Below are 117355 nucleotides of genomic sequence, written 5' to 3' on the forward strand. Positions count from 1 at the left end.
TGCCTGGATTCGTAGAGTTACCTGTTGGGGAGATTTAGTCTGCTCCTCATTGCCGCTGCTGGACTTTTTGGGTGATGGCGTCAAATTGTGCATTGCTTTGGTTCTACCTTGGCGATGGATCTCGCTAACTACCAGAGACCTGGCTCTATTGATCCATGCGAAGCAGATAAAGCGCAAACATGGTTGTCTGGTATTCTCGCTTGACAGACGCTTGTCTCGATATGCAGTAGCTTAACTATACACTGCACGTCTAGCATAGTCTTGGATAACCTATGGCCCACGCTGTCCAAAAAAAAAGGATTTTGTAATTGCTGGATCCGGAACACAAATGAGAATAGATTTACTATTAGCTACATATGAGGTAGAGTTTTCAGTAAATAGCAGGAATTGAGCAACCAAATTATGAAAGCAGTATAACTCGATCTACGCATGCGAGTCAATCTCAGAGAAGGCTATACACGCACAAATTGCCTCAACCACCTATCACCCAACAATGCTATCATCTGAGTTGCATCATCCCTCTTCTGTTTCCTAATCTCAATCGCCATGTGCCCCCATCTCACAAGACCCCCACAGTCCCTTGCAGTTCTATACAACTGATACTATTTCTGGCAACGAAGCATGACACCGTGGATGAACTTAACCGGGGTTCCATATTAGCTTCAACCCACATCACAAGCAACATAAATATAGATAAACCAACATCAAGTGACCAATCATCCAGCAAGCCAAACCCCCAGAAGTAGATTCCTCTAGTGGATCAACAAGCTAAAAACAAAGAAAAGAAAAGAACACCTCCATTACAATTCTACCGTCCAGCGGCCCGGATCCGATCCAGATCTCCTAACTATCCACCCAACCCTAGTAGCATGAACGAAAGTAAGTAGTAAACTCCCAAAATAGAAACCCCAGCCATCTTCCAATCAGAACCTCTCCTAGTATCAGATCACACACACCCACTCAAATCAGGTGTACATAGTAGCCGCCGCCATGTCCCCATCGACCCTCCCCGGCGTCTAAATGAGGGGTAAAGCATGGCATGGCATCTAAGAATAGCTTGCTTCCTTCACTCCAGACTAAACATCTGAAAAATGCATGCATGAGATCATACTATACTACCGGATAAGCGTTCTCGGGATAAACCTTCATCAATTAATAGTTCATCTTAATTTGTTTTCCAGAAATAGCCTGCATACCTTGATGCCGCTATTGCTTCAGCCTCGCTTGCCGAACATCCACTCAATAAGATCCACAACTTTGACGCTGTGCATGTAGCCGCCGGGACAACTCATTGGTATTGGATGTGTCAATGTGTCTGGTAAGGCTGGACTGGACTTGCTACGGGAATTGTAGCATATAGATTCAGTGGGCAGATTGTGGCGGGATTGAATGGATGTTAGGCGCTGGGGGGATCCGGCTGGATGGGTCGCTTTCTTTGTTGCAGGGCTTTTTGCTAAGAATAACTGTTGTGAGTTGGTTGTTGTGGGTATTAGTTGGGCTGTATAATGTGTCATGTAGAATGAGAAGTGTTTTATCTTGGGAGAGTGTGGTGGTCACGATTGGCCATTAGTTTTTTGTAGAGATCTACGGTTGCGGTTCCGGCTGTTGGATGTTAGGCCGTTTGGGTGCCTGGGAGCTGTGGTTGATACTATTATTAACTTGGAGTAAAGTCGAGATATGGCATGCAGATGGAATCTGGAGTTTAGCTAGTAGCTTGGACTTGGCTTTTTCATTCTCGGTGGGTTTGGTTCTGGCTCTCTCAGATTCCGGCGGTTAATTGATGCTCGAGCAGGTGATGCACCAGAGAGGGTTGCTAAATTTATCGCTATTGTCTTTCAACTTGTAGATCTTGGCTGTAGGATCAAAGATGTTACTGTTGTATCTTATTTATCAACGTGAGTAGTTAATATGTGGAAGGTCGACAATTAAAGCTCATGTTGAGTTCTAAGTACTTCTGGAGTAGTATTAGAATACCTAGGGTTATGTTAATAGTACTACTCCGTAGTATATATTTCGGATCCGGTTCGGTGCTGCAATAATGCAATGATGTCACCACAACAGATAACCTCATTCTAGTCCTTCTTTTTTCAAAGCTCCCAACTAGAGTCAAGCACAATGTTGTCTCTAATTTCAATTCTACACCTAATAACCCTCTTCTCTTCGAGAAGTGGTCCTGCAGCCGTATGCTGTGCCTCCGGAATTGCCCCCCGCTCATTGGCCAGCGCGGAGACCGATGCTTACCTATCGCATGCAGCTAAGGGCACCGACGACTGCGCAAAAATGCTGGCCTTTGTTTTCGCTGTCCTCCAGCCATCTGGGCTGGATATCCTTCTTCTTCATATTCTGTCGCATACCATGCGAAACAGACCGTCATGTTTCGTCTCCCGATAGTGCGCGCGTTCTTCCGCGCATCGCCCCAGCCGGCCACGGCTACCTCGCTCCTCCACTCGACCCGCATCCCCTCTCACATTCCTCGCTCCACACCTCTGATCCGACGTCTGTCATCAAGACCTCGTGGGACCTTTTCAACGGTCTTCTTGCCTTCGAGACTCCTTCCTCGTCAATCACAGTCCCGGCTTTTCTCCAAGTCCTCCCGCAGCCATGCGAAGTATAATCGATTCGAAGAACCCCAGTTTCCCAGGCTCCAGGATGGCGAGCATTTGCAGCTCTGGCTCGTGCTCATTGCCGTCGGAGGAACCTTCTATGTCTATAATCTGGAGACTGTGGAGGTGCGTTGCTCATACTCCATAGCCATATAATATATGCAAAGCTAATGTTCTTCGTCCTTAGCTGACCGGCCGCACTCGATTCAACTGTGTATCCGACGAGCTCGAGAAACAGATGGGAGACCACGAATACCATGAAATCATGAACAGAGCTGAAGGCTTGATTCTACCCCCGTGGCATCATATCTCCGAAGAAGTGACCAGAGTCTTTGAGAGGCTGATCGCTCATACACCCGTACAAGACACGAAATGGGAGGTGCACGTTATCAACGATATGTCGGAGCAGAACGCATTTGTCCTTCCGAAGTAAGGCGCTCGACTACCTCTGGAATTCATACATTACACTTTCGGGATGGTTCGGCTGATGGGTATATCCTACAGTGGAAAGGTCTTCGTGTATACTGGCATCTTGCCGGTTTGCGGAAATGCCGATGGTCTTGCGGCGGTGCTGGGCCATGAAATCGCTCATGTGCTGGCCCATCACCAGGCTGAGCGGATGAGCCATTCTGTTCCTAGTGTCATCCTGACCTATGGGCTGGTATATCTATTTGGCAGTCTCGGACATTTCGCGTCCCAGATGTTGAATTGGTCTATCAATTTGCCGAACACGCGAGTGCAGGAGGTAAGCGACTCACGGCGTATGGTTGAATAAACATAAACTAACATGTTACTAGGCTGAGGCAGACAACATCGGGCTGAGTATGACATGCTTGTCATTCATTCGGAATGTCCTACTAATGCTTGATAGTGCTGATGGCCAAGGCTTGTTACAACCCTCGTGCCGTAGTTGACTTGTAAGTAAACACTCTCTCAATCTACATATGTCCTTGTTCTTTAAGCTAAAAAGTCTCAGCTGGGACCACATGCACAAGACTGAAAGAGTTCGTGTGCCTGAGTTCATGTCAACACATCCATCGGTGAGATAGTCCAATAACCCAACCCACTGGACGATGTAACTAACGACGTCAAAGCATTTCAACCGCATGCAATCAATGAGCGACAGGTAATATACCAGATTCTTCAGTCCCCCTTTCAGCCATGCTAACAAAACCACAGGCTATACAAAGCCGAATCCCTCTACGAAAATAGCGGATGCCATATGGTCAGAGGCTACAGTAAGCGCCCAACCAACCCACGAAATTCAAGCTACAACACTAACAACATCTCCAATCCAGTCCCCGATTTCACCGACGCAATCGACCACTACGCAGGCCCTCAGGAGAGAGCCCCACCTATCAGAAGCCATCATCCGAGAAGTGGTCATCATGGCAGAGGCCATCGTGAACAAATCCAGCCTGTTGATAGCTCTGACGGCGAATACTTCCTTTGAAAGCACCTCGGGGTATACTAAGTGTATTACTATGATGATTTCCTGTCCTTAGATCCTTTCATTCTGATACTGTCGATCGGATCCGCACAAGGCATAGCGTGATATGAGCGATTTAGCATGCATCTATATACCTATCTCACGGTCTGTCGAGCATATACGATATCTGGCAGATCGCGATAACTTTTCTCGGGATACTCCACTCTGCTTGCATCAATTTTCCATGAGAACTCTTTAGCTTTGAGTCATGCCATGTATCAAATACTAGCTCCTAAACAAATCCTGATAACGAAGCCCCTGTAAGACGGTCAGTCGGAGCCACAGCGCCGTCTACGCTTGATCGGCGAGTCGGGCGCAGTGAACCACCGACGCTAAAACAGTCCTACTTTGTATATAGATCCTTACCTACCTACCTACCCATAGACCAGCCATACGATACTTTAGTTTTTCTATCATTTACATGTCTACTCATTTATATCTACATCTACATCTACAATAAACTCACCTGGAAACCCCCCAAACCATGTCCAACCGCGTCCTAATCGCCGGCGGCGGCCTCGGCGGCCTGGCCCTAGCCCAAGGCCTCCGCAAGCACAACATCCCATTCATCGTCTTCGAACGAGACGCAAAGCAAGATTTCCGCGCCCAAGGCTACAGACTACGCGTCATGCAAGAGAATCTCCGCACCCTCCTCGTCCCCGAAATATGGTCCCTATTCGAGAAAACCGCTGCCTTGGACGACGGTTTCCCAGGCGTAGGTGTCCGACTCGACGCACTGACTGGAGAACCCCTTCCCGCTGGTAGTGGTGGTCCGCCGCTGGGGATCCACGGGGCCAGACCGTACACTGTGGATCGGGGGACGATGCGCGAGGTCCTTCTGCAGGGACTTGGGGAGGAGAATGTGCAGTTCGGAAAGCGGTTCGAGCGGTATGAAGTGAGGCATGATTGTGTAGTTGCGTATTTCGCAGATGGGAGTTCCGCGACGGGAGAGTTGCTCGTTGGTGCGGATGGAGCGAGGTCGCGGGTTAGGAGGCAGCTTGTGCCGGGGTATCCGTTTGTGGATACGGGGATGAGGATGATTTATGGGAAGACGGGGATCACGGGGGATGTGGAGGGGCGGTTGAATGAGTTGGCGAGGAGGGGGATGTCGCTGGCGAAGGATTTGAGGGAGGAGGCGCCGAAGACGTTGTTGTTTGAGCCGATGAGGATGCCGAGGGGTGATGTTGGAGGGATGATTAAGTTGCCGGAGGATTATTTGTATTGGGTGTTGCTGGTTCATCGGGATTTTGTGAGTATGGAGGATGAGAAGGTTCTCAGGTTGAACGGGGAGGAGTCGGCGAGGTTGTCGCTGGAGTTGTCGAGAGATTGGCATCCGTCGGTGAGGGTTTTGCTGGAGGAGCAGGATGTTGAGCAGACTGCAACGCTGAGGATGGCGTCTGTGAGGCCGGATTTGCCGGCTTGGGAGACGGATTCGAGGGTCACGCTGCTTGGGGATGCGGTTCATGTTATGCCGCCGACGGGTGGGCAGGGGGTGAATACGGCGTTGAGGGATGCGGCGGTGCTGGTTGAGAGGATTGTGGAGGCGAAGGAGGTGGGTGGAGGGGATGTCGTTGCCAGGTATGAGGAGGAGATGAGGCAGTATGCGCGGGAAAGAGTCGGGTTGAGTTGGCAGGGCGGGTATAAAGCGTTTAATTTGAGGCCGTTGGAGGAGTGTGAGAGTGTTGAGTTGTTATAACTTGAATCTTGCTTGAAATGATGTTATGGAGTGCTTGTTGGGTGGTGCGGAGGGTGAGAGGTTAGTTATCCTGTGGAAATGTTGGAGAGGCGTGCGGAGTAAGTCTGGTGAGAGGGAAATAACATGGGGGTGCGTGGTTTGCTAAGAGCCCAGAAGCCTGAGCTATACCTAATACGGACTAGCGCTTAAGAATATCTACTTATGTTGAGAATATCTTAGCTATCTTCCCATCTGCTTCCAGTGGCTAGCGATATATCACTTAGCTCAAGAGAGATTCAACAAGTTATCATGAGTGCCACCAATTCACACAGTTCAGATTCCATTCAATCATATGTCTATAGCCTGGAGCTTCGTGAATGCTAATCTTCGAATTTAATAGACCTGTTGTGACGCTAAGCTTACCAATTTAGTTGCCAATATTTGATGAATAGTGACGATCTATCAAGTTAGAAGATATTAAATATCTTTATGATAGGGAATATGCCACTTCACCACGTTCTTGGTTGCCCATATATATCTGCCTCTGCCTCTATTCTTCAACTTGAACCCTTACATCTTCCCTACAAGCACCGACCCCTATTATATAGAAGAGATTTGTCTGGGACATATCTCTCCATTGCTCTCAGTATATACAAAATATTGTCTTGGTTTACTTGGTAGAGCATTGACAGACCCTCATAGTTCTTTCATTATACCTCGAACTCTGAGTGTTAAAACAACTAGCTTCAATCCTGATTGAGCTACGAAAGTCTTAGAGAACGACCAAGCATCGCCGTAGGCGACGAAGGATTTGTTCTGGCAGGAAGGCATCTCATTGATGAAGGCTTAACGACGCTAAAGAGAGAATGTTTACCATAGGCGAGATCGGACCTGTACAATCGTGGTTGACTAAACCAACGGTCTGCAAAACCTAGCGACGAACCTTCAAACAGCCATCAAAATTTCTCTTGCCTCTGATGGTGATTACGAATCATTTTGAAGTTCTTGCAATACGCCGAAAAGTAGATAAAGACAGTATTGCAGTCTTAATGGCGGAGCTATTAGACTTCCTTAGTTGGATCTATGGAATTGTGAAGAATTCGTTATACCATCGCAAAATGGGGAGGGATCACAATAAGGGGGTTCACTTTCCCATACATCGGCCCGTCTCTATCGGAATGCGTTCAAAAGTCCAATCCAGTATACTTGATGCATTCTCCTTGACGCGATCATCCAATCATCACGTTGAAGCCATTCAATAGCAGTAATATACTCCCCAAACCTCTTCATTTCCCAAACAGGTTCTTCTATCCATCTAAGTGAAGAACAATACCAAACACGGGATGTCTAGGTCTGGGAGGCCTGGCTACTCAGGAAGATTCCTGATGACGTGCTGAGTGTTGATAACAGAGTAGAAGGGGTTTTCCAGAGTCACTCGACGGTCGTGTTATTAACAGTGCCCATAGAGGTGTGGACTATGCTCCTTCAATATTCAGGATACAAGTTCGTTTCTCTCGTCACCTCAAAAAACGCGCTTTTGAAGAATGAGGAGCTACCTCATCGAGAATCAACCTCTATCCCCAAGAAAGCCTATTAGATGAGGGATCGGGCCGGCTACAGCCATAAGGCCTTGGGGAGCTTGCGACGTCTTTATTCGTACTTCATATATTTGCTCGCTTTGACGCCTTGGGACGTTGAAGTCTTGTCGTTTACCTAGCTTTTAGCTAATAAAAATTGCGGTTTCAACAAGGGTCAGATGGGCTCTACAAGCTCTTAGCGTATCCTCGTGACTTCAGGAAATGTATTTGCCGTCATACCTGCAAGGCATTTTGGCATTCGTTTCGTGCTGTAATACCAATGCCCTCGCGCTATACTAAAATAGTCGGGATAGCCTCTGGGCCCGGAATAAAGCATGGCCGCTGAGACGGCCAGTTCCCGTGAAGTAAGGTATCACGCTCACTTATCGACTCTTTGAAAGCCAATAATGGCGATCCAATTAATGCTGTTTTGGTTGATGCACGTTTCTTTTGAAATGCGTCTCAAAAGCAAGCTCTGGCATACCGGATGTATTTCCCTAAACGCGATCATCCAAGCATAACGTTGAAGCCATTGAAGGGCGGTACTTCACTCCCAAGCCTTCTTACCTCCGAAAGCATTCTTCTGAAGGATAATATCGATGAAAGGGATGTCGAGGCCTGGGAGGCCTGTGTACTTGGGAGTATCACCGATGACGTGCTGAGCGGGATATAAGAGTCGAAGCAGCATTAACTGTATCTATATAGTTTCCTCAGCTACTTCTGGAAGGTCTTTGTGACTATGAAAAAGGCTAGCACCGCAGGCTACCACCGAGATTGATGCATATATTAGGTGTCCAAGCTAAGCCATCTGGGATGCTGTATGATCTCGCAATTTAGGAAGGGCAGATATACGCAGGGAATACTAGTATAGGCAAGCGGTCTAAAATCGGAACAGATATCAGTTCTCACTCTTTAAGTATGGTAGTTAGTATCGACCATTTTGGAGGTAGTCCAGAACTGTCACACCTATTCTAAGATAAGAAGCATTATCCATTGGCTGAACAAAAGATTACGGCACGCTGAAGAGACTATACCTTAAACCGGTCATTCAGAATATTACCACGCAGTAGAGAAGGTTTCATCGCTAGAGCTAGACAAGTTGAGTTAATTGTACATAGCTAAGAACAATGTGAAGAGGTGGCTTCTCTCCTTAATCCAAATATGCATCTCCTGGCCATCGCCAAGCCGTGATACCTGAGACGATAAGCCAGACATGCAAGTAATTGTAGTACGAGTATGAGCGGCTCTGCTGAGAAACGCATCATTGCAGTGTATCACGTCAATTGCTAACAATATGAACACCCTGAGCAGCAACCTAACATATCCACTGCTTAAAAACGCAAACATATCGAAAGTCCTTCCTTTGCGCCGTTAACCAACAATACAGTCACTTTCCTTCCGGGCACGGTTTCCAAAACCCAAGAGCTACTGCGACAGGGCAGGAATCATCCGACAAGTCACCATATCCATTATTCTCCCATGTACAGAATGACAGCAGCTTGAGAGATCCTCTGGAGGGACCCCTGTACGGATTAAAGATTTTTCTACTGACGAATCCATTCGTGTTGTAGCAGCTCAGCCGCAGGCTTCCGGGACTCTATATCGATTTCGAGCATGCCCTTGGTGAAATTCAACAAAGATGGGAATTTCAACTTCGGGCATATTGATAGGTTTCAAAAATGGTATCGTCGTGCCAATAACCAGACGTTCAAGGCTGGTGGGCTTCAGGTTAGGAATTCGGAGAAGAGTTGGATAACAGGCGAATCAGAAAGATTATCAGAATGTTAACGGGGTTTATGAGACCCTACCTTGCTTATCGAAGAAGTGTGCTGCGCGGTTCCGTCTTTCTATAAATTGAGGCGGAAATTGGCCAAGGATTTCAATAATCCTCGCTAGATGGTCATCTTCAGCCATCTATGTTCAATATGAAGATCCTTTTCTAGAGAAGAGAATTATCCCTCGCACAAGCTCCATAACCTGTTATGGTGCATGAGTCAAATCATACTGTACTATGTTGTAAAGGTTTCTTGAAAATAATGTTTTTACAAGGCACCCTAGGCTCCAGATATCCATGATGGTATTCCAAGAGGCGTCTATTGTCACCTCAGGAGCCCTCATGGCTGGTAACTAAATCGAATCTGGTAAATGATGTTCTCTCCACAACACTATATAATCATAATAAATTTCATGGGTGAAGAAAGCTGAGTATATTACTTACCAACACCGAAATCGATTAACCTGATGTGGGGACATCTTGTTTCCGATACTAGCGATGTCGGGATGACCTCTCGGAGAGGCGTTATGACACCACGCTGAGAGTCAGTCCGTGCAGGAACTTCTGATAGATAGTGGGAAATAGTCCTGTTTGAATTCTCTAGCTCGAGGAGTATATTTGTTGGCTCCAAATCTCTATCAAGAAGAGAGATGTCAGTTTTACAATATTGGATTATCCATAAAATTCGCCATACCAGTATGAATAATACCACACTCTCGATGCAAAATAAATCAAGCGCTAGAAGAAGCTGTCGCGTGATCGTTTTTACGCCCTCGCAGGTATCTACATCATTGGTCTATTCAATATTATGATAGTTTCCAATGCAAGCAGACATGCATCGCCAGCAAGTAGTTAATGGTTACTGCGCATTCGAGTTCTTCGCCCTCTCTGAATCTAACATTCTTTCAATCAGAGCTTGAAAACATTACATTCCTGCTATTATAACCATTGTTATCGACCCACCATGTCCTTCTTTCCCCAGTCATCCATTTCCCCGAATTCTCCGCCTTCGCCGCATCCATAGTCCGAAGAACCGCGAGATAATAAGCTTCAATATCGCCTGTTGCATTTCTAAATGCCCCTTTATGGGGCTCTTTTACCTTCGATGCCATATCTTTCACAGTGGCTTTTTTTTTTATCATGAACGTAATGCAGGAGCATGCGAGCCACGGCCAATGCATTCATGTTGCGGAGATGTGGGGTTTTGTCTTGAGTATGCGTTTCTAGGTCCTTGGAGAGCTGGTACTTCTCATATGCCATTTGAAGTGAAGAAAATCCATTGGTGATACTACCGTCGAAGTTGCTGAGGCGGGCGTGGGTTCTCTGGACCTAAACTAGGAGGTTGTTGTGGTCGGGTTGAATGGCGGTGGCTTGGGGACTTGCTTGGGCTGGGGAGGAGTGGAGGAGGGTGCATAGGGATATCAGAAAAGAAGATAGGTTGATAGAGTGAATAGTGAGGGAGTTCATTATGTGGGAAGTTCTGGAGGTGATAGATAGTAGTCCGTACTTTTGGAAGGCTGAATAGAGAGATGAAATATCTAGTGGTAGGGTTGGTAGTATAAGAAGACTGTTTTAAATGTCCGAGTATATGGACTGCTGCGCATCATCACCGTGATTGACAGGGCTTGTTTACATACATATTGATGATGTTTACTATCTACTCGGCAGGTTATCTGCTTGCAATGTTGTCCACGAATTTCAGCTCAGCTATGTCTATCCTGTCATTCGGGATGCAGCGAAGATTGGGGTAAGGTTATGAAGGAAACGGTTCTGAGGTGAATAATGCTTATTATTAAATGCTTGCTTGCAGTGGAGACCTTTTCCTTCGTGAAACGAGCAGGAGCTAGCATCAGTCCTTGTCAGGATGCTCCGCATCAGCGTTGAAAGGGTAGAGGGTAGGAGACAAGGTTAGCTAATAGGTGACATTGTTTTCCTGTCTTTGTATGGCCTCTTACGATATTGCTTTGATCCAAGGAACAGCCACTATAGTAACAGATGTGAGACCTTGCAAGACGGGAGTGTTGGAAACTCATTGGAATACCCTTTGATCCCAAAAAGCACCTGGAGAATGATTCCGCACTCAAATAATAGAAAGCACAATTCCAAGAGGCTGGAGAGCATGCGCCCTGCATGATGTTCATCACCGCCCCGGAGGACTTCAATTGATACCCTCACTGCATCTCTGCTCGCTTTCTTTCTGGCCCGCTTGTTGAACTCAATAGCGAGAGATCCCCTACATTGAGCAATAGACATTGAAGCCTAATTGCGAGCAGGGGGAGAGATGTGTTTGTGTATGGGATCGGGGCAGATCTGTGTGATGGTTTATATCATGGGTTAAGATGCCACAGACAGTATATTAACATGATGTGAGGTAGAAATAGAATATCTGCTGAGCACAGAAGTAGTGTTGTTGTTGTAATGATTTGCTCTCTAAGCAGACAAGAGAGCCCCTCCAGGTGCAAACCAAACAAACAACCGCCGCCAGACCGTCTCGAAGCTCCGTCGAAAATTCCCAGAACAGCTTCAGGACAGCGTCGTGGCAGTGTCCCCCATCTTTACTTTTCTTAATTCTTCCCGGAACTTCAGTGGAAGGATTTTGTCATCATGTCGCTGTCTATGCCTGGCCCCTCCCAGGCTGGTCTCTTCAAGCCTGGGTATCAGAGGTGAGCGAAGCAAATCCCCCCCGTGGTGGAATGTCCCGCCCCTCAGGGCCCTGAGCATGGCGGGAGTTTCATATCAGGCACCGCCAATCCATGGCAATCCGGCGATGATTTGAATTATTGACTAACATCCTGTTCTTCATAGTCATGATGCCGAAGACGGTGCGGTTATCCGCAACATCGAAGCCTGCCAGGCTATCGCCCAGACCGTGCTCACGTCGCTGGGCCCGTACGGTCGCAACAAGATCGTGATCAACCACCTGCAGAAGATGATCCTCACTTCGGATGCCGCTACGATTCTGCGCGAGTTGGATGTTGTGCACCCCGCTGCCAAGTTGCTCGTGATGGCCAGTCAACAGCAGGATGCGGAGATGGGTGACGGTACCAACATGGTCATCATCCTGGCGGGAGAGTTGCTGAAGAAGGCCGAGGAATTGTTGCGGATGGGTTTGAAGACAAGTGATATCACGCAGGGTTATGAGAAGGCTCAGAACTTCGCTCTTCAGGTGCTGGAAGGTGGGTTGTTCTCGGGTCATGCGTTCTATACTACGTTCAGGGGCTACCGGTCCATTGGCTATCCTGATCGCTTCTCCCGCACTTGCTAACCTATGGATTCATCTCTAGGCCTCGAGGTTGATCGCCTGCAGGATCTTCGCTCCCAGACCGAATTGAGCAAGGCTCTCCGTACCGTTGTCGCCAGCAAGCAGTCTGGAACCGAAGACATCCTGGCCTCCTTGGTTGCCGAGGCCGTCCTCGCCGTCCTCCCCAAGAACCCCGTCAACTTTAACGTCGATAACGTCCGCGTTGTGAAGATCATGGGTGGTAGCTTGGAACAGTCCCGTGTTGTCAAGGGTATGGTCCTTGGTCGTGAGCCCGATGGTGTGGTCAAGAAGGCACAGAAGGCCAAGGTCGGTGTCTTCAGCTGCCCCATTGACATCTCTCAGACCGAGACCAAGGGTACTGTGCTCCTGAAGAACGCGCAGGAGATGTTGGACTTCTCGAAGGGTGAGGAGGAGCGTCTGGAGGCGGCCATCAAGGAGCTGTACGACTCCGGCCTTCGTGTCCTTGTTTGCGGTTCCACGATCGGTGATCTCGCCATGCACTACCTGAACCGTTTCAACATTCTGGTCATCAAGATCTTGTCCAAGTTCGAGCTGCGCCGTCTCTGCCGCGTGGTCGGTGCTACTCCTCTCGCTCGTCTGGGTGCTCCTATGCCCGATGAGATGGGTTCTATCGACGTCGTCGAGACCACTGAGATTGGCGGAGACCGTGTCACCGTTTTCCGTCAAGAAGATTCCAACGCTGTTACTCGCACATCTACCATCGTCCTGCGCGGTGCCACCCAGAACCACCTGGACGATGTCGAGCGTGCCATTGACGACGGTGTCAACGCCGTCAAGGCCATCACTAAGGACCCCCGTCTGGTTCCTGGCGCCGGTGCTACCGAGATTCAGCTTGTGGAGAAGATCTCTGCGTTCGCCGATCGCACCCCCGGATTGCCCCAGCACGCTATCCGCAAGTACGCTGAAGCTTTCGAGGTGATCCCTCGTACTCTGGCGGAGTCCGCTGGCTTGGACGCTACTGAGGTTCTCTCTCGTCTCTACACCGCCCACCACCACACGAGCGCCAACGGCGAATCGTCAGAGGAGTCGGAGGAAGAAGGCAGTTCCGAGGAGGAGCCTTACTGGACTACTGGTGTCGATCTGGAGGTGGGACCTTCTTCGACTGGCACTCTTGACACTGTGGATGAGGGTATTCTGGACTTGCTGGCATCTAAGAGCTGGGCCATTAGACTCGCGAGTGAGTCCGCCCGGACAGTCCTCAGTGTCGACCAGATCATCGTTGCTCGACAGGCGGGTGGACCCAAGCCCCCGGGTCCCAACCCCAACTGGGATGAGGATTAAATTTGAGGCGTTGGAGAGCGGTATATTCAATGTGGTCTAAAACTCAAAATGTGATATAGACACGATAATCATGAACGTCAACTAACCCGGCATGTCCGGGAGTGTATAATGCTTTGTGTGGTAGTAGTGATAGTAATATTGGCCGTGTGGATACTATGGACGGTAACCCAAATTAGATTATGAAATGGCAGTAGATGATTGTAATCATGTGTAGATCTTCCATAACAACGATCATCATAGCAAGAGCGTATACTTGTATAAGCAGCAGCACCGATAGGCGGGCGGTCAGTCATATCACGTGACGTGACTGGATTTTCCGGGCCGACGCTCGACTTTCTTTTCCCGCAAAGGCCTTCTTCGAGCAATTTGATATCTCGAGCAGCTTCAATTCCTTGGTCACCCTCGCCTCACGGTCCTACGTCTCTCCCTGTTTCCGTTCCGTTCGTCCTCACCTTCCGTCCATCATGTCCGTTTCCGCCCAGGCCGCAGCTCGCTGCTGCAGACAGATCGTCCGCCCTACCGCTTCTCTGCGCCTTGCTCCCACGACATACCTGTCCCAGCGCACACTCAGCCGGAGATGGCAATCCACTGAGGCGGAGGCTGCTGCTGCTCCTGCCAACCCCAAGATCACCCAGATTGTCGACCAGATCAGCCAATTGACCCTGTTGGAGACCGCCGACCTCGTCTCCACCCTGAAGGTGCGTTGTTTTGCTCCCCCGGACCTGTGTCGCAAACTCCGCATCGTGCCTATTTCAGGCTGTATCCCATCCAGCGTGGTGGATTGACACTCATCGGATCACATTGAGCTCGATACTGACATGCACGTCGTCATTTTAGACCCGCCTGAACATCCCCGACCTCCCCGTTGGCGGTTTCGCCATGGGCGCTGCTCCCGCCGCTCCCGCCGCTGCTGAGGAAGAGGAGGCTGCTCCCGCCCAGCAGGAGAAGACCCTGTTCAACCTGAAGCTCGAATCCGTCGACGCCTCCTCCAAGGCTAAGGTCATCAAGGAGATCAAGACCCTCCTCGGCCTGTCCCTGGTCGACAGCAAGAAGTTCGTCGAGTCCGTTCCCAAGGTCCTGAAGGAGTCTGTGCCCAAGGAGGAGGCCGAGAAGATCGTGGAGACCCTCAAGGCCGTTGGCGCCAAGGCCACTATGGACTAAATTGGGACCTATATATTACTCTCTGCTTTCGGGGACTTTTTTTAATGCCACCGGGTCACCCTAAGCTTTCGTCTTTCCACAACCCCTCCTCCGTTCCGAGCGGATGAGCGGAGAGGGGGAAAAGGGAAGAGGGAGAGGCTACCTGTGGATGGTCTGGACGTTGTGATTGGACTGCATCTCATCATGCTGGAGTTTTGTCTCGCACCACCCTTTTTTCTCTATTCCGTCATGTATTGTCTGTGTGTTTTTATCCTATCTCTTTTCTTTTCTCCGTCATATATCTCTTAAGACTGTTCTGATATAAACCGGAAAGCGGGAAAAAGGCGGCGAGTGTACATTATTAACGCATTGAATGGACAATGTTGAAACAAGCTGGATGCAGGGACTGGCCTAGAGGCGGCACGAGAAACGTCATGGACCCTAGGTGGTAGTAGATATACATCAGGACGGTCGGTTTTTGTGGAGAGCTTACCACCTCTCATGTTCCGTAGCTCTAATTTCTTTCATAAAACCCAGGTCATCCCTCTGAGCCATATCAAACAATTAAATTGTTACAACAACCATCATTACTGATTGCAGTAAAACTACCCAGCGGGCCAGGAACGAACCATGAGAATTTCCCTGCGGAGCCACGGCGCGCGCCCGACTTTGGCTCCGCCCGGCGAACTGCAGCCTTTATACCAGCGTGACTTACACCTTCTATAATGCCATTTCTTTTCCCATTTTAGCAGTAATAGGTGCAGTTAAGTTTGTCGTAATTGTTATTCTTACGGTTTTTATCAGTACTGCTTTGCTAGTAGTAGCTGTACTTCGAGTTTGAATGATGTAAGTTTGATTCTATATATCTGAACTTACTACAGGAGTGGTGCTATGATCATAAATACTAGTAAGTACTATTACTACCAATATCTACAAATTGATAGTACTACCAGCACCAGTAGTAGGCATGGCGTACAACGAGCGTGGCAATTAATAGTGGAGATAGAAATCACATAGTACCACTATGATCATCGTGGTGTAGTTAATAGAACATATTCTGTTGCCCTACTACCTGTTCAGATGATAGGTTTCCACGATACTAGTATTACAAATTCAAAATTCAGTTAAACACGATTACTAACAGGGGAGAGATGGGCATAGACAACATTTGGACGTCTTTATATACTAGTACTATGAATAGACCTTGGTATCTCTTTACAGCAATGACTGGTGACATGTATAGTTTCCTGTCTATTCCTTGCATCAACATGAATATCAACTAACAGCCTGCATCTCTTTCACTCGAGTGCCCTATCCAAACTCCGTATCTCATCAATATAACCTGTTAACCGTATCATATATAACCTTTCATAGCCATCTTTCCAGAAGCCAGATTCGAGAGAAGATATCATGGAAGAAAATAGGAATCATGATTTGCAAGCGGGCGAGGAGAGAGAGAGGAAGAAACACTGGAGGGGGGAAGAAAAGAAAAGAAGGGACAAGAAGCAGATCAAACCAATCCGTAAGATTCCCGACCAGCGCTGCGTTCACTCATTCATCCGTACCATATCCAATCTCGCTGACATGTCACCTCCGCCGACCCTTGCCTTTCCCCTTTCCCCTGGTCTTGAGTTCGACGAATCCTAATTCCTTAAGACCCTCTGTGAGACGTGATGAGTCTCGCATCCCGGGAAAGTCTTTGGCAGGGTAGACGCGAAACGGATCGGACCATACTTCAGCAAGAACGGGCATCGATTGACCCGTGTCCTCAACGAGGCCCCAATTCATAAGCCGGAACTGTAAGCGGTACAGTCCAGCTGTACGTACGGAGAGATCAGAGAATATGAAGAATGCTGCGGGCTGTTGGGCTCCCTTAGAGGCTGATGGAGCAAGTTGGACTCTTCGTTCCGGTAGGTGATAATCAAATGTTGATGGATGATTTGGGGCAGTTGCTGGATCAGGATCTTCATCGACAAAGAACGGCGAGACAAATGCTTTGCCCGAAAGCAACGGTGTAGATTGGCCGGGAGCAGTTCCGAGACGGTCCTCTCGAAGGGCACTATCACCATCCATGTCGGACGAAATCGATCCTCGCGTTTCGGGAACCAGGAAGCAGCCAACGGTAAAGCGCGGATCTTGGAGGATATCGATATCATCTGATGTGCTGGGGTCAAAGTCCGTTAATAGCAGCTGCAAAATTGAAGGTGGGTCTACAGGGCGACGGTCTCGGTCTCCGGCACCACAAGCCCGGGCTGCAAGAGGCTGTTGTCGAATGAAGAGGTGATAGCGTGATGTAGTGGAGGTTCTTCGTGGCGGAGGTGATGGAGTAGGAGAATGGTGAAGCAACCGTTCAAACCCAGAAGGCATACTGGACGTGGTGTGTCGCTGATGCTGTTGTGCCTGGGGTTTTATGGGTGGTGCAAGCGCAGGATACATTGCTGAGCTCTCCTCAGAGTGAACGGGGCTTGGAAAGGTCGCCGAGCTGCTACTATACCTGTATAAGTCCCATTAGCACAATGGTTCTCAAGGGAGTTACGAAGCACCACAGCTCGAGGTGAAATAGCGGGAGTATGCACATTTGACCACGATCATGGTATCATAACTCCAAGCAGATAAGACTAGGGCCTTTTGATGAAGAAAGAAAGGGGTTTATACTGAGACTCCACATCATTTGTCCGCGTCCCGGAAATAGAACCAATAGAACCGCGACTGTAACTGGGGGAATCCTGATATGGGCTAGAGACAGAGGTTGAAGCGGAGGCATACTCCGCGCTTCTCATGGCATTTGACCTTTGGGCCCCATACTGAGGAAAGACACTATGATTGGCAACCGGTATTGGCGAAGGGTTAAATTTGGGGTCTGCGAGGCTGTCCCAAGTTCTGCCGTGATAGGGAGCCCTGGAGTTTGATGCGGGATGCATATAAGTCGGAGCGTAGCCCTGATTGTCAGGATAGAGGAAGCGTGGGGGATCTTCCAGAGTGTGGAATCGATTTGGCATCGTCAACATCTGGTGATCGTCACCAGCGGCGTAGGATCTTGCATCCGACGGTTGACCACTGGATGCGGGATACATCCATTGCGGTAGCGGGGTTCGAGACATCTATGCAATTTGTGCGGACGTTTGGGGGTCTGTACAATTCTTTTTTCCTTCTAGGACCTGCTCTCGCTGTAGAGTGCCAAAAGCTGATCTCCCGTTGTGTTCGCGGGCTAGGCATCCACAATAGGGAACGCCAAAATGGTCAAGCAAGGTTTGGTCAACCTAGAAGAAAAGGTGGAATGAGGCCCGATATGGGAAGAACAATCGACAGGGGTCAGAAGCCCGCTGGGACAAATTGGCCATGTACTACGTAACGGTATACCCAGCGCCAAAGATTTTCCAGAGGTCACAGATTAACTGTGTGCGGTAGGTTTCAAGATGTTTCCTTTAAGGCCAAAGGTGCAAATAACATGACCTGACGTGGGCGGTTGTTCCAACCTACCGAAGTAGCTGGCTGAGGTGATATGCATATGTTAGCTCTCTTTGGTGATTTTCAAAGGCAGACCACAAAGCAATTGTCTGAGGAGGGTCCCGAAGCACGGAAAAAGGTAGTCAAGACGAAGGAGGAAAAAGAAAAGGGGACTGCCCACCTCTGCCCAACCAGATCGTAGCACGACTCACACCGGCGCGCAAGTAGCGGCAAGGCAAGCAACTGGAGTAGTGACCCTGTAGAAACGTGAAGTAAGCGTGTCTGATGACCACCCCAGAAGGAGGAAGAATGGCCAGGAGCGTGGTACTAACCCTAAGCCAAGCAGTAAAATATCAAGTGTTATTGGCACTCTATAGTTGCCTGTGGCCGTGCAAGAAAAGAAATGGATCTGGGGAAACGGGTTGGTCGATGCTTTTGTGAGAGCCTGTGCGTGCCCACTGCGTATGTGTGTGGCATTGTGAAAAATTCAGACATGCAGCAACACTGCGTCCCTGACAGGATCCGGCCGTGTATATCCCCGAATCTTAGAAATCTTTATTCCATCATGAGTTTCTCCGATATCCCAATTTTCCCGTATTTAACAAAAGAAGCGTAGGTTTTGCTAGTGCCCAGTGTGTTGGTCTGTACACTGTCCGGAACTTTGCGCGACCATCGCAATTACTAGTAAGGTTCCAGTCGACGAGCCACTTCTGTTATGGGTCCCTTTGGGTTCTGCAGACGACGCAGTATGACGGCCCTGCGGAAAATCATTGGTCAAAGCAATGAAAGACTGACCCTGGTATGCCGTGGGCATCTCGTATTCGTCGAAGTGGTAAGTAGTATCTTAAGGAGGGACTATCTTTCTTGCGATGGCCAATAACGGAATAGGATCCCGTATATGCAACGAATCGCTTGCTATGTGCCTAGTCAAAGGCGTGAACTGTGTTTACCAAGGCGCCCAATTATTACCCACTTCCCGGGGAACTAGGGCGATCTGCTGCCGAAGGATTTAATTTTTAAATGCGCGATGATCTGGAAGCCCAGCAGGAACCATCGGGTGAGATGTTCGACTCTGTGAGCCAGGTTCCAACGAGTGAGCGGCGACAAGCCAGGAAAGAACAGGGAATAAAAGCGCAGATCGAGTGTAATCGACCAGTTGATTGGCAAGAATATTATTCCATGTACGCCGTAAGCCGTGCAGTTCAGATTGCTGGGATCGCTATCCGTGGTCGCTATCATCGTTAGATACTCTGCAGCCCGTCCACGCAATGCAACTAGATGGGCCTCCAGCAGCTGATCGGTGCAAGGAATAAATGGTCTATACTGATGATTTGCGAGCCTCGGCGTTCCCGGCACAAACCTGTCCTGCAGCTCGGAAAGGAAGTAGGAAAAAGGAAGATGGTGCTGCAAGATTCGTAGAGAAACGGCTAGAAGACTGTATAGTGGAGTCCAGATCTGGACGCTCACCGTTGTTTTTCAACTATCGACCATATACAGAGCACTATTCCTGGAAGGGTGTGGTGATAGATGTCGCCCATGAACCCCCGGGACAATTATTGAGCTTGGGACAAGGGCCATTGACCGCAAAAGCCGGACACGGCCGTCGGGGATCTTTCCGTACGCTAGGCGAATACGGCTGTTCAGCTGCTTAGTGTCGGGACTGCGAACTCCATCCGACAATGTTCAGGTTACTTTTGCGCCCACGTCTTTAGCATGAAACCAGGGCCCTGCATACTGAGCTTGTTGCATGTCTAAGCCAGGAGCACCTCCAAGAGGACGAATATGGAGTATGGTGGTGGGCGTGTCCAGCCCCCGTTCTCCCAGGCCCGCGAGTATTGCCGATTTGTCATTGCTGGTCGTGGATACCGGGGTCTTTTGCACGGGCCGTTTCGAATCTAAGACTATTTTATAGTGAGCTTTTCTCCGCAACAACCATCGAAGTCGCTGATCATTACTGGTCCAGAAGAACGCCGGACCACACATGATAAAACAAGCGGGCCAATTGGTCAGATAATTTGCAATAACGGAACTAAATACAGAGGAGGAAAGAAGAAGGGAGGCGAGCTGGCTTACTTCTGGTGGGGACCTCAAGAACCATTTCCAATTTTGATCTCAATGAAGCCTGAGAAGCCCGTTGAGTGCGCTTCGTATTTCCTGTAGTGTGATCCTGGGAACATACTCATTCACACATTGTGGCTAAGGTACAAGGTATGATGCCTATCCTTGCAATGGAAGATCGATCGGTGGTCACCGCCACATATCACACTGGATGTTTCATCTCAGCTGATTTGTGTTATCGTAACCCCCTCTGGTGCTGCGGGGAAGAATTCCTAGTCGGCGACAGAAGTACTTTTCGTGCATTAGCCCTGTAACAACTGTTCACCATTCCCTCTTGGGTGGACGGGCTACTGTATGTGTGGTTGCCTTGCCGACAACCATGAATGATGTGTCACATCCTTGACTGTTGGATGACTTGATCGATGGCCAGAATTGGCTGGATGCTGATGAGTCAACAACCACCGTCAGACAGATGGAACTATTACCGAGTACCGACACGCCTATGCAGCGTTCTATTTCCCGGAATCCGGGTGTGCCTCATGCACACTAAGGGTATCCAGTGTCCACCCCTCTGTGTTCCTACCCAGGCAGTCATGGGTCTGGCCTTTTGGAATCCCGGAAGCTGCAATTGCAGTGCTGTGGCTAGTGTGTAGTTTGGGTGCTACGGCGATGATCCTGTTCGTGCGTCATGACCGTCCACAGGTAGTGCATAATCGTGAGCTTCTTGCTTATTCCCAGGAGTTACCTCCCGGGGAGAGTTTCCTCCACTTTGTTATTTTCCCATCACCGATATGTATATTCTTTTAGTTGGAACAAATGGAGACATGGACCGGACGCTGAGGTCGGATGCCAATTAACGCTGCGCGTTGCCAGCCACACTCCATTTGCCTGTAGAAGGCAACTAGGACGGAGAACCCGTGTAGGAAGCGAGCCACTGAGATACTCCTTGAGTAAACTATCGCCAGAGGCAACCAAAGCAAAATATTTGTCAGGAACCGAGGGTATTATTCGACCAGCAGTCTGCACGCATGCGGTTCATTTCAAGGGAAGGCTGGAAATGAGTGACTTACGGGGAATGGCAGCGTTTCTCCGATTGGGCCCTGGGAAAAGTCCGTGGGAATCGGAGATCTCCAGTTTGCAAGAGAGCGGAGGAGTTGCTGCGATCTCGTCGACCTGTCGATTGCCGCATTACGAAAAGGAAGGGGGGATCAAGTGACTTGGCCCAACGTTCGCCTTCCGCCGCCGTATAGCAGCTGCTGCCGGCAACCCAACCGCAATACTATCCTCCCTCCAGCCAGCTCAATCTTCCCTTTACCATTCCACGCATCTTAATTACATTAGCCACCCGCCAATCCTACTACAACCGCTCCATATGATGGTACTTACTATATCTACAGATATGACAAATCATGATACATGAAAAGAAAAACACACCAGGCAAGTTGATACCATAGAGTGTGGGAATGCGGCCACTAAATCTTAGACAAACCTTACCTATAGACATCCTACCTAACTAACTAACAAGTATTTGCCCTCCGGTCTCACCGGATGATTTGAGTGCCCAAGGTTCTGGCCGAAGTACGGGCCGCCCGCCTCGCGTCGAGACAGCCTTTGGGCTCTACACGCCAGCGACACTTTGGGTTCTGAAAACTACCTGGACGGCTCATGCAAGAATGCCTTTCTTTTCGACCACAGCATACAACTGAAGCGATGAAGAATATGGATCGATGCTTTCTGTCTTCGTTGGGGCCGTTTCTTGGAGAAAAAGCAAAAGAGCACACCGATTCCTGGACGCATTACCTCCCCTGCTAGGGCGACGTGGAAGCCTCGATCGCGAACTAATGGCGCAACCCTGCAAGAGAAGAAGATCTTCGAAATCTTACGGGTCGATGGATTATCGACCTTCCTAATTAGTCTATTAATCTGCGTCGACAAAGGGCTGCTGCGAGCAAGGGAGCCAGGATACCCTGACTCTCAAAGCTGACAAGCTTGCCTTGGCTTCCAGTTGTCCGCACTGACCTTGCACCTGAACCTAGGATATCCTGGCTGTCTCTTCGTTTTGTCTTGCCGTACCCTGCGTGTGCTCTTAGCGCGGGCCACAGAAACTTGCACACCTGAAACTACTCCGAACAGACGGGATAATCCTTGTCTAGGAGGCGTCTGTATTGTATGTACACTCCGAATCGACTTGGAAATCCATACATACGCGGAAGGTCTTTTTGTATAATAGATTGTCTCAGCATCATACCCAATATTTAACCTTGTGAACGTGAGTCAACCGCTAGCAATGCCCTTACAACCTTACAGCATGTTGTGTGGGATGTAGAAGTGACAGTCAGAGACCGCTAGAAATCCCATTGCACTGATAGGGCACCAGAGAAGGTAGCAATGCTCTTACTGAATTTTTGGAATCAGTCACCAGAATGTGCTGCAGACTACCCAAACGGTGAAGAGTAAGATCATGTTGTGCTAGAAGCATATCAGCAATCGGTATCATTCCTGTCTTGAGGGTTTGCTCACCTAACCTTCATTGTGGTGACACGGAATACTGACGTAATATGAGACAGAGAGTTGCAAGGGGCTTCAACTCACCTGCCAGATAATGTTATCTGACATTGAGCAGGCGGTAGAGCACACGATCAAACCATGGGACCATGTCTCGCCCACCGTCCATCCGAAAGGTATTGACGTGGCTTACGTGACATGAAGCCGTGCTCTCGGAATTGGCCGATAGCATGGTTCTTTGCTGGTGAAAGTGCATCACGTTCGGGCTCTCCGTTAAAACAGTATGTAGTCTTAGCAGATGTTAGTTGCATTGCATACTTTCTATCACTGATGTTGGGAGATTGTGGTCATGCGAGATGAGGACTGCTAAGGATGATGCTGGCTTCCCCAGATCCTTAGCTGGCTAAGCATGACCTTCTGATGTTAGCAGGAGAGCGTATCACGAATCACTGTGGCTATGCTGGACATGTCCGCCAAGCTGCATGTGTAGGCTATGCAATAGATGCTAATAGCCTGCAAGTCTGATAGCTACTTCCCATACAAAAAGATAGCAATAGCTTCCGAGCATAGGGGGAAATAAAGGCCTTAAAGCGGACACACTTTGCGAGATGCAATATCCGGCAGAGCTATTATGAACTTCTCCAAGGGTAAGTCTTCGATGGTAATTGCCGAGAATGCATCGTATCAGAAAGAGGCTATTTGTGCTGAGCAAGTACTTAAGAGCTCAATGCTTATGTACACCAGTGACCAAAAAGGGAAGCAATCATAGCATCAGGTCCGGGCTTGGATCTTCCTCGACGTAGTAATGCATGGACGCATTTCCAATGAAAGATATCAGATCACCCTGAGAAGTTGGCGCCGTATCACCACGAAGAGAGACGGTGGTGATCGCCTCGATACTAGAACGCGCTCGTGCAGCTCGTGACTCTATGCGACCCCTGATAGGCCTGTCGCTTGGTCCAACGTATACAGCGATGAGCTGGCCATAGACGCGATCCCACGCAATCATATGCTCGGTCTCTTCCCAAGGATTATCATAACTTGAATCCTGATCATGTTGACATCTGGTTCTCCTTGCCAAATAACCAAGCTGCATCACATGAATGGAGCGTTCGAGAGGGGATCCACTGCTATCGCAGCTGACACGGACTAAACCTAGCGTTGAAGGTGTCCATAACTCAGTACCCTCTTTCCCAGCAGATGGAGAGGCCCCCGAACACTGAACTGGAGAATATCGGGGAAACCAGGCATACTCCAAGTTCAGGCCTTCAGTTGATGACAAAGATACAGGAATAACGTTTCCCTCGTGTTCTTCAAGCAGTTCTGCAATCTTCCCGAGATCTGTCGCTGACCTGGAGCATCCGGAGGCGTTGATTTCGGTAATCAAGCGTGCAACGCTTTCATAGCCTGCGCTGTCACCATCGATATTGAAGAGAGGTATATCAGATACTATCGAGTGCGGATCACTTATATTCGTGTGGTAGGGGCCTTCAGAATCCCAACTGAGACCCAGCTTGTGCTCGACCTGTATTAATTGGGCCTCAAGAAGCTTCAAGTACTCTTTTTCACCCGCCATCCGAGGTAATAGGGGACCAATAACTTCTGACTCAAGCAGTATGTTGACGTCTTTGAATTCGGAGATACCAGGAAGCATTTCCTGGGAATGTTTTGACACTTCTTGCAAGTAATCCATAGCTCGGAGAACATCACCACTTTCCATCAGAGTCACTATACAAGAGTACATACATTGGTACATTTCAGGGGGAGCGCTTGGCAAAAGTCTCCACATCGCTTGCCTCCATACTTCAGATAGAAGGTCTCTGCTTCGCAGTTTCGCGAGTAAGCAAAGGTAATGCCCACGATGCATTGTTGGGCCGGCAGAATCGCCCCAGGACAACAGATCGTGAAGATTTTTCTTCCTTCGTTGCTTACCTCCCTCGATCAATTCCAGTATCGCGTTCGTATCAATAGTAACCTCACGGAACCTCTTATAGTGAAGGGCATTGAGGAGTGCATTCACTATAGATTCACTTGCGAGGCTGTCCAGGGGCCACAGGCCAACGGAAAGGTACCCATCCAGAAACCTTTCAAGAGCCGGCGCAGACAATGAGAGTGCAGCATAGTACATCCCCAAAAAGTAGAGATTACTCGTACGCGGCAGTCCCAGTTTCTCCAGTCTTGTGATGATAGCATTGAGCGCCGAGAGAATCTCGCCGTAGGAATTCTTTCGCTGGCAACGATTTAGCGCTTTCGCTAAAAGGGCGCAGGATTGTGTCTGTAAAAGTAGACTGCCTTCTGTTTCATTTACAGTTCTTTCAATGAATACCTGTAAGTGACGCAGGTTTCGTACGTCATGTTTCAGGGCTTTGAACAACGCGATTTCATCGGGGCTTTGTGGTTCTCGACCAGAAGAGCTCCAAAATGGCGGTGGTAGAGACACCAAGGGCCAATCACCGAGAAATATATCCGAGAGGTGTTTGTCAAGCTCAGGATTGGAGACATCATTGTGGGAAGGTTTCGTGGTACCTGTCAGAGCGAATCTGACCAGGTGGGACGGAGTGGGCTCGGTATATGAAGCTCTCGAGTTGACGTCGATGGAGACATGGCGGCACAGCGAGGGTGATATATGGAACGACCTCAATGCCCGCCGCCGTGATAGCACACACAAATGAGAGTATAGTGACATAGATTTGGACTATTTCTAGGCATCAAGGACACAGACAAATGACACAGTGGAGGCGGTCTTCAATGGCATACCAGTGATAATCCGGGGTTGGGAAAGTGGAGATGGCAGCGGGTGGATAAAGCATAATAGCACCGGGCAATCCACCAGGGGCAAGGCGGTCAACATGGCGGTGGGCCATGGCGTAACTGCAACTCCGATCCGGAATCGAGGCTTCAGTCCTTCAGTCAGAAACCGACCTTCGTTTGCTTCTCCCCTCACCAATATACCCGACGTTTCTGATACCCGACTTCTTTTTCTTTTTATTTTCTTTACGAATTCGCCTCAACAGTTATTCCTTGGAGACTTACGCACTCCTATCTTTTTGCAGCATGCCTGCCGAGCAGTCTGCGGCCAGCCCATCTGGCGCCAAGGAAATCCCCAAGCAATCCGCAGAAAATGACCAAGCCGGCGATGATCGCAAGGAATCTACATCACCCTCAAACGAGAAGGCGCAGGGGGAACCCGGGGAAGAGGCTAGCGTAAAGGACGCCAGTACGGACAAAAAAGACGATGATGCTGCCTCAAGAGCCCGCCAAAGACAAGAAAGATTTAAGGCTCTTCAAGCTCGCGCAGTAAGTTCATAGTAGCGAAGGGCCGCTGTACGCAGTGTTCGTACTGACATCATTCTAGAAAACTGCTACTGAGCGGAATCTGAAAGAAACGGCTGCCGAAACACAGCGTCTCGCAACCGATCCGTCGCTGCTCTCTTCCCTCTCTCGCAAACATGCTTTCGCATCGCATAACCTTCTCAAGGCTGACACCGAAGCCGCTGGCGAGGATTTTGAGCGTAAGCGTGCGTGGGATTGGACTGTCGACGAGTCCGAAAAATGGGACAAGCGTATGGAAAAGAAGCAGCGTCATCGGGACAATGTCGCATTCCAGGACTATACCCAAGACGCACGAAAAGTGTACAAGAGACAGCTGCGGGAAGTACAGCCTGACCTCGAAACCTACGAGAGGGAGAAGATGGCAGCGATCGAAAAAGCTGCTGCCAATGGCGATCTCGAGATCGTTGAGACCAACGACGGTGAAATGATCGCCGTCGATAAAAATGGCTCTTTCTACTCTACTGCTGACAGTGTTGGCTTTACGGAGAACAAGCCTGACAGAGCTGCTGTTGACAAGCTCGTGGATAATCTTCGGAAAGCTGAGGAAGTTCGACTCAAGAAACGGAGGGACCGCCGCGGAGACGACGATGGCGACGTCACTTACATCAACGAAAAGAACAAGCAATTCAACCAGAAATTGTCGAGATTCTATAACAAGGTGCGTTCTTACTCTGTTAATTGTCAAAAGCCCTAGCTAATGCCTTCCAGTACACTACGGAAATTCGCGACAGCTTCGAGCGTGGTACGATGATCTGATTTACGCCAAGAAAATCTGAATCTGCAGGACAGTTCAAACGTACAGTCGCCTTGCAAAAAGACTTGCATGACAGCAACTTGATGTGTGCGCTTCGTCAATTTTCGTTTCTCCGCATCTCGTTCTGGACTATACTGGACAAATGCAAAGGTCGCCGACGAACTCCCCTTGCAGGGTCCGCCACCCTGCTTGACGAAGTTGGCATCCAGTTATAGCGCATACGAGCCGCACCCATCTCAGTCACATCATCATCTTGACCGAGATACCAGTCACTTGACGGTTCTAATGACGGGTGGTCCCTTGAAACACGAATTAGGCATGTTTGGTTATAGCCTCATTTATGATACATTATGTAGTGTACACTATGGCAGCTTCCAGAGAGATTCCCTAGACAGCTCGAGATGGCCTGGTCACAAAGCCACTTTGCTGATGCCGTTATCTCAGAGCGGAATCAGATGACGTGCGCTCGGCCGGGAATTTGACCTAAATTCACAGGCCTTCCATGGGTCTGGTCGATAGATAGGTCTTCGCCTTGCTCACCTTGGAAATATTCTCATTCCAGGCGCCAAGCATCCAGTCTGACATGTTAGTTTGGCAATCAATTTCTTGTCTTGTGCTCCTCCCTCATAGCATGCTCTTCCTCCACGCTTTCGTAGCTAGCGCTTCTATCTTCTCTACTCCCAAGGCACCTCGGACAGATTCGTCATCCAGGGCTTCCATTACAGCCTCACCCACAGTATCTACCTGGAAGGGTTTCGTGACCATAGAGCCCAGGAAGTCCAGTCTGTTGCCCAAAAGCGCATTGACCTGAGAACCGACGAAGCCACCAAGAGCAATGGGGAGCGTGAACTTCCTGCTTTCATCGTACATAAACGGAGCTCGCACAAAGACACTCCGCAGCTCCGGTAACTTCGCCGCGATGATGGATTCCGCCTCTCTCTTCGTTGTGATATATCGACTGGGGAGAACCGGCGCGCCTGAAGCAGCAGAGATGTAGAGAAAAGTCGGGACATGTTCGTTGAGGGTTTCTTGCGCCAATGCGACCGCTAAAATGAACGGTAATATAGATGTTAGCAATCAATTCATTCCAGCATGACCCGCGACCGTACGTACCAGAATCGCGATTCATCAGCTCATATGTAAACTGCCCATTGCGCTCTTTTACTTGAAGAGGCTCTCCCTCCCGCCTTTGCAACGGATCCTGACTGCCTGATTTTGACGCCGCAAATGCCTTTTGCAATCCACTAAGGGTTGGTTCTCGTCCTTGCACCACCCCTTTGTAGTCCGCCTCGAGGAGGATTCCCATACTATGGACGACGGCGTTCGCACCATTCAGAAAGGGTTTGTAGGTTTCCGGCTTAAGCATATCGGCCTTAGCCCATTCAACTGAGCTGGCCCAGCTTGGACGACTGAGAGAACCAGTGACGGTATCCCATCGCGGTTCTCCGGAGCGACTAATACCAGTGTATATGAATTAGGCAGATTCCCCAAGATATCAAATCCAATAGCATTCGTACCTGAGCGACGTAACCTCCCATCCTCTAGCAACAGCCGATTTGCAAATCCTCGAACCTTTACGGGAAATAAGCTGTTAGCATTGATTGCTCAATCGTCCGGCTGGTAGGTACATAGACTGCCTGCATCACATACCCAAGAAGCCGTTTCCGCCGGCGACAACCACCCTTTTTGCTGCCATTGTAGGGTGAAATCAATTGAAGTCGGAATGAACGTGGATTTTTGTGAGGATCAAAATACTGAAGTCAACGAATCATTTTCATGAAATCCAAAACGCCGGAGCTCGAACCCGGAGGAAGCAACGACCGCCCGCCGCAGCTCAGCTTCCGCCGGATTCCTTATCGTATCACCCGCATCCGTCACGTGCGACTGCAGAGATTCCGCGGCCTGGATCGCGACAAGAGCGACACTAGAACTACTCAATCCCCTGTTAACCATCGATACATTTTCTTCGCACCCGGTATCTGCATACGACCTGCTTATCTGAAACAGATTATATCGTCAGACTTGCAGCATGCCATCAGCGACAGGAACCAAGCGCGTCAGAGTGAGTCCATCCCTCCCAGATTTATACAAGACCAAGCCGACCGACTAACCTATCACAACTATACAGGGCGTCTCTGTCTTCCGGCCCTTCGGTATGCCTCTGCTTGCCACTAATCTTCCAGTTCTCAAGTCAAACCCATCCTAACAAGTCATGACAGTCTTTGGCAGTGAAGCCCAACCCTTCGACCCAGCCAAGAAACCTCCCCACGTCCCAGCAGACCACACGCACCAGTGGCGCGTATTCGTGAAAGGCGTCAACGGCGAAGACATCTCCTACTGGCTAAAGAAAGTACAATTCAAGCTCCACGAGACTTACGCCCAGAACGTGCGAACGATCGAACAGGCCCCCTTCGAAGTGACCGAGACCGGATGGGGTGAATTCGAGATCCAGATCAAGCTATACTTTGTTCCGGAGTCAACCGAGAAGCCGCAGACCCTATGGCATAGCTTGAAGTTGCATCCGTACGGGCCAGACGCAGAAGCGAAGAAAGAGCGCCGCGAGCTGGTGGTCAGCCAGAACTACGAGGAGGTGGTGTTCAATGAGCCCGTGGAGCAGTTTTATGAGCTCTTGACGGGTGGCGCGGGGGCGACAGGGCAACCGCAGAAGGGAAAGGGTGGAAAGAATACCAAGCAGGCCCAGCAGCAGCAGAAGGGGGTGAGGACGGCTGAGATTCCGGCGAACTCGTCCGCGGAGAATCCGTATAGTCGGACGACGGAGAGTAGTGAGATGGATCGGTTGGGGGAGGCGAATAAGACGGTTGAACGGATGATCAAAGAGGAAAGGGAACGGTTGATTGAGCGGGAGAAGAAGTTGGCGGAGTTGCGTGCGAGTGAGGGCGTTCCGGCTACTACGAAGAAGCGTTAAGTGTTGAGAGTATTGGGATGTGGATGTTTTGATTACACATCTTAAGACGTGCTCTACTCTCGTGTTGATACGCTTCGGTTGCCCGGCTGGCGTCGTTATTGTCCAGCGAGATATGGGATCTTCGTGCTGGCATTGATAAACCGGGTTCCCCGAAGTACTCCCTTTCTAGGGTGGGATAAGGCACAACATCAGTCGCCTACGGGGACCTCAACGGGCTCATCATCCTGGTATGCTGAGCCCTCGCTGTATTGCTACTTCCAGATTTATTCCCTTGCTGGTGGAATTGCAGGGACATAGATCTATACGACTCGGAAGCCTGCAGTGAACATTTCCGGTTCACTCCTGTCATGATACATTTGACGCATACATAGTTACCACTAGGAGCACACATACAAAGTCAAGGCGAACATTGGCTTGCTTATCTTCGATATCTTCACCTGCTTGATTAGGGCCCATATCCTCCAGTATGTACTTTCACTGCTTATGAGCCACGACTGTCCACACGGTCTGGTCCTTGGCTCATCTGGGAGCCACCCCGTATGACGACAATGTAGAGCACTATGCACTCCCATATGCAAACTAATCATCCCTCCTCTCATATAATAGTTATTCGTCTTTTGGTGAATCCAGCAAACATTGCTGTTCAGGCCAATACGAGAAACGAAAACAACAATCAACCCGCTTTTTCCTGAGCCGCACTCGACAAGGTCCATAAGGAGGTGATGATGCGATGAATCGGCTTATGAGAAAGCCATAATCTGTTTTTTGGACTGTAGTGAGCCTACTGGCTGAGGCAGACGTAGCTTTAGGGACGTCATCACACCGTCAACTCCGAGGAGAACGTAATGAAGGCTTAAAAGGTGTATTTGAGGACAAGCTCGAGTCCGTAGAATTAGACATGAGCAGTGCCAGGCGGGATGGATTTTAGTGCTGCAAAGTCTGCTGAATGTGCATCGCAGCGACAACTGAAGTGGTAGTAGCGCGGTCCATAGCAGTGCACCAAATAAGGCAATAGGACTCCTCCGGCGAAGTTCGTAGGTTTTCTAAAATCCTCCCAACTGCGTGAATGAGCCTCCGGTGGATCATCATGGTAGCATTAGCGGTCGCAAAGGTCATGTGAAGTCAAGATCGGGCATTGGACCTAGAAGCAGCGGCTCGCTGCAGGTTGGGTCAATGTATGCGGATAGCAGCCCCGGCGAGAATATGCCTTGTGCATCAGTCTCCACAGGCCTGGATGTGTCATTGCTGCTAACGACAGAGAGCCAAGCATTATTTTCAGGTGGATAGTTGGGCCCATTCCTTGAGGCTAGAGGCACCGCGTTGCTGGTTTGTGGATATCGAGACTCGATCCAGGCCGTAAATGTTTCTGCTGCAACGCTCCGGAGGAAATAGTGAGCTCGATTTGCGATAGGCCACTTCTGTTTCAGTGTCTTCAGACAACCTAGAACCAAGATGATTCGGTTACAGTGATGATCCGAGCATTCTGAGGAATGGATACGACTTGTGGCAAGCTGGACCATTCCACAGAGCACTAAGCTGAACACGACAAATGGACTGTATCTCTGCACGCTGGGCCGGACTGAGAGAAGATTGGAGAGTTGCTTGGATGCCTCTGTAGCTTTGATATCATGAACATGTCGGGTGAAGGATGGCGAAAGCCGAGATGGAATCACTGGGCAAATTGGGCACTCTGTTTCTGGACAGACGGGCCGCAGACTGCTTCTTGGAAGATGCAGGAGCATTGCAGCAAAGTGGATAGTAGTGTGCGCCTGGAAAAGTATTTCATCGACGCTGCCGTACGTATCCACGATATCGACTTTGTTTGGTGGAAGGTGATTTGTCCAACTGACAAGCGCATTCTCCACAGCTTGTAAATGATCCCTATGTGTTTCTGGCAGGCTATTCAGGACTAATACCCGTGCCAGGATGCATACCGCTTCGATGCGGTAGCTGAAAGATGAGTAGCTTGTTTCTTCATCAGCGAAGATGCGTTTATTGAATCCAGCAAGAGTCGGAGGTGAGGGTATATTAGTGTAATTGGCATATACGGACTCCTCACAAGGCAAAGCAACGTCGTAAGGAACACCGCTGCATCGCAAGACCACTCTCTTCTGCAAGGCTGCCATGTAAACATCGACGATGAAAAGCTCCCACCAAGTCCGGCGCAGGCTCTCAGCTTCCACGGCATTAGAAGACGTGGACGCAAACTCTTGCCGGTACATTCCTAGTTCTAACGCAATGTCGACAGCTTGGGAAAAGGATGTGTGAGCTTGCGAGCACTCGCCGCGAGCGCATGAAAGTATCGAATAAAGCAAAAGTGCCTGAACCTTGCATGGCGTCCTTTCTCCATCAGCGCTCAGTTGCACACTGGCCATATCAGGAAGGGAGCCAGTAGATAAGAAATGGCCACCTATGAGTGTGACGACTTCATGCAGGTACGCTGGGTACTTGCGTTCTTCATACAAGGGCGCGGGAACCAGGATTGGATGCGCTGAGTGAAAGTTTTCATAATACAGGCGGACTAGCCGAGCATCCGAATCTGCAGCGTCTTGAACTTGGCCTTCCACGACTGGGGTGATGCGCTGGTTCTGCTGACCAGAAACAGTCGAAGAAGCATCACGCCCACTCATATCGGTAGGGTGAGGTGACAAGAGCAGGTCCGCGGAAGATGCATCGTGATGCTGCCGAAGTGCTTCACGGGTTTTCCGTCTCCCTCCACGTCTAGAAGGAAGATAATTACACTTTAGTCGGTTCTGTAAGCAGCGAGAGCAGGTGGGGGTTTGGGCGTCGCATTTCAGATGCTGCTTGCGACATTCCGTACAGGCCAGCGGTGACGGACGAGTCATGTTCAGTAATCTGGTTGGAAGCTCTCGTTCATCCTGACATGAAACCAAAGAAAATAATTAGTAGTAGCATATTATGAAGACAAACAGACCCTTGTTCCGGGGGTGATGAGACAAGAAGAATCCAGCTGGCGTCGAAGCAGATACAGTCATGGAAATGCACACTTTATGGTCCATGCCTACTCGGGCAAATGCAGACTCATAAGCTCACATGACTAAGCTATTTCCATACACTATAGGTATAAAGAAGCAAGTAAATGTCGCCACTTGATTTCTTTACACGAAGTCCATCAAATTTACTTTATCACTTAGAAGTATACTTTATTCTTAGGTGAGCGCATCTGAAATGCAAATTCAAAATACCTTCTATGGGAACAAGACCATTACTATCCAATCTGCATCATTTACCTCGAAGGCTGGCAGTCTATTTGAAAAAGACATTGAACTGGGTATTACTATGCATGGCTTATTCGCCTCGAAGTGATCCAGGTCGCTGTAATACATAGATGCCAACAGAAACAGTCCCTGGAATATCATATGCCAGGTCCGCCAAATCCCAGTCCAAATGCATACAGGTTAATCAACGCTAGTCGTAAATCATAGCGAGTGTCCTGCACTCGTCTGTCCTTGTCCAAGGCCTCCTCTCACCCCCTAAGATGCCTGATAGACATGGCTGCTCCGTCCAGTGTCGCGATCATAGATGTTGTAGCCGAAGTCCGCAGCATTAGGCGGCGTATACACTGCAGATGCGTCAGACACCAATAACTTTCCGCAAGATCGAGGCCAACTCACAGTGCAAAGAAACAGCAACTTGATCCTTCTGTGGATTCATGACCCTATGCAGTCCGATCTGGTCACAGATATACGCAACTTCGTCGGTCTTGTACGTTGTCTCTTGCTTGACCGTCAAAGGCGCATCATGACCTCGTTCGGGATCTGGCGTGTCGTATATCACTTCATTCAGTTCTCCCCCGAGAATCTTCATGATGCAGTGCGCATCTGCGTGATCATGGATTGGCGAGCCTTTCTGAGGGTTCCAAACCAGAACCAGCTGTTGGAGTGTTAGTGGTCAAGGACCATAACGTTCTACAGAGTTAGGACTGACCAGGTTGGCACGGCCATTGATATCCTCCACCAAGTTGCGAGTATAGTTCTTGCTCACGTCGTTGCGGGCGAATCGTGACCAGTCTTTAGGGTTGGAAGCGTATTTAGACATGAAGGCAATCAGAACGTTGTGGTCAACATTTTCTCCATCAATGCCTCGAGAGCTACCCAGGTAGCTTCTCAGGTCTTGTACAAGCTGCTCAAACGTATAGTTGTCCTCTTCGACCAATAACGGAGCCGAGTCCTTGTTCAGATGAGAGGTAGTGTAGCTGGCAGCAGTGCCAGGGAAAGATGCAAGCATTGTAGTAGCCATTGTTGTCACCAAGATGGATAAGTCGAATATTGAAAGTCTGGTACCTATTAGAAGTGGAACATGGTCTTTCCCTTGTTCCTTTATAACCTAATGGAGCTGTGATATTGGTAGCTTTAGATAAAGTCCCAGCTCCGTACTTTGTTCAACACACACAGCCTTTGGATGGCCGACAAGTTCAATCGGCGACCGGGGAGACACCTATCGGCGATTGCGAATCATCCAATGAAAGCGCCGCGAATAACCATCAACCAATGAAAAGCTCCCATCAACCACAGAGCAGACATTCAGTAACCCCTTGAACAACCCCCGGAATCCGATCTACACACCGCGTGCGACAGACAATTGTCCAGCTCAGGATCTCCTGAAAAGGCTCATGACGACGATAACCAAGTTCTAGGCCACTTGACCGCGCATATCATTACGTGGAGGTTTTGATCCTTCTGTCACAAAGAATGCCCAATTTAATCTAATTAATCCTATCATACTATACACAACTCATTTATACTATACAAACCTGCGCATAACCGTCCTCAACCTATCAACAGACCTCAGAACAGCCCGCGAGCTACTACCCCCGAGCCTAGCCGACGACATAGACATCGTAGATACACCTCTCCTACTACTACCACTCCCCATAACCTCGGGAACATTCACAGGCATCCAAAGAAAAGCCCTCCGCCGATTCCCCGTATCACCCCAAGGCAATCTCCCACCCCGAACATTAACCTGCAACGAAGGATGCAAGAGACGAGGTTCACCCAACGCAGCATCCCTCTCCTGTCTCCATTTCACGAACTCCTCTTCCCCAGTCCCCTCCTTCACATGCTTATTCCCCTCTTTCTGATCCTTGACCGTCACAAAAGCCTTAGGCGCCCGATTAGTCGTAGAATCCCCCTCAACCGCAGGTGGATAATCATGCCCCGTATACAGCTTAACATGCTCCGGTAGCGCCAACAGCTTCCGCATCGTCTGATACAAGGCGCGGGCATCTCCATGCGGGAAATCACACCGCGCACTGCCCACATCTGGATTGAAGATCGAGTCCCCCGTGAATACATTGCTGCCTATCATGTATCCACTGTGATCGGGCGTGTGGCCGGGCAGATGGAGGACTCGGGCGGTGATGCGTCCGATTTGGAAGGTCTCGTCATCTTGGAAGAGGTGGTCGAATGCGGTGGAGAGGTCGTTGGGCGGGATGTTGTATCGTTGTGCGAATGTGGCTTGGACTTGGCGGATGCGGTGGCCGGTGCAGATGGGGACTTTGGGGCTTGATTCTGTTGATGATGAGGCGGAGAGTGAGGAGCGCTGTTGATGATGGAGCTTGGTCTGGATGTAGTGGGCTGCGGTGAGATGATCGGCGTGAGCGTGTGTCTCGAGGATTCGAGTGATGTGATAGCCCTTTGAGGCCGCAAGATCAAGAAGTTCGTCGGCTGAGGTTGTAGTCACGGTGAGTTGGGATGGATCGAAGTCGAGGACTGGGTCGATGATAACGGCTTCGTGTGTCTCGGGACAGGCTACGATGTATTGCCATGTTGAGGTTTGTTTCTCGAATATGGGATGGATGATTGGTTCCATCGTGTAATGTTGCTGGTGCCTCTTCGTCTGTTCGTTGTGTAGATATTGCGATAGTGATGTATATACTTCGTTCATGTAGATTTTTTGACTTCATACATATGAACTGATGCGCATGTCGCTTCTTTTCTAGAATGTTTTCTCTTTTTATACGTAGAAACCTCTTACATATATTCAATCCTCTTCTCGGGCGAGACACTAATACTATGACTCTATACAATTGCCATCTCAATCCCGATCCCCGATCACCTACCTCGCCGACCTGAAGGCTTTTCAAGGTCCCCGGGTTCCTATCCAAATTCGGTAGTAATACTATATCCATCTCCTTATCTTATCCGCCACTGCACCAAAACAACTGAACAGCAACTACTAACAATATGATCTATAAAAAGCAACCACAAGCCCACTGAACGCCATGACCACCAGACATACGTATCACCGCCCCAAACCACCTTCCCGGGCACTCAGGAGTACTTGAATTCTTCAGATCTGCAACAACATATCTCACTGGCCGAGAATTGCGGTGTGCATCGCCATAATGGCGTTGATGGTGTGATAAGCCGGTCGCCGAACGGATAAGCTTCAATCGCCGATACCCTTTTTCGCGGCACCACCCCTTGATTTTGTCTTGGTTGAGACCTGCCTGCTCGGAATGTGAGACTTGGATACCCAGATTACAGGTCGGGGATTTTGCCCGGTTGAATTTTGTTGTTAGATGTTGATTGGATGGGCTGATAGGTTGGCTGGCTGTGTTCTATGATATGGGAGGGCAAGGGGTTTCCCGTGGGAAAGGAAAAGTTGGTGCTATGGGAGAGAAGGACGGTCACGAGAACAATGACCGCATAGGTTCCTAGTTGGGTTACTAGCAGGAGATTAAAGGGGAGGTCCTTGGTCAGATGTCTCGTTCATCTGATATATTGGGAGCGGGCTGGTTGGTGCTTGATTTGAGAGGTGTATCATGGTTTCGATATGCTACGGTAGGGCTTTGTTGGTCGCCGAATCGGTGTTGATTTGTCTTTTTCACTTAGCACAGGGAACGATAACTTCGTTCTTCGGGGACTTGCAATTGGCGGTATTTTGCGGATGTCGAACATACTTGACATGCTCACTCGTTGTGTTGGGATGTGAGAAGCTCGTTACGTAGTTTATGTGCTACATATGGGAGTTACTGATATAACAGTGTCCTCTTGTGGACGATCACAGGGGATGTTCTAGCGCCATTCTCGAAGGAGACCAGTGGGTATCAGTGTCAAGGAGAGCTGGAAGATCGCTTGGCCTGGTTGGCCCCTTCTTACAGCTCTGCTTGCTTCTGTGTAACGGTACTCCTGCTTGCCGATAAGGTGGGAACAATGGCTGCATGGCCAATATCCGTAATAGAGGAGATGCATTGATGAATATAAACGATTGTTCTGCCACTTATCACTACATTAACGGGTCTCCAACCACCACGTGTCCCGATAAATACGGAAGAAATGATTCAAGTGTGCTTCTATCATGATGTAAGTGGAGGCAGATAGATGACAAGCGATAAGACTCAGTTGCTGCGGATCCCCTCGGATATCATCGAAAGTCCAGCTTTCCCGTCATCCGTATCCGCCTCCGCTCCCGTCCCCGCAGGTGCCTGTCTTCAACATGTCCTATGAAGTAATTGTGCAACAAGAAAATCCTCTAGTAATCAATCATGATTCGGTAGTTGCAAGGGGTAATGAAATTCATGAAACGATTTGCTCATATGGTATCAAAAGTCGCATCGCCAAAAAGTTCAGTTGCATCGCTGCGGTTTTAGTCGGTGTAGCTGGCTGTAGCCTTCGTTGTGTCCCTGGTCTGTTTAAGAAACGGTATCAGATCTGTCCCGCCCGTTCCTCTGACACCGGCGTTGAGTTTCTCATGAGAATTGTCCACTATTGTCGACGTTGTCGTGGCCAGGTTTGTTCTCGAAGATACTTGGTTTGGCGGCGGAGTCCTGGCAGCCATGATAATGTATCGAGTCACCATCCGCACATGCTTATCGCGGAATCCCCCAAGTGACATAACCGCCATATTGTATGCATCCCTCAAAGCAGATCCTGGCTTGTGGCTCAATACATAGGTTCTCACATTGGACGTGCGGAGCATCATTTCCAAGAAGCGTCGGTGAGGGCCTGGCATGTAGTTTCGCATGTTCTGGAAACATCCAGTCAGTATCGAAATTGCTTGGTCTGGATGCTTCCTTAGAGATCAACTCTTACCTGCATAAAACCAGTCATGGCTTGAGGATTGATCTTGCCGTGAGGCTTGGTCTCTCCGGTGGCTGAATGCTCCACGCCCAAGAAAATGTCGAAGGCTTGGATCAACGAACTCTGGGCATTGCTACCACCACTGTATTGGTGCCACTCGCCTCGGCCTTCTCCAATATCGTAGAATACACCATTTGGTAACCCAGCCGATGCCATGTTCTTACTGCCGGCCAAGTATGGGCGTAGTTGATGGTAAAAGATGGGTGGCGCACAATTTTCATACATGCGTTCCAAGAGGTCACCAAGTTCCTTCAGACCATAGTTCAGTTGCTCGAGACGAGAAACAACACGCTGGTTATCATCGACATTGGCTCCATGCATAGCGTCCAGCATTATCTCGATGAGCTGCGCTCCCTTGGCCTCGATAGCGACAGAGAGAACGAAAAACCATTCTTCGTCTTTGGTGCCAGTAAACGAGGTCACCACGGATAGGTTGTCCGGATCCGTAACGTCTGTATCAGCGGCTGGTACTGAAAAGTTCCAAAGATTGAGGGCAGCATAAGTGGCACATGGTGGTAGCTCTAAGTGATTCGATACTTCGATGAATGGGCGTGAGATGCAGGGGGGTAGCACCTGTATAGTTCGTGTTAGTGAAGGCACGAAAAATGTCGTAATAGGCAAGAAAGTTAGTATTGAAGGAAGGGGAGTAATACATCTTTCGGCTTGTCACCACCCCAGATGTAGGCGTGTGTAAGGTAAGCAAGCACAACATATGCTCTCCGCCACTCAGGTTCTTCCCGCAACTTCTTCGTAGAGAGTATACCAAGGTCGTCCACAGACCTCCTGATGGTGCCTGACTGTATGAGCTCAGGCAACTTTTGAGCGAGGTCCTCCCACGGAGAATAGTAAGGGTCTTCCAATCTCCGTAAGGGAGGAACTTCCGGGAGGAACCCGTTCTGGAGGGAGACACCGTACTCAATAAGCGAAATCTCTGGTGTGTAAAGCATGTTAAGATGTGCAATTCAGTATATGGCTTGATATACAAGACTTAGTGGAATAGTTCATTATGCAGGTAAGAGTAGATTCAAGTGTTTATATCGTATTCCCAAGGAGGGACGGAAGAAAGCCGGATCCACGGGGATCCAAGCAGGGGCATCTGAATGAGCAAAGACGGGTTATTCTCCGTTCCACAACGACCATTCTAGAGCAGAAAGGCAGTAGGTCAGCGGAAACTTAGCAACCACCCGGGTTTCTGAAGTGGATGCTGTGTTATCGCTCTTCCGGCAACACGGATGGTGAGGCGGAAGCGGAATGGTATCCGGATCCGGTGGGAGGGACAAACGGAAGTGCCTTGTCACACGCCAGTCCATATATAAATGTTAATAGGTGACTGTCAGCGGCTGGTTTCTGGCATTCATCCATTCCTTCTTGTTATCCTTTGATATTTTGTTCAAATACCATCCAGATCCACAATGTCGAAGTCGAATGGCGTCGGCCTGGCATTCCCCGCCGAAGCAGCAACGAAGGAATATGCAGCATCGCTAGACTCTTCTGATAGCCTTGCTGCGTTCCGGGAGAAGTTCATCGTCCCATCGAAAGCAAACATTGCTTCCAAAAAGCTAGCAAAGCCTGGTTAGTCCTATCCTGACAGCTGAAGATCTCGTCACTGATTGTCACAGGCCTTTCGCCCGAGTCATGCATTTACTTCTGTGGTAACTCACTTGGCATTCAACCCAAAGCCACAGCAAAGTACTTAGAAGCACAGTTGGACACTTGGTCATCTATTGGAGTTGGCGGCCACTTCACTGATCTTGAGGGCTCACCCTTGAAGCAATGGCAGCTGCTCTCAGAGCAAGCAGCTGAATCAATGAGCAAGATTGTGGGAGCAAAGCCAGAAGAAGTCGCAGCGATGGGAACACTTACAACGAACCTTCATCTTCTGCTGGCTAGTTTCTACAAGCCGACACACACCAAACACAAGATCTTGATGGACTGGAAGGCTTTCCCAAGTGATCACGTATGTTCGAAAGAGGCTGCCTTCTGCTATCACGGCGCTGACTTTGATATAGTATGCTATCGAATCTCATATTGCCTGGCACAACCTGGATCCTAAGGAGTCTATGGTGCTCATCGGCCCAGACGAAGGCGAATACGAGGTTTCCACGCAGAAGATTTTTTCATATATCGACAAACATGCTGATGAGGCTGCTATGATCCTCCTTCCTGGCATCCAATATTATACTGGACAACTGTTCGACATTCAGAAAATTACTAAATATGCTCATTCACGCAACATGGTTGTTGGCTGGGATCTGGCCCATGCCTTCGCTAATGTTGAGCTAAACCTGCATGATTGGAACGTTGATTTTGCAGCATGGTGCACGTATAAGTACGGAAACGCTGGTCCTGGGGCAATGGGGGGCCTTTTCGTGCATGAACAACACGGAGAAGTCGATTACAGCGCTGGAGAGGATGCACCCAAATTCCGTCACCGTCTAACCGGATGGTACGGTGGTGATCGATCGGTCAGATTCAAGATGGATAACAGTATGTGTGCACTTTGCTATAGAGAACGCCGTGGGCTAGTAAGCTGATTCGATTGATATCCAGAGTTCAAGCCGATTCCTGGCGCTGGAGGGTTTCAGATATCGAATCCTTCGGCCATCGATCTTGCGTGTCTTTGTGCCGCCCTATCGGTGTTTGATGAAACATCAATGGCAGATCTTCGCAAGAAATCAAAGATGCTAACAGCATACCTCGAGTTCCTTTTGCTCAAGGATACTGAAGAGGAATCCAGGCCGTTCAGCATTATCACGCCCACGGACCCCGATGCGAGAGGCGCACAACTGAGTCTGCTACTCAAGCCTGGCCTGTTGCAAAATGTTGCGCAGAAGTTGCAGGAAGCAGGAATAGTCTGCGATAAGCGGGAGCCGGGTGTCGTGCGTGTTGCTCCGGTCCCTTTGTACAACAGCTTCAGCGAGGTTTGGACATTTGTGAATATCTTCAAGGGTGCACTACAGCAGTGACGAGGGTTCACTAGATCGCTTATGCAGGACTGAGACCGATGTTGATAGTGCGCTCTTTGATGGATAATTTTAAAGATAGATACCAACATATTTTATTTTTAGCGTGGGAGCTTGAAGATCCCTTTGAGAAACGGTCCACAGTCACTGTGCAAAAGCAAATAATCAATGTAGGGACTCTATGATAGACTCGTACTGTTGAGATCATAAGTTTCCGAATCCATTCCTCGGGTCACCACTTCGCAGAAAGTCCTGGGCTTGCGAAAAGAAGTTTGTGGCTAATATTGAGTATTCATCGTAAGTAGGCGAGCCAACGCCCATAGGGTACTGTGCGTCGGCCGTGATGATTGGGGTCTGAATGTTGAATTGAGATGTTGGCGACTGTGGTAGAGATTGTTGTGTATGCAAACGGAAAGGCTCCGGTAAAGGGGACGTCTGCGACACTTCGGCTCCGGGTGTGGGAGCTTCAGAATAGAGTGAGTCCCCAAACATGCGACGGGCTGACTCTGCATCACTATTGGAAGAATACTCGAGGATCTCCCAGAAGCGCGAGAGATCTATGAGTAAGTACTTATTCTGAGCACCAGACTCAAGTTCATAGGATGCTGACACAGCATCTTCCAAGCTCTGCAATCTGTCCGCCTTTCTGAAAGTCAGCAGACAAAAGTGAGTATGGAAAGACATTTTCTTACCAAACGTGCCATATGTGGCCACCTGCGTCCTAAATTCTGTACGAAACTAACACATTTGTAAAACCTGTTGCGTTTCTCTTCGCGAATGGTAGTGTTCTCCGTGAAGCTAAGCTGCAATTCAATGGTTGCTACCACAGCAGCACTATAGCCCAAGAAAGGATCCGAGACAACGAAAGATCTTTCTTCGAAGTAGTCGATAAAATGAATTATCCATGTCGTGTGCGATGAAATCAAGTCCGAGCTGTGCTGCAAGAAAATCTCGGGAATCGTACTCCGGAAATTTCTGAGGCTTAGAGACAGCAACAGCGGGTGATTTAAAAGACACAGAATCGTATGATATAGGAACTGATTCAGTAACCATGGGCCCCAGTAATCCCTCCTTTCTTGTAAATCCTCAAGTGTTCTTTCACTCAAGTTCGCTGGCTTGAACCTGTGGCTGTATGGCATCTGCGTTTCCCGTTCCATAAGAGCAGTCAATATTCTGGAATACTCTGACTGTGAAGACCACGGGGGTACGTTGCTAGGCTTCCCATGGCGTCTGACATATTTTGCAGTTTTTGCAAATATCTCACTGAGCATGATCACGTATGCTAAAATACCCTGATCCTGCATGCCTGATGACCGTGTTTCATTCGCCCCATTGCTTGATGAAATCGTTGGAGGCGGCCGGCTAGGACTTTCTGGAAACTGGGGAAAGCAGCCATCGGGAAAATCTAGATTGTCGAAATCAACTCCGTGAAGACGCTTCAAGAGACAAATACTCCAGAAGCAGCGCCTGCGCTCTTCACGTGCAGCTGGGGGTTGTATTAAGCCAGACTCTAGGCCAAGGTTGGCACATTGTGCCAAATTCATTGCCAAACTGCAATGGATGCTTGAACGGTGCGTGTTTCCATCTAAAAGTGATCAAGTCAGCAAGGCTATCATTCTGACACGTTAGTGGTCGTATTACTTGCAAAATCCACCAAGCTCAAGAGACATAGGCACTGAAGAGTTGAGAGCTCTATTGGCCCTTCCGATACCCTCCTCATAACCAAGCCCCTGGCTACTTCCGTATAGCCATTAACAAGTGACGTAAACCCGCCAGTCTGCGAACTCTCGTCCTGAGAGAACCGAATGCTCAGTGCCAACATCGCATATACTATCTCTGGGTCACGGCGCCTCAGGCTGTCGAGGAAGCCTTCCTTCTGAAAGAGTGGAAGGGGCTGCGAGTGGCAATATATCAGATAAAGCTCTGCCATCGCGAGCACCTTTTCCCAAGTGGGGAAGGGGATATTTGGGCTTAGAAGGGATGCCACAGCGTTGCTCATTACAGCAGTGCGAGAAACAGCTTCCCGTGGCTCTTGTCTGGGGCTGTTCTGCCTAGATTGAATAGGTTAGAACACGGATAATATCGCATGCGGGAAGCTATGTATTACCCCAGGGCATCGAGAACTTGCCCCATTCTAGCCTCAAGGCTTCCCAGTCGTTCCTCCTGTAGGTGGTTAGAAGAACTCCGCGATAACCCTGGCATATATATTGGCTTACCAAGATCTCCGAGATCCTATTCTCTGAACTGGGAGGCACAGAAGCCGCCTCCCGTGGGATGGCAAGCCCAGTTGTCGAAGACCTCCTATGTTCTCCAGCATAGGCGCATTGCTGGTTTAACCGGGCGCACAAGGAGCAGACTGGCTGCTCCCCAGGGCATTTTGCCTTCTTGCGTCTGTGGAGTGTCAGTGAGTAGTGCGTCATATAGCACAACAGCGGACTAATGTTCCGTCTCACCTGCATGGTTCACAAGCTTGCCGCACTCGCTTAGCCGGCCGCTCAGCAGATGTGGACGCCATGCCACACCCTTATATTTGCGTAAATGTGCAATGTATATAAATCATGGGATACTGAGAGTTTTTTGTCAGTTACGCCTGCTAGTGGAAGCCTTGTGCTGCCGTACGCAGGAGCGCTTATACGCTCCTAAGAGGTACAATATCCCCACTTCTTGAGTATTCTCATTGACAGGTGGCAGTTACCATGAACTATTATCTTCATTGTAAGGCTATCTAAGCCTTAACATCCAAATCGCAGAACAGGCGATATGTACTATGGCTTGAACATTTTGGAGCCTGTGATATTGAACTATCAGCCAAACGTTGGATGGCCTTCCGCTGATTGTCAACTATTTGGCCGTATCTTGTTTCCCAATTTGGACAAAGCGCCATGAAAAGTATGGATGACTAATCTACGGGCAAGCTTCACCTCGATCAGGTAACTACATACAATAATTCTGGGCGATGGTAGCCGATTCGACAACCTTGCGAGGGGAAGCGGCCAGTGCAGCCGAATGATATACAATGTTTGTGTCCCTGAAGCAGGGTACTATACTAGCTGAACCGAGGAAGTTCAGCAGCGTCGCATCGTGCCATTGTAGTAATTCTACAAGCATTTACCGGCTCTGCACCTTCATATGGCGCGACATGTATCTATAGACGCAGCCAAGTGTACAGTTGCAGGCTCCCTCAATCTTGCCTCTCCTTGGATCATTGGTCAATGCTTCTCAATCCCTTAAAACAAGCGGACTATGGCTGGGACACAGGGTACTCGGGGATATACGAGAGAACATGAGGCAGGTATTAATGCTTTGACGCTTTGGAGAAAGTTATATACAACTTCAGTTATCTTTCTTTCTAGCTGCCTATCAGAGAAATAGAGGTACACTGTGTCAAAGTTGGCGAGGACCGCATTTACGCCTTGCCGAACCAGGTCTTGTGGCCCTGTGATGAGCATTAGTAAATCTGCCAATCCACGGACCCCCATTGAAACACGATATTTCGAGATGCAACTTACAAAGACCATACGACCCATAGCGTAGGTGGTAGCTAAGAAAGATACACATTAGCCGTGATCCAGTGTCATGGTGTATTTGAAGAGCCTACCGATGCCCATGCCGTAGACGGAGATGAGGTAGGGCCACATGAGGTAACCACTGCGCTCAGTCTGTAGAGATCCCGTGTGTTAGGTTTCTTCGTTTCTTTTGCGAGCTAGAATTTATTCGCGGATCAACGGACCTTCCACCACTGGCGCTTGCCGTCGTGCTGCTGGAAAAGGCGCTGGTAGTAAGGGACACGGTTCTCACGGAACACGAACCTATGGAAAGCAAAATATGTTAGCAAATTTTGTTCAGTATAGAGTCTTGCTTCCGAGTCCCAATTGCACGGAATATTCAGGCAATTGAGCAGCAAACAGTCCCGACCGACAAGCCGTCAGCCCGGCCGCGCTCAGGAAGCCATGCGGGGGTACAATTGACGAAATGAATTCAGCGAACATACCCAGCCAGACGAGGAGCGGTGCGGAACATTTTGGAGGTGCGCAAAAACGACAATGGGGGTTATGGAGGTGGTAGGAGGGACAATGGCAGATGAGAGGCTAGCAGCAACAATGATCAGTCGATGTCGTGAAGTGTGGACCCGAACGGTCCTTGAATATCACGTGACTACCCTCCCACTTCCGCCTTTAGGATGCGAGGCTTAATAATTATCACGTGAATATGCAAGCTCCTAACCGTAGCGAGTATAGCGTGTTCTAGTGGAAGCCCGGCCTGCCCAGAAAAGAAGTAGTCCGCGGAATCAAAGGTGTGCAGAGCAGAAGAAAGTCGCCATTTACCTGTGTTCACATGTGCCACTAACACACTTTGTGATAGAGTGCGATTTATGAGGATGGTCAGACTTACTGCCGCCTTCCTTTCGCTCTCCTTTCTTCAAACCTCATGCGCCCGGCTCTTCTTCGACTACTGAAGAGGCCGTCAGCTCTCTCGGTTCTCGACTCCCTGATATCGATGCCAATTGGGGTTGAACAATTGGACGTTCGGCGCACAGCTAAATGTGTTCGATGCTTATCCAAGACTCACAAGCAAGCAAGAAGCGCGCCAGCTGCGGAGTTGCAACAAACGCCTGCGAACGATTCCTCTTCCCTATCAACGAAACGAGCACTCAGCTTCCGTATATACGAAATTAATACGCCACACAAACAGGCCGCAGCTAAAGGTGGAGGCTCCGGCGACTCGGCTCAAAGTTCCTTTGCCATAAACCCTCGCAGCCTCGCGTTACAACCGGAGAGATTGGATTTCGAATCGGACATAGGACATACGGATGACATTGGAACTCGATTAGTAGACGACCCGGTGCATCGGAACGATTTTGCACTCTGGGAGGAGCTACTGCGTTACCGGCAGCGACATTATGGTGATAAAGGCACGTTGGATATATGGGAGGGCTTGACGAGCCGAGTTGACGGTGTGCAATTGCCCGTTGAAGGAGAAGTCGCTGATTTCTTTTGGCAAAGCTTCGTGGAAGCTGGCATACGGCACGGTGTCATTCTAAATGAAATCGCTAATTATGCGCTGGCGCTTTGGAATACTACGGGGAAACGTTGGGAGGGTTTTTATGAGGCTGTCGTTGGTGGCTTTATTGACCGTGGCATGACACAGCAGGCTGTTGAATGGCACAAACGCCTTCATCATCCTCATTTGACACACCCGAATGATATCCTGCATGTCTTCCGGCCGATCGCTCGTTCTCGACAGCAAAACAGAGTCAGTGGAGCGATAAAGCCAGGGGGGCGGACTGCCTCATCAAGCTTATGGGCCTTCCGCAGCATCTGCCGCATGACTCCAGGCCACCAGATCTATGCTCCCATCATGTCTACTCTGGTACGCTGTGGCCGTCTTGGCGATGCGCTTTCAATGCACAAACTCCTCATCCAAGAAAATGACCATCCCCACTCTTTCGACGAATTCGAGCCATTACTAGAGAGCGCCAAACAGTACGGGCCATGGGCATTCTACCAAGAGCTTCATAGCTATGCCTCCCAACGCTTCCCTGAAAAGATAAATGAAACCGATGATCCTGACAATATCGCTGCGGAGGCTCAAGGAAAGGTTGCACATGAAGAGAGACCAATAAAGGACGAGTTCGGCGCCCGAATTTTTGCAACGGAGGCTCTTAATTTCGATACAATCCTTTCTGGCTTGAAGATGTTTGGCGTGCCAGCTCTTGGACCGCAATCCCTGCGGGAGATGGCGCTCAGGGCTCGGGGAAGTCAAGATATACTGAGCAAGCTCCGGAAGCTTGAACGAGCAGGCATTTCGCTGGGGAACTCTGTCTTTGTGCGTCTTCTTCGCAAGCTTGCCACGGAGAACCGCGACATACTATTATCAGACTTGCTCCACAGCGACGAGCATCCCGATGTCCTTGAGGATGCGCGCATACAGGAGTCTCTACTTTTGTCTTACTATATGAGTCAGGATTGGCGTCATTATCATATGACCCTGGCAATCTTGAGTGAAATATCCAACGAAGGGCCTGCTTTGTTCAACATCCATTTTAGGAAACATCTTGCAGCTGGCGAGTGGACTCTGGCCTCCAAGCTGGTTGATGAAATGGCACTGCGCAGTCAAAGCCTCACCAAAGAGAGCATTGACTTCATGGTTGAAAAGGTTCTGACGCCTCGCAGGCCCGGTGTCAGTCCGATCAAGGGTCAGCGTCGTTCCGAAGTCGTGGAAGTAACCTTCCTCTTCCGAGTCTTACGACGCATCGTTCCCGTGGGTGCTTCTGTGTCTCCTGACCTTTGGGTCGAGATGATCAAGCGATTTGGCATGATGAATTGTTGGGATGAGCTTCGAACATGTTGTCTCTGGCTGGCCCGTCATTACTCTTCTAAACCCAAACAAGACCACGCTCCTCTCCAGATTATCTCGCTATCGGCTGTACAGCAATCATCTCATAGTATCTCACCTGACCAGCACGGCAATACCATTCTCGGGGCCATCTTCAGCAAACAGACGCAAGCCGCTCTCGTCTACTGGGGTTTCCGGATGCGAGTTTCCTCCAAACGAGACGACTATAATCCTTTCCACGCGGAGAGTGGAAACTTGGTTCCTTGGGTGCGCGGACTTGTTCTCCTTCGGGAGCTTGGACAGAACGGTGTGCAGCTTTGGACGAGATGGATCAGACGAGCCTGCCGGCACCGACTTGCTGTTCTATACGGACGACCTCGCCGCTCCAGTCGTCACATGAGTCGCATGTTGCGACGGGAAAACCCATATAGTGTGGAGCGAGTCTTGGAAGATATTGACCGTGCGTGGGGACAGCCCCTCCTGCTCCAGGGTTGTGCACCCAGGGACGTGTATCGGCTGGTGAACCCACCCAGCTCGAAGATGTCTCAACGTCGAACACGTCGAACCTTCCTGAGGGAGAAGAGCCTGCGAGGGGCAGCCTTTGTGAGTAGCCGGTGAATATACTATATGTGTACAATTTGTATTACTACATAGCATCACTATAAAATAAATAAAATGTAATACTAGCCCAGCCCAAGACACACCGCTCACGTGAAGAAACCCGGGGCAACGCGGCCACACAACAAACGAGACAAACACGGGCGGGCTTCGCCACGGGCAATGGCGTGGCCCCGTCAGCATAAGTCAGCGAAATGCGAAACAGGAGCAGCCATGACCGACCCTTGTTCCTAAGAATAGGTTGGCAGGCAACGCGGCCAGACTCCATCTCCCAGAGCCTTGTTCATACTGGCCCACCGTTACTGGCAGATCAACACTGCCCTCGAAACTTTCTCATGACCCGTAAGGGTGATCCCAAGCCAAATGGCGCGGTTGTTGCCGTGGTTCAGGCTCTGGGAGACCATGTAGTGCGTCTTGGTAGTCCACACTCTCTGCACAATTCACTCATTGCTTTCACCAGTGGGGTTTATTGATTATTGCTCTGCCTGCTTGCCTGCATCATCCGCATCCTTTTACACATCCTTTATGGCCCGAATGTTGGATTCTTACTGTGTCTGATTCTTCTTCCCTTCTCGCCCCCTCTTTCCTCCTCGTTGAAACAATAATTTTCACTCATCAGGCGCATCAATTAATTAATCCCTTGAATCGAGTAGACTGATAATACCCCCCTTTTTTTCTTGATATACGCGCATTTTGTTGTATCACTTGTTGCTTGGACTTCGCAGCCAATTTTCTTCTTGCATGAGTCCTCCCGGCTTATATAGCATCTGAACGATCGATACCCTTTTCCAACCAAACAGAACGCGCAATCAGTATGCTAGGACTAGGAGTTCTAGCGCTCCTGCCCTTCGCAGCGGCGAAGGCTGTACGGCCGCGATCCACTGCATGCAACAACTCCCCAGACTTGTGTTCCAAGTCATACGGAGAAATCACTCACCTGGGCGCACACGACAGTCCGTTTCTGCGAGATGCCTCGACGGATTACTCTACCTTTGGAGACCAGTAAGTTCAATTGGGAAGGCAGAACGTCAATGCAGTTTGTTGACCAGTTCACAGATACTATAACACTACACTCCAGCTTGACGCTGGTGTGCGTCTTGTCACAGCTCAAGTTCATAAGTCGAATTCACAGTGGCGTCTATGCCACTCTAGTTGCGATTACTTAGATGCAGGATTGTTGAGCACATGGCTCTCAGATATCAAAGGCTGGTTGGACTCCAACCCCAATGATGGTACGTTGGTGACGGACGGCAATTACTCCCAAAAGAATTAAGAACTGACATCTTCCGTCAAACTACAGTTGTGACTGTTTTGCTGGTCAACTCAGATGATGCAACAGCTTCTGATCTTCACTCGCAATTCGAAACGGCCAACCTCACCAACTACACCTACACTCCGACCTCCCAAACCTCCGCACCGAGCTCATGGCCAACATTGCAGGAACTGATCAATGATGGTACCCGGTTGATGACTTTCGTGGCATCTTTGGACGCTTCCAGCAACACGGTGGCACCGTATCTGATGGATGAGTTCACTTTCATCTGGGAAAATAACTATGATGTGACCTCCGCTTCCAACTTCTCCTGTGAGCCCGATCGTCCCTCGAGCGTCAAGAACGAGCTTTCCACCGCCTTGTCTTCCAACCGCCTCCCATTCATGAACCATTTCCTCTACCAAGAGACATTGGACATTGAGTATCCCAACGTCAGCTACATTTCTACCACCAATGCGGCCTCTGGAGGAACGGGAAACCTTGGCGACACAGCAACCAAATGCAAGAAGGAGTACAATGGCCGTCAGCCTACCTTTATCCTGGTTGACTTTTTCGACAAGGGTCCCGCCATCGATACCGTGGACAGTTTGAACAATGTTACTAACGCTACTGGACGGAAGAACCTGACTTCCGTCAGCGTTACCAGCTCGGCCTCCACCTACTCCAACGTTTTTAAGGGTCTGGTCGAAGTCGTCCAGAAAGCCAAGGACGGAGCGAATCCCAGCATGGGAGAGTGGATCTGGGCTGGTGGAGATTGGGGAAGTCTGCTGGGCGGCGGTATTGCAGTCTAAGCTGACCGCTGTGACCTCATACTTCTTTGGAATCTTCACCGTCCTTTCACCCTTCATTTTGATTACTAGCCTATTTAGTACATTGTCATTTTGCATCTATTCCACATATTTACAGTTGCAACATCAGCGCTGGATTTCAAAGTTTTGGACGAGCCTCACGACATTCATTTGCTATAAATAGGGGGGGTACCAGGTTGGCGTTCGGATGATTATCATATTTTGCACAGTGTACCTAACTGATATGACCGTTTCACCATGTCCATAAGCAGCGATAGCATGTAAAGAAAGGTGCAACTGCCGGAGCATATCCACTTGATTGAGTATCACGCACATATCCCCTCAGTCGTTTTTCAACAACTCACGGACCTTGTTCACTTTATCCTCAAAGGACTGTTCCTTATCGGTCCTGTAAGCAAGACGAGTTAATCATGTTAGCCTGTGTAACCCACACCCCACCCAAGCAAGTAGTAAATAGATAAGAACAGTCCCCACAACATCCAACCCAGAAAAGGAGCAAACAAACAAGAAAAACCAAAAGAACGAATGAATGAATGAATACACACCTCGACCCAACACGAATATCCGTCTGAATCCTCACGATACCCTGCTGATGAAGAATGGTATGCGCCTGACCAATAACCTGATGAACTCTATCCCAAGGACCCTCTATGATAGTAAGTAGAACCCGTCAGTCAGCAAGCAGCCAATAAAGCATAAGCATACCCATGCGCACGCGCACGCGCACACATCAATATAATAGTATAACCACTACTAGTACAAAAGTATGCTAATATAGTACTATCGGAGGATAAATTTTTCCAATAGCTGTATACTACATACCAAGTGTGGTGCCAGCTGAATGCATGACGTATTTCAGGCCGGATTTCTCAATAAGGCGCTGAACATCGGCTATTTGGGCGGACACGGAAGGAGATGAGGTGCCGATCTATTATCGTTAGTATAGTGTAGTGTAGGTTCTTAGCGAAGTTTACTAAAGTTGGAGAATGCATATGGGGGTTATGGGGTTAGAGGTTTGGTTCGTGGGGTGATGATAATCCTGGTGTATGTATGTATGCATGTGGGATGATAGATTGATTGATTGATGCTGGACGGACATGATGGGAATGAATGAATGTGTCACGTCACTTTCATCCCTGAACCAGGTATTGATTGCATGGGTAAGATGCGGGAATAGTCAAGCAGCATGATGCAAATAACTAGTAGCTGCAAGGAATGGAAGGAATAACTCACTGGGATCAAACAGAAATCGGCGGTGCAGTGCGGGGGAGTCGGGATGGATGAGGATGTGTCGGCCATATTTGTTGTGCAGAACCAGATTTGGAGTTAGATAGTAAGTAGTAACCTAAATGAATATTCAATTCAAATAGAATTGGGGGATCTGAGAAATGATTTCTACTGGAGGATGGGAATGGATTGACAAGTGGAAGCAGCCAGCCACTTTTTTGGCGGGCAGTGAGGAGAGGAGCAGTTCATCAGCAAGCGCGGGGCCTTAACGGCGGACGGAGGGGCAATCGTGACTTGCAATCAGTCTGATCATCAACAACACCACACTATCAGGAGATGCGCATTGGCTAAGTACTACTGGCTTATAATCATCGGAATTGTTCGCTACTCGCTTCTCTATGGTGGAATATAATCCCACCCGCTCTCTTGAGGAAAAACTGGCAGGCAACTCCACCGGCGAAGATCTGTACGTTTCCGCGGACAACACATCACCAGAACCAAGATGGAAGACGTATCTTGAGTACAATGCGTTGCTGTGGATGACGATCGGTTTGTGAGGTCTCATATCTGAAGCCAACTTTACCCTGGCGAAACCCGACCGGGAGGAATTAGTGCTCCTTCGATGCATGTTTGCTTTTTTTTTTCTCTTCCTTCTTCCCCGGATTCCAGCTCCTCCAGCAGCATCATGACCGGTTTGTACTAATTTTGGGCCGACGGCCGAGGATGTTCCTAAGACTCACTATCAACTAGACTAGACTACTGCTGTGGGTGTGGGAAGATGGATCTGGATCTAACGATCCTGGGGCAGATGCTAGTAGTTTTACTAGCGAATCGTTTGTCCGATTTTCCATTTGGTGACCCTCTTTTCATTCCTTGCTCTTATTTCTGGATTCTCAAAAAACAAGTCAATAATTGTCCCACCCGGTTCCTATGAGAGGGGAACACAACTGACAAGAGGACATATGGCCAACAATGGCCTGCAGAGAAGACAAAGGAGGTGCTCGAGGCTCTGGCAGGATAAGACGGGAAGGAAGAACGCCTTCAAATCGTCAAATCGCACTGGGCCCTTACTTGGGTCGTCTGTCATCTGCAATTGTTTCGGTCCGCCCCTCTGGTACCAAATTCGCAGTCACCAACCTAGATTTATCGACTTCTCTCGCCTCGTGGCTCATCTCCTATCCTCACTGGTTTCGCTCACCCTCCTTGATCAATTTCATTTTCAGCTGAGATCACTTTCTTCTCTTTCAGTTGGCGGACTCTCCTTCTGAACAGCCCATCCGACCGGGTGTGACGCAGCCCTGCTGGTCCGACCGTTTTGTCTTCCAGTGCGCTTCGTTAGTTTGTCCCGATAGTTCACTAGCGACTACGGCAGTATCGCTCGCATGATTTAGCATATTCCGTGACGTTCAATCAACTCTATCTACCTTGTACTCCTCACCCTCGACCTCCAACCAGCGTCTGCTCAGCTGTCCACGTTTCTGACCGCCTCTTTACGTCGCGGTGCAGCGTCCAGGACCCGGGCTCTGTCGACGTTTGCGTGCCCGACGCCTTGCGTTTAAGCGCTCACCCAGATTTCGCTTCGGACGGTAACCACTACTCGTTACTTTTCCCATTTACGAAGTCTTTCTTATCTTGTCACAGTATTGGCTCGCTGCTCGTGTCGCTTGAAGCGTCAGATGCGCGGTGTGGTAACAATACTGAGACCTTTCGAGATAAATCTGCGCGCCGTGATATGATTGGCATGGGATCCGCCTAAGGCTCGCACGGCCAAGCGCCACGGGGCTGCGACGACCTAATCCCTGCACAAGGCTCGTCCTTCCCAGATCTAGCGACTGTTGCCACTAGACGCAATCGGGGTTGGGGGATTTCCCTCCAGAATCCCTGAGCTCATCACTTGCCGTGCGGGTGATTGAGTAGGCCTTAATTTCTGAGATCGATCACCTGAGAATAGTGGGCACAGTCCGTTCGATTTCATCGAGCAGCTTATCCTCCCATCCGCTGAGAGCCAATTGGCCGATTGTAGCGAGGCTCCGTACTTGCAAAAAGCGTGAAGACTGGTCTGAAAGAGAGACAGCTGAAGAGACAAGATTCGCCCGACTGTTGAACTAGTATTTTAGATCAGCTACTCCCCTCTCTCCACGTTCAGGCTCGCGCTGCGCTGGACGCTTATCCATCCCCCTGGAAGGCCCAGTGTCCATTTTAAGTGAATTGCATCTGCGTACATGAAGAGGCTGCATGTTCCCTTTTCCACTGCACACTGAATTCTTGCCTGCTGCGCCTCGGACTTTTTCCTTGCGGGACTAAATCAAGCCCACGTGACTCTATACATCACGTTGCGCGCATACCACGGAGCTAGAACGTTTGCTGCTACTATATTAACCAGGGCTGTAGGCATTCTTGCGGACATCTGCTTGCGGCATTTGTCATGGTTTTTTCCTCAGTCGACTACCATCGTCATTGTTCATCTTCCACTTACCTGACCAATGACAAAGCCCAATCTACTAGAGCTCCCAGTAGGAGCTCGGCTCGCTTACCTCGCGGAAGGCGGCGCCAATGTCATCTATCGAATCCTCGCTCCAGCAGAGATGGACTTTGATGGAAGAAATGACCTCCCTGCGACAGTTTCCAACTCACTACCTAGCACAATGGGTACATTCCAAGTGCCTGCCAAGTTTAAGGGTAAATTGCTTCGACTCCGCAAGGATACGAGTGCAGGCATCTCTTATCAGGAGATTGCACGCAATTTTGACAGATGCATTCGTCCTCTTTTCAAACCAGAAGAGCTCGTTGATCAGGAGCTCGTTCATCTCCCCAGAGGGCTTGTTCAAGGGTGCAATGAACAGCTACAGGTAGCAGAGCGAAGCGGCCAGCGTCCAAAACGACGCCAAGGGGTGTACCTCTCTACGGTGGAGCCGTTTGGGCTACTCATAACAGACATGACTACATTCAGCATTCCCGGAACGACTCTCTCAGAGTTGAAACCTAAATGGCTAATTCAATCCCCCTCTGCACCCCCGAACTCCCGGAGATGTCGAACCTGCGCACTCCGCGATATGAAGAATCAAAAAGCACGCAAGAAGGGATTGGCGGAAGAACAATCATTTTGCCCCCTCGACCTGGTATCTGACAGATTCGACAATGTCCTCCGTGCGGCCCAATTTGTCAAGGGATGCAAAGACCAGGCACGGCTGGCAAAGGTACTTTATCGAAATGGAACGCTGCAGAGGCTCCTGACACATCAGAAAGCCTTACAGGATGTGGGGCTTTACGGTCCACCGCCAAGTTCGCGCGAAAAGTCGCTTGCGATGACGCTGCGAGACTGTACCATGTTCATAAGGGTAGGTACATCCATCGCTTTTACCGGCGCGCCACGTGTCCGCTAACATCAGCATAGATGCCACGCGACGATTCCGGTCGTGTGGAGATCAGGCTGGGGGATTTGGACCTCAAAACCGGGGCTGGCGGGAAAGCCAAGTACTGGCTGGACCTGGAGCACCAATTGATCGTGGAGGACTGGTACGCAGGGGCCAAGAACAACGTATCGGAGAGCGAGTGCGCTCAGCAGAGTCCACGGGCGCATTCACAGTCTTCGATATAGGGGTCCGTAATAACTTGTCTTGAACTATTTCCTGCATCTTACAGCTACAATCTGCAATAGCAGCTGCGATAATTAGGGGTTCACAGTACCCTATCGAGGTATGCACCAGGCGACCCATTATGGAATGTCGCACGGTAATGATTGACGGCCTTTCTCTTTTCTTCGTTTCTCGTGCATCGTGGTTTTCGATATCATGTTTCTACTCACTTTTTAATGTTCGGTTGGCATATTTGCTTCATTATTATGTTGCTCGCATTTTATCGGGGCAGGGAGGGTCAGTGATACGTCTTGCTACAAATTCGATGCATCTCTTCTCCAATTTCGGTCATGGTTCTTGCTTGATGTGTACACTAGTTACTTAGGGATTCACCTCTTACTCTATGGCTTTATTGATTAATGTATACGCTTCCGCAGTACTTGATATCCCCTCATAGCAGTATCTGTGTCTTAAGTATAATTATTCCAATGTAGTCTCGTTCTACTACCAACACAGTGGCTAACTATCCCACCAAGTAAATGACGTCACCCAAAGCCAGCATCGGGAAATCCGACCGAATACCCCGAACGGAGGCCCAATTCACCGACCGACCTCGAAGCCCAGAGAAGGATAAGGACAAGACTACCCTACTTAACTCAATGCAATAAATCATAGTAATAGAACCCCACAATTGACATCAGTCTTTCTCCAGCGCGGAGGAATCTTTTGCCCTTACAAATCAGCCACAGTCCAAGTAATTACCTATCCAAGTAACTTACGAAGTAGTTGGGTTGGTAGAGTAATCATTGATGTGTCCATTAATAAGCGTTTTCATCCGTAATTCCGCGCCGCCCTCGCCTCTTACTTCCGCGGGTGCTTTTAACGGCTTGGGGGGGGAGGCGGAGGAAGAGGAAGAGAAAGGTGTTGTTGTTGATCATGCGGTTACATCTCCTGGGATTAATCGGAATCTGTCTAGCGGGACTTGCATTATTGGTTTTTACCGAGAATATTATTACTAGTAATCTCTTTGCTGCGACGACACATACAAATATCATGGCTGTCCCGAGGGTTCTTGCTCGTCGGGTTTTCCGTTCTTCGTCTTCTTCATCTTCTGCGTTGTTTGGATTCCGGGGCAATTCTCTTGCTGCTGTTAATACGCCTTCGCCTTTGGTGACTACTGCTGCTGCTACTTCTGCTATTAGACCTTTCTCGTCTACTGGGTCAGTGAAGATGCCTTCTCAAATGCCTAGCTCCGGTGCGCTCGTGGATTTGGCCAAGGGTCGCCATTCCATTTACAAGCTCGGGAAGAATAGCCCCGTGCCGGACGAGAAGATTGAGGAGCTTGTCAATCAGGCTATTTTGAATGTCCCTAGTGCTTTCAATACGCAGTCGACCAGGTTGGTTGTTCTGCTGCATAAGGAGCATGAGCGCCTTTGGGATATCACGATGGATTTGTTCCAGGCCCGTGTGAAGGAGGGGACGCTGCCTGAGGAGATGTGGAAGAATCAGACGCAGCCGAAGCTGCAGGGTTTTAAGAATGGATTGGGAACTGTAAGTGGCTTTTCAATTGATTGGGTCTATGTCGGGATATTGTGTTAATTGCGTGGTTAGATCCTCTTCTATGAAGACCCCGCGCACATCGAGCCCTTCAAGGAGAAGTTCCCTACCTACAAGGACCAGTTTGAGCCTTGGGCCCACCATACTAATGCTATGCATCAGTACTTCTGTATGTCTTTGATCCTGCTTGATTTTGACTTGGGATCGTAATGCTAATGAATGCAGTGTGGATCGGTCTTGAATCTCTTGGCTTCGGTGCCAACTTGCAGCATTATAACCCGCTTATCGATGCTCCTGTGGCCAAGCAGTGGGACATTCCTACTGACTGGCGGCTTATCTCTCAGTTGGTGTTTGGTAGCCCCGAAGTAGAGGGTCAGGAGAAGCCGAAGAAGCCCGTTGAGGAGCGGGTGAAGGTTTATGGCAAGCTGTAATTGTGCTAGCTGGCGGTGGCTTGGTTGTTTTGCTCTGCGTCTGTTAGACTAGATGGTTTGTGAGTTAGCGCAACATCAATCCAGGATTGAGGATCAATACAGTATAAAAATTCCTAAAAGTCTATATGAGATTCAAAAGTCATCTTCAAAGATATAAGGCCATGCTAAGGATTGAAAGGAATGGGAGTCAACATATCAAAACTGACCTGGCTAGTATGTTCTTCTGATTTATTGTACCCGAATGATTATCACCCTATCCTCTAATGAACAGACCAACTAATGTCGAAAATGCAGCATACTCATATGGCTATTTTACATACCCAGAAACACACACCAATCGAGGAAAGAAGATACCACTCCTTCCCATCTCAGATACCCTCCTGAGCCTTCCTCCAGCAACCACAACCTCTATTCCTTCCCAATACTATACATTCAGCAAGCCAAACCACCCAACATGGTATCCCTAATAGCAAACCATCCTTGAATTGACCATATCCTCCCAATCCTACCTCTCTTCTACACTCTCCATCCCACCTATCCATAACCAACCCCATTCCTTCATCTATCCTTATCCTATTCATACACATACACCATGACCAACCTCCTAACAACCACCCTCACCCTCATCTTCACCATCCTCACCCTCCTCCCTCACAGCAGCTCCAGCCACCCCATCAACGAAACCGCCCATCACTCCTCCGCCGTCCCCTACGGCCTGTTAATCACGCACTGCACCGTCCCCAACACCATCGCCCTAACCTTCGACGACGGTCCCTCAACCTACACTCCCCAGCTCCTCGACCTTCTCAGCGAATACGGCGCACGCTCAACCTTCTTCGTAAACGGCTACCGACTTCAGGAGAGTGCTCCCATCTTACAACGCATCTATAACGAAGGGCACCAGATAGCCTCTCACACGTAAGCCAACTCCTCCCCAGTCTTCATCCTCCAACACCATCCCCAATCAAACACCATGATTTATATACAAGGACTACTTAGGTTCGGCCACTCCTTCCTCCCCGCCCTCGACAACCCCACTATAATCAACGAAATGAACACCCTCGAGTCCCTCTTCCGGACCTTCATCGGTCGAGTCCCGACGTATATGCGCCCGCCCTTCCTCGCCGTCGACGGACGGATCCTCGCATTGATGACGGACCTCGGATACCATGTCATCGGGGCGAGTGTGGATACAAAGGACTATGAGAATAATACGCCGTGGTTGATTGGGGAGAGTGTGAGGAACTTTGTGGAGGGTGTGCAGGCGGGCGGGACGGTGGTGTTGGCGCATGATACGCATGCTCAGACGGTTTGGACTTTGACGAGGGTTATGTTGGAGGAGAGTAGGAGGAGGGGGTTGGTTGGTAGGTTTTTCCTTTCCTTGGCTTTTACGTTAGTTGGGATGTGCTGTGAGTGAGTGAAAAGTGGTGCTGATGGTTGGTTGGTTTAGCTACGACTGTGGCGGACTGCTTGGGGGAGCCTATGGATTTTTGGTATCGTTAGATGTGTTGGCTGGGAGAGTGTTGTGGTGCAGTGAGTGTAGAATGTTATATAATTTGCATGCGAGTCACGCTTCAAAAGGCAATGTTCATCTGCGCCTCTTCAATTTGTTGAAGTCCGTAAGCCGTTTGGTATTAGATATCGCAGTAAATATATATATCCTGTAGTATAACCGTCCTCCGAAAACGCCCCAACCATTTATCTATACCATTATGCTTGAAATAAATATTCCCACAACTCCAAACCCAACACCCCCAATGCAATGTTATACACCCTAGCACAAATTAAAAGAAATCTTTCTCATCCAACCACTGCGTATCAATCGCATACGCCACCAGATCCGCCGCACAACACATATCCTCATGCCCACTCTCCAAATCCAACAACTCCAGAACAGCCTGTAACCGATCCTCCAGCGTCTTCTTCAACTGAGAGATATATTCCTGCGTCGCAGCCGTTACTCTCGGCCTGTACTCTAGCTGCTGCTGGTGCTTTATCTTCTCTAGCGGAGACCTCACTACCTGCTTCTTCAGACCTTTATTAGGCGAGCAGGGCGCAAGAGGCTGTCGAGCAGGTGTAGTTGGTGCCGTGGGTACCGGCTCGCTCTTTCTATTCTTGAGTAGGGACTTGAGCAGGAATACGAGCCAGACGAGGTTGGTTCGTGGGGCGTATTCGGCCCAGATGCCTGGGATGTCGGGGGATTTTTCGGTCTTGAGGGGTTCGCCGTGGTAGACTTCGGCGCGCATGCTGTGGGTTGTTGTTAGTTAGGCCGGATAAGTTTATTGGGGATGTTTGTAGTCTGGTGATAAGGGTACGTACTATCTGTAGGTATTCCGTAGCATGATCTCGTCTTCGTCGCGGCCGATGGCGTCGAAGATTTGTTTCTTGTCTAGATCTGAGGAGGCGACTTCAACGTGCTCTGCTTCTTCGCTCATGCGTAACGCAGCGCGGGAGAGGGAGTAGTCGATGATGGTGGTTTCGAGGGTGCTGAGGCCGAAGCCACTTGTGAATGACTGGCTGATGATTTCGTGGTCGGTCGGTGGATCCATGCGGCCTTCGGGGCGTATGCTTCGTATGCAGACGTTACCGAGGTGGAGGTCTCGGTGCTGTGGTTATGTTAGAGATGGTGATCTGGAATTCTCGGGGCTGGGTGCCAACCTCGAACAATGCGTATTCCTCCGCCCGTGCAAGAGCCATTGCGACTCCCCAGAAGATGTCGTAGATCTGGAAAATTGATGACCAGGAGAACTTTTCCAGCTCGCAGCCAGCATCGTCCATCTCAATGATAGCCCATAGTTGTGAGTCGGGGTAGGCCCGCTTGCTGGACGGGTTTGGGTTCAGACAGTCGTCCTTGGTCTTCTTGTAATAGTCCCACGCCGTTTGGAAGTTTTCTGGAAAGCGACCCTGAACGACGTGGATCTCCCGAAAGCGAGCGAACCCGGGGATGGGATCGAGATACTTGAGCATCTTCACTTCGGAGACAATTTCCTCGATGCTAGTGAACTTCTTCGAACCAGGGCCGCTCTGCGCGCGCAGAGGTACCACCTTGAACACTCCATCACCGTAGGCTTTTAAGCGCGCAAGTTTGGACTTGGACATTTCTTTTTTGCACAGATCTTCCCGCAGACGTAGCTTATAGACTTCTCCGTAGGAACCTTCTGCGATCTTCACCACTTCCAACAAGTTGCCTGCCCGGGCGGCCCATGATCCAAATTTTTGTACACTCTGCGCGGCGACCGGGGATAAGGCTTCGTTCAGAATTGGTCGAACGTAGGCATTTGCCTTCTCGTCTGTGACGCAGCCGGATGATAGTCGCGGTGCTGGTTTGTCCTTTCTTGCAGATCGCCGCCCGCTCTCTGTTGTTCCTTCGGTAGCTTGCTTGCGCCTTCGAGGTCTCTCAACTGACACCGTCGGACTAATCCTCACTTCGACCATTGTCTCATACTTTGTGCTTTCTTTACTGTTGCGGTTTGGTGATAACTGTTCGGATGGAGATGGTTCGTCTTGCGGTTCGGATACAGGGGTGGGTGTCGCTTCCGGCATTGGTGTTTCTTGTTCAGTCTCATTAGGTAGAATGGCCTTATCGTCATATTTCTCGACCTCCACTTCCTTCTCTTGAAGCTCTTCGGGTTTTGTCTCTTGAGGCACAGGCTCGTCTATCGTAACCTCAGCCAGCTTCTCTCTCAGGCCCTCCACAGCACCCCGAACGGCTTTTTTCACTTCCTTTTCCAAATCCTTGGCTGGACTTCGCTGCTCAAACACTGCTCTGGGCGCATCCGCTCTTCGTTTCCCGTACACCTTTCTCTGTGCGCTTGTGCGTGTTCTGGTGGCTGGTCTCGAATTCCATTGTCCAGGGGTTGTGTTGTCGGCCGCGACAACAGGTGAGGATGGGGATAGCATGGTGATGTGGTAGTGTGAGGGTCGAGTAATCCTGATAGAGTTGGTCCTAGTGGCTCAATGAGCCTAGCGCCCGCGTGTATTCAAGAATGTGCCCAAGATTGAGGAGAGCAGTAGCTGCGGCGAGATTCGGTGGAAGCCACTGATGCTTACTGGGGCTATTGATACCTTTCCTAATCCGGGATAGTTGCTTGGTTGCTGGGGTAGGCGCTGCTTATGTAAGTGGGGCGTCATTGCCATTTCGAATCATTCATACTTTGTAGGAAAGGGAGCTTAAGAAGAGGGTCAGTCCGATTCTAACAGCAGTGCTCATAGTTATCTATTGACATCCTTTAAGGGGGCATCATTGTATTTGCTCATGGCATAAGCTCAATCTTGCCATGGCGTTTCTCTAGTCCACATTCAAAAGACGATAATGTATTCTAGAAATATACTTCAAGATCAAATTCTAATGGTACCGAGCTCGCACTTGGTAATGCAAAGCCCGAGGGAGATGTAGCTAGGAAGACGAGGCTCTAGCACGAATATTCCCGACCAGAGGGACAACAATGAACCTGACTTGTGATTAGTATTGAAGGGGTCTGAGTGGTGATAGTAAGGTTCCGAGCTGGAATGGCCGGGATGAAAGGAAAGGAAAGGCCTCGGCAAGCTCGTGTATCGGAGGCTTTCCGTGGATTGACCTGCCAGAGACTTTTGGGCAAGTCACCTGCCAGATTGGGAATATCTAGCGCAATGTTTGGCTCCCAAAGAGGTAGCAGACTACCGATCACATCCCTGGTGGACTATGGGACGTTAGTGACATGCATACATCTAGTTTTTGAGACGCGTTAATTAGACAGGAGTCATAGGAGGAGAGAGACATGGACGACTTCGGAGATGTACCCCGTACTCCGTAAATAGAGTATGGAGGTGGAAAAGGGAAATGGGACGGGTGGATCGGCACAGGATTCCACTGCTTCTGGCCCGTCAAGTCCAGCACGGGCCTGACAGTGAAATTGCGAGGATGGGCGGGTTGGACGGGAAGAATGATACAAAGGAGTGTTTGAGATGGGGGATTACTGTAGTCTACTACTAGATAGAAGGATGAATGGATGTATGTCGACGGATAAGCAGATGGATGACATGAGACCCATATTCCTGCCTGGGGAGCATGACGATCGGTGCCCTCATGACGCGCGATGACCAGTTAATTTTGATGGCCGGTTTACAGTCGGAGGAGATCGGAAGTAAGCAAACTACACACAGTCTTAAATTAAGGAGGGCTTTGCTGTGCTGCTCTTTTTGCTATTGTAAATTTCCCGGTGCAGCGGGTTACTAGTGTATTACCGCTATGACCTACTGTTGTGCGGTGACGTTATTCCTGCCGCTGGAGAAAAATTTCTAACCCCTACCCTAACAAAAATACATCCCAGTAGGTTTGTAGTTTGGCTGATAGCTGTAGACAAGCTAGTAGTACGATACACAAGTAATAGACAGCATCTGGATAAATATTTGTCTTTCAAAATAGTAGAATATCCACGATGAAAGAACCCGACTGAGCCGCCGCGTAGATCACGCGAGCGCAACACCACTTAACCAAGTACTGTAATCACCAAAACCGTAAAACTGACTGGCCGGACGCTCGGGATTCCTCGCCTTCTTTTTTCTTTCCATCCGTCGCCCTTTTCATCTTTTCCCTTCATTCCGGCTTATCGGCGCATCAACCCTTCCTCGCCCCTCTCCCTTCCTTCTCTCTCTCACACACACTCACACACCTTCTACCTTCGACGGCGATACCTCCGCACTTCCGCCTAATCCTCAAATACGTCTCGATATCCCTTTGCGTCCTGTTGTCGATTATCCTACATTTTCCCCATGTCGCCGCCTCCGCTGAAATAAAACCCACCCATCACTGAATGACCCGCGATGGCGTTCAACTTCAACTGGTCGCCGTTAATGGCGGACGCGAGCTTCTACACTCGCGCTCAGGAGCTGCTCACTGCCGCCTTGAATAAATCGCCAAAACCGCCGATTATCGTGGACGACATCCATGTCACCGAACTCAATCTCGGTTCTATCCCGCCCGAGTTGGAGATCTTGGAAATCGGAGACCTGGCCGAGGATCGCTTTCGAGGCATCTTCAAGATGTCCTATACGGGCGACGCCTTTCTGACCCTGAAAACCCGCGTCCAAGCAAATCCGCTCAATACCTATCTTCTCACTCGACCGTCCTTTGCGACTCCCTTACCGGTCGCTGCAGCGTATGTGTTGTTGGATTACCCTAATACGCAGCCAAGCGCATCCTTGCTGACCTGATCGCCTCGAACTGCAGGACTCCTTTGACTATTCCCCTTCAAATCACCCTTTCCGACTTCAAACTTTCCGGCTTCGTTATATTAGTCTTCTCGAAGCAAAAAGGCATCACAGTTGTCTTCCGAAATGACCCCCTTGAGTCACTCAAGGTATCGTCGACATTCGACTCGATCCCCTTCGTGCGCGACTTTCTACAGCGAGAAATAGAAGGCCAGCTTCGCGTTTTGTTTATGGATGAGTTGCCCGCCATCATTCATCGCCTATCTCTCCGATTATGGGTTCCAGAATACAGGGCTGGAGAGGAAATGGCTAATCGCACTACCAACACCGCGGGTGAAGGACCTGGCCAGGATCCTTTGGCGAGTCCTCCGCAGGATCCCGTGGATGCTCAGGGCAACGCTTTGGATGAATCAGAGATCGCTTCGCTTTCGTTGGATTCCTCGGTCGAGACGCACTCCTTGTTTTCACAGAAGAACTTGCTCCGTTTGGCCGCACTTACGGACTCCCAGCGAACGCTATCGCTGTTCACTCCGTCTATCCAAGAAGTGGTTTACCGCGCATGGACGTCGCCTTCTGACGCGGGCGAAGTTTCGGGTGGCATAATGTCTCCCTTGAGCCCTGCACTTTCCCGGACTCAATCCCAGGTTGGCGGGATGTCCTCCTTCCAGGATACAGCCAGCATGGTATCCTCCCAGACCCGGTCTTCGACGAATACCCACACTTTCAGCAGCTACGGTCTGAGCTTGGGAGCTGGCCGCCACTCGAAATCCAATGCTCGCAGGCGGAAGAAGCGTGTGGTGGACCTGCGTCGTCCCAAGGCTACTGAGGATGCCGCAAGTGTGAGCGGCGATAGCACCTACACCGAGACCACCAGTGCACCGTCTGTCTGCTCGGCACCTTTGCCGGTGGTCAGCGAACAGACCGATGACCCAGTGACTCCTCCGCTGTCTCCGAACAGTGAACTACACCTTCCCACGGTTCCCGAACGACACCGCTTGAGTATCTCCAGGCAGATGCCCCGCCGCGATATCGCGACTGAAATGTTGCGTGAGACCGGAGAATCGTCGGCTCAGCCGGCCAACCACTCGGCGGTTGATGTTGACGCTACTCCGCGGGTGGCTGTACACCCCTATATTCCTGCTCAACATGAGAACGAGAAGGGAGAAGCAAGCGCCTCGCGCCAGCTCCCTTCCAAGGCACTCCCATTCTCCGATACCAAGCCGACATCCAGCATCGTTGACCAAGCGTTGGTTGAACGACTGGCTGGAGAAATCGCTCGTCGCATGCGGGAGGAGAAATTGACTCCCGGCAATTCATGCAGTTCGTTCTGGGATCGTCTCAGCCATGATGATGCCCCGCCGGCGTACGGTCAGTGACTAGTACAGCCTTGTGGGCGTCTTTGTACTCTTTTATCTTCACCTATTCTTTTCTCCACGGCTAGGATGCTCATACCCGTGCAATCCTCCCAGCTCCAGCAAGTCTGGAGCATTTCATGACCGATACGACACTGCATTTAATCTCGACTGTGCTTTACTGTGTTTTAATTGTTTCCAAGCGGGCTTTAGAACTTTGTACATTGATTGGACTGTACTCATAAAAGAATCTGGCGTGTTTTTTCTTTTTTTTATCTTTAACCTGCGTGAGCGATCTGTTTCTGAGGGATACCACTTCGCTCGCTGACTCTCTTTGACTGTGATTTTCTACTCTACTCTCCTTTGTCCACTCTTTCTCTTTACTGATATTTTTCTGTTTGATTTGGGATTTGGAAGCTGGAAGCACGCAACCGATGGAGGAGTCAAAAGAATGACTGGCAAATCTGGGTTTAGTTTTGCCTTGCTGAATTGCCGTAGAGTTTCGAGCAATGCTACTGTATATTTTTCTGATTCAATTGCGATAGCACCTATTTTCTCCCTGAGACAAATCACGATCGTAATAAGGAATAGTCATAATCCTCCGAAATCCCCACGATCTAAGCGTTCTCCTTATCTTTTGGGGGTTTGACGCCAGAGCGGTCGGCTCCACCGTGGCTCCGATCGGTTTGCGACGAACGTCAACCATTTAACTCAACCTGACGCCCGTTCGCTTCCCTCTTCTTCCCTTCCTTCCTCCGCCACGTCGCCAGTTTCCCTGCCCGTCCGTACCCTAGTCCGTCCAATTCCCCATTCCTCATCATGGCGGGCCTGTTCAAGAACGTCTTTGGCGGTTCCCAGCCCTCGAACCCAGCCAAGGTTGACGATGGTGAGTCTCACAACACGCACACCCCAAACCCCAGCTTTTGCCTCGAGCTCTGTACCCCAGGAAAATCATCCCTTCCCCAAACTTTCTTCAATTGCTCTCCCAGTTCTAGCTCAACGCAACAAACAATTTCTTAATACTTTTTCCAATGCAGACTTCGCCGACTTCGTCGAAGCCCCGGAGCCCTCCCCGGCCTCCCTCGTCGCCGGGTCCTCATCCATCCCGGCCGTGAACACCCAAGGCGTCACCCCAGTCCCCTACACCAAATGGTACCGGGTATGGGAGCGGACCTCGCCGCGGGACTTCATGCAAGAAGCGACCGTGATGCCCATCATCCTCCTAATCATCCTCTTCCACTTCTGGGGTACGCGCAAGAACCGCCGCAAGGCGCGCGACTGGGCGCAAGCTCACACCTCCGCTCTGCAAAGCGAGTTCGCCGTTGTGGGTTTCGACGGCCCTAGCAGCAGCAACAGTGAAGGACAACCCGCACCCGAGTCTCTCCTCAAGGAACGCTCTGCTCAAGAATTCGCCTCCTACGCGACCGGTCGTCAGAACGTGGCTTTCGTGGACGTGGCCATTAAGCTCCCCAAGCGGTACAACCCCGTTACTTTCTGGACGGAGACTGTCCTGGGCTTCTTGTTTGAGAGCTGGTCCCCCCCGACGGAAACCTACGAGGCTACTGCGTACACCTTCGACGGAAAGGAGAAGGACGTTGTCCCGCTCCCGGCCAATGATCGCTCTTCCCTGAAGGTCAACAACTCGACCTACGATGGATTCATCTGGGCTGTTGTGCACAAGAACTACATGCGGAAGTTCCGTCAGGACCGCTACGACGCCAGCATCACTTTCACCAGGGATAACAACAAGCTGCCTAACTGGGTTACCGTCATGACGGAGAGTGCGGAGATCACGGATGCTTTGCTCACGAATGAGCTGGCCCAGGCTATTGAGAAGGCTGGCAATGATTTCAAGTACTTGATTGTTACTGATCAGCCCGTCGATAAGCCCATGAAGTGAGATTCCCACCCCCGCTTTCCCCCAAAAACAATACCACCCATCCCCCAAACCGAGCACACGTGCTAATCAACACCCACCTATGCAGAATCGAGGAAACCACCCCCCGCAAGCGCATCGAACTGTCCGTCACTCTCCCCAGCAGCGCCGAAGGCTACAGCACCACCCTGCCCCTCTTCACGCAGTTCCTCCGCTTCGCCGACCGTCTCGTCGGCTCCGCCCACTTCCGCCCCGAAGTGATGCGCAAGGTGCGCAGCACTCGCGACGAGGAGATCAAGAAGCTGCGTCGTGCGGATGAGGAGGAGAAGGCCGAGGAGCGCCGACTCGCCGCCGAGAAGGTCAAGAAGGAGGACAGGGAACGTCTCCTTCGTGGTATGTCTGCGGATGAGCAGAAGAAGTACCTGGAGCGTGAGCAGCAGAAGGAGCACCGTCGGATGATGAAGAAGAGTACGCGTAGGGGGTGATTTCTTGTTCTGTTCCGTTCTGTTCTTTCCTTTCATTGAACGAACTGTGGATTAGGGGAATGTGGACATCGGCTTGTCGAAGTCCCTGCTCAAGTTATGGTTTGGTGGTGAGGCTGTTCGTTCGTTGTATATCTTCATGTACAATGTATTCGTAATTCTTTTTCTTATTTGGATGATGAAATGGGATGATGGGGCTGGATTGGATTGGGGAGATGCCGTGGGATCAGTCGGTTCTTGACTGACTCCAGTGGTTTAATTGATCTACTAATGTAACTTGATGGCATGAAGGCCTTTTGGTTCTGAGTATTAGGAATTCTTCCGTATCAGCGATCTAGTGGTTGCCCTTCCAGTCTATAATGCTCCCAGCCTCGTAGCTATATACCTATGATTGATTGGGCAAGCGACATGTAGATCGAAATACTGCTGCCAAGCAGCTCAGTTTGAAAATACCCTATCAAGACATCTATCTACCCACGGCGGCCGTAGAGTATGAAGCCCGATCTATAACAACAACACCAGACACCAATGAAATCTCATCAATATATACCCGAAATCAAGCCTCAGCAACCAAAAAGCTCATCAAGCTTCCCGCAGTCAACCCGCCTACGAGCATCAATGCCATGAACCCACCTGCAGGTTCACGTTCATCAGGAGACACCCACTGTCCAGCGCCCATCATGCAATTACTCCCTAAGTACCCGTTACTTATGCCGAACAGCAACTGCACGACGAACAGGTAGAAGAAGTCGCTTTCCACCACTGCACCCCGGCCGCGAATGTTGCAGAGGAGGTACAGCGGGATGAAGGCAGCTCGAGCAATCGAGAAGAGGAACAGCACAAAGGGACGGTTCACTAAGGAGAGACGGGGAAAGAGGACGAGCATTCGGCCCAGCAGATCACCTGCGTTCCAGAAGAAGAATGCAAGAGGGATGAAGACAGCCTGGTCGAAGAGTCGTGATCGTCCGGGAGTGTCGTGGACGGATTCGATCTCCGCTGTGAAGACGGGGAAGGTCATGGTGACGGTGAAGCAGAGGAAGATGGCTGTGGCCATGAAGCGGAGCTTCTTGAAGAGCGTCCAGAGGCTGACGGACTTGTTCTCGGGAACATCTGAGTCGCTGTGGTCGTCTGTTGGGTCTAAGAGGGTTGAGGATGCGCGTCGCTTTACGAGGGATAGGAAGGCAAGCAGAGCGAAGGACGACACGGCTGTGGCCGTGATGAAGTAGGCGAAAGCAGATTTGGATGACTCTTGTGGTGCTTTCTGTCCTTCCTTCTTGCTTGGTACGGAGATCACGGTGAGTATTTGGACAATGCAGGGTAGGACACCCGCTACGCCTTGGCCGCCCATGATGGCTTGGGTATACTCCTCTCTTCCGAAGCCGGAGACGTAAGCGTACACGCCATTTTGATTTATTCCGGTCGCAAGACTGGCCCCGAATACCATGATCATGAGAAAGCCGAAGTATGTGCTCACTGAGACATCTTTCATCAGGATGGTGGAGAAGGCCAAGAGCGTGAATACCACGATGTTGATAAGCAGAGAGACAGTGACCCGCTTCGGATATGATGCCCCCTTCTGCAGCTTGGCCAGGATGAACGAGGAACCTAAGTTAGTAACGGTGGATACAGTCAATATTGAAGGTTGATAATGGGTTGCTGCCCAGTCGTCTGTGTGGAAACGGTGGTAAAAGTATGGTGCAGCAGCGAGGAACATGTTCCTATGACGTTCCGGTCTAGTTAGATAGATGCAGTCAATGCAGTTGCTGTAAGTTGGGACATACCATGCCCATAGCATCGACACTCCCAGGAGGAAGAATACTGCATATTCGTATCTGGAGAAACGGGGATGCTCCAGCTCCTCATGAGCAGAGTGAATGCTCTCATTGTCGGCGTCAACCGGCTGCTCGATTGCTTCATACGTAGGCCGGCGAGTGATCAGCCCGCGGATACGCTCCATTGTAGCGAGTTATTGGGTTGTCCCTGTTCAAGCGATGAGAGGGGACAGGGAGTAGTACGAGACTCAACCCATGATGGTGGAGAAGTGAGGCAGGGAAGATCGACGGGGAGGACAAGAACATGAGCAGCAGCTGGTCATGAGGCGTGACACTCGCCAAGAATGGTAATCCGCGGGTCACGTTGGCCTGGGTGACTAAGAGGCTTATCAATTCAACAACCATCAACTACTAGTAACTTCAATAGCTCAACAGCCCGAATAACATGTCAGCAATTGCACAGAGAGCATGGTTCAGAAGTAGAGATGGGTATTATATTTTATCTATCCAGTCACCAAAAGCTGAGCCACCCCGGTGTGTGGGGTATCCCGTAGATAGATAGTACATCCAGCTTGAGGCGGCCCAGCTGTCTAGACAATAGTGTACTATGTGCCCCATACAGGAGCTATATACTCTACACTGCCGAAAACAAGATAACGAAGAAAAAAAAGAAAACAACAAATGGGTGTCCAGAAAGGTAGGCGCCTCCACATCTATGAAGTAGTGGACGCTCCTACTTCTTCTGCTGATCGCGTTCGCTGCTGGCATCTTCGATGTCAGCTTCAGCTTCCTCTTTCTCCAACTGCCACAATTTCTCTTCTGTCGCTGGGCTGATAGGGGCGTTTGCCGGCGTGTTCTCGCCACCACTGATCTGCCATTCCATCAGCTTTGTGAAGGCGCCGTCAGGACGAGAGCTAAGCTCCTCGTAAGTTCCTTGTTCGGCCACCTTTCCATCAGGGGCAAGCACGATGATTGTATCAGAGCGCTTGATAGTAGACAATCTGTGGGCGATGCTGATGGTCGTGTTATTTCCACGAAGAAGGGCAGCAAGAGCGCTGTTGACCAAGGTCTCAGATTCTGCATCAAGAGCAGAGGTTGCCTCATCCAGAATCAAGATATCGGGATCTTTGATGAGAGCACGAGCAATGGCAATGCGCTGCTTTTGCCCACCAGAAAGCTGAGCGCCGCGAGGTCCAACCTGAGTATCGAGTCCATCGGGCTGATATAAGTTAGAAAAATGTACAGTCAGAAAGCAAGTTGTCCACTTACGAAATCGCTGATAAACTGGCAGTTCGCCTTTCTGGCTGCTGCAATGATCTCTGACCTAGTAGCCCGTGGCTTGCCATAAGAAATGTTTTCAGCAATTGATCCCGAGAACAGGACAGGCTCCTGAGCAACAACACCAATCTTCCTGCGAAGGGACTTGGCGTTCATCTCGCTGATGTCTTGGCCGTTAATCAGGACCCGTCCTTCGGTTGGGTTGTAGAACCTTAGTAGAAGCGAAGCAATAGTTGACTTTCCTCCACCCGAAGGACCGACGATGGCGACGTTCTTTCCTTGCGGTATCTCAAAGTTCAATTCCTTGAAAATAGGAACGGCTGGTCGCGTGGGATAGCTGAAGTTCACGTTTTCAAAACGAATAGGACCACGGGCCGATTCAACCTTCTTGCCTTTTGTCGGGGATATCGTTGGCTCACGATCCTGCAATTCGAAGAGGCGACTAGCAGCTCCAACACCCTTCATCAGCTCGGAGTAGAAGCTAGAGAGACCGAACATGCTGGAACCGGCATAAGCAGTATACATCAAGAAGGATGTCAACTCTCCAATCGTGATGCCACCTGACTGAACCATGCCGCCTCCAACATAAAGCAATGCAAGGATGGTCATGTTGCCCATGAAGCCAGTCTGATTGTGATGTCAGCTAAATGGCACCAATTGATAAACGCACAAATACAGGGGAACATACGGAACTGAAGAAGGTAGCGCTAATCAAAGATTCCCTCTTGCCAAGCTCGAATATCTTGCGCACTTGGTTATTGTACCGGTTCACTTCGAGAATCTCACCAGCAAAAGACTGGCTAGTCTTGACATTACCAAGACGCTCTTCCGCAATCTTGGTCAAAGTACCGAGGTTTCTCTGGATCTTGCGACTGAGGTTCCTTATTGCCCTACCATAGAAAAAGGCGCCGAGACCAATGGGAGGCAATAGCACAAGCAAGACACTGGACAGCTTGAGACTGACATAGGTCATCAGACCAAAGCCTGCTGCACCACTAACCGCTGCTCGTAAGCCGTCCGACAAGTTCTGCGTGATACTTTTGCCCACGATAATGGTGTCAGAACCGAGTCGTGAGATCAAGTCGCCCACTCTGTTCGCGTCGAAGAATTCCGCATCTTGCACAAAAGTATTACGGAAAAGCTTAGAGCGAAGCCTTGAGACAATGCGCTCTCCAACGATACGGAGGATGACAATGCGACCATAGTTCGCAGCGGCACCCAGTGTAAGGATACCGGCCAAAGCTCCATAGAACATCGGTACACTCAAGCCGAAGAGCAAGTTTTGACCGCCCTCTTCGTCAGACGTCTTTGTAGCTGCATCCATGATTTTGCCGATGGAGAAGGGAACGGACATGGTAATCGATGACGAAATAAGCAGGAAAAAGAAAGCAAACCCGAGCTTTCTAGCTTCGGGTCGCGCAATGAGCAGGAGTCTCCATATCTCTTTGAAGCCGGCTTTCTTGTTTCCAGATCCGTCTTTCGAGAGCTTAGCAGCAAGGTTTACCTGCGCAGCCTGCGCTCCCTTTTCGGATAGTTCGAAGCCCTTGTCTATGTCTTCGTCTTCCTTGTCCTGAGCCGTGGCGTTGTTCGTTTGAGCAGATTTAGCCGATGAGTTCACTGGCTTGGATTCCAATGACCGTTGCGAAGAGGAAAAGAACCGAGATTGCGCTATTAATTGCGACCGTATGATATCGAACCGTGAACCGTTACTTGGACGGGTGGATAGTCCAGACGTTAGCGAGAGGTTGTTGCGTAATGAACCCGAGATGCCCGAGAATTGACGGCCAGGGACGCCAAAGATGCCAAATCCAGATTGATGTGGACGAGCTCCAAAATAAAGCTCATTGAGTATGCTCCCATTTACCTGAGCTCCCCGTCTGGCGGTGACGCCGGGGGCCCAGGAAGCCAGCAACCTGGCTCCGCGCATTTCGGAAGATAGAAAGCGGATTCGGATGGCTGCTCGAATGGATGCCAAACGGAGTAATCAGGGTGCCATATCCCACTAGACAGCCCGATGTCTGCTAGATCTCATGACAAATCAAAGGTAAATCGCTCTCCGGGAGACCGCTAGACGCTTGGATGGCAGAACATGTCAGCCGTGAAGCCGCGAGTCCGGCCATCGCCGTTCGGCCTCGCATCGGCGATAGTTCTGCCTGTGGACACCGCCTGCCCTGATTCCGCCGCCGTCGAAGCTGGTCGAGAGCTTTCGATGATCCCTCGGACGCTGGGATAGGCTGCGCTCGTGCATTTCTTGGTTTCTAAGCTCTGAAGCTAACTTGGAGTCGAGTTCGCTGACCATATATTATCTGGGATTATATCCGTACAAACGACTCCACCCCATTTCCAGGCTCTATACATCTACTCGTTTACCCCACCCTCACCCCTCCTTATACCATCGACTACATTCCGCACTCGCCCAACATGGTGCTTGACTACAGCAAATGGGATGCACTGGAGCTGTCTGATGACTCCGACATTGAAGTGCACCCGAATGTTGACAAGCGTTCTTTTATTCGGGCCAAACAAGCCCAGATCCATCAACAACGTGCCCAGCGCCGCCATGAGATCGAAACTCTGAAGTACGAGCATATTGTCAATAACGGCCTCCTTGCACGAATCGATAAACTTCTTACGGCTCTGAAGCAGAATGAAGGCTCCAAGTCCGTCGAGGAAGTGATCTTCCAGAATCTTATGGAGTTTGCAGGCAACCCATCGGACGACCATCCTCCCGCAGCCCCGGCGGGGGTCCATACTCAGGAGAAGGAACAGCCTAAGTACTCACAGATGATGAGCGCTCTGGTTGACCAGGTGAAGAAGGAAATGGGCGATGTCAGTTCGGAGAACCTCTATCAGGAATATATCAAGGGTGTTCAGAGGCACAACGAGAAGGTGCAGGGCTTACAAAAGGAGCTTCTCCAAAGACTTGCCCAGCTTGAGAAGGAAGAAGGCAGTAAGATTACCAGCGAGGGGTTGCACGAGGGGTTCAACACTTCCCACATTGCCAAGCCTGGCGAAGCTAAGGGCCAAAAGACGGAGACAGTCGAGCTTCTGAACCCTGGAGCTTCTACGGCGGGCTCATCCCAGCAAGCTGCTGCCCCAGCTGCTGACGATGATGACGAAGAGGAGGATCCCGAGAACGTCAAGGCCAGTGAACTTGCCAAACGATTCGCGAAAATCAACCGCAACGATTACCGTGCCTTGCTTCAATTCATCTCTGAGAACCCACAGATTGTTGCTGAGAAGGAAACGGATGGTCTATTGGTGGAAGCTTTCAACAGCCAAATGGAGGGCAAAGAAGACTACGCCCGCACCTGCGTTCACCAAGGCTTGTTGTTGCAGTACTGCCGCTCTCTGGGTCGCGACGGTATCTCGCTTTTCTTCAAGCGGTGCGTATGCGAACGATCGATTCCCTTGAGTCGCTTGCTAACAGGTATATTCGTATAGTATCACAAACGCAGACCACCAGGCTGGAACCCTCTTCCGGAACGACGTGAACGAAACTTACCATAAAATAAAGACCCGCGCCGCGGAGCTGGCGAAAGACGGCTCTGCTTCTAACGACCCCGCTGGAGTGGAACAGATCCAGCTGCATGCAGTCGACCCGAACACTAAGATCACCATCAACATACCTTCTGCTGAGGGCGATGATCCTGTTGAGGTTGAGGCGCGCAAGGTGTACGAATCCTTCTCCAAGGATCTACAGAAAGCCTTGGCGTCAGAGTCTTTAGATGAGGTCAACAAGGTCCTCGGTAAGATGAGCGTCGAAGAAGCCGAAGATGTCGTTGAGAAGCTAGGACAGAGTGGCATGCTGAGCCTGGAGGAGGGCATTGTTGATGCGACCACGGAAGAAGGAAGGAAGAAGCTGGAAGAAATTGAGGCAGAGAATAAGCGGGAAAGAGAGGAACAGGACGTAGGTGAACCAGGAGGCGATATCACTGAGCTGGACTGAGGTATGAGAAATAATAATGCATATGTTTGGGATGGTGGAAATGCTTGTATTTGTCAACAGCGACTGTGTTAATGGTTGATTTGAATGTGCTCAAATTGTTAGTATAGCATCTAAGCCCCTACCTCCGAGTAGGAGGATTACAATGTGTGAATACATGCTCTAAGTAAGATGTACTTTTAGCGAATACCAAGTCTCTTGATGTTTTGCATAAGCGGCGTACTTTTAAAGTAGTAATGGACGTGGAAGGAAATTAAAATGTTCCAAAGTATGTAATCTACCTACATCAAGGGGAAATAAGCAACATAAGAAGACATGTGTTTAAGAATTGAACAGAAGGCACATGTACTGAGAAATAGCCATTATCTCGAGTACTTGACGAACTCCTGTATAAGAAAGTACGATCGGGTCGAGAATCTGAGGCGCACGGAGGTGGTATGAATGGTGACGGTCGTGATAATAAAAGGCGCTGGAATGCAGAGGACAAGGGTAATCTCCAGTGCTTCAACTCTTTCCCACTCTCTGAGATCGTATCATTAGACCAAAGTCTTATTTTGTGGAATTCGGCCTTCTTCGCATCCCAGAGTCCTTGTAGTTGGAACCCATTATAGTTTCAGCTGCTTAAACGCCGCTGACACCAGGGGCATTCTGGTCCTTCTTAAGGTCAAGGAGCAGCTCTCGGAAGCGCTCCTTGCCGGAGCCGCTGGCACCACCCTTGGTTCCCTTTCCGGAGACATCTACAAGCTTCGCGATGCGTTCCCAGCTAGTACCTCCCGAGGAAGTGTCCTCCCGGTTGGACAGGAACTGATCTGCCTCAGCACGAGTCTGGGCACGAAGCTTGTCGGTCTTGTTGTTGTATGAGACATAGAAGTCGTCAATATCCTCGCGCGCCTTCTTTATGGTAGATTCCTTCTTCTCTTCCGAGATCTCCGCACGACGCTGAATGTCCGCATCTCGCCGCTCACGCCATTCCCTACAAGACATCTACCATCAGCACATGGACCGGATACAAGTGACATAGCAAAAGCTATGAAAGTCTTCTCTGGCTGCTGATATGGGTGGCACATACCTGACGGGCTCTGGCTCCTCCTCCGGGGCTTGAGAGGTGTAGTTGGAATACCCGGTGGGTGGAAAGGGGGCACCCGACCCAGTGATTGTGCCGCCAGGAGCAACTTGCTGGTAAATTCGCAGTCACGTTAGAGACTCCCCCAAGCATATACCAGACATGTCTCATACCTCGTTTTGTGTGTCGAGAGCAGGGAAGGAAGACTCGAATCCAGCGATCTCCTGAGGCTCAACACCACCCGCGGACGGGGCGGCATCCGCACCTCCCAGCAAGTCGTCGTCATTGTTTATATCGTCGGCGACATGATCTTGGGGAGTCGCAAATTGTTCCGCATCATCACCGAGCATAGCCCGTTCGCGAGCTAGGAAGTCATTTTCATCTGAGGCACCGTTGGTCTCAACGACTTCGGTCTGGCCTAGAGACCGGGGTTAGTGTTATGTAGTGTTGGCGGGCATGACGCCGGCTGCTCACCTGCAGAGAAGTCCTCCAATGAAGGGAAACGATCCGCCATACTTTTCAATTATCGTAAACTGAGTTATAAATTGAATTCACGAAGAAGTTGAATTAAGAGAAAGGGGTCAAATGAGGAGAGATGAGAATGTGAACGTAAGGCTCCAGCTGGCGTCTTGGGGATCGAGCGGACCGTTCCAAGTATGAATGGAGAACCCCCCGGATTCTGCCAAGAAGGCGGTCTGACAGCTACACAGCAATTACCAGGTGCGACGGATGAGCTTCACTGTTCCTCAGGACCATTTCACTCTTTCACGTCAGATATTCAGGGCAGTGGTCATATCAATCCGACCCAAGCTGAAGTGAATTTCTTTTCTATTGCGCATTCTTGGTACATTGTGCCCGTTGTCATTCGTTCCAGCATTCGCGCTTAAGGAATAGCGATCCAAGTCCAAGCTCGCGGCGATCAAAACACACTGCATTCACACATCTTTCATTACTCTTTCTACCAGAGATTTCTTCTACCTTGGCCATATTAGCAAGTATCCGAAATGGCCTATACGGATGATGCTGTGAAAGCGAAGCTTTCAGCCCTCAACGAAACCCAGGAAGGCATTGTCACAGTTGCGCAATGGGTCATGTTTCACAGGTAAGATGACAACTGTTCGTATATACAAAGACTCTGCTTATATGTTATTTCAATCTTAGACGACACGCCGAACGAACCGCACAGCTCTGGCTGCAGAAACTCCGCGATTCCCCAGCACCGAAGCGTCTGAACCTGATATATTTGGCCAATGGTATAGCTTCTGTTCCGAGTCGGTTGTAGTTCGACACTAACAGCATCTCAGAGGTCGCGCAACAGTCTAGAGCTCGACGGAAGGAGGACTTCCTCATCGCATTCTCGCCGGTTGGTTTATCATTTCTGGGACCTGGCAGGTATTAGTGGTTAACAATTACCAGATTATCGCAGAGGCCACGGCTATCGCATACAAAGGTTCCTCAAACGATATTCAGCAAAAGATTCGTCGCGTGGTTGAAGTATGGAGACAGAGATCAATCTTTGAACTCCCCATTCAGGAGGCCGTAGAAGCTCGAGTAGATGGTAGGTCGTCTTGCGCTGTCCTCTTCATTCATCCTGCTTACTCCGTTGTAGAGATCGATAAGTCCCGCTCTACCGGTAAAAAGCCGTTGCTAGGAGGGTCCCTCTTCTCGAGCTCGTCGGGCTCAACACCGTCTGAACTTCAGCCTCTAGTGCCTCTACAAGTAGCCGTTTCAAAGGCTACAGTGGCTTCAACTGCATCTGCTACAGCTGCGAATGCAGAGTATGACAAGATGCATGACCCTAACACGCCTCTGCCTACCCCTCCAGTGCATGCGGCGCGGCTTAGCCAGCTGCTGAAAGCCCTTGCGAATGCAGAAAGCTCTGTATCCGAGGTCATCAAATCACGCACCGCTCTCATCGAGGGTCTCGAGAAGCTCCTCGCAACCAATCGCTCAGCTTTATCCAAGGAACAATCAATGGTCGCACAGTTGACGGAAAGAAAGTCGGAGACGGAAGCCACCAAACGAGAGGTTGAAGATGGGATTATGCGCGGGCTCTCTGCCGAGAATTCGCCTGCGATCAACCATGGCGATGCTGGGCCAGAGGGAGAGCCTATTTCTCGTCCAGAGGTTGAGGCCCTGACTCCTCCACCAGTTGAGGCCATTACACCTGTTGGTTCTCCCAAGCAGGCCGCACAGGACTCAGACTTCAGCGCAGTACCTCCTCAACCCCAGATACTGGGTGGATTTACCCTGCCTGGGTTCGGAAATCCAGCCGATTCTTCACTTTCGGCGGCGGGCTTCCCTCCTGCGGGACTCGGCGAGCACCAAACAGACGGTTCGAACGGGCTCCATGCCAAGAGACGCAAGGTTACGCATGAAGAGGAGGATTACGCTCAATTCGCAGGCGGCGACTTGGATGCTGATGTAGCTGAGCTCTTGAAACAGGAAGGTGATGCCCAGCAATAGGCCATTTTAAGTTCACCCACTATGCGGTCGGTGGCAGGCGCAAGCTCGCTTATCTTTTAACCCGACAGACTTTATTTTTTACTTTCAACATTATTTATTCTGTCGTCTTAAGTGCTGTTTACTGAGAATGTAGTTATCCATTTTCTGTTGCGAGGCACGCCCATTCTTGCCTATTATGATAATATCTGGATATCCACTGTTTATGCGATTAGCAATACGTCCGAGATTCATGCCCGCCGGACGAATTGGTTTCTCTCGAAGGGAAACAATACGTCACTGGAATACGTTTGAATTAGTTTCATTACTATTATCATGGAACGCTGAAATGCGAACTATCGAAATATATCCGGATCACCCCATTTGTTTCTCGCAATCCGTAACGAAGAGGGACTCCTCTTGCGGCGGTATATGGTATGGAAGGCACGAGGAGTCACTGCGGGCGGCTGTTCATTAGTTTGCGGGGGAGGTGGCGGCGCCGGTGCCGGAGCGGGATCCGGGGAACTGTGTTTCTTCGGCTTGACTAGTAAAACGATAAACAGGCCTGCGACTATGATCACCAGCAGGAGCATGATCTTGCGCTTCACTGTACGTCGTTGGTAGTTCGTAGCCTGCAAGATGCAGATTGGTTAGTAAGAACTTTTTCCTCGGGTGGCTGCATCGGACGCGAACGTACCACTTTCAGCTCTTTATCCGCGGCCTTGACCTCCGTGCCCATCCGCTCGATATTATAGTCAATCCGGTCCAGCATGGTACCCTGGTCGATAACCATAGACTGCAGCTCACGGAAAATGTCCGACAGCTCAATGATTCCTTTCGCGATGTCGTTAATTTCCCGCTCCCGCTGTTCAATGGCGGCATCGTTCTGGCCCGTCAGTCGTTGCGACGTCTGCATCAGCGTAGATTGCGAGAATGACTTGTCCGCATCGGATTCCATTAGCGACGGGTCTGTGTATGGATTCTGCATCGGTGTCGGGGAACGTTCAAATGGCGCTGATCCACCCTCCAGTCCTCGTAACTCTACCAGACAACTGCGGTTAGCTTAACATACAGACGCGGCGCAGCCCAGAGTAAACTCACTCTTCAAATAGGTACTCTGTTTCTTCCGGAACCGAGCACTAGCCTCTTGCACCCTAGCAGCAAGAGATATCTGCAGGTTTTTGGCCATGGTTTCATCGCCGCTGCTAACTCCACCTTGTTGTTGAGCTTCCCGTACCATCGTCTCGATCTTCTTAACCGCTTTCTGGCATTCATGAAAGGAGCGCGTGATATCCTGAGTGAGCCTCTCTATAACTAATTCATCTTGCTTTCGTACATCCTCGTCTCCGAACCCGGGTAGAAGGTGTTTCTGGTGTAGCTTATCGAGATGGGAGGACTTCTGCGCAATGTCCGCGAGTAGCTCCGTCACTTCCTCCTGTACGTCAACCCAGCGCGGGGGTAAAACGTCCATTTCGATAATTGCGTCGCCATCGTCGTCGAGACCGCCGGTTTCTGATATGAGTCGTCGGCTCTCCTCCGGCTGCGACAGGCTATCCGAGAAGCCATTGGACGCTCCGAGATAACGTGGCTTCTTGGCTGGGTGATGCGCAAACGACTGGCGGTAGGATATGTAGCTGTATCGAGGATGGATGTTAGCTCATGATCTTCGCCATTCTGGATAATCGAGCCTGGGATGCAATTACAGGTTGGTCCGGTCCCGCCACATTGTGAAGGGTAGGAAGAGAGGGTCGTTGGTCTGCGGTGATCCTTCGTCGGGGACACTCTTAGGCCACCCTGATCATTGTCCGGCCAGGGATGCCGTTCGATATTCAAGTCACAATAAACTCAGAGCAGAAGATCTGGACATATGAAATGGCAGTGAGGGGTATAGGCCGTTTTTCCGCGTCGTAGAATACAGCGTCGTAGGATGTATTCGATAGGACCGCTGTACTTCCCGGAGCTCCCCATCTCCATGTTGCACATGAAGGGACGGCCGCACCAATCCCAATGCGGTAGCACCCGTGCCGATCTAAATATATTACGTCAGCCACGATGCTCTGAGATGATGCCTGAGGAATTATGCGAGATTATGCATCTCAATTGGATTGGTCAAGTTCGGAAGATGATGTCCTGGATGAGGATATGAGGTCCGTCATGGGCGAGAGATACATATGGTATTGCTGTCTATGTTCCATGGATTATACACTATAATTAACATGCCGCACCGTCATTGCCTGTCACAAGAGAACTGTTGGGCTGTTTCGTACTTGGCTACTAAAGCATTATGAGACAAGGGTGACGGCTCGCTAATTCTATCTTTGAAGTAATACTTCGTGATAACCGGTCGTATTGGTTACCCAGCTGATGCAATCTACACAGACATATAGAAGAATATCAAGAGGCTTTACGTAGGGGTCAAGTTCGGATGATACGATGTTGATGGGAGCACGTAGCAGCCGTGTCGGATGCTCTGAATGTGACGAGACGTGGAGTGCTAGTAAGGAGTAGGCGCATCAATGATCTAATAGCTGCAATGGAGCTGTCTCACGTGCAGGTTTGTTCTGGTTTGTTTGGGATGTATCAAGCAGTTTTGGCAGGTCAAATGGGAAAAGTTGAGATCGGAAGTTGATTTGGTTGCAGACTCTAGCCTGAATATTGCAGACTTTGAGCAACTATGATGGCAATGGAGGTTGTCAGTCTCACTTTGCATGGTTACAGAGTACGCCAAGCCCAGATAACTTGCGCAGATATTCTGTACTTATGCCGCCTAGAGAAACAAGCCATGGTTCTGATTGTGAAGGTTTTAATCAAGGGCATAGAAATCGCAGGGGATGGAGAAGAGTCATCCTCTGCTTTGTTATTTGCATCACTGCACCCTCAGGTACAGAAGTGTCCCATATCAAGGTTCCAGGGTATAGTGTCTGAACAAGGTTCGTCCTGGTGAAAGGCAGGCGGGACTTGTTGCCTTCAAGCTTTGGTACTGCCGGGATCCACGGCTGGTCGTCACCAACTGGCCAAAAGGCGCCTACTTACAGATTGTATGCAAGGCTGCGCTCGACTTGCAGCCCTTCAAACGATTATGTTTAGGCAACGGGCATTTTCATAAGGCAGATATGACAGGACGCAGCGAGCCTGCAGCAGCTGAAGAAAAAGCAACCAACCAAAGCATGGAGGGGGAGCGTGCAAAAGGAGGCGAATTGACAGACGGGCGGGCAGGACAGAACAGCGTTTCCAGGCGCAGAGGGCACATGGTGGCCAGGGCGGGTCACGTTTCAGGCATAAGCGACCGCCTTGCCAGGCGTCCAGCTCAATGGTCATTTATTATTATGATGGATTCGGGTTCCCCTTAAATCATCTTCCACCAACACCACCACCACCTTCTCCTCCCCCCACAGCCCTTTACCGCTACCGTTTAAGCCACCAGCTTTCTTGTTCCCTTTCTACTCAGCTTCATTACCCTCCCGTGACTTATCACATCCCATATCAACCATGGTATGTACCTCCTTCCACGCTGTCCCGGCCAGTTGCGTTGAAAATCCCCCACTTTGCGGGGCAGATCTGCCTGGCATTCTCGACAGGATTGCTGACATCGCATCGTCTAGGCCGACTCTCTGACCGAAGAGCAAGTTTCTGAGTACAAGGAGGCCTTCTCCCTCTTTGTGAGTGCTCCCTGAATGGACCCCCGTTCCCTCAAATTGATGACCTATCTTTACCGACTCATAATGCTAATGTATCTTCGAACTCAATAGGACAAGGATGGCGATGGTGGGTGGAATTCTGTCCCCTTCACGTTTTACCTGTAGCGCCCAATCCGACCGCGGGATTTCGACAGCCATTCCCCCATCGAGCTGATTCATTATACTGATGTAATCTGGAAATAGGCCAGATCACTACCAAGGAGCTCGGCACTGTGATGCGCTCCCTCGGCCAGAACCCCTCTGAGTCTGAGCTTCAGGACATGATCAACGAGGTTGACGCTGACAACAACGGAACGATCGACTTCCCCGGTATGTGATAGATCTACGCCTGTAAGGCGGGAATGCCGTATGGGTTGTGATTGACTTTTGCCGCCAGAATTCCTCACCATGATGGCTCGTAAGATGAAGGACACCGACTCCGAGGAGGAAATCCGCGAGGCTTTCAAGGTCTTCGACCGCGACAACAATGGTTTCATCTCCGCCGCGGAGTTGCGCCACGTCATGACCTCCATTGGCGAGAAGCTCACTGATGACGAAGTCGATGAGATGATCCGTGAGGCTGACCAGGACGGTGATGGCCGCATCGACTGTATGTTTCCAATTCTTGAAACCCCAGTGATATGACATGCTAATTCTGCTATCAGACAACGAGTTCGTCCAGCTCATGATGCAAAAATAAACGGCTCTTCATGTTCTATTTGTCTTGTGTTAGCGGAAAGGGTGGGGAACAATGAAATCTACTCCACAATGTCCCATCTTTTATCCCATCCCGTCTCTTGTAGTCTCATTATTTGGCTATGACTCTTATTCATCTTGATGATCGAGCGCTTCGCATTATCACTGTTGGTTCTAATGTTGCAGGAATGGTAGAGGCGACCATAGGTCTAGACTGGTTCGAGCGAGCTGAGATTGAATATGTCAGACAGGGAGGGCTTTGTCTTTGCTGGAATTCCTGCGTGATGTGGCCCGCAAGGGTTATTTGTTCCTCTTCATACCCGCTTACCCCTTTCACCATTGTCCATAGTCCCTTGTCGTGATTCGTTCCTTTGCCCGTCTGACATCTCGTAGTGGCTCGATTGCATCGGATAATAATCATTTTGATATTCCAAGACCGTTTTGATGTAGACAGGAGACAATGGGTTTATGCTGCTATTTCGTCAAAGTCCCACACGCTGCCTCCCGTTCTCAACAGAGAGCACCGAATGTGGAGGCCTTATATTAAATAACCCAGCTTCTAGCGCTCTTTGACGGCTACACCTGCACATCGCGTACATTCCTTGTGACAATTGTGACACAAGCCACCCGGAACTTAATAGACGAGATATCTCCCTTCAATCTACGATCTGCCAGCTTGATGACCATATGTCTTCTTAAATAAGCAATCTCCCAAGACAATTCAGATTAGATCCATCTCAATATCAAGGCCTGGTATTTTTACCGATTAAACCTAAAGATTTCCATGAACTGCCTCGCCACATCCACACCCGCATCCGGATCCGGATCCTCATCCGCTTGCTGTAGGTTTGCCTCGTCAGAAACAGTATGTCTGCCCTTCTGCTTCAACCTCCTCAACCGATCCTTAGCTTCCTTCCCCACATCCGGCAATAAGATAGCTTCCCTGGCCCCCTCAATGCCCAATTTCGCCCAGAATTCCCGGATCAACGCCGCACTCGCCGCATACTCGTCATCAATATCCGTATCTTCAATAGCATCCGGGAACGCCATATCAACTCCGGAGTCGTCATCGTCAGCTAATTGCCCGTCGCTCGGATTCCGTGGTGCTGAAATCGAATCGACTATACAGGGACCCCGCCATTCGATTTCAACAACTGTTCCGCGCACCCTTGCTGCTGGCTGAGTCTGTCGCACATCACCCACTCGAACCCGGAAGTCACCCACATCGTAGACCACGCCGCCTGGTACGGTGACCGTGTGTCGATGGCACCAGAAAGGCTGGCAAGCGTAGCCGAAGTGCTGGAAAAGCGCATTACAGGATGGAAGCGGCACGGTGGTCATGACCATTGGTCCTCCTGACGGTGCAGCGGCATTAGATGGGGTGGAAGGAGTGGGCGCTGTTGCGCCTGGAGCTCCACTTTGAGGAGCAGTGTTGGTGGGTGAGCCTGCTGGTGTGGGATTAACACTGGTTGCCGTGTGGTGAGTGGTTTTTTCTAGTGCTTCAGAGGTGTAGATGAAGCCGTGATTGGAGTGAAAAGACAGTGATAGGAATTGCATATAGCGCGGTTGCACTTGGCGCTGAGATGCTGAGGCTGGAACACATGATGGCGTATCACGCATTAGCCTGTGTTCGAGGAACCAACGGCCTACTAATGTTGGTTCGTCTGCTAGGGCTGTGTGTAGGCGCTCTGTGATTGTGGCTAGCCCTGTGGATGCATTTGGATTGGAGGGGATGAAGTAGACTCTGGATGGTTGTAAATCAACAAGATATGAGGATAGGTGATAATTGGTGAGCGCTTACCCTGTGATAGGCATTTTGTAGTATTTGAAACACCCTTAATAGATGTTGTATCTCTATGGATGGTTTCTTCTTGTCCTTGAGTAGTGCGTCTACGAAGTGATTCACGTGCCAAGGACACAAGAGGGGTATCTTCTTGAAAGCAAGGCAAGAAAGAAGTGCAGTAGATATGTGTAAGAGTCAATGACAATAATAGTATGGGCTCAATTGATAGCGAGTCTGGTAGTAAGCAGGCAGCACAGGTAACTCATTTAATACGCGATTCGTCTATGTCTAATCATACATTAGTATATTAAGCATTGGATGGGTCCGTGCTATTGGTGGAGATTATCTAGACATACCAAGAAGAATGCAATAGCAGTTTATGTTGCTTTGAGTAGTATATCACCCACAGCTCTAGTAGGACTGATTGGACTGTCCGTGGCTTTTTCGGGCATGTGACCCGTCATGACTTGGAGACAGTGTTGACTGCCTTGGGGTTCAGGCCACAAATATGCAAACCGGTCAAACACCGCCCCCAAGCAACAACTTTGACCCCAACTGGCATTAACTCCCACTCCGACCTCCGACTCTCATTTCCTCCATTGTCTGTGGCTGTTCACTGGCCCACCTCCACTTCGAGTACCAACAGTAATCAATTCCTGGGCCGTCTGGGTCCTCGGGGCTCCACTCTCGCATTTTATCCCCGACTCTGTCTCTGATTGAGCCACAGCGACGTCCTGAGATCCGTCTAGACTTTGTCTGGAGTATCCAGGGGAACGCACTTCCACTTTCTGTTCTCTACACAGTACGCGCGTATGTCTCTCCTTGCCAAGACGCGGGACAAATACTCCGGACAATGAGGCTGAGACCACAAAGGGGTCTTAGTTTTGGAGCAGTCGACGTCAAGTGGTCAAGAATAGAATATCGCACCCACTCCAGGTGGACTTAACACTCCCTATTCTGCGATCCTTGAGACCGGCCAGGGTCCAAGGGACCACAAGCTTACGCAATGAGCAGATCCTTTTGCCATATTGCTTGTTTACGCTCCGCTCGACTATTACTTATTTTGGTAAGTGTCGTTGCCAATGAACCTTTTCAGCCATTCACCCTCTCCTCTTTGCGATCAACATGCCACCCATGGCTAGGCGCTTGTAAGATGGAGCAGTAAACGCTCGGATGCAACATACCTCCACCGCAGCGCCAATGCTTATTTGCTCGCGACAATTGGGATAGAAAGACCGGACCAGGGGCGATCCTTAACAACAGGGTATATACGGTGCCCATGCCTTGTCTAGTTTGTACCAGTGTGCTGCACTTGCAAAGAACCGTCGCCTTGGTCGGTGTCTTTGGTGTTCATTCCCAGAACCATCCCCTCTTTTTAATCTCGTCGGCGTTAGCTCGCTGGACCGATTACTGCTAAACCTGGCATTGAGCATGCTCACGCATCTCCGATGTTACCTCTCATCTGATTAATATAACCCATTGCTGTGATCTGCACAGCTGTCCTCTCCTTTTTGCTGTCTGCTTCTCGTTGATTTAGCGATTCTTTATCAAGTATTGTCTATAGTTTGCCGTAACCATGGCGCGACGGAGCTACCTCCTACCCACCATCATTCTCCTATGCATCACATACGCTCTTTTCTCGAGTCTACCGCCCAGTGCGAAGCCACATTACCACCATCATTTCAGAAATCCATACGACCCTCCCCCGCATAAAGAGGGTAGGATCCGTTGGCGGAAGCATGCCGAGCAGTACCCGATCTCCGATTATATCCCTCTTCCTCCGACTGCGCCATCCACTATTCCACAAATTCAGTACAAGTTCTCTAAGGAGTCGTGGTTTGCACGATGGGGACGGGTGAAAAGGCAACGTGCGGTCAAGAAAGCATTCCAGCACGCGTGGAAAGGGTACAGGAACAATGCCTGGCTGGAAGACGAGCTCTCTCCCCTCACTGGTGGCCACCGGGAGACCTTTGCGGGTTGGGCAGCTACTTTGGTGGATTCCCTAGATACTCTCGTTATTATGGGACTCACTGAGGAGTTTGAGGAGGCCGTGAAAGCGCTTGAGTACATCGACTTCACTACCACCAGCGCCATTCAGATCAATGTCTTCGAGACCAACATTCGGTACTTGGGCGGGCTTCTTGGTGCCTATGACTTGACCCAGGGTAAATATCCGATTCTCCTGAAGAAGGCTGTGGAAATTGCGGACATGATTTATGGATCGTTTGACACTCGTAACCGAATGCCGCAATCGAGGTGGGAATGGACCAGGTAAGACACCCAGCAGATGCCTCGGTTGCCAAGCGATTCCTAGGTGTCGCTAGGGTACCATTATGACTCAGGTTGGGCCATGTTGACTGGGATCTAGATCTGCAGATGGCCTGAGCATCGAGCCGGGCCGAAACACCATACTTGCTGAACTCGGGTCATTGAACCTAGAATTCACGCGACTCTCTCAGCTAACAAAGGACCCCAAATACTTTGATGCTATCCAAAGGATAACGGATTTTCTCGAGGATACTCAGGAGACAACCGATGTACCTGGGATGTGGCCCATGATGGTCAATGCTAAGGACTTGGAATTCGCTGACCCCCGATTCACCATCGGAGGAATGGCTGACTCGACATATGAGTACCTCCCGAAAGAGCATATGCTTCTGGGAGGGCAGACCAGTCAGTACCGTAGAATGTACAACTCCTTCATGAAGGCGTTGAAGAGCCGCCTGCTTTTCCGCCCGATGACCGAAGACGGCCGCGATATCCTCTTTGCTGGGAACCTCCGCGTTACTGGATCTTCCAGCCGGAATAACCTAGAGCCCCAGTGGGAGCATCTCAAGTGCTACCTCGGAGGTACCGTCGGCATAGGGTCTAAGGTGTTCGACCGACCCGAAGATTTGGCTGTCGCGCGGAAGCTGGTCGATGGGTGCATTTGGGCCTATGATATTATGCCGACTGGAATCATGCCAGAGATCTTGCATCTTACTGTGTGTAAGGACGATGAAAATTGCCAGCTGCCTCAAAGCTCTCAGCCCACCAGCACCTCCAAGGATGGCAAGAAGTTGCCGCCAGGCGTGGCCGATATTCCTGACCCCAAGTATCTACTGCGGTATGTTCGTTCGCTTCATTTGTGACACTTGTGTTCTCCATCTAATACCATCTTAGACCCGAAGCTATCGAGTCGGTTTTTATCATGTACCGTATAACGGGGGACCGGTCTCTGCAGGATGCTGCGTGGAGGATGTTCCAAAATATTGACAAGATGACGCGGACCTCGTTTGGACACGCAGCCATTTCCGATGTACGGGACCCCGAGTCGCCGCAGATGGACTACATGGAGAGTTTCTGGCTGGCGGAGACTCTAAAGTATTTTTACCTCATATTTTCCGAGCCGGACCTCGTGAACCTAGACGAATATGTGCTGTAAGTCTTACCCAACTCGTTTTCCCGATACTTTACGCGGACAGTTCACTAAACATTGAGCAGGAACACGGAAGCACACCCTTTCAAGCGTCCAACTGCTTCAAGTACATAATGCAGTTGTGTTTTCTTTTTGTGATAAGCATGCATGGCGAACGGGCGTCGCCATCAGTGATTGACCTTAGACACCAGATGGTCTCTATACATATGAAAAACCATCTGATAAGTAAATAGTCTATGAAGGCGTCATTGGTATTTCCTATGGAGTTATTCATTCATTAGAGCGCCAATCATATAGAGGCGCTATACTATACAATATATACATTTGCAAACACGGAACTACTTCATCACCAATAGGATAGTAGTAGCCCAGCACTACCTCCAACCAGCACCAGACATGCACAAATCAGAATGCCTATCATACTCAATCGTATACTCCACATCCTTCCGGATCATCATCTTCCCACTCCCACCATCACTTCCAACACTGCGCTGCCCATCCATCTCAACAAGCTCAATATCAGGTTCAGCCACAGGACCTGCCTGATGCCCACCATCCAATCTCCTCGATACCCTCCACGACCGCCTCTCCTCATGATTCAAATAAGTCTGTCTTCCAGACCCCGCTTTGGACGAATCGACCTTCCACGACAGCGACACTCCACTCGTACTCTCGAGATTCGAGTCACCCGCTGTCCCGTAATTGGTGCTCACTGCCGCCATGAACGGCCGTAGACAGAAGATACTGCACGCCACGAGAGCGTAGTTGAGTTCAACCTGGGCCCAGATGATGGGTGTGACGACGGCTAGTGTGGGATCCGGGGAGTGGACAAGGAGGAGGATGGTGTAGATGTGGAAGACGGAGAAGATTATCAGGCTTGGTTTTGAAGTCATAGGTGTCAGTATTGATCTGCGCCATTCGCTTTTTGCGCTGGGACTGAGTGAAAGGTAGGTAGCTAGGAAGGAAGGATAGTACTCACGGAAGCCGAAACATAAACGCAAATCCGATAGTCAGCTTGCGCTTGAGGGGCATGAATAGTCCCCAGAGTAGGAACACGGCTAGTCCGAAGATGATAAGCTCAGTCGCTATGTCTAGTGCGACAATGAATTGCCAGCGTTTGGACTTGAGAGCAGATTGTTAGTAATATCCCTCAGTTGATTGTCTACTATGTATGAGTTGTCTGCAGGAGATGCTAGGAGGAGTGTACCAGATTCACACATTGTCCTCCGGAACCTTTCCAGGGACGATTCAATTCGCAGTTCACCGCGATGATGAGAACGGCCGGTATGACCCATGCTGTGCATAGAGCGAGAGTGGCTATGGAGGCTCGGTTATGCCATTTCTGGGGCGTGAGACGGAGGTAGATGCCGCAGACGCAGCATTTGGAGATATAGACGGTAATTAGGTAGAGAATGTCGCTGACTGTGATGAGCTAATAATTGTTAGGAGGGAATTAGTATGTCTTGTAGAAGGATGATGAGGTAGTAGACGCACTGTTTGGATTTTATCCACCTGATCCTGTTCCAGAAGGTGGATTGATGTCCCGAAACCATGTGACACGGCATTGAAGAGGAGTGCTGCTTGCACGGTTGCTACTATCTATATTTCAACAATCCTCGTTAACACAGGTATTCAAGATCCAGATCAATTGACTTACCGTCGCTCCAAGGAGAAGATAATCATCGAATGCAAACGGCGGATGGAGAGCAATTCGCACATACAATCTGATAAAGAAGCTGACGAGAGATACGACCAAACCCAAAGCTCCAGTGATGATAATCCAAGCTCCATGATGCAAATCATCTACCACTTGAAAAGGGGGAGATTGTCCCGGCGGGACATACGGGCCGCTCATGCTATGGCTGAGGCAGGATGTGTTGATTGCCTCTCGGATCCTGTGAACAGATAAACGAAAGCAAAGACCATCCTCTACGAAAAGCTTCGACCAGGATGGTGGAGATATGCTCTTATACAATGTGGTATTGTTGCCATTTTGCTTTTCCAGGATGCGCTCTCATCGTGGCTGGTTGGCTGATTTTTTCTGTGACTGAGTTAGAACCCACGCATGCGATGCAAGATACATGATGCACGTCGAGCGATATGCCTTTTCCTGGGCACACGGACCACATGCCAGGATGACGGTGTCGGGGGGAAAGTAAATTCTCCATGGTTAGCCAGTTAAGAGGCGTAATATGGGAGAGATCAGCATGTCCGTTGCCTCGTTCTGGATTGTCAGAGGATAGGTAAAGTGCGTGAATATTCCTACAACTAATCATCGAGGGGCTAACTTTCTGTTTGAGGTAAAACATTAATTGGGAGCTCTGTGAAGACCAGAACCTCTGTGCCGATCTAGACCGCTAGATCAAGCGCTGTCAAGGGGCTGCATATCAGCCCACGTTCAACATGACGATCTGTCAGGTGGTACAGATGGGGTTCTGACGCAGCCTGTGGCTATGCCAAAGCAAAAAGCATCTTGTCCTACAATGGTATGTCTCCAACAAGGCTCGGGTGTTTCTAGCCTGCAGATTGGTTCCAGCTCTTTGGGCTACAAGGGTACCGCCGTGAAAAATACCCCGAGATCGTGTGGGTGATCAATCATAGTTGATGGCCGGTGTCTCAATCCCTTTCTTTTCACTCTATCCTTGCTTGATCCCGATGAATCCAACACTGCGCTCGACAACTTTACAGAGGCATTACTATTTACGGTAGGCGACAAAGCAAATGCAGTGGTAATGAGGATCAATATCGAGATCGACGTTTATATTGTTCGCTTAAAGCCACAGACCCGTGCAATTTATGGTGATGAGCACATGCTCGTGAATCGAACGTGGGAGGTTGCCTTCTCTCCCCGCGGAGACTGGCTGCCTTCCCGTCTGTCCTACCCCTTACTTGGGTTTGAAACTGGGAATCCTCATCCCGACAGCCAGGATATTGATAAAGCCACCATAAATATCTCGAGCTAGAAGTTCTAGGGCTTTTCAGTATTGTTTGAAAGGTCTCAGACTTGAGTCAAGGCATCAATGTCTTGGATATATCCGTCATTGTGCCCAACTGCGAGCTCGTATAGGGATCCCGAGAATCACACAAGAAAAAGCAAGCATACTTGATCTGCGCTACGAAGCCACCAATACGCACATACGATTCCAGGATATGTTTCAGAATTGCCTTTATCTAGCATGTCGTGTCCGGCTGAAGATTGTGACCCAGCGCCACAAGAATGCGTTGACACGGATTAATTGATACCCATCTGCCTGCCGTCCTAGAGAGAATAACGGCCATTGTCAGTGCCTGTAATCTCGCAGTGCCTGGTACAACTGAGATCATACACCCTTGGTCATTAGTCTTCATCATGGCTCTCGATAGTGGCAACATTGAAGGGCGAATATATATGGAAGGTTCTCAAAATGTTGAGAAAGCACCCAAGGGCCTTGTGGCCCCTAAGTACATGGGTACTATAAGAGACCAGCGCGACATGAGTGCACTGGGCCGTGTCCAGGTCTTAAGGGTAGGATGCTATTTTTCATGCTATAGCTGCCTGATGCTGATGCAAGACAGCGAAATTTCAGATTCATCTCAATTCTTGGATTCGGCTGTACATTGATCTCCACATGGGAGGTCATCTTAACGTGAGTACTGCTACAGAAGCTATAGTCCATCGATTAATCTATGTGCAGGTTATTGACCAGTGGTCTGACAGATGGAGGGACCGCTGGGCTTATATGGGGCTTCATCATCGTCACAGCCGGCTTCGCGCTTGTCTTTGCCAGCATAGCTGAGATGGCATCTATGTAAGTTTTGAACCCCTTAACTATTTTTTGCTCGGAAGGGAGTCGAACCTTTTCTAAAAAAAAAAAAAAAATCAAAGGTCACCAACATCAGGTGGTCAATATCATTGGGTATCAGAATTCGCTCCTCGCAGGGGGCAGAAGTTTTTGAGCTATATAACTGGTATGTCGAGCATATGCGCTCTTCCAGCTCAAGACTGACAAAGACACCAGGATGGCTGTGTGCGACAGGTTGGCAATGTGCCATTGTAGCCATTGCATATCTGGCAGGTACAATAATACAAGGATTGATAGTGCTAAATCATCCGGATTATGAATTCGAACGGTGGCATGGTACTCTGCTTGTTATAGCTATCACGGCATTTTCGATCTTATTCAACACATTTCTAGCCAAGAATCTCCCTATGGTTGAGGGACTGATACTCATCATTCATGTTGTGGGTCTATTTGCTATCATTATCCCACTTTGGGTACTTGCTCCTCGAAATAGCGCCAAGGCTGTCTTCACCGAATTCTACGATGGAGGCGGATGGGGAAGTCCTGGCACCGCTACTCTTGTCGGCTTGTCTACTACTATCACTTCCATGATTGGATACGATTGCTCTGTTCATATGTGTATGTGCCTCTTCCTTATCGAAAGCCTTATTCTAATACAAGGATAGCGGAAGAGATTAAGGACGCATCAGAAACACTTCCGAAGGCTATGATGTCTGCAGTGGGTGTTAATGGCATTCTTGGATTCATTATGATTGTTACCCTATGCTTTACTTTAGGAGATGTCAACAACATCTTGCAGAGCCCAACTGGGTTTCCATTCATCCAGATATTCTACAACACTACCCGCAGCTACGCGGCAGCAAACACTATGGCAGCTATACTAGTGATCACGCTGACCGCCAGCACGATCACCGAAGTAGCCACAGCATCCCGCCAACTGTGGTCATTTGCGCGAGACCAAGGACTCCCATTCTCGTCTTTCTTTGCATATGTAAGTACTATTATACAACAGCTACCAGCTCTAGTCACCAACATACCAGTTTGCAGGTCACTCCCGGCTGGAATATACCTCTGAACTCTGTCCTCGTCTCACTAGTCGTTACTGCGCTCTTAAGCCTCATAAACATCGGGTCCAACCTAGCTCTGAACGCTGTCATCTCATTAACAATAACATCGCTCATGTCAGCCTACATCCTGTCCATCGGGTGTGTTCTGCTGAAGCGACTGCGCGGGGAAAAGCTCCCACCGCGCCGATGGTCGCTCGGCCGGTTCGGAATGGGCATCAATATTGCTAGTCTCGCGTTTCTATTTCCGATATTTGTCTTTTCGTTCTTTCCACTTACCAAGTCTGTCGACGCGCATAGTATGAACTGGAGTGTCGTTATGTATCTGGCAATGGTTGGGTTTGCATCGGTATATTATTTCTTCTGGGGGAGATACCAGTTCATTGCACCGGTGGCCTTGGTGAAACGGGACATTGATCTGGATGATATGTGATGGATGAGTGCGGTGTACAGCAGTACGCTTGTTTTGTATATGATACAGCCTAACAACAAACCATCTGTACATGCGTCCAACGTAAGAACCTTATATCAAAGCTACAAAGGGTTCACCATTCATCTAAAGGAACACGAGTACAAAATGCGTTCGTTCCAAACGCAAAGAAAAAGTCGCAGCCATCTAATGAATATCACTTCCCACCATACACCCACACAAACAACAACACACTAAAACCAACTATTACTAGACATCAAAACGGACCAGAAAGCGGCCCCGTCCAGGGCAAACCCCGGCGATTGGGTATCCAACTCACCCGCGGAAATGCTTACACTGCATGACCAATGCACAACAACTAGTAATTACTACCTCCGCGCAAGAAAGGACACACACAATCATAGATCAACCGGAGCTATCTAGTCCACGGAACAACATACCAATACTTACATCATCAGACAGGGATATTCAGCCTTGAAACGCGGCCGGTCATTCTCTGTCGGGCACATCGGGACGGAATGAATACCTGATCGGTCATCACCCCTGCCGTGTGTCAGAGAGTGCGAGAGTGTGTGCAACCGTGCGCGCGCGACATCATAACCTCTACAGAAATGGGACGGATTAGAAGCTTACGGAAGGCCCAGGAGTGGCATTGGCACCTTGTAATCATAACAGAAGGTGTAGTAGATCTACAAAAAGGACCCATACTTGAGAATTAGGGCATACCAAACAAGATAGACAGCGAGAACAACACAAAAAGTACGGAGACACAACGTACTTACTAACCCACACCAACCCATAACAGTAGTAGAGACCGTCGCATCAAAGGAACCCACCCACACACCCGATTTAGTCACTAGTCAATAAATAACTTACTAGCTAACTAGTTAGTTAGTTCTATCTGGTGGATAGCGTCTTCTCGTCCAGCCCCAGAGCCTTGGGTTCTAGTCTAGCTCGATCAGATAAGCCCCCCTCCCCGCTGGGTATGTGTGCCGAAGGGGGTTGGTTGGTTGGTTGGTTGGATTGGGTGGGTGATCCTGATTGCGTAACGCGAACCCAGGCAGGCCCAGACCAAGAGTGTCTGTCTGTCTGTCTGTCTGAAATCTCGGCTGACTTATCCGACCAGAGGGAGAACGCAATATTCAGCTTATATCTGCTGCTACATCGGACACTCCGACGATAGCATATTCTGTGTGTGGCCACCCCCTTACAGGAGAAAGAGCGAGAGGCACTGATTGATTGAATGAATCAATGCACGGGGCCACTCGAAACTCCGTAATTCCGGAGTCCGCTGCATCAAAATCTGATCATAGTCATACAGCTAGCCTCTTCTTCTTCCTCCCCTGATCTTCATTCTTCCCCAGCCCGCTATGGAGAACGACGGGTCATGTCAAGTTCCAGAACGTTTTGGTGTGGTGCTAGTTATGTTCTGGAAAGTGAGGAGGAGCTATTGAATTTAGCGCTACTGATGATGGTGTTATTATTGAAAATTATGAGCAGCTTTCGCTGGGAAAAAGGGCATTGTACTCCGGCGGAAAGAAGGTTCCCCTTCATTTTAATACATTACTCAAGGAGGTAAAATTCATATCTGATTGATTGATTTGATTGATATGGTGAACGCGTCGGCCGATGTCGGAATGCGCCCCACTCGGAGGCCCGGGTGACCTGTCACATGCGGTTACACGGTTTCCGGTGAACGGATTGCTTTCTTGTCATAATGTGTACGGTGTGGACTGGTCGAGGGTTGAGCGGTACACATTTTTGGTTGCGCGTATGTTGAGAACAAAAGGCACCATTAGACTTTTACTCGTAAAGGGTTGGGGTTACTATCATGGTGAATGGGAAGGAAGGGAAGGAGAGCTATCAACCGAGGTGGGATGACACACGGATGACCGGACACAGAACGCGACAAAGTTATCTGATCCGTATCCAGACTAGCCACCGATCACGTGAACGGTCAGCGGTATGTGCAACCCGGGAAGGTTGTTGTTCCCTCATTCTGAGAGAATACGGGGAAAGCTATGGGAACGGTTTCGGAGTGAGATTTCGATGTAGTGATCCATGATTGTTCAATAATATTGAATAGCTTGACAGAATTAGGGAGAAAATAACTAGACAAGTTGGCTTAACCGAGGACCGATCCTTGCCTTGAAGGTGGGTGAGACCGGATCAGATTAGATCGGTAACGTAACTCGGCTGTTGCAATGTTACGTACCGGTACGAGAGGCATTGGGAGATTGCCGCTGTCAGGCCACTTGCAATGGCCGGATGAACGATCTAAATGCGGTCGTGGCAAGTGATCACAGGCAATTCTGGGGGTGGGGAAAGCAATGGCTGATTAGCTAGGGAGATGGTAAATATCTCACGCAAGCTTGATATCATATCCAACCCGGGATAAGGAATCCATCCAGCTAGGCTGGCAGGGCAGTCCATTCATTTGTCTCCAATTACTACCAGGTCGAGTAAACTGTCCCGCTAGCTGCAGATCGGGCTGCCAACTCGACTGTTTCCCCGCGGGGGTCTCAACCCTGAGATGGTCTGATTGGTGAGATAAGTTTGTAGTCACCGGAGGACATGGAAGACCTTATCAGAAGAAGACCAAAAGATGTGTCAAAAAATTCCAGGTTCAACCCCTTCTTTGAGGGTACAAAAGGCAAATTGCCTTGCGTGGGATAAACGCTTCCGTCGGTCATGGACAAGACGGGTAAAGTAAGTTACAGACAGACGGTAATGACGGGAGGTTCACCGACGGGGGGCGCGAGTGGCAAGTCCGACCGTGGATTTCGTACCAGTTATTCATGATTGAATAATGATTGTGTGCGACAAAACAAGTCCGTCTTCTCTTCTTCATGGCTCTTTTTTTCCCTTTATTCCCCTCCAGCCCGGCCACTTATCTGATTCTTTTTTCGCACGTGCTTGAAATCCAGCTCATCCCCCAGCAGTCTTGACTGGAGTTACAGCTAAAATCCAACAGACCTGCCCTCGTCTAAAAAAGACTTATCTCTTGCTCTCACGCCCACCCGGTCGGACTACCGGAATCCTCCGTACGCCAAAAGGACGCCAACAGGCGAAAGGATCCCGACTAAGTAGCGACTAAATCGCCCACCATCTGATGTGCATCGTCGTCTAGTCTATCGGAACCGTTATCCCGGTGCCGTCTGCCCCAGGCGAACTGCTTCCCGTCTAATTTGATTCCACCCCCATTCTTCGACCATTCATCATCATCCTCACCCACTGCTGACCTGTTCTCTCCGATTGCTGCTGGTCTGATTCGGGTCTCCATCACGGTTGCGGTGTCCACTAGCTGACCCGATCCACTGGCCTTCTTTTCCAATCCCCTTTTTGTGGCTCTTCTTTTCTACATTTGACCAGCCATTATCTTGCGATTGCGTGGTCTTCGACTTTTGTCTTCTATCCTCTCTTCCTCTTCGCCAATTCCTCTGGGTTGGCGACTTATCACCAATTGTCGCATCGTCCGCTGTCATAGAACCGCAATGGGTATGGTTAACAGTCTCTCTTTCACGCGTGTTACTCCATTGATGTCCTTGACAATTGCTGATATCAATTCTTTGAACAGTTCACGCCGTACTTCCTCCACCGCCGCCGTCGAGGCCTGTGACGTCGCGGACGTCACTTGTTCCTAATGTGGAGCATGCGATCGTTCCCCGGTCGTCTACCTCCCACCCCGACAATCCGGTTCCAGAGGAGCCTCGTGGCGTTCGATCGCTCTCGATAACCGATGTGAACTTCAGTGTTTCCACTCCATCATCGCCAGAGACAGATACTACCGGTTCAGGGACAAGCTCGGGTGTCCAGACCCCTGCCACTGAACTTCAATCCGAAGCTGAAGATTCCACCCGCGATGGCCCCGAAAAGCAACGACGAGCATCCACCGTTCTCATTTCTCAGAACTCTGATGATATGAGACGTATTCTGGAGAATGTGGGATCTAGCGGTACACAGAAGCTTCAGCCACTTTGCTGCGGTGGTGGATGCTGTCGCAGCAAGCCCTTGGTAAACTTCACTCCTCCACTGGCTGGAGTGAAGGCCATTACACCCCCGGATAACAAGGCCTACCAATGCCTGAAGCTCAATGTCGATTATCTCACCTTGGACAGCGAGCTGAGCAACGTTGCCCCTTTGCCCGAGAAGACTGTCTCCTTTTCATCTGTCCCAGGCTACGCAGTAGATGTGCAGCTGGGACCGGCAGACCATCCTCCTTCTTTCGTCCAGCCTCACCCACCGTACAATGTCTACCGGGCGCCCTTGTACCATGCGCGCGAGTTGACAGGGTCAGGTGCGGAGAAGAGGACGTATCACTTTGACATTGACGTCACCGACTACCCTGCAGAGAGTGGAAACGTCGATTTCATTGTGGGCGGCGCCATTGGCGTGTGCCCTAAGAACAAGGAAGAGGAGGTTGATGACATCTTTGACCAGCTTGGTGTTCCCAAGTTTCTCCGTGATAAGAAGATTGTCGTGCGCACCGAGAAAGGCCGCTGGCCCACCATCTGGGGTGACGACCAGCCCCGGGAATTGATCACCACCCGGCGGGAACTGCTGAGCTGGTGCTCCGATATCCAGAGTTATGCTCCCAACAAGGCTCTATTCCGCCTACTCGGTGAATATGCCAGCGATCCTAACGAAAAGAAGATCCTCCTGTTCCTTTCCTCTGCCCAGGGCCAAGGTGCTTTCTGTGACCTACGCACCAGCTCCCACGTCACCGTCTCCCAGTTGCTTCACGCATTCCCTTCCTCTCACCCTCCCTTGGATCACCTTCTCTCGGTCCTGAACACCCTCATGCCCCGCTTCTACTCCTTGTCCCAAGATCCGCTTCTATCGTGCAAGCAGAAGGGCTCCGTGACTCGGCGTGTGATCGAGGTTGCGGTAACCGTGGCCGAGTCTGAGGACTGGAAGGGAGGCCTCCGCACTGGAGTGGGATCTGGATACCTTGAGCGCGTTGCACGTCGATTGATTGACGCTGAGAAGAAGGGCATCGACCCGCAGACCCTTGACCTCCACGTACCCATGTTCCGAGGCCTGATGGCCAACCCTCTAGCCAAGCGCTTCGCATCGGATGGCCCCATGCTGCTTATCGGAGCGGGTGTCGGCATTGCTCCGTTCCGCGGTTTCGTGCAGCGACGTCTGCAGTCCGCCAATTGTGCGAACAAGGTCTGGGTGCTGCAGGGTGTTCGCGACTCTTTGCTGGACGAGCTCTACCGCGGCGAGTGGGGTGTCGAAGAAGAAAAGGTGCGAACAGTTGTCCAGAGCCGTCGCGGCGAGAGCAAGTACGTTCAAGAGGAGGTCCGGAACCAAGCTGATCTGGTCTGGTACGTGATCAATGCTTTGGACGGACGTGTCTTTGTCTGCGGTAGCGGAAAAGGCATGGGAGAGGGTGTTGAAGCCGCCCTGGTCGACGTAGCCATGGCCAAGGGCAACCTCAACATGGAAGAAGCGACGTTGTTCTGGGAGAACAAGAAGGAAGCTGGGCAGTACATTGCTGTAAGTGTGATCTGCTACTCCATTGTTAAACTGAAACTAACCCCCGAACCAGGAAACATGGTAAATACTATGAGCGATATACCGAAGCTAGCCAAATTGACTTTGGCTTTACTGCGCCATACTGTGCAGTCTAAACACAGTGACTTTGCATGAAAAGCTTACAACATACATGCTTTCTTGCATGTGTCATCTTTCATTTCCATTCGAATCTGTATGACATTGATCATCTTGCCGGGTATCTTGATTTTAATATTGCTTTAGCGGGAATTGGTTTTGCTTGTTTTGTTTCCGATATCTTTTGTTATTCTTGTATCTACGGTTGATCCGGGATTACCATCAAAGAACGGGTTGGGCATGATAGATTAGTACTTACCTGGTAGCGATACCTAATACATGGGTTGTGTACAAATGGCAGAAGTATGAGTAGAGGAATATAGGCAGCTTAGTGAGATGTCATTGCCATGTAATTGAATCGGCTTGGTGGCTTGACAATGGCCTTGGTGACGAATATATAAAATGTACTGGTCCAGTAACTGCCAGTCCATACCTGATGTACTCATCTTCTTATCTTATTATTACTAGTATTACTAAGAACTAGTTTCGCTTAAATGAAGCCAGAACTATGTTGGTCTGCCTCTACTTACTACCGGCACTATTTCTAGTACTAGTTTATAATCATAGATATATATGATGATATATATACATTAAACACCAATAATCACCTTAACCACAATCACCAGTACTCCTTCTAACTGCTGATACTATTAGTGATGGGATTCAACAATAGTAGGAATATATATATATATATGTGTGTGTGTGTGTGTGTGTGTGTGTGTGTGAGGATATTATGATTATTATCATTATCGTAAGTATTCTCGAAGTCGGTCAGAAGAAGTCAGATACTACCCTACCACACGCTAGCCATTTCTCTTATCCTAAATAGATACAGGAAGTACGTCTTCGTGTAGATTCCATATATATATATACACACACAAGAGTTATGGTTTTATATTTTATACTACTATATAACCTCAGATATTCTCATTACACTCAATACTATAGAGACAGCGAAGGGGAGAATAATAAATGAGGACCCTGCTTTATGATCATTCTAGAGATACATCACTAAATATATCCATACTTCTTTCTGGCATCGGGCATATATCTGATTCCCATTGTCAACTGTGGTTCTTATTTAGCAGTCACCGGGGATCGAATCCACTACACTTTGTACGAGCATCGAGTCGAGAAACGTCTCTCAAAAATGCCTTTTTATCTTTTCTTTTGTAGGAGTGTCATCCAGGGTGAGGTTTATATATCTATATAGGATATGTAGTCCATAATGATACTGTACCCCTCTCACCCTCTCTAATTCTCTCACACCAAAACCCTTCAATTACTCAACTCCAATAACTGGGACAACTAGACTAGTTCCTAGCACCCAGGAAAGTAAGTAAGGTTGATAATTATATGTCATTTACTGGTAGTATTGATGGAATTGTAAGTACTAGAGTCAAGTCGGTTAGTATACAATTCAAAAAGGAAAGAAAATGTGGGTAGTTTGGAACAGGTGGTATAAATCAGGAATTGGCCTTTTCCTGATTGATGATTGTGTTTCATCAGGGGAGTTTTTGATGGAGTGGTACTTATTTACTGTTGTCTATGTCTATTCATTGTCGATAGGTGAGAATGTTGGGTACGTGTGTGTGTGTGTGTGTGTGTGTGTGTGTGTGTGTGTGTGTGTGTGTGTGTGTGTGTGTTTGTGTGTGCGTCTTTGAAGAATGGGAATTAGATAAGACGGATGATGAGGAGGCAGAGGGATTATATTACTGGCTATGTTGATTGATTGAATTGTTGTTTAGGTCATTGGCTGTAGTCTGTAGACTCAGGTAGGAGTCTTGGTTACTGATGAGTAAGGGTTACCTTTGGCTATTATAGATGTTCGATTGTCCGCATCTGGGGAGGAGGCTCCAATATCACGTAGTATTCGATCTCCTAGTTATATAGTAGTAAGTTCAAAGTTTATGTATGTGTTCTATCTTTATTGGGTTACTAGTAAGTTTGGAATATTACTTAGTAGTTCAATTGAAAGTATCAAGTACTTAGTATTCATTACGCGGTAGTTTAGTGAGCCGTACATATATATGTAGTATGATCTATCTGCTAATATAGAGCCAAATCTCGTACGGGTAGAGTTAACGTTCTGTGAAGGGAGGAACGGGGAGGTATCTAGTGAACAATGTATCAAGGGATAAAGCCAGATCGGACAATAGACGCATTGTCACGCAGGGGGCTAATGTCAGATGACTGCTGGCATAGGATGGCAAGGCTTAATAGAGGGGTAGTAGTAAAGGTTGCACGGCGCATGAAACGGTAGGTAGAAGCTCGCCACTCAAATTGCGTAAGACCCCTGAAGGCACATATATGCAGGTTGGTTAGTGTGTGTGTGGAGACAGACAAGGGGCAATGGTTGGTGTGTATACAGAGTTGAACTATTATAGTTGTATAACTTCGAATTGGGCGGGTTGTCAGGACAGGAACCTCGCAGCCAATGTCGTATAGCCAGGCCTGTTTGTTTACCCCACCAGATGACTCGCAAAGGCAACTCTAAACCAAAGCATAAGCCCACTCGGTGTTACCTTTCCATCAGGGCACAAGCCTGGACCTGGTCTGGCCTGGCTGACTTAACCTATCCCGGACATATGGATCTGGTATGTTCAGCCCACCAATCAGACAGCGTCGGCTACTTCTTCCTGCCCATCAGAAGCCCCGGTGAATCAAAACACTCTTCAAGTTTCACTCACTCCCATCAGATGACACGAGCCAGGAGCCGTGACAGGGTGCTGTGGATAGGATCATCGCGCTATGAACATCCACCAGACGACAGCACGCCAGGCAGCAAGAATCCCGACATGGCACCCACGTCATGCTGGTGCGCCTCGCGACGAGACATGCATTTTGAGTTTCACGACAGTGTCAAATCTAATGCATATCACACCGGAAGAGGGCAAGGAAACGAGGGATGAATTCAACGGCGTAGATAGAGTTATGACCCTTGTTTCAAAATCGCTTCGGGCTGGAATGCGAAACGTTGGTGACGGATTCAAGCAGTGAAGCGGCTGGTGTCTAAATATAAACAGTCGGGTTGGAAAGTCGGATTGGCCCATCTGTTGGTGAGGAATATGGTGGCAGATTAAGGGACTATACAAGCATTGAGCATGGGTCAATCTATCATTCAGTAGATTGAATCGGGGGATGCCGGAATCTGGCCTCCGACAAGTCTGTATCCTTTCCCCCCCCAACGCGGGCACGGCATCTCAAGAGAAACCTTCTCTGGGACAACATACTTGGGAGGTTACTATCGAGGCACATACAGGACCAGAACCATGGCTCCCGACCCACTAATGCACACAATGTCTGGCACTCATCCCTAGTTTCCCATCCCGAACACAGAACAAGGGAGAAGGAGAGAGAGAGAGAGGAAAGGGGAACGGGAGAGAAGGCGAATAACCATGCCATTACTCTCCATAATGCTGTAGGAAATCGGGGATGGCACTCACACCAATCGCGTTTTTGTTTTTCCCCAACCACTCCGTTATTTCGATCGCTAGTTCGCATAAACAGGAACAAGAACACCCCACACCAATGCAGCAGCAGAAGCGCGATTCTGACTCTCAAACAACGGCCGTCATGTCTATTTTAGGCAGGTAAAACCCCGGAAGAAAAACAAGTCTGAAGTGTGCAGACTGGCGCGGTTGATCACAATGCCATGTTGTGATTTTCTGATCAGCAGCAGCCGTCTCTATCATAGGTCGATCCTCCGCTCAGCCAGACGAACTGATGGGGCCGAGAAGAAAGGGGGGGCCCATTGGCTTTGGGGGTGGGAGGCCAGAACCCAAATAAGTGATCGGACACGCTGGTTGCCGCAGCAGGAATATGGTGCGGCCTTCCCCTGCCATGTTCTAGAAGGCCATTGTTCTTTTTTGGGGTGGGGAGGAGATGGAGATGGGGGAGAGAGGAAGCCCGTGGCGGTCCATCCCTACTGGGGGAGTAAGTAGAGTTCAAGGAGGAGTTTTGGTTACAGCCTCGGGTTAAGTTTGGGGCTAGTGATAGATGCAATAGAACCTCAGGCTATTGAAGGCGCCAGTCTGAACTGGGCAGTTGGTGCCCGCGAAGGAGGCGCCCCAAAACGGGGAAAACCTCGGAGATTTCTCACCGTCAATCAATGCATCAGGGAAGTTTTTGGAGAAGATCTCGTGGGCGGCGATGGCGGGTGAGACATCCTGGAACCGGGTATGATGTCAGTCGCGTTCCAAAGGGGAAGTTTGTTCGTTTTTGACTTGCTCCTCGCATGAAGGTGCTAGCATCTGAATTGGACAGCCATTTTGAGATGCAGCAACGTAAGGTGGTGTGGTACTACTGATATGTGTACTTGGGATAATAATAAAGTCCCTTCTGGGTTTGATGGGGTGTCTTTTTCTTCTATTATTCAACCTTACACAACTACAATGAAGGATGACTAATGAAATACCAGATAGTTAATTAAAACTATAGTAATAATAATAATAATAATAATAACCATCAATTGACGGGGATTAGAGACTACTACGTACAACATTTTAAGTTCATGTGGCAGACAAACAATGGCAACAATACCGAGGGACGGGAGTCATTTCAGGTCAATCCATTGTCTCCAAGCGAACTATTACTACCTTACTCACTCCGTACTATCCATCTACTACTGACTAGCATCTTGGTCCTGTCAGATGCACGACCCTTTAGTCCGTTCGCGATGGATGCCGATGCTGGCCCGTCAGGCGGATCCCAAGGACCAGGAACCAGTGGATGGTGACACCGCAGACAAGGGGGGCGATGACAAATAATGCCTCCAGGTGGACAGTTTCTTCTTTCCCTCCCATCCTTCGGCTGACTCAGGACGCTTGCTCTGCCACAGTGTCACAGCCGAGCCGCTGGGTCAGCCATCCCCATCTTTGAGTGCGCGATCCATAGTTACTGGTCTAGTTCTTGACACTTTCCCACTAGATCGTCTTGTCGCGACTCGTGCAACTTTCGTTTCACCATTCTCGGGGAGCAAGAAAAATTTTGTTCTAGAAGAAGTGTCATTGAGCAGTCGGACTTTCCGAAGAGCGGCAGAGTCCCAGGATCACCATGAAACTTCTTGACCCGCGGTTGCCTCGATCTCTTTTCTCATTTTCTTTTACGAGAAATATTTCTTAATTTGTTTCCGTTTAGAGATCTATTCAGATGATCTTGTATGTACTTAGACTATACATAGACATCCGGGTGATGGCCGGATGATCGGGGGTTGGATTGGTCTGACCTGCGAGATCCAGGCTGGATCTACACCCTTGCTCCATTCCTGCACGATCTAGGATCTGACAACAAAATTTTTCATGAAAAGAAAAATCGAAATAATTAAAAATGTAAGAAAAATCTAAAAGGAAAAAGAAGATAAAAAGGCAGAAAAGCGCTAACCACTAGACTGAATCGGGCATTCCGCTGCAGGTGGCCGGCCCCCCCTCTCGGTGGCAACAATCGGGCCTGTCATTTTTGGGCAAAACTCAGTCACCAGCCTCTTTTGCCCTGCTGCTGTCTGCGTCATCGGTGGCTGATGTCCGCGCGCAGCCACCTTTTCTTTCCTAATCAGGAAGTCTCTCATCTCCCCTAGTCCCTATCGAGCACAGAATAGTTCACCTAGTCTCAACTCTCTCGCTCTCACCGTCAGAAGGCCGCCCCCTCAAGGGCACCAGCTCAATACGAATAGTTCCATTCCTTTACCGCTATCTGCTATACTACCCACGGCATGCACTAGGTAGGTCATGGATCTCTCGTTAAACACCGCGCTCCGTCGCCACCCCCTTCTCTCGGTGAATCGTGAGTCCTGCACGACTAACCAGATCGTAAATTAGTGTTCACCCAGATCCTTTTGCGAAACCGCAACGGGCACGTTTTACTAGTCAATACTTCATACTCCATACTGGATACTACTAGAGGATTGCCCAGCAAGGCCAGCAAGGCCAGCAGCCAGCTCTTCCTGTTTGGGAAGGAGCCCGTGGTATGGAGACTGGACAGACTGGGTCTCCTGCGATTGAGGCTACCCTCCCATTGACAAATCATTCTCACGGCGAATGCAGCCCTGATCTGGCAAGCCACGAGGATCGCTCCATTTAGGTTTGCACGCGAAGACCTGACGGGCTTACTCGGTCTGGAGACTTCAGCGCCATCGTTGGTCGTTAATTATGGGTCAGCCACAGACGAAACTTTGACCGTCTGGCTGGTTCGTACCGAACTCTCCTGTCAATTGGCGCGGGGCAGACTGCCATCTAGAGAAAATGAACAATGCTCTTTTCAGATACCACCCCGGAGATTAGTACTGTCATCGCTCAAACTTTACTTGTCATGATTCGATGTTTCCGACTTAGGGTTTTGTGCTTGAATAGTCGGGCAGATGCCGAACCTCCGATCTCAACTTCGTTAAAGTTGCCTTAAGCTTTGGACTAACTTAGGCATCAGCATCAACTTTGGACTCGTTGATCGTAATTGATTTGGACATCCTTCCCCAAAGTGTCTGACACCTGGGCTTAACGTCTTGGGATGCAGAGCAGCGGCGCTAAGAGAGACAAGAGGAGCAGACCGTTTTATGGGCTGTCGCATTACGGGCATGAATTGGAAAGTTTAGTAGTTTCTCTTTCGGATTAGACCTTTTTTTGTGAAGACTTGCGGACAGATGGCGTCAACAAACTCTGACCGGTCTCTGTTGGCCCGCTAATATTGGGTACACAATAGTGCAAACCGGGCGTGTGTGCGTCTACACCTCCGCTCCATCTCCCTCTCACTCGACTCACTTTCCCTCTCGCTCTCTCGGACGATAAGGATGAGACAGGGAAGCGGATCTCGTGTAGTCTTGTTCAGCGCGCCACCCAAAGGACTGGTTCTGATCTGTCCCCACGATAGAAACCCATGGGACCGACACGTACTGGGTAACCACTATAATTTGTTCTAATTACCATTGCGACTCGGTTGATGCCAGATCCCTGGGACGGAGTACACATCGTGCACACTCCCGCTTTGCTTGGCCCGTGACTCTGTCATTTGTCATTTGTCATTGGACGCGGCGGTGATTCTCCCGTTCCAGGGGGAGGAACCAATCAGCCGGGTCGCTTTTCCAGAGCGACTTTTCCGATCGTCCCACCGGTGGAGTACGTCATGGGCTCGTGACTGGCGGACACGCCCAATCCATCCCATCTTGACACTAAACGCAAATGGAGGATTGCGCCCCGTTCACGCTAGACTAAAAGTCACCACTACTGACTGTCAACTCGCTCCATTTTTCAGCTCTGCCATGTTCATGGTCTCTATCCGTGGCGGGATCCAACCAATGCCCAGACTGGCCCCACTGCCCACTCACCGTCCACAGTAGACTTAGACTAGTATCATGTGTCTGGGTTTCTCATTGTCAGAACTATTAATCAGTGTACCATGGATGCACACCTCGTCCCTGTCATCACTCTTGTTCTCATGTGGTTGTCATCCCTGAAACTGGATCCTAAACTTTCCCTCCTTTCCTCCTCGGCGGCTTTTTGCTGGAATTCCCAGAGCTCTCCCGAACTTTGGAACAAACTCCTCCTCCTCATCCTCCTCGTGCGCGGGCGCTGCCCGTCACACCGAAAGGGGAGGAGGAGAGGAGGAGGGGGGTTGGTTCGGGATCCAGACAATTTACAACTAATTAATCCCACTTTATCGCAATAACAGTCATGCATATCATTCGTTAGCAGAGGACACCAGGTCCAGTATCTGACTCTCCGATCCTAATTAAACCGAGTCATTCCCAACTTTTGCATGGACCTTGCTTGGTCGCGGCCGACAAAATCACATCAACCCTTGTAATGAATCCTTGTTCAATCTGCCGTGCAATTTTTGCCCCTCTAATCGCGGCATGTCAACCTCCAAATACCCACCTCCTAACCGACAAGCTGAGATGTCATATGCACGGGCAATGGATCTTGCATAATATATGGGTAATAGTGACCAATCATCTCCTAGCCCATACTCGTCTAGATGGCATTGGCTACCGACGTTAGTCATGTTACCTACTCAGACCACGCCGCTACGAAGGGATAGAGGGGGGCCTTGCGGAGAGGCTAGTAGCCACGCTCGCTATAGACAGAGAGGGGCGATGGGTGGAGGAAGGAGACCGAGTGACCCTGGAGGGAGAAAGACAACTGTAACTGACGGTATTGAACGTGAGGCTCTCCTGTCCTCCCCAAATATTGGCAGCAGCGTTAAACCGGTATCGAACAAGGTCACCCACATTCAAGCCAGGTGGCTCTATTCTCCGTCAATAAATTCGAGCAAGGTAATCGTGTAGTGTTACCTACCATGGGTCTCTTAATACCGTGAAATTTATTGGTTGTTAATATTACTGACTACCGTTAGAAACGGACGGCGATGGAAAAAACTGGGAAGACAGGCCGACGTGGATCTTCTGACCACAGATTGCAGCTCATCTGGAAAAGAAAGTGGGGTCGGGCCCATGGAAAAAGAAGAACACTTTCGGCGATCAGCCCTTCCTTGACCCGGAAGTTGGGACCTCTAGTCAAACACGATCAAGGGCCTCCTCTCTCTGCTGCTGCTGCCGACCTATGACCGACCGAATTTAGCTTCTGATTCTCTTCTGTCATTCAGCTGAATTTCCCCGCTGTGGGAATCCTTCGAGACTTGTCAAAGACTCGTCATGAGAGAGCACCTACCACTGGGGTTGTTGATACTACTAGTACTACGTATTATCATGATCGATCTCGATGAGATGAGACCATCTAATCGGTCGATCGGACCTTCGCCCTGTCTAATTACCTTGCAGCGGGCGAAACGCCATAGCCGTCACAATTTATAGTAAGTAGTGTAGCAATTCTGCAAGGCAGGTTAGGGAATAGGAAATTTGTGAAATGGCGTGGGCACACTCACTCCTGTCTTGTCCTGCTGTACAGCGTTATTTATTAGTGTGCTATTCAGTGGCTTTGATTAACTTTCATCCTAACCGTCTTTAATCTAGGCGCATACTGTTTGGGGATAAGCTATGACTTGTGATGCACTTGGTAGTCTCTGCTTGGTCAGAAGTGGCCCTACGCGCCTGTTCTGACACCAACACTGCTGTGGAGTCAAACCCGGCGATCTCATGTGCTAGGTTTTTGCTTTTTCCTCTTTCCTTTTCTTTTCTTGACTCTTGATCATTTCCACCTTCTATCTCTATTCAATTTAATTTATTTTCATTTGCCAATTCTCTTTTTTTTACTCCCCTTATTTTCCTTTCTTGTGTGCATTTTCCTCGAGTCTCCGCCCGTGATTGGCTTAAGGAATTTCATAGCTGAAAAATGAATTCCTCCCACCCCCCCCCCCCCCCCCAAACTAAGCCCCGGCCCCTCTCCTGCATGACCACTAAGATCGTTTTTGGCTAGACCTGCAGCCATGCCTGCTCCGGACCGTTCCTGAGCGAGAGGATTTGCTTCCTTGCTTCTCCTTAGCTTCCCTTCCGTGCAGTACGGACTGCATTGGTGTGCCAGTTGGTTGGCCCAGTTAAGTGATGGGATGGGATGTGGCCTACATTAGAGGAGGGGGCGGGCGTCAGTCCTTACTACCACCCTGTGCAACGTAGCTGATGAGCGACTAATAGCAGGGCTTGCTTCTAAAGCCCGGCAGCCTACTAGTACCTACTACTTACTACCTGACGATTACTTATGACTGCAGGAAGCTTTTTCCGTAGTCTTTTGAGTCAAGTACGGTTGGCTCGGTCTTGTACTACCCCCACCTTATACGGCATTTAATTAAGCAGAGACAGCAGCAGTAATTAAGTGAGACGTTCTGTACCACCTTTAATCCTGTGGGCAAACCCCGAATATTCAGCTAATATTTAATTCCCTCTTTCTTTCTTTCTTGCTCGCTTGCTTGCTCTCGCCACCGTAAGTCGTAAGGTTCACTCTTTGGTAAGTAGTGTACTTACTTAGAAAAAAATTAAAGAAATTCAATTGCTGCCATACTTTATTTACTTTATACTAGTAGCACGATCATTCACTCACCGCAAGAATTTCGTGATTATTATCGTTTAGTTTTTAGGGTTTCTAGTTATACTTTATTTATTTACCTATCTACGGGGCGATCAACCATCCGAAAACCGCGGTTCATCTGAATACCATCAATCTACAGTTTACAAGGTAATTGAAAACCCGTGTGTGTTTCACAGGGTGAGAAACTATCCTAAAAAAAGAAAAGAAGGGGAACCCGGGTTGACAAACAGTCTAACCGACTTAGCTCGTTTCTGGAATTTTACCAGTTACGAACAATGGATGGGGCGTGTGAGGCAGGCAGACACACACACACACACTCACTCACTCACACTCTCTGTTGAAGGGCAAGGAGGAAGAAATGAGGGGACGGAGGGAGAGAGGGGGGAAGGTGTTCCTTCCCAGTTTCAGCTTCGTTTTGTCCTGGCGTGAGCCAGCCTAGTCTAGCCGATGATGCCGCCAACCATCTCGGATTCCCCTCCCCCTTCCTTTCCCACACAACCCCCGGCATATGATAGTGCTATTCTGATGCTAAGTTGGCTCCTGATTAGGGCCCCCGGGGGATCCCGAGTCATTTAAAACAGGGGACTTAATTGCGATGAACCGTCCAAAAAGCAAAAATGGGAAGGAGTCTCGGAAAGGAATGGAGATTTGGGGGTAGTTTATGGGGATGGGGTATGATCGTTTGTGCACGGTAGATAAAACATAAGCGCGATCGATAGTTGATGAGACAGTTTGGCAGTTGATGATGGAAAATAACTGTGACTACTGTATACTACTTACTCACTTCTTCGTATAATCCCTGAAGCGAGCAACAGCAGCAGCAGTAACAACAACAACCTCCTCGCACCTCATAGACGTTTCGGGATTTAGCGCCGAATACTAGTACTATCGCCATCCAGGTATCTCTGCCTACGTACCCTATCTAGTTACTTGCTAGACAGTCAAGGATATCTAGTACATGCATGCATCGCACTTGCATGGGTTACTACTAAACTAACACACGGAATACGCTCAGATAGGATTTCCTGATGGCGATGGCAGACGAACTTACCCAAGGGAGTAGGAGTATTTAGTATCCAGTCAACAGACAGACTAGGATGTTCAGTGAACTGTCCACACCTTTTGTAACGCCACTGAGATAATCGCATCCTTCTATGATTACTATGTATTATTATTAGTATTTTCTTTTCTTTCTTACTCCAGTCTTATTTCCTCCTTCACCCCCCTCTCTACCACTAGCTGTTCGACGCAGCCTCCCTGCACCCGAGACGGGTAATCACTCCAGATCCCGAGCCCTTGGCACCATCTGTCAAGACAACCTTAAGAGCGAACAATATTATTATTACTATCATTATCGATTTAAGGCGAGGAGAAGGATGGGGTGATCAGGGAAAGAAAAGAAAAGAAAGGCACATAAAGAAAAATAAAAGAATGGCCTTATTTAAAACAATCATAATATCAACGACAACCAAAATAATAACAATAAAACCAAAAAAAAAAAAAACATCAACGAATCACAATTTTACCCTTTTCTCATCAATTTTCTGATTGAGTGAAAATAGAACATTTTTCTGCACCATTTCCCCCATTCCTCTCTTTCTTCCTCTAGTAGTCTCCTAGGGAAAAACAATCCCCCATTTTCTTCAGTCTTTCCCCCCTCTCTCTCTCCTCTTGTGCATGCCCTTCTGAATACCGCCGGAGCAAATGACGGTCGTCTGTAGTTTGTGGCTACTGTATCCACTCCCACCCATGATCGTCGGTTTTCTTTTAGTTGGGTCTACTTTGGCCCCCCTCTCTCCCCCCCCCCATCTTTCCCCCCCCCCCGTCCCCGCCCCCCCTGTTCTTGTCATTTACCCATGGGTCCTACTAACTAGGCTAGGTTTTGACTTACTGTAGTAAGTAAACTATGGAATGGCGTTAGTATGGGACAGCTGACGGACGGCAACTGCCAGTTTATTGTGCGCGTGCGTTGGGACAGCCAGTTTCAGAGAGAGAGAGAGAGAGAGAGAGAGAGCCAGATCTTGTTGTGCCTGTCGGCTTCTCTGACTCGATGTTTCTTATTTTAATTCTGGTTGTTTTTTTTAACGGGGGAGTTTCAAGGTAGGGATAGTAATAGTAGATAGTACTGCTACTTTCTTCTGTTTTTAATAAATCATCTCCCCTTCTAACTTATTCTTTTTCGTCGTCTTCTTCTTCTAACCGCGAATGGCATCACTAAATGTACAGCTTGTCTTGCAGGAAAGGATCTATCTATCTCGGAGTTGGACGTGCATGGTGATGATCCAGCAGTGTTATTGTGTCTCCCGGGAAAGGGAAAGGGTTAGTGTAGTACCGGAGGGAGACAGCGAGAAAGGAAAAGAAAAGAAGAATAGGGAAATAATTTAAAAAGCGAAAAATTATCACCAAAAAAGAAGGCAAAAAAGGGAAAAAAAATGACATGACAAGAAAATTTAATTAGAAATTGAAAATGGAAAATAGAAAATCTAAGGAGGAAAAAAAATTGAGAGAGAAGAAAAGGGAGAAAAAAAAAAGAATTGAGGGGCGACCGAAAAAAGGAAAAAAGGGTTAAAAAAAATAAAATAGTAAAATAAGAAAGAAAAGTAAAAAAAAAAAAAGAAAAAAGAAAAAAGAAAAAAGAAAAAAGAAAAAAAAAAGGAAAAAGAAAAAAGAAAAGGACTGAACCCCGACAACCTTGAAAGAGAGATCTGGTGTCCACCCAGCCCAGATCCAATTGTTGAGCTGCCTCACTCCTTACCTTGCATAACCTTGGTTCAGCTGTCTCCATCGTCATCGTGTGCGGCGATGTCAAGGTACTTTTAAACTCAGGCGCTGGTAACTATATTACTATTATCTGTCGCCCATGTTCCTCTCCTCCAACTATCGTCGTTCAGATTCATTATCTACGCTCTGTGACCTCAGTCGACTCACTTAGTTATCTCTTCCACCCCTCTCCGTCCTTCTTTCGCTTCTCCATCTCGTGATATCTACCTCATTCTTCCCCCCTCTCCTCCCCACCATTTAATTCCACCACTAATCCTCATCAATCCTACTTGTTACTCTTCACAACCCAAGTGGTTTGACGTGTGGGGTCATATATTATTTCTTTTCTTCTACCACTACCAACCTGCCTACTGTTCCGTGTGAAAGCCGCAGGCCGGCTATACTTGTGCAATCAAGCCTCCCTGCTCTGGACTTCTGTTCTACCTATCATAGTGGAATAGTTACCTCGGAATCCTTTTCCATCTCTTTGGCAGTGTTTGTCTATGTCCCAGTACCGTGAACTGGGTGAGGATTCTGGAAAAATGGCCATTTCCTACGCAAGTGGACTTCCAGCGGATCATACTCCTGCTCTTCCGTCATTTCGAGAGGTGAGCCAACACACTGCGCCTGGCAAACCGACCGGTGGTTTCGCCGCAAGAGGATCAGCCAGACTAATGTACTCTTTGATAGCTACTCCCGCCTCATCTCCACGATGAGATCGAATCGACCTCATACTTCACTTCCCGCCAGCACGCGCGCGAGCGGCCTACATCAGCAGCTCATGAATTGACGTCCAATCCCCGCCCTTTCTCTGATCGTCCCTATGGATCGCCCCCGAAATTGCCATTCGATTATGCCGCCCGGTCGAGTGAACCCCAAAGCCGTATGGCTGGTCATCCGACCGACCCCATTACAGGCTCTCCTCGCTACGCTTCTCGTGGCCCCAGTCCTATTCTACCATCCATTCGGGACCTTCAGTCGCTCCCTGAACGGGGATTGAATACATCGGGCGCTGCTTACCCAGAACCAAGGGCCCTTTCTCGACCGGACTTCGCAGTGCAGGAATTCAGGGCGGGCCCGGTTGGCCCCCACGCATATCCCCCAACCAACATTCCAGGCACAGTACCGGGTGATCGGAGGAGCGTGGATTCTTTCCCAGTCATGTCCAATCAGACCGGCTATGCCTATCCCGCAATGGGTTACCAGAGTGATTCTGAACAACCGTCTCCGCAATCCCTCTCTCATGCTCAACAATCAAATTTCGGTATCCTCGGGGATTCGATTGACCCCAAGAACAAGCGGAGACGGGGTAACCTGCCCAAGCCTGTCACAGACATTCTGCGTGCATGGTTCCATGAGCATCTTGACCATCCGTATCCCAGTGAAGAGGACAAACAGATGTTCATGACCCGCACCGGACTCACTATCAGCCAGGTTAGTAGGAAACCACTTCGTCTAACAATTCAGCACATGCTAACTAGACATCTATCTACAGATCAGCAATTGGTTCATCAATGCTAGACGGCGCCAACTTCCTGCTCTCCGGAACCAAATGCGAAACGGCGGAAACGACATTGACTCTCAAAGACAATCTCCCTTCAGTGACATGGACCAGACGTCCCCGGAATCAATGCCGTCTCCTCACCAAATCGTCAAATCATAAATTGCCTTCGAGCACGATTGGGCACCCCCGTTGGGCCGAGCATCGTTCTTGATGCCACTTCCGCAAGATACATCCAACATTTCATGAGTTATGGGGCTTCGGTATACAAGAACCAAATAGACACGAGAGTTCGCCACCACACCCATCTTTAATCTTTCTTTTTGATTATCAAAGAATTCTACGACGAGCCGAGTGAGATGGACGACCGCTCTTGATACCCTCTACCGTTTATCTAATCGACTTTATAATTATCGTGCATGGCTTCAACATTACAGGGTTTATGTGGCTGGGAGCACGGTTTGGAATGGCAGTTTACTGAAATGTGCGGTTCCTCACCTGTGCGCCCTTGCCTCCCGCATCATGGCTGCCTATTGCGATATTGCATCTCTAGGTGTTTTTGGTCATTTTATCGGCTATCTTAATTTCCTATGTTCTGTCTTTTTATACTAGATCAACGTGTTTCCTTTTGTTCTTTTGGCGCGCTTACACTTGCAAATCGGTTGTGATGGGTTTCACTTGGAGATGAGGATCAAGCATATGCATGACTTTTTGTACAGTATAAGTACGGATGATGTGACCATGTCAAGTTAGACTGTCTTTCCTTTTTATTTTCTGCTAACAATTTTTGGGAGGTCATCTCAGGTTTTGGAATTAGACAAAAATTGAGAACATTGGTTATTACCCAGATAGGCTCCATTTTGGAAAGTCCGCATTGACTCGCACTTTCTCTCCTTTTTTTCACTCTCCTTCATTTACCCTTTTCATGCATTTCCCGGCCCTCCTTATAAGACAGACCATGGTTGGGCTGGTTAAGGTTCCCTCATCTCACATCCGGGCGGTACCGTGCATTTCTGGCATTCGTCACAAACCCTTACCAAGGCTGCACTGTGGCTTGACGGAAATCCATTGGTGCAGGTTTTGTTAGGCCCACCACCGCATGAGGCGATCGTTCGAGGAATGGAGGAGCCAACTCATTCTTAGATAGTACCCCTGTTGGGCGGTAAGAAAACCATGGAACCGCTCTCGCATTTCTGATCCGGAAGATCCATGGGTTGAAGACCATTGTGAGACGCATGCAACATTGGAATCGGCCCACCCTGAAAGGCCACTCATAGCCTCTAGCCTTGCGGTGAGCGCCGGAAAGGATAGGCGGGAGGCGTGCTGTCACACGTCATGAGAAAGAACTACAAAGGCCTAAATTTTGGTTCCGGCCAGTCGGGACGGCTAGATCGCCAAGTGCCAGTTACCGAGAAGTGCGCCTCGTGGATAGTCCAAGCCCAGTTGTTGCAGGGAGGCCGTTCGACGTCGTTGGATGGGCGCTGCTGCTTGTCAAGTGTTCGGACTCTCAGACGGGCGCGAGCGCTTTTTGCTATTCGGCCAGCTCTTGCGGTAAGGCGGCCTTGGGATCCTGGATCACCCGAGGAGGTCATCTTGGACGTCTGTGCGGGCGTACGTAGGTCGACCCTTGGACTCCGTATCAAATCGTACTGAAAGGGAGGGGGCCGACCCATTGTCCGTCCATCAGGTCTCATGAGCCACACGCACACACGCAGCGTTACTGTTGCATGGAGACACTCGAGGCTGGTCTTCTTGGGCCCCTCTTTTTTCTTTCCCAACGGTCACCGGCACGGAAATCCCTGCAAGCCAGAGACAGGCGGACGGGCGGAACATGCCTCCGAGACCATTGGAGAAGCAGATCAGGCTTGTCGAGTGTGGCACAGGGCTTGACCCCAGCTGCACGAAGCACGGGGGAGGAGGTGAGGGAGAGAAGGGGAAACGATTTGGAAACCAGGATCTATCCGATCTATCACATGGCGGTGAATCTGGCTGCCGCGCATGGGGATCCCAGGTACTCCGGATGTCACCTTTCAAAGTGAGGGGGGGTCGCTCGGATCAAGGATGAACGGCATTCTACTGGAGGAGGGGGGAGGATGCTACACAGGATGTGCCTTGACAGGAACGCAGCTCGAGTCAGGGCCTGCTTTGACACGACAGCTCAACGGTCGAGGGGATGCAGATGGGCATGAAGAAATACGAAGAGGTATTGCATGACACCCGTCCTAGCCCTGATCCCCGATCAGAAGATGAAGACAGGTCGGCAGGTCAGCCGGCCTATCATCATCCCTCGCCCTGGACTTGAAGGTTCTTCCTGTATCTGTACATGCGACCGACCGATTGCAAGCCTGTCGCAAAGTATTCACCCATCGATGCAGCGAAAACCTGGAAACCACCCAGCTGCACCCCACTCTGGTGCGGCAGATCTCCCTTTTCCCTAGGATGAGGAGAGAGGATCGACATTGAAGGTCAATAATTTAGTGCCCTTTGCTGAATATTGTTGGTTCTGTGACTGCTGTACGATTTAAATCACCGAGCATCCCCGCCAGGATGCCGCGGATCACTTTTCCCACCCCCTGGCCGTGGATATTATCTCCACGCTGCAAGGTGTGAGTCAGTAAGGAACTCCTCGCGGCTTTATAACTGCATTAACCGGTTGGGAGACCCCCACTGCGTGCAAGAACCGCGATGCCTACAGAACCGCCTCGCCACACACTCACACACACACCAGCCACAGGCCTGGCGTCGGCGCCTAAAGGAGCATTTAGGCACCTGAATTGCATTGCCTGACGGTCTGACAGGCCTTTCCCCTCCCTTCATGGTAAGTTTTTACTTGCTGCGGAAATCCGAGAGATCATTTATCGGGCGGAAATAACCACCGATGAGGACAAAACTCATCCCCCCCTCTGGCGTGTTTAGTTGGCCGTCATGCAAGTTCGCATCCTGGGAGCTAGCCACTACCCACTTGCATGTACGTCAGTCACGGTGGCTTGTGTTCGTACCCAAATGCAATCCGGGGACTCGGGATTTGGCATACTGATACAAGGCGATCAATCCGTTGGCTGGAATCCTTGCCCAGACTCTGGTCTGGTGTGGGGGTTGAGTGTCGTGTGTCTGTGTGTGTTGTATATGCACTCAATGTGCGTACGTATACCCCATACCAAACCGACATAAATGCATACATATGTCGACATGTCTGAGGCGAACTGCAAGCTAGATCTGCAGTTCGTTCATTACTTACCTGCCTGTCTATCTGTATGTGATATGGTGGAGGAGCTCCTTTCTAAACTTACTACGTATGACAACAGATTCATATTGCATCTTGCTGGCCCCCTTTTCCTTTTTCGAATTTAAATAGTTGCTTCTCCTTTCTCATTCTTGTTCAACCCTAGCCCTACGGGCGCATGCCATGGAATGCATGGGTACCATGGTTCATCCAGCGCCCTGTGCGTTTACTCCTCATTTCCCACTAACTCCCTGCCTCCTGATATCATACAAGGGTTCTGCTGCTACTACTACTGCATCGCTGATTTCTCCCCATTTGCATGCGTGCGCTGGCGCCTATACCATGGTAAATAGTCTTGGGACCGCCCCCCCTCCCCTCATGTCTATTCCCAAACAGGCAACGACCTACGTGTTATTGCTTATGTTGTGTGATGAGAAATGGTTGGCCACCATTAAGGCGACTCACATAGGCTGGATCATTTATCCGACTGAGACACGAGGTAATAGGGTTTTTTACCTTGCTAACTTCGCAAAACCAACTTTTTAAACCTGAACAGACACTAAATTATGGAATTGGGTTTAGTGGATGTTTCTTCTTCTTCTTCTTGTCTCCCTTGATTTGTTTCCTGGGTTATTTTGATCTTATAGGGTATGTAGTTCTGCCTCTTTTGGGGGGCAACAGGAGATTCTTGCTTTTTGGGCAGGAAACTTTATTGTTGGCAAAGTTAGCTAGCTAGCTAGCTAGTTACAGTAGTTCTGGCCCTTTGGACGTATGTGTGGGGTATGCAAAGGGATGGATGGATGGATGGGCATGATGGTAGTAGTACTCCGTAGTAGTGATAGGTTTTGATCAACGGTTTCCTCTTTTCAGTTTTGTATTGTGTAACGTGGAAGATGTTTGGGCGAGGGAGGGAGCTTGGGGAAAGGGAATGGAATGGAACTAAATGGTGGTGGTTCGGTTTCATGTGAGTTCCAAGAGAGTTTGTTATGTAGGGATGGTTGTGGGATCCATTCATCGAACTCATCCCGCTTTCGGCTGTAGTCGAAGTCAGATTTGGGCATCCAGATGGAAGTTGTGTTAGCTTATTATCTGTGGTGATATAGCATGTTGATGGTGGATTAGATAGACGTCTGTCTGGATGTCGTCTTTTCACTACCCTTCCCTTACTCTGATATCAATCTGCCTGATATGGACTACTAATTCATACTATTGCCTGGCTGAATGTGACCCATTATATAGGCACTATTCTTGATGGCAGAGTCGATGTTCCTGAGTTAGCTAGCTAGCTAGCGAGGAGAGGATACTTAGGCTTACGTTCGCATTCTGCTTGCCTTCTTGAATATATATTTCCATCGGATAGGGATAGTAAGTAGTTGGATATGATTGTATGTAGTAGTATGTTTGACCTGATTAGAATGACCGAGGGGATGATACTATTAGGGTTCCTGATTCGGATAAGTGTTCACAGTAGTTGGAATGATATATAGAGGTTCGTGACTTCATCGGAAATGTGTATAGTAAAGTAATGTTATAGTAAATGATATTATTTGCCCATCCGATTACCTGGTCTGAAGAGGTGACTTGGTGGATAAAGAGGAGAGAAAGGATTAGAATCGAAGGTATTATTTATTGCGAGTAATTATTTAGATATGGATGCCATGTAGTAGCTTGCATATGATGGGATGTGAGTGTGTTTGGTACGTACTATTTGAGAGTTTCGAGAGCTACGTAGGCACTATTTACTAGTCCGTTTGAAGATTCTGAGAAGAGTGGACTGGACGGGTTCATCGATTGGTAGTATAAGCTTTTTTAATGTATCAGAGATATGGTTCTTTGTTTGGGGTGATTAATGAATGTCGTTCAAAGTGATAGTTTGTAGTTTGAAGGAGATTTAGATAGATCGTCACTTTGAAGTGATTGGGAGATAACAGTGATGGTAGTATTAAGATAATATGGAATCAATCAATAAATTATAACATGAAGACTTTTGTTTTTGGTCTCAAACTATAAGTACTCGGTGTTAGACAGGTCTTGGTTGGTTCTGTTTTGATATTGGTGGCACTTGGTATGGTGTGTATATGGAATATCAGTGGTGCTATGGAGTAGACAGGTACCTCTCTTAGATCATAGTCATATCGAAAGGGGCCAAGTTTTACTACTAATTATGGATTTTGTCTGTTTAGAATGTCGATGGTTAATCATACACCCTGCGTCATACGAAAGCTTGGTGTAAAAAAGAGTGTTTGTATCACATGCCATGTTGGTGACAGATTCTGGGCTAATTAGCTATGGCTT

The 117355-nt window shown here is 49.4% G+C and overlaps 42 protein-coding genes across 42 annotated transcripts; 23 read left to right on the forward strand and 19 right to left on the reverse strand.

Annotated features, from left to right (window-relative positions):
• The first annotated feature begins 2307 nt into the window (after nucleotides 1-2307).
• Nucleotides 2308-4350, forward strand: BO88DRAFT_356823 (M48 family metallopeptidase). Its single transcript, XM_025703742.1, has 9 exons — nucleotides 2308-2729; nucleotides 2791-3032; nucleotides 3108-3348; nucleotides 3401-3425; nucleotides 3475-3520; nucleotides 3580-3643; nucleotides 3698-3729; nucleotides 3783-3841; nucleotides 3902-4350. Exons 1-9 carry the CDS (start codon nucleotides 2373-2375, stop codon nucleotides 4054-4056), a joined length of 1221 nt encoding a protein of 406 aa, XP_025567170.1. The 5' UTR covers nucleotides 2308-2372; the 3' UTR covers nucleotides 4057-4350.
• BO88DRAFT_400998 (FAD-dependent oxidoreductase) lies at nucleotides 4310-5853 on the forward strand. Its single transcript, XM_025705730.1, has one exon. The coding sequence runs from the start codon at nucleotides 4577-4579 to the stop codon at nucleotides 5786-5788; it is 1212 nt and encodes a 403-aa protein (XP_025567171.1). The 5' UTR covers nucleotides 4310-4576; the 3' UTR covers nucleotides 5789-5853.
• A 3035-nt stretch (nucleotides 5854-8888) lies between these two features.
• BO88DRAFT_421768 (uncharacterized protein) lies at nucleotides 8889-9810 on the reverse strand (the record flags this gene model as incomplete). Its single annotated transcript, XM_025708542.1, has 5 exons — nucleotides 8889-8963; nucleotides 8998-9066; nucleotides 9148-9248; nucleotides 9563-9753; nucleotides 9782-9810. The coding sequence occupies 5 exons, from the start codon at nucleotides 9808-9810 to the stop codon at nucleotides 8889-8891; spliced, it is 465 nt and encodes a 154-aa protein (XP_025567172.1).
• Nucleotides 9811-11665: 1855 nt separating this feature from the next.
• Nucleotides 11666-13843, forward strand: BO88DRAFT_401000 (chaperonin-containing T-complex subunit CCT8). The gene is made up of 2 exons (XM_025705731.1): nucleotides 11666-12294; nucleotides 12403-13843. The coding sequence occupies exons 1-2, from the start codon at nucleotides 12048-12050 to the stop codon at nucleotides 13680-13682; spliced, it is 1527 nt and encodes a 508-aa protein (XP_025567173.1). The 5' UTR covers nucleotides 11666-12047; the 3' UTR covers nucleotides 13683-13843.
• A 194-nt stretch (nucleotides 13844-14037) lies between these two features.
• On the forward strand, nucleotides 14038-14985 carry BO88DRAFT_93632 (mitochondrial 54S ribosomal protein bL12m). The gene is made up of 2 exons (XM_025713274.1): nucleotides 14038-14380; nucleotides 14520-14985. Exons 1-2 carry the CDS (start codon nucleotides 14147-14149, stop codon nucleotides 14841-14843), a joined length of 558 nt encoding a protein of 185 aa, XP_025567174.1. The 5' UTR covers nucleotides 14038-14146; the 3' UTR covers nucleotides 14844-14985.
• A 1272-nt stretch (nucleotides 14986-16257) lies between these two features.
• Nucleotides 16258-18297, reverse strand: BO88DRAFT_93648 (velvet factor family protein). The gene is made up of 2 exons (XM_025713275.1): nucleotides 17478-18297; nucleotides 16258-17316 (listed from the first exon to the last, which is right to left on the reverse strand). The coding sequence occupies exons 1-2, from the start codon at nucleotides 17921-17923 to the stop codon at nucleotides 16410-16412; spliced, it is 1353 nt and encodes a 450-aa protein (XP_025567175.1). The 5' UTR covers nucleotides 17924-18297; the 3' UTR covers nucleotides 16258-16409.
• Nucleotides 18298-19289: 992 nt separating this feature from the next.
• Nucleotides 19290-19514, forward strand: BO88DRAFT_330505 (uncharacterized protein; the record flags this gene model as incomplete). The annotated part of the gene is made up of 1 exon (XM_025702640.1): nucleotides 19290-19514. One exon carries the CDS (start codon nucleotides 19290-19292, stop codon nucleotides 19512-19514), a length of 225 nt encoding a protein of 74 aa, XP_025567176.1.
• Nucleotides 19515-23369: 3855 nt separating this feature from the next.
• BO88DRAFT_93716 (uncharacterized protein) lies at nucleotides 23370-25598 on the reverse strand. Its single transcript, XM_025713276.1, has one exon. It carries the CDS (start codon nucleotides 25516-25518, stop codon nucleotides 23596-23598), a length of 1923 nt encoding a protein of 640 aa, XP_025567177.1. The 5' UTR covers nucleotides 25519-25598; the 3' UTR covers nucleotides 23370-23595.
• A 288-nt stretch (nucleotides 25599-25886) lies between these two features.
• On the forward strand, nucleotides 25887-26921 carry BO88DRAFT_330459 (pre-mRNA-splicing factor SYF2; the record flags this gene model as incomplete). The annotated part of the gene is made up of 3 exons (XM_025702637.1): nucleotides 25887-26129; nucleotides 26188-26823; nucleotides 26874-26921. The coding sequence occupies 3 exons, from the start codon at nucleotides 25887-25889 to the stop codon at nucleotides 26919-26921; spliced, it is 927 nt and encodes a 308-aa protein (XP_025567178.1).
• A 622-nt stretch (nucleotides 26922-27543) lies between these two features.
• Nucleotides 27544-28615, reverse strand: horA (ubiquinone biosynthesis protein COQ11; the record flags this gene model as incomplete). Its single annotated transcript, XM_025708016.1, has 4 exons — nucleotides 27544-27965; nucleotides 28033-28373; nucleotides 28437-28491; nucleotides 28570-28615. The coding sequence occupies 4 exons, from the start codon at nucleotides 28613-28615 to the stop codon at nucleotides 27544-27546; spliced, it is 864 nt and encodes a 287-aa protein (XP_025567179.1).
• A 251-nt stretch (nucleotides 28616-28866) lies between these two features.
• yaf9 (YEATS domain-containing protein YAF9) lies at nucleotides 28867-29845 on the forward strand (the record flags this gene model as incomplete). The annotated part of the gene is made up of 3 exons (XM_025704501.1): nucleotides 28867-28981; nucleotides 29048-29072; nucleotides 29139-29845. Exons 1-3 carry the CDS (start codon nucleotides 28949-28951, stop codon nucleotides 29843-29845), a joined length of 765 nt encoding a protein of 254 aa, XP_025567180.1. The 5' UTR covers nucleotides 28867-28948.
• Nucleotides 29846-30757: 912 nt separating this feature from the next.
• BO88DRAFT_93784 (Zn(II)2Cys6 transcription factor) lies at nucleotides 30758-32843 on the reverse strand. The gene has a single exon (XM_025713277.1). It carries the CDS (start codon nucleotides 32689-32691, stop codon nucleotides 30958-30960), a length of 1734 nt encoding a protein of 577 aa, XP_025567181.1. The 5' UTR covers nucleotides 32692-32843; the 3' UTR covers nucleotides 30758-30957.
• A 176-nt stretch (nucleotides 32844-33019) lies between these two features.
• On the reverse strand, nucleotides 33020-33924 carry BO88DRAFT_401010 (putative cysteine dioxygenase). Its single transcript, XM_025705732.1, has 3 exons — nucleotides 33794-33924; nucleotides 33481-33739; nucleotides 33020-33428 (listed from the first exon to the last, which is right to left on the reverse strand). The coding sequence occupies exons 1-3, from the start codon at nucleotides 33902-33904 to the stop codon at nucleotides 33340-33342; spliced, it is 459 nt and encodes a 152-aa protein (XP_025567182.1). The 5' UTR covers nucleotides 33905-33924; the 3' UTR covers nucleotides 33020-33339.
• Nucleotides 33925-34609: 685 nt separating this feature from the next.
• On the reverse strand, nucleotides 34610-35680 carry BO88DRAFT_330437 (MBL fold metallo-hydrolase; the record flags this gene model as incomplete). Its single annotated transcript, XM_025702633.1, has 1 exon — nucleotides 34610-35680. The coding sequence occupies one exon, from the start codon at nucleotides 35678-35680 to the stop codon at nucleotides 34610-34612; it is 1071 nt and encodes a 356-aa protein (XP_025567183.1).
• A 1406-nt stretch (nucleotides 35681-37086) lies between these two features.
• Nucleotides 37087-39120, reverse strand: BO88DRAFT_356857 (indoleamine 2,3-dioxygenase). Its single transcript, XM_025703743.1, has 3 exons — nucleotides 38607-39120; nucleotides 37906-38526; nucleotides 37087-37840 (listed from the first exon to the last, which is right to left on the reverse strand). The coding sequence occupies exons 1-3, from the start codon at nucleotides 38898-38900 to the stop codon at nucleotides 37460-37462; spliced, it is 1296 nt and encodes a 431-aa protein (XP_025567184.1). The 5' UTR covers nucleotides 38901-39120; the 3' UTR covers nucleotides 37087-37459.
• Nucleotides 39121-39300: 180 nt separating this feature from the next.
• Nucleotides 39301-41293, forward strand: BO88DRAFT_356859 (kynureninase). The gene is made up of 4 exons (XM_025703744.1): nucleotides 39301-39525; nucleotides 39573-39910; nucleotides 39963-40440; nucleotides 40504-41293. Exons 1-4 carry the CDS (start codon nucleotides 39366-39368, stop codon nucleotides 40917-40919), a joined length of 1392 nt encoding a protein of 463 aa, XP_025567185.1. The 5' UTR covers nucleotides 39301-39365; the 3' UTR covers nucleotides 40920-41293.
• Nucleotides 40837-43533, reverse strand: BO88DRAFT_93950 (putative C6 transcription factor). Its single transcript, XM_025713278.1, has 6 exons — nucleotides 43370-43533; nucleotides 43133-43307; nucleotides 43024-43079; nucleotides 42558-42967; nucleotides 41609-42501; nucleotides 40837-41558 (listed from the first exon to the last, which is right to left on the reverse strand). Exons 1-6 carry the CDS (start codon nucleotides 43429-43431, stop codon nucleotides 41121-41123), a joined length of 2034 nt encoding a protein of 677 aa, XP_025567186.1. The 5' UTR covers nucleotides 43432-43533; the 3' UTR covers nucleotides 40837-41120.
• Nucleotides 43534-44322: 789 nt separating this feature from the next.
• Nucleotides 44323-44936, reverse strand: BO88DRAFT_331170 (cytochrome c oxidase subunit 7; the record flags this gene model as incomplete). The annotated part of the gene is made up of 5 exons (XM_025702662.1): nucleotides 44323-44352; nucleotides 44426-44457; nucleotides 44515-44575; nucleotides 44647-44725; nucleotides 44908-44936. 5 exons carry the CDS (start codon nucleotides 44934-44936, stop codon nucleotides 44323-44325), a joined length of 231 nt encoding a protein of 76 aa, XP_025567187.1.
• Nucleotides 44937-45211: 275 nt separating this feature from the next.
• On the forward strand, nucleotides 45212-47940 carry BO88DRAFT_440665 (uncharacterized protein). The gene has a single exon (XM_025709817.1). It carries the CDS (start codon nucleotides 45345-45347, stop codon nucleotides 47868-47870), a length of 2526 nt encoding a protein of 841 aa, XP_025567188.1. The 5' UTR covers nucleotides 45212-45344; the 3' UTR covers nucleotides 47871-47940.
• Nucleotides 47941-48299: 359 nt separating this feature from the next.
• On the forward strand, nucleotides 48300-50281 carry BO88DRAFT_401015 (uncharacterized protein). Its single transcript, XM_025705733.1, has 3 exons — nucleotides 48300-48872; nucleotides 48927-49102; nucleotides 49171-50281. Exons 1-3 carry the CDS (start codon nucleotides 48685-48687, stop codon nucleotides 49932-49934), a joined length of 1128 nt encoding a protein of 375 aa, XP_025567189.1. The 5' UTR covers nucleotides 48300-48684; the 3' UTR covers nucleotides 49935-50281.
• BO88DRAFT_401016 (thiamine-binding protein) lies at nucleotides 50132-51477 on the reverse strand. Its single transcript, XM_025705734.1, has 4 exons — nucleotides 51186-51477; nucleotides 50775-50880; nucleotides 50498-50600; nucleotides 50132-50340 (listed from the first exon to the last, which is right to left on the reverse strand). Exons 1-4 carry the CDS (start codon nucleotides 51249-51251, stop codon nucleotides 50274-50276), a joined length of 342 nt encoding a protein of 113 aa, XP_025567190.1. The 5' UTR covers nucleotides 51252-51477; the 3' UTR covers nucleotides 50132-50273.
• Nucleotides 51349-51974, reverse strand: BO88DRAFT_94021 (uncharacterized protein). The gene has a single exon (XM_025713279.1). It carries the CDS (start codon nucleotides 51805-51807, stop codon nucleotides 51445-51447), a length of 363 nt encoding a protein of 120 aa, XP_025567191.1. The 5' UTR covers nucleotides 51808-51974; the 3' UTR covers nucleotides 51349-51444.
• Nucleotides 51975-53662: 1688 nt separating this feature from the next.
• Nucleotides 53663-54777, forward strand: BO88DRAFT_329932 (inositol-pentakisphosphate 2-kinase; the record flags this gene model as incomplete). The annotated part of the gene is made up of 2 exons (XM_025702616.1): nucleotides 53663-54517; nucleotides 54574-54777. The coding sequence occupies 2 exons, from the start codon at nucleotides 53663-53665 to the stop codon at nucleotides 54775-54777; spliced, it is 1059 nt and encodes a 352-aa protein (XP_025567192.1).
• An 877-nt stretch (nucleotides 54778-55654) lies between these two features.
• BO88DRAFT_401019 (Nitroreductase) lies at nucleotides 55655-56861 on the forward strand. The gene is made up of 3 exons (XM_025705735.1): nucleotides 55655-56305; nucleotides 56366-56480; nucleotides 56537-56861. The coding sequence occupies exons 1-3, from the start codon at nucleotides 55997-55999 to the stop codon at nucleotides 56740-56742; spliced, it is 630 nt and encodes a 209-aa protein (XP_025567193.1). The 5' UTR covers nucleotides 55655-55996; the 3' UTR covers nucleotides 56743-56861.
• A 365-nt stretch (nucleotides 56862-57226) lies between these two features.
• On the forward strand, nucleotides 57227-58245 carry BO88DRAFT_467827 (chitin deacetylase; the record flags this gene model as incomplete). Its single annotated transcript, XM_025711539.1, has 3 exons — nucleotides 57227-57660; nucleotides 57742-58106; nucleotides 58193-58245. Exons 1-3 carry the CDS (start codon nucleotides 57335-57337, stop codon nucleotides 58243-58245), a joined length of 744 nt encoding a protein of 247 aa, XP_025567194.1. The 5' UTR covers nucleotides 57227-57334.
• Nucleotides 58246-58526: 281 nt separating this feature from the next.
• BO88DRAFT_329905 (uncharacterized protein) lies at nucleotides 58527-60642 on the reverse strand (the record flags this gene model as incomplete). The annotated part of the gene is made up of 3 exons (XM_025702614.1): nucleotides 58527-58989; nucleotides 59062-59348; nucleotides 59401-60642. The coding sequence occupies 3 exons, from the start codon at nucleotides 60640-60642 to the stop codon at nucleotides 58527-58529; spliced, it is 1992 nt and encodes a 663-aa protein (XP_025567195.1).
• A 1825-nt stretch (nucleotides 60643-62467) lies between these two features.
• BO88DRAFT_431839 (MDM34 family protein) lies at nucleotides 62468-64307 on the forward strand (the record flags this gene model as incomplete). Its single annotated transcript, XM_025709318.1, has 2 exons — nucleotides 62468-62879; nucleotides 62951-64307. Exons 1-2 carry the CDS (start codon nucleotides 62545-62547, stop codon nucleotides 64305-64307), a joined length of 1692 nt encoding a protein of 563 aa, XP_025567196.1. The 5' UTR covers nucleotides 62468-62544.
• Nucleotides 64308-65039: 732 nt separating this feature from the next.
• On the forward strand, nucleotides 65040-66716 carry BO88DRAFT_401022 (CCDC47 family protein). Its single transcript, XM_025705736.1, has 3 exons — nucleotides 65040-65169; nucleotides 65321-66179; nucleotides 66269-66716. Exons 1-3 carry the CDS (start codon nucleotides 65103-65105, stop codon nucleotides 66642-66644), a joined length of 1302 nt encoding a protein of 433 aa, XP_025567197.1. The 5' UTR covers nucleotides 65040-65102; the 3' UTR covers nucleotides 66645-66716.
• Nucleotides 66717-66943: 227 nt separating this feature from the next.
• On the reverse strand, nucleotides 66944-68698 carry BO88DRAFT_356890 (nucleoside transmembrane transporter FUN26). The gene is made up of 2 exons (XM_025703745.1): nucleotides 68423-68698; nucleotides 66944-68359 (listed from the first exon to the last, which is right to left on the reverse strand). The coding sequence occupies exons 1-2, from the start codon at nucleotides 68596-68598 to the stop codon at nucleotides 67198-67200; spliced, it is 1338 nt and encodes a 445-aa protein (XP_025567198.1). The 5' UTR covers nucleotides 68599-68698; the 3' UTR covers nucleotides 66944-67197.
• A 187-nt stretch (nucleotides 68699-68885) lies between these two features.
• On the reverse strand, nucleotides 68886-71783 carry mdr2 (ATP-binding cassette permease mdr2). The gene is made up of 3 exons (XM_025705737.1): nucleotides 70380-71783; nucleotides 69683-70318; nucleotides 68886-69632 (listed from the first exon to the last, which is right to left on the reverse strand). The coding sequence occupies exons 1-3, from the start codon at nucleotides 71616-71618 to the stop codon at nucleotides 69147-69149; spliced, it is 2361 nt and encodes a 786-aa protein (XP_025567199.1). The 5' UTR covers nucleotides 71619-71783; the 3' UTR covers nucleotides 68886-69146.
• A 141-nt stretch (nucleotides 71784-71924) lies between these two features.
• BO88DRAFT_401026 (Hsp90 co-chaperone CDC37) lies at nucleotides 71925-73830 on the forward strand. The gene is made up of 2 exons (XM_025705738.1): nucleotides 71925-73077; nucleotides 73136-73830. The coding sequence occupies exons 1-2, from the start codon at nucleotides 72113-72115 to the stop codon at nucleotides 73638-73640; spliced, it is 1470 nt and encodes a 489-aa protein (XP_025567200.1). The 5' UTR covers nucleotides 71925-72112; the 3' UTR covers nucleotides 73641-73830.
• Nucleotides 73831-74253: 423 nt separating this feature from the next.
• BO88DRAFT_94191 (clathrin light chain CLC1) lies at nucleotides 74254-75320 on the reverse strand. Its single transcript, XM_025713280.1, has 4 exons — nucleotides 75175-75320; nucleotides 74874-75118; nucleotides 74707-74813; nucleotides 74254-74610 (listed from the first exon to the last, which is right to left on the reverse strand). Exons 1-4 carry the CDS (start codon nucleotides 75212-75214, stop codon nucleotides 74259-74261), a joined length of 744 nt encoding a protein of 247 aa, XP_025567201.1. The 5' UTR covers nucleotides 75215-75320; the 3' UTR covers nucleotides 74254-74258.
• A 135-nt stretch (nucleotides 75321-75455) lies between these two features.
• Nucleotides 75456-77610, forward strand: BO88DRAFT_401030 (CTD-interacting domain-containing protein). The gene is made up of 5 exons (XM_025705739.1): nucleotides 75456-75802; nucleotides 75862-75953; nucleotides 76005-76063; nucleotides 76117-76258; nucleotides 76310-77610. The coding sequence occupies exons 1-5, from the start codon at nucleotides 75705-75707 to the stop codon at nucleotides 77164-77166; spliced, it is 1248 nt and encodes a 415-aa protein (XP_025567202.1). The 5' UTR covers nucleotides 75456-75704; the 3' UTR covers nucleotides 77167-77610.
• Nucleotides 77321-79094, reverse strand: BO88DRAFT_356904 (t-SNARE syntaxin TLG2). The gene is made up of 4 exons (XM_025703746.1): nucleotides 78846-79094; nucleotides 78244-78776; nucleotides 77840-78183; nucleotides 77321-77774 (listed from the first exon to the last, which is right to left on the reverse strand). Exons 1-4 carry the CDS (start codon nucleotides 78866-78868, stop codon nucleotides 77499-77501), a joined length of 1176 nt encoding a protein of 391 aa, XP_025567203.1. The 5' UTR covers nucleotides 78869-79094; the 3' UTR covers nucleotides 77321-77498.
• Nucleotides 79095-80559: 1465 nt separating this feature from the next.
• Nucleotides 80560-81903, forward strand: BO88DRAFT_94296 (calmodulin). Its single transcript, XM_025713281.1, has 6 exons — nucleotides 80560-80634; nucleotides 80745-80801; nucleotides 80892-80907; nucleotides 81024-81149; nucleotides 81217-81429; nucleotides 81485-81903. The coding sequence occupies exons 1-6, from the start codon at nucleotides 80632-80634 to the stop codon at nucleotides 81517-81519; spliced, it is 450 nt and encodes a 149-aa protein (XP_025567204.1). The 5' UTR covers nucleotides 80560-80631; the 3' UTR covers nucleotides 81520-81903.
• Nucleotides 81904-82274: 371 nt separating this feature from the next.
• On the reverse strand, nucleotides 82275-83330 carry BO88DRAFT_421801 (uncharacterized protein; the record flags this gene model as incomplete). The annotated part of the gene is made up of 2 exons (XM_025708543.1): nucleotides 82275-83259; nucleotides 83317-83330. The coding sequence occupies 2 exons, from the start codon at nucleotides 83328-83330 to the stop codon at nucleotides 82275-82277; spliced, it is 999 nt and encodes a 332-aa protein (XP_025567205.1).
• Nucleotides 83331-84669: 1339 nt separating this feature from the next.
• On the forward strand, nucleotides 84670-86960 carry BO88DRAFT_94299 (glycoside hydrolase family 47 protein). The gene is made up of 4 exons (XM_025713282.1): nucleotides 84670-85569; nucleotides 85667-86404; nucleotides 86461-86718; nucleotides 86782-86960. Exons 1-4 carry the CDS (start codon nucleotides 84875-84877, stop codon nucleotides 86828-86830), a joined length of 1740 nt encoding a protein of 579 aa, XP_025567206.1. The 5' UTR covers nucleotides 84670-84874; the 3' UTR covers nucleotides 86831-86960.
• A 19-nt stretch (nucleotides 86961-86979) lies between these two features.
• On the reverse strand, nucleotides 86980-89002 carry BO88DRAFT_431849 (uncharacterized protein). The gene is made up of 5 exons (XM_025709319.1): nucleotides 88374-89002; nucleotides 88211-88315; nucleotides 87924-88148; nucleotides 87696-87838; nucleotides 86980-87652 (listed from the first exon to the last, which is right to left on the reverse strand). Exons 1-5 carry the CDS (start codon nucleotides 88569-88571, stop codon nucleotides 87091-87093), a joined length of 1233 nt encoding a protein of 410 aa, XP_025567207.1. The 5' UTR covers nucleotides 88572-89002; the 3' UTR covers nucleotides 86980-87090.
• Nucleotides 89003-90065: 1063 nt separating this feature from the next.
• BO88DRAFT_449294 (putative GABA permease) lies at nucleotides 90066-91995 on the forward strand (the record flags this gene model as incomplete). The annotated part of the gene is made up of 7 exons (XM_025710483.1): nucleotides 90066-90221; nucleotides 90272-90342; nucleotides 90391-90504; nucleotides 90582-90664; nucleotides 90715-91116; nucleotides 91164-91489; nucleotides 91546-91995. 7 exons carry the CDS (start codon nucleotides 90066-90068, stop codon nucleotides 91993-91995), a joined length of 1602 nt encoding a protein of 533 aa, XP_025567208.1.
• A 3491-nt stretch (nucleotides 91996-95486) lies between these two features.
• Nucleotides 95487-97558, forward strand: BO88DRAFT_449295 (FAD binding domain protein; the record flags this gene model as incomplete). Its single annotated transcript, XM_025710484.1, has 3 exons — nucleotides 95487-95502; nucleotides 95570-97494; nucleotides 97547-97558. 3 exons carry the CDS (start codon nucleotides 95487-95489, stop codon nucleotides 97556-97558), a joined length of 1953 nt encoding a protein of 650 aa, XP_025567209.1.
• A 7844-nt stretch (nucleotides 97559-105402) lies between these two features.
• BO88DRAFT_94668 (uncharacterized protein) lies at nucleotides 105403-106360 on the forward strand. The gene is made up of 2 exons (XM_025713283.1): nucleotides 105403-105871; nucleotides 105952-106360. The coding sequence occupies exons 1-2, from the start codon at nucleotides 105530-105532 to the stop codon at nucleotides 106159-106161; spliced, it is 552 nt and encodes a 183-aa protein (XP_025567210.1). The 5' UTR covers nucleotides 105403-105529; the 3' UTR covers nucleotides 106162-106360.
• A 4518-nt stretch (nucleotides 106361-110878) lies between these two features.
• BO88DRAFT_330865 (homeobox domain-containing protein) lies at nucleotides 110879-111999 on the forward strand (the record flags this gene model as incomplete). Its single annotated transcript, XM_025702650.1, has 3 exons — nucleotides 110879-110944; nucleotides 111027-111770; nucleotides 111832-111999. The coding sequence occupies 3 exons, from the start codon at nucleotides 110879-110881 to the stop codon at nucleotides 111997-111999; spliced, it is 978 nt and encodes a 325-aa protein (XP_025567211.1).
• Between the last annotated feature and the right edge of the window lie 5356 nt (nucleotides 112000-117355).

This window comes from Aspergillus vadensis (genome assembly GCF_003184925.1).
Source record: "Aspergillus vadensis CBS 113365 unplaced genomic scaffold BO88scaffold_2, whole genome shotgun sequence".
Classification (NCBI taxonomy): domain Eukaryota; kingdom Fungi; phylum Ascomycota; class Eurotiomycetes; order Eurotiales; family Aspergillaceae; genus Aspergillus; species Aspergillus vadensis.

Bases quoted from the DNA above. Each gene is read 5' to 3' on its own strand.
- BO88DRAFT_401000 (XM_025705731.1), top strand. From the start codon at position 12,048: ATGATCCTCACTTCGGATGCCGCTACGATTCTGCGCGAGTTGGATGTT. The intron at 12,295-12,402 runs GTGGGTTGTTCT...ATTCATCTCTAG, and splicing joins CGCTCTTCAGGTGCTGGAAG to GCCTCGAGGTTGATCGCCTG.
- BO88DRAFT_356859 (XM_025703744.1), top strand. From the start codon at position 39,366: ATGTCGAAGTCGAATGGCGTCGGCCTGGCATTCCCCGCCGAAGCAGCA. The intron at 39,911-39,962 runs GTATGTTCGAAA...ACTTTGATATAG, and splicing joins AGGCTTTCCCAAGTGATCAC to TATGCTATCGAATCTCATAT. The intron at 40,441-40,503 runs GTATGTGTGCAC...ATTGATATCCAG, and splicing joins CAGATTCAAGATGGATAACA to AGTTCAAGCCGATTCCTGGC.
- BO88DRAFT_356823 (XM_025703742.1), top strand. From the start codon at position 2,373: ATGTTTCGTCTCCCGATAGTGCGCGCGTTCTTCCGCGCATCGCCCCAG. The intron at 3,521-3,579 runs GTAAGTAAACAC...AAAAAGTCTCAG, and splicing joins CCTCGTGCCGTAGTTGACTT to CTGGGACCACATGCACAAGA. The intron at 3,644-3,697 runs GTGAGATAGTCC...ACGACGTCAAAG, and splicing joins TCATGTCAACACATCCATCG to CATTTCAACCGCATGCAATC.
- mdr2 (XM_025705737.1), bottom strand. From the start codon at position 71,618: ATGCGCGGAGCCAGGTTGCTGGCTTCCTGGGCCCCCGGCGTCACCGCC. The intron at 70,319-70,379 runs GTATGTTCCCCT...CATCACAATCAG, and splicing joins GCGCTACCTTCTTCAGTTCC to ACTGGCTTCATGGGCAACAT. The intron at 69,633-69,682 runs GTAAGTGGACAA...AACTTATATCAG, and splicing joins GCCAGTTTATCAGCGATTTC to CCCGATGGACTCGATACTCA.
- BO88DRAFT_93950 (XM_025713278.1), bottom strand. From the start codon at position 43,431: ATGGCGTCCACATCTGCTGAGCGGCCGGCTAAGCGAGTGCGGCAAGCT. The intron at 43,308-43,369 runs GTGAGACGGAAC...GACACTCCACAG, and splicing joins CAAGCTTGTGAACCATGCAG to ACGCAAGAAGGCAAAATGCC. The intron at 41,559-41,608 runs GTAAGAAAATGT...ACTTTCAGAAAG, and splicing joins GGCCACATATGGCACGTTTG to GCGGACAGATTGCAGAGCTT.
- BO88DRAFT_93632 (XM_025713274.1), top strand. From the start codon at position 14,147: ATGTCCGTTTCCGCCCAGGCCGCAGCTCGCTGCTGCAGACAGATCGTC. The intron at 14,381-14,519 runs GTGCGTTGTTTT...TCGTCATTTTAG, and splicing joins ACCTCGTCTCCACCCTGAAG to ACCCGCCTGAACATCCCCGA.
- BO88DRAFT_401016 (XM_025705734.1), bottom strand. From the start codon at position 51,251: ATGGCCGACACATCCTCATCCATCCCGACTCCCCCGCACTGCACCGCC. The intron at 50,881-51,185 runs GTGAGTTATTCC...TAACGATAATAG, and splicing joins CCGATTTCTGTTTGATCCCA to ATCGGCACCTCATCTCCTTC. The intron at 50,341-50,497 runs GTGTGTATTCAT...TCTTGCTTACAG, and splicing joins GATATTCGTGTTGGGTCGAG to GACCGATAAGGAACAGTCCT.
- BO88DRAFT_93716 (XM_025713276.1), bottom strand. From the start codon at position 25,518: ATGTCACTATACTCTCATTTGTGTGTGCTATCACGGCGGCGGGCATTG.
- BO88DRAFT_93784 (XM_025713277.1), bottom strand. From the start codon at position 32,691: ATGACTCGTCCGTCACCGCTGGCCTGTACGGAATGTCGCAAGCAGCAT.
- BO88DRAFT_94021 (XM_025713279.1), bottom strand. From the start codon at position 51,807: ATGCATCGAAGGAGCACTAATTCCTCCCGGTCGGGTTTCGCCAGGGTA.
- BO88DRAFT_400998 (XM_025705730.1), top strand. From the start codon at position 4,577: ATGTCCAACCGCGTCCTAATCGCCGGCGGCGGCCTCGGCGGCCTGGCC.
- BO88DRAFT_93648 (XM_025713275.1), bottom strand. From the start codon at position 17,923: ATGTCTCGAACCCCGCTACCGCAATGGATGTATCCCGCATCCAGTGGT. The intron at 17,317-17,477 runs GTATAAACCCCT...GGACTTATACAG, and splicing joins ACAAATGATGTGGAGTCTCA to GTATAGTAGCAGCTCGGCGA.
- BO88DRAFT_401030 (XM_025705739.1), top strand. From the start codon at position 75,705: ATGGCCTATACGGATGATGCTGTGAAAGCGAAGCTTTCAGCCCTCAAC. The intron at 75,803-75,861 runs GTAAGATGACAA...TTTCAATCTTAG, and splicing joins CAATGGGTCATGTTTCACAG to ACGACACGCCGAACGAACCG. The intron at 76,064-76,116 runs GTTGGTTTATCA...AACAATTACCAG, and splicing joins TCCTCATCGCATTCTCGCCG to ATTATCGCAGAGGCCACGGC.
- BO88DRAFT_94191 (XM_025713280.1), bottom strand. From the start codon at position 75,214: ATGGCGGATCGTTTCCCTTCATTGGAGGACTTCTCTGCAG. The intron at 74,814-74,873 runs GTATGAGACATG...CGAATTTACCAG, and splicing joins CTCTCGACACACAAAACGAG to CAAGTTGCTCCTGGCGGCAC. The intron at 74,611-74,706 runs GTATGTGCCACC...GATGTCTTGTAG, and splicing joins GAGGAGCCAGAGCCCGTCAG to GGAATGGCGTGAGCGGCGAG.
- BO88DRAFT_401010 (XM_025705732.1), bottom strand. From the start codon at position 33,904: ATGTCTAAATACGCTTCCAACCCTAAAGACTGGTCACGATTCGCCCGC. The intron at 33,740-33,793 runs GTCAGTCCTAAC...ACACTCCAACAG, and splicing joins TCAATGGCCGTGCCAACCTG to CTGGTTCTGGTTTGGAACCC. The intron at 33,429-33,480 runs GTGAGTTGGCCT...ACGCATCTGCAG, and splicing joins AGTTGCTGTTTCTTTGCACT to TGTATACGCCGCCTAATGCT.
- BO88DRAFT_94668 (XM_025713283.1), top strand. From the start codon at position 105,530: ATGGGTAATAGTGACCAATCATCTCCTAGCCCATACTCGTCTAGATGG. The intron at 105,872-105,951 runs GTAATCGTGTAG...GACTACCGTTAG, and splicing joins CGTCAATAAATTCGAGCAAG to AAACGGACGGCGATGGAAAA.
- BO88DRAFT_401022 (XM_025705736.1), top strand. From the start codon at position 65,103: ATGGCGGGCCTGTTCAAGAACGTCTTTGGCGGTTCCCAGCCCTCGAAC. The intron at 65,170-65,320 runs GTGAGTCTCACA...TTTCCAATGCAG, and splicing joins CCCAGCCAAGGTTGACGATG to ACTTCGCCGACTTCGTCGAA. The intron at 66,180-66,268 runs GTGAGATTCCCA...CCACCTATGCAG, and splicing joins CCCGTCGATAAGCCCATGAA to AATCGAGGAAACCACCCCCC.
- BO88DRAFT_356857 (XM_025703743.1), bottom strand. From the start codon at position 38,900: ATGCTTTACACACCAGAGATTTCGCTTATTGAGTACGGTGTCTCCCTC. The intron at 38,527-38,606 runs GTATTACTCCCC...CGAACTATACAG, and splicing joins GTGGTGACAAGCCGAAAGAT to GTGCTACCCCCCTGCATCTC. The intron at 37,841-37,905 runs GTAAGAGTTGAT...GGATGTTTCCAG, and splicing joins CCATGACTGGTTTTATGCAG to AACATGCGAAACTACATGCC.
- BO88DRAFT_94296 (XM_025713281.1), top strand. The intron at 81,150-81,216 runs GTATGTGATAGA...TTTTGCCGCCAG, and splicing joins CGGAACGATCGACTTCCCCG to AATTCCTCACCATGATGGCT. The intron at 81,430-81,484 runs GTATGTTTCCAA...TTCTGCTATCAG, and splicing joins CGGTGATGGCCGCATCGACT to ACAACGAGTTCGTCCAGCTC.
- BO88DRAFT_431849 (XM_025709319.1), bottom strand. From the start codon at position 88,571: ATGAGCGGCCCGTATGTCCCGCCGGGACAATCTCCCCCTTTTCAAGTG. The intron at 88,149-88,210 runs GTGCGTCTACTA...AACAATTATTAG, and splicing joins AGGTGGATAAAATCCAAACA to CTCATCACAGTCAGCGACAT. The intron at 87,653-87,695 runs GTGAGTACTATC...CCTTTCACTCAG, and splicing joins GCGTTTATGTTTCGGCTTCC to TCCCAGCGCAAAAAGCGAAT.
- BO88DRAFT_94299 (XM_025713282.1), top strand. From the start codon at position 84,875: ATGGCGCGACGGAGCTACCTCCTACCCACCATCATTCTCCTATGCATC. The intron at 85,570-85,666 runs GTAAGACACCCA...ACTGGGATCTAG, and splicing joins TCGAGGTGGGAATGGACCAG to ATCTGCAGATGGCCTGAGCA. The intron at 86,719-86,781 runs GTAAGTCTTACC...AACATTGAGCAG, and splicing joins AACCTAGACGAATATGTGCT to GAACACGGAAGCACACCCTT.
- BO88DRAFT_356904 (XM_025703746.1), bottom strand. From the start codon at position 78,868: ATGTGGCGGGACCGGACCAACCT. The intron at 78,777-78,845 runs GTAATTGCATCC...TCCTCGATACAG, and splicing joins TGGCGGGACCGGACCAACCT to CTACATATCCTACCGCCAGT. The intron at 77,775-77,839 runs GTACGTTCGCGT...TGCATCTTGCAG, and splicing joins CGGATAAAGAGCTGAAAGTG to GCTACGAACTACCAACGACG.
- BO88DRAFT_356890 (XM_025703745.1), bottom strand. From the start codon at position 68,598: ATGGAGCGTATCCGCGGGCTGATCACTCGCCGGCCTACGTATGAAGCA. The intron at 68,360-68,422 runs GTATGTCCCAAC...GGAACGTCATAG, and splicing joins GTGTCGATGCTATGGGCATG to GAACATGTTCCTCGCTGCTG.
- BO88DRAFT_401019 (XM_025705735.1), top strand. From the start codon at position 55,997: ATGCCTAGCTCCGGTGCGCTCGTGGATTTGGCCAAGGGTCGCCATTCC. The intron at 56,306-56,365 runs GTAAGTGGCTTT...TTGCGTGGTTAG, and splicing joins TTAAGAATGGATTGGGAACT to ATCCTCTTCTATGAAGACCC. The intron at 56,481-56,536 runs GTATGTCTTTGA...TAATGAATGCAG, and splicing joins TGCTATGCATCAGTACTTCT to TGTGGATCGGTCTTGAATCT.
- BO88DRAFT_440665 (XM_025709817.1), top strand. From the start codon at position 45,345: ATGCGCCCGGCTCTTCTTCGACTACTGAAGAGGCCGTCAGCTCTCTCG.
- BO88DRAFT_401015 (XM_025705733.1), top strand. From the start codon at position 48,685: ATGCTAGGACTAGGAGTTCTAGCGCTCCTGCCCTTCGCAGCGGCGAAG. The intron at 48,873-48,926 runs GTAAGTTCAATT...ACCAGTTCACAG, and splicing joins TACTCTACCTTTGGAGACCA to ATACTATAACACTACACTCC. The intron at 49,103-49,170 runs GTACGTTGGTGA...GTCAAACTACAG, and splicing joins GGACTCCAACCCCAATGATG to TTGTGACTGTTTTGCTGGTC.
- BO88DRAFT_401026 (XM_025705738.1), top strand. From the start codon at position 72,113: ATGGTGCTTGACTACAGCAAATGGGATGCACTGGAGCTGTCTGATGAC. The intron at 73,078-73,135 runs GTGCGTATGCGA...ATATTCGTATAG, and splicing joins ATCTCGCTTTTCTTCAAGCG to TATCACAAACGCAGACCACC.